We start from the raw sequence: 121063 nt of genomic DNA, 5'->3' as shown, positions 1-121063 counted from the left end.
TTACACCTGTGTGTGTGTGCAAAACGAGTATGTGAGCCCGCCTCCTCCAAAAGGGCGGGTCATCTTCGGTGACGTCGAACGGTGACGTCGAACGATGACTGGACGAACGTTTCCGTTCGCTTGGAATCAAGGGGGGAACAAGTGCTTATAAGCAGCGGTTGTCGGCTGCGAGTGTGTGCTCGTTGTCGCGCTCGTCGTAGTGAGACGCGTGCTCGTTGTCATGCTCGAGATGTACTAGTGAGCTGTGTGCTCGTTGTCGTGCGAGAAATGTACTCGTGAGCTGTGTGCTCGTAAGCTGTTTGCTGTATGCGTCGTCTTGCGGGCTCCGTATGGGAGTCACGCTAGACTGTCGATGTATGTCTTGTTTTAAGTGTAAATCCTGCAAATAAACCCTGCTCGCCTAGCCCTGTCGTCCCAAGGTCCTCCCAACGACTACGACCGCTCCAATCCCTACAGCAGAAAGTATGAAATATATTTCGTTTCTTGTGCCTCCTTTAAGGCTTTTCCAGGTCCACTGCCTGTTACTTCGCTTCCTGAAGAAAGTATTCATTATTCGGAGCCTATTCCTTTACGCGAATTCTACCAACATCTCTGCTTAGTGTTCCTAGAATCGGTGCCGTAGTTGCCAATTGCTTGTTCCCCAACCTGCTTTTTGTCCACTTTTGCACTGAAGTCGCCCATGGCAACAGTATGCTGCGTTTGCACCTTTCTCCTCGCTAATTCAGCATCGTCATAAAACTGTTATATTCCTACATCATCGTGAGCGGATATTGGAGCGTAGCCTTCTACTACCTTTATTCTATACCTCCCATATTCAGCTTTATTATATTACTATACGACTGCTACCCTCACATTAACGCTGTGGAATTCAATGTCACTCACCTTGTGGATCAGATATCCTATCAGGAAGACGTTTGTAGCAGAGGACGTGGCCGTTAGTCACCACTGTATAAGCATCATCGGTTCTTCTAACCTCACTAACGCCAATAATATCCCAGGCAATGCCTGGTAATTCCTCACTTGAGAGGGTTCGCGCATTCAAATGTTACCACGTTCAATTTCCAGTGGTTACCTGTCCAGATCCAAAGATTCTTAGCATCCTCTGCCGCGTCGCAGGTCTGGCCGCCGCCTTGGTCACGTTCTGCGCAGCCGCTGAGGATTGAGGGCCCTAGCTTAACTGCAGGAGTCGTGAGGCAGGTAGTGGTCACGTACTGTACCAGGGAGGCCAATTCTTGTTCTAATGAGGAAGTGCCTTTTAATGAAGTTCAGCGGGCCTTCGTGCACCTGGCCTACTAAGCGAGTCCAGTTTAACCCCACTAGCTCTCGCCATTTTTTTTTTTTTTTTTTTTTTTTTTGCCGGTGTAGCTAACGCAATAAAGCATAATAATTAAATGATTGCAGGGTGCCGTTTCGTGTAGTTCACTCTTTGATACCTGGTTTTTTGTGTCGACGTGTGCTTTTTTTCGTACAAGCATAATTGAAGCAAGGCGACGCTGTGACACACACGTTTCTTGAATGGCGAACTTCAGATATGTGAACGCGAAACACGTGGCTATCTCAACTACGAAACGTTTGGTACTTTGTTACGTATCTCACTCTTTCGTTTTTTCAGTCAAAGCTGAACACACTTTGCTTCTCGTCCATCGCGATCGCTCGACGATACTTACAGGCTTCCACTTAATCAGCAGTTAGTACTCGATCGGAGCTTACCAAAAGCGTTTCACGAAGGGGGGGAGGGGGGGGGGGACACGTGAGCGCGCGTCTCTGTCTAGTCCGTCCGTGCGCCGCCCGCACCGTACCTTGGAGGTAGTGCAAAGCTATGGCGAGCCGAGATGGCTGGCCGCTGACCGCACGCTTTCTCCACGAGCGCAGAGTGATGAACGCCGCGTCATAAGCGCGTTGAAGGGGAAGTCAGCAGAAGCGTTCGCTCCCCTCAGTTTGCGCTCTTCATCCCACCAGCGTCGCGACAGTGTGTTTGCGGTCATCGAGCGAGACCTGTTCCGTGTTCGCGCGAGCTCACGTGAAACCGTGCTTGCTTATTTAATAAGTAAGCGAATGTTTACTGCAAATATACGACCGATAAACCTACGACCTTTAATTCGCGTAATAGTGTAATACTTTGCTATCGCCATCAATGCTTCGCCTTTCGGGCGAAACTGCGACTTTCGTTTCTCTTCGAGAGGCGACGCAGTCGGAGTGGTGAAGATATTGCTACGGAATAGTATTACCAATGACAAAGAGGCGAGCAGTAAAAAGACGACGACGACGATTGGAGGCTAGCGCGGGCTGTTGCCTCTTGGCCAAGTGCGGCGTATTACGTTGTATATATACTTGTATATAGCTTTTCATCTGCGTCTTCTTACGTAACATATCTGGTGGAGGTGCTGGGTATCGATCCCAGTACCTCTCAGTACAATCCCAGTACAATATGGAAAAAGGTAAATGGGAGCTGGGAGAGTGTTGGAGGTACCTGTACAGGAAAAACATTGATTCACAGTGGAGAAAAAGAACTAGGAAGCTTACCAGCAAGTAGGCGGCCTGTAGGGTGGGCAACACAGCAAGAAAGAACGTCAAGCGGAAAGTCAGAGAGGCTGAAATAATCTCGTGGGCGGCAGCAATGGAAAAGAAACCTGCCATGAGTAACTACTTAAGAAGAAAAACACTAAATCAAGAAAGAAACAATTTATGATAACTCAAAGGGAAGCTCATTACTACTCGAAGCGAGATCAGGATGCCTTAGAACACGCATCTATAAAGCGACATATAAGAAGGAAGAAGCATGTGCTTGCTGCGGTAAAGCTAGGGAAACGATGGAGCATGTTTTATTAGAATGTGACGATATCTGCCCAGCGGTCGATTTAGGCACCACTGGCCTCCTTGAAGCCCTTACGTTCAGCGAGAGCAGAGGAAAAGTAAACATGTCCGCAATAGAGATTAGTAAGAGGCAATTGGAAGATTGGTGGAAGAAAAGTAGGGAAATGACAAAAAAAACGGAGACGTACAAAAGCAAAGTTCGCAATAGGGGAGCAGAAAATTCCGTTGTGGGAGTTCATATTGTTGTTCTTTTTTTACCCTAGGTAGGACATTAAGCAGTATAATAGCAAGAGCTTGGTGTCGCAACCCACCGCCCCCGCCCCCCCTCCAAAGGGGACGCTCATAACATCCATCCATCCATACATCCAGATATATGCTACAAAAGGCTACCCTTGGTAACACTACAGTGTTCTAGAATAGGGTACACTGTAGTAGCACATACAGTAACTCTAGGTGAAGATAAAGGTGAAGAGAGTAGCAGCACGGAACGTTCGCACTGGGACAAAGCATGCTTGCTCTCTCTCAGCTGCCGGCACTCGTCACGCAGGCGTTGCAACTGCGGGGTGCTGGCGGCCGTTGAGGGAACTCTGTTCGCGAGTGTCGTTGGGTGCGCGACATCACGCGAGCTTGTTCATTGCCAGTAGTACTGCAATTTCTGCCCATAAATCTACGAACATTAGTTCGCGTAATAGTGTAATACTCTGCTGATCGCTATCAATGCTTCGCCTTTGGGGCGTAACTGCGACTTGCGCGCCAGATTCACCCGGACTTCACGCCAGGGCATCAAAAACTCACTGGAGAAGCAGCCACACGTCTGTTCGGGAAGAACTGAACTTTATTAGCATTCAATCTACATAGCACGCGCTCTGAGAATGTACAGTTCTTTTTTTATATCTTTATCATCTCCGAGTACAATCAGAATGCGCAAAGGGGGAACCGTGATGACAAGACAAATAAAAATAGAGTACAAGAGGCAGCTCACACTCGCAAAATTCCCACTCGCCCCACGAGGAAGATGAAGAGATTCAACGCCGTCCACAGTCAACACACAATTATACACGAAACACGACGCAAGACTCACATAAGCGGGAAAGCAAAAATCTGAACAGTGCGTAAAATAAATATTTCTTGGTGTCACAGACTGCAACGAAAGGAGGAACCATCACACTTCCGAGACAAAACTGACCGGCCGCTCGCGTTCCCTTAGTCGCAAGAGCCGGCTTGAAAAAAAAAAATCCGTGGACATCTCGCGTGACCAGTTCTAGGGATCGACCAAATGTGCATTTCTGTGAATACCGTCGAAGTGAACAAGAAAATGCTGCATATGCAACTTGTTCTCGTCTGCAGCACAGCTCGTCACTCAATTCCTTCAGACTACTTGCAGCCAGCGGGACGACACAAAAGAGACACGTGAAGTTTCTGGGCTAATGAATGTGCCAGTTTTTTATGCCTATTACATCAATGGTACTCGCAGTTTGGCAGTTATTCTGCGCATCTCACAACACACCGATTTGACTACCATTTCTCCTTTTGAGCCAATCGGAGAGGCATCAGCTACCATCGGAGTAAAACATATCGAGTGCTTGGGGCAATAATTTAAAAAAACACATGGCACATCAGGACAGCTTTCAAAATAGCATCTTTGTTTCGAAGCCTTTTGATAAGGTACTAAGGGAGGCTCCTTGCAGAAAATTCACGTCCCGTACATCTGAAGCATTGTTGAAGCAGTGCGAAGCACAGATGAAAAGAAAAAAAAAGTGTTTTCGGAGCAGGTCCTGGCAACTCTATGCCACAGGGATTAACAAATATTACAAGTTCCAGAGTAGCTTTCTTTTAATGAATAGCTTCAAATAAAGAGCTCCAAATGTTCAGACGACAAATTCACAAATCCGTGGACAGGTCACCGGAAGTCCTTGCTTCCAACCCACCAGTGCACACGAACCCACAGACAACACAGGTGATTGTGTTCGCAGAGACGCACAACTATGTACGCACTTCCTTGCCACTGCAAATACTTTTTTTATTCTGCTTTTCATACCACGACAAAGTACTCAAGTAGACACCATGTCGATTGCATGAACGTTAATTAAAGCCTTACATTGTGTAAAAACTCCCCTCCTTTTTTTTTTTTCTTTGTACAAGAGACAGTTAGCAAAGTAGTGCAGTAGCCTCCTTCCCACAGTATGTGCCACTACAACGACTGGTTCCCCGTCTCTTTATTTGTGTAGACGGCTCTGCTTACAAACAAACCACAACAGTAACTTAGGTTTTGTGCACGAGTTCACAATTCACACTGCGAAACTAACCATGCATGAAACAATAAACCGTTTACCTAAGTTTTTGGGCTGTCTGTTTCTTAAGACACACTTTTTCATAACATGTTCAGGATCAGAAGCGAGGCCACAGTCTGGTTTGAAAACTTAACGCAGGCCTGCGATCTCGCAGCAATCGTCTGTAAGGCAACCGTTGACAGCAACTTCCCTCTTGCAGCAAGTATTCGTGAAACGGTAGGTGTTAGCTTATTCACTGAAGTTCCCGGAATGAAGCATTTCTCTCATTTCTAACCTTATAGACCAGCTGCCGATGGCACATTTATTATTACTAGACATTTAAAAGGTATTGCTTAAGAACACCTAAATTAGGAATCAAGGCAAGCAGTTTACCCTGCTTACGGTCAAATGTTCTTTGAGAAATCTATGGGACATGGTAGCGTCAAAGAGGCTTGAGAGGTCATGCGTAGGAAACACTACGTCTAGCGTCTAAGAAGCCCGCAGGCAATGGTGCCAAGTGAATTTCCCGTTCAAATGCAAGGCTTCAAAGTACCTTCTTGAGTAGCCAACACGAAGCAGACCTGCCAGGCAGCTGTGTACTACTATACTTGAAATTTTGAGTAAGGAAGAAGGTTAGATGGCTGAGTGCTTCTGCACAACTGACTGCAATTCACCAACTGAACAGCTTAAACATTTTGTCAATCTTCACAACAGAACATCTGCACTGAATTCAGGGGCAACTTCGATAGCTGTGCGTGAAACAAGTATCGCACATTGTCAGTTTGCAATAATATTCAGTTGGAAGCCAGAAGCTTCAGTTTAATATTCTAGCTTATGACAATGTTCTTACACTACCAATGCTTTCATGTTTAGGTTATGGTCAGCTGGTGTTCCAATATGTGGCCAGCTTGCTCTATCCACTAGTTTCACCTGCTTCTAAAGGGCACTTTCGTGCTGCGATGCTACAGACTGCAGATTTTTTTTCAAAATTGACAGACGAATGTAAAGTTATTATAGCATGTTCTACAATGCAGCTACTAACAGAAGAGTCGAAGTTCCTTTTCAAACATTTCTTTTAGCATGAAGTAAGTAAAAAGTTTGCCGCTCTATATATGCATGTTCTATATGCATCTATACAGACCTTGAGGAACTTTCTAGGCTACAAAGACAAAGTGCTAGGTGTGCAATAAGCACATTTAAATTTCCTGCCTCTAGTGGAGGGGTGCAGATAAGAATGCCACGGCCAACAAACACACTTGAGTTCCATGTTAAATTTTCATGCACACACACTGTCACTTAACAATGAGCAGTGAAAGGAGCCAACCATTCAGGTTCCACAGTAGAGATATCGTGAAGCAGCAAAACTTTCTCTTTACACTAAGAACTAATTTGAACCCCTTTCTCGTCAAATGCACGGCTACACTTGTTTAAGACCTCTTTTTAAGCCCAGAGTTTCAGCACAGAGCATCAGGTGAAGCGACTTTGCAGAAGCTACCGACATGTATGTCAACCTGGTCACACAAGCAACGGAACCAGGTTAAAACCAGGCAATGCTCTTGAGACATTTGCCTTCCAACAATTCTTCAAATGGTCTCAGTCTTCAACCAGGCCTCTATGCAAAAAAGCGTGGGCTTGTATACATATAATTAATGCCCTCATAGCGAAAAATCTGGTCTTGGAGTTCTTGGATGTGGTGAAAGAGTGGGCTGACTGAACGCTATGCCTGAAATCGGCAATGAAATAGTGAAACTGGCTTGTAAGTTAAACATTTGGTAGGAAAAAGAAAGCCCAAACATCTTGCTGCAGAAGCTCACCACACTAACAAACCTGCATATTTTAATAAATTCTTTCTGGCATGACTTGAGATTTTTCATTCGTCCTTGCTCTTTCTTTACAATAACACTACTAATTACATAGGCAGCTATGCAGGACGTGTAGGTAAATATTACATCCAACAAGCCAGCTGACATACGAATAAAAAAAAAGGAAACATAATATAATGCCCTCACAACTTCATACTTGCAGTCTACTAATGTAGCTTGGTGTTGACTGCAATCTAAGAGTGCACTAATGACAACGTGGTTGTCAGATACCAGTAATCGCCATAATTTGGGACGTTTCATTCTGTCTCTAACAATTCTGCATAAATTTAACATAGCTACTGTGTAAAGGTGTGCACCAACTAATTAGGAATGATCCAAAATCAAAATAGTAATTGGATGCAAGAACAAAATTTGTCCGAAGCAAACCACAAGCATCAGACACTACCTCAACTTACTAGACACTTTGGTGCATTAATTTTCTAGGGAACATTAATTGATGCCATCCTTGTGCTCACTTCTTGTCTTTAATGCTGCAAGACCGATAACTTCCAGTAACGAACCCTGCTGAACACATATACGATGCACAGCTTTCATGACAGGGCAGTATCAACACACAAAGTTAAAGAAAAAGTGCACGAAAACAGTAAGATTGTTGTCAAAGCTACAGCCTAAGGTTGGCAACTATTACAACCTAATATGGCAAACTTACACCCTAATACATCAAAACTTTTACGAGTTCATGGCATTTACACCGTTTTTACACCCTTACTGCAGAGGCAAACAACGCCATCACTGCCAACAGACAAGCCTTACGAAGAAAAAGCCACAATGTTTCCACAGAAATTGTTTCCACAGCTGTTCTTTTTTTGCTTTGCAAAGGCAGTAAACACTGTAATTGAGTCTGCTGGCTTACGTCCACACAAACATACACATAGAAGAGCATGTGCAATGTTTATGGAAACGCACATTAAAAAGGCTTAGTAAAGATTGACAAACACTGGAAAAAGAACAGGGCTAGCAAGAAAAGAAAAGCGGCAGTCGTCTCATACTGACACACTTTGGAAATTCACGATTATTACCATTCCTGCGTTACATGGAGGGCCGGTGTGCAAGACATGGTTTTACAAACATGCCAAGCAAAGATGTGTCTACTAGAGTCGGGTATGAGCTCAAAGGTTCCTAATGAATCTGCAGTCACCAAGGGTTTTTCAGTATGTCTCTTCAAAACAGTATTGGAGTTATGCGAGACGTGCACAAGCAATAGTACTATCAAACATATCTGCAGACACTACATATAGGCATCAGATTTCACGCCTTTTGCAAATTTGTCCTAATCGAAAGTGCCGTAACCGGTACCTTGGAAAGTAAACGGGACATGTCCTTACATGTGACTACACGCAGTCTACTGAAATGCCATTCAGAAGTGTTGAATATGCCTAGGTGACTTTACATAATAAGAGCCACATTAAACCGCAATGAACTTCCATTCTGTGACGTGCGACAGTTCTCGTCTGACCCTGAAGTTGCTTCCGGCACAGTGCAGACGAGCTCCAACAACCAATGCAAGTCCAGACTGAGCATCAGAAACATTACCGATTTGGAGTGAATATAAACCATCATTGTTCCCATACGTTGCTGTATTTCTGAACTTTCTGGTTAGATGAGCGCAAAAGTAATGCACAACACATCTCAAAACTACACTGCACTAGAGGCTACCAGAGACCACAGCTTAGTCTGAAGAACATGGAAAATAATGTGACAGCAGAGCCTGTACATATGTAACAATGTGAGCAGCCACAAATGCCCAAAGAATGGGCACTGTTCTTTTTTTTTTTCTTCCACTAGAACAGCACTAAGAACACCAAAGTTAGATCTCTGCCTGTGCTAAATAGTGTATGGTAGTGAATGCCGAATGAATGCCTGGTTTGGTGCTGCATAAATGTTTTTTCCCCCGTTGTCAATACCCAATTGTATATGTGTCATATCAGTGCACCAACATTATTTCTGGAAAAGCACATTATAAAGACTTTGTAAAGATTGTTAAACACAGGAAAAGGAACAAGGCTAGTAAGAAAATAAGAAGGGGCAGCTGTCTCATACTGACGCGCCTTACGAAATACCTTGGGTCACAGCACGGTGCTTTTAGTCAGGAAACAAATTAAACTGGCATGAGTGGTCAAAGAAAGTGGAATTTAGCAAGTGCTATTGCAGCAATGGCAAGAGCCCCACTAGACCTATGAGGACAGGCTACTGGGAGAAAATATGCAAAGCATAATGTGTTATTGCAGAAACCAAACAAAACTAAAGGAAATGAATTGCACCAAGAATGGCATGAAATGCAAGCGAGAACTTCGACGCGCACCAGGAGGGGCTCGCTCGAGAACTTGACACAAAGCCACACTGAAAATATTTCTCTCAGTGAGTCATCAAAGGTAGGCCCAAACACTTCCAGCCATCGTCGTGCTGTCTTGGGGTACCACTCGCAGGTAGTGCTACCTCAACCTTCAAATGAAGAATGCAGATTACAAGCTGGGACACCCCTGCTTTAACAAGCTACATGTCATGCGGATGACATTCATTCGTGCAACTAGACAAGATCAACATAAAACAAAGGCCAAAACTTGTCTACCACTGATGTGCTGGTCTTGAGAATGTCGAGAATATCGCAACAAAAAGAAAATGCTTTGACATAGGCTGTCGGCTTACAGCCTGTCTAAAAAACTACACAGCTGTATCATAAAAACCCGGCACCAAAGCATGGATCATGAGAGAATCATGCCAAGCAGCAAAGCACCATGTGTATGTATTTTAAACTCTACATCACGGCAGCAATGAATGATACGTTCAGTAGTGTCAAGATGTATAGCGCCCATCGTTATATAAACCAAAAAGTGACAGAGAAGCTGAGAACGTCCTAACGTCAGTACAAGCTACAGCCTAGATGCACCTTATTACAAGATCATTTGATGACGTTCACTGCGACATTGTTTTGCAACCAGTAAACAGCAGACATGACAGTTGTATCACTAGGGCAATCACACACACACAAAGAAAAAAAAAAGGATTTCATGCTCAGGATACCTGTGCACTCCGTTAAACGTCTCTACATAGGTCAGCACAAAGAGCTAGAATGTGAACTGTAATAAGCTTTTGGCTAAATCAAGTATTTCACAGATAATAAATAATAAGACGGACTCGTGCTCTACATGCTCAGCACCTGCCATTCGCACATGAAACACTCTTGACTTGTGCTTGGCATGTGCAACGTAAAGGCTAGAACTGTCAATCAGCCGAGAGTCAGAGCAACATTTAAATACGATACCAATTTTCGGTACTGTTCTACTGCAAATCCAACAGTGAAATGTAGTTAAATGTTTGCTACGAGGCCCAAGCCTGGGAACTTGAACTAGCCGCAATGTACAAGAATCACCCAATGCGAAACTGAGAACTGGGCAAGTTGGCCATATGGGGTGTGCAAAAAAAAAAAGAAAGCGGCACAAACACCAGAACAAACAGGAATTGTCCTGTCTGCGCCTCCTCTTATGCCTTCTGTTGTTTGTGCTGCATTTCTTTTTCCTTTCTTTTTTTTTTTTTTGCCGTGTGCCACCCAAAGTGAGCTGTCCTTAGTTTGGTCTGGCTTGGAGCAATACACCTGTTTCACAATAAAATACACCTACAGAGCTTGTCACTATAGAGCCTACTGTAGCAGACATGCTTAATTCAGTTCTGCACTATTTCCATCTAAACATCCAAATAACACAGAAACTTAAGTTCACAGCAACACTGGTGGTTTACACCGAGATCCAGAAGGTGCTGCTTGGAGCAGCCATGAAAGAAAGGAGTTATGCAGGTACCTAGGGAATTTGTGTGAACGAAACTTTAGTTTCTGCTACACCACCGTGTCCTGACGGCGCACTCACTTCCGTCAACCAACCGACACACCGTTGCTGGCTATCCTCCTCTCAATGTTGCACCTCCCCCTTCCTCGTTGCCACCACCATCCTCTCCACAGTACAACCACCACCACTGACCATAGCAGGTAAACCCACCACACAGGAAAAATGAGGCTTTACTTAACGAAAACGTGTTTCGGCTTATCCCTCACCGTTTCTCCCCACCTGCAATGCTGCCGCCAGGTCAAAACATGGCAACCACTTCCATCCATCCCAACATTGTAACTGATTCGGCACCTTTTGCATCTCGGCATAAACACACCATGGACGTAGCTGTGTCCAGCAAAAAGACCAACCTAAGACCTTTGTCTATTACCTACCAAGTACAATGGTGAGATATTTTTTTTTCTTCCTTCACTCTTGTACTGACCATAGCACTGAGGGGCACTTAGTACAAAGCCCTGGGTGACGCCAAGCGACCTGCAGAAAGGATGACGGCTCACGGAAAACCAGATGATCTGCCAGGGGAGTCGCACATCTGTGTTCCTTCTTCTCGGCGCTTCCGAGATGCTAGATGGACACGGTCACCACAGTAGGCAGGGGGTTTGTATAGACGGCTTGTCGCGTTGCCACAGTTATTTGCCTTCTCCTGTTTTCATTCCAGTGGTTGTGACTCTGAACAAATGACCGGTGAGTGAGTAGCAGTGGTTTAATGCTAAGCATGACATTACCTTCTAAAGGTCACACTGCTTACGCCGCACGGCATCAGCTTGTACCCGATACGCACCAATTCTCATGCATAGCTTGCAATAGTTCAAACTGCTGACGTTTAACTATGAGAAGCACATGATTTTCACAGTGTTTATCAAGGACCGGAACCAAGATGCTTTTGCAATATGCTAAACGGGAAAAGATGAAGAGTAGCTCAAACCTGAACACACATCGTAGCAGATTCACAGTCTTTATTTTCACAACAACACATGAAATTTTTACTGTCGATGAATCAAGCACGCCTCACCGGCTGCTGAATCGCAGAAAGCCATCGGCATACTGAAACAAAATCTTTTTTTCTGGTGCTTGAGACTGGACTAGAAAAAGCGATCTCAAGAACTGAAAGAACGTGCTGGTTTGTCGCCAAACAGTCATTCTAAATTCTGGGTATCATAACTCTGAATGAACGGGGGCACATTTGCCTTTCACACAATCACACAGGATGCAGCTTGGCTGACCAAGCACTTCACAACCTTTCACTCACAAAGTAAAAACGGAAAGCAAACACTCCCATTACAATGTTGCTGTCCCCCTTTTCGCAATAAATAAATAAGCACAGTACTTCTTGAATAGAGAGAAGAGAAAGATAATCACGGTGCAGTGCCAGATTGCACTGGAAGTGAAGCCAGGCAGGAAGACAGCAGGAAATACTGTTTGATTGGCATTAACCCTTAGCCGACATAGACGGAAGCAATACATGCGTTCTGTTCCAAACCAAAGTTGAGTTGTACCCGAAGTCATAACCACATTTGTGCCATCGATCCTTAACTGGTGAGTCCCAAGTGTTCCTGCATAGAGATATACGTGTATATACACACGTGTCAATGCAGATGGCGGCCACATTCAATACCATTCCACTTCTCCAGCAGAGAAAATAGACAGCCTAATGAAGTCAGTAAAGGTATTCAACATCGTTGCCACTTTACAAGGACTTTGCTGTCAACAGGGTCCAACTAATCAGCATTACTGTGACTGTTAAACAAAAGGGTGCCATACTAGTACTAAGCACAATTTTAAGCTATTATTTTCAACTACTATTCACTAGTGCCTTCTTGAATACTGTTATAGCATGGAATTTTTACTTTTCTTGGGGGAGGATGAGTGGGGGAGGCTGAGTTGGCCCAGTGTCCTGGCGCTTTGATGACTTTCTACGAGTCCTTGGCCAGCCGACTAAGTTAAAAGGGCTTTGAGACAGGTGCCATGTGTCAATGCGAAACTTCATATTTGACCAGCATGTTTTTTTTTTTTTTTTTTAGCTGTAGTGAAAGCCTGTCTGCTTTGACAGGTTGGCTTATGGAATTTGCCTTCCAGTGTGTACTGTCTAGCTGTTTAAGTGGCAAGCTTGGCTGCCTGCGATGCCACTAAGAATAGGAACACACTTTATGCTTCTGTAGATACATGTCCTCGTGGTAGTCTTGAAAGCAGGCAACATTTCCTTCATCAGACTGCAGGAGGCATCAGTTGAAAGCTGAGATAGTTACAAGGGAGTAGGTAAAGGTCACCCCTTCTTACTTGCTCATTAACTACTTCTCCATAACAGCCACATTCTCAAAGAGAAGCTGCCTCCAATGCCTTGGCAGATTTCCACATCAATGACACAAACTGTGTTTCAGTCTACAATGACCAAATAACCTGCGAGGGTTTGGAACAGAACACTAAGTTGAATAGGATCATTGCTTTGAATGTTTGGTGAGGGAGTTCATCATAAGGGCTGTCCATAAAGGAACATTAAAGGCAGACATTGAATCACAGTAGATTAACATATCACCTATGTGAAACTCACAGCAGTTGCTATAGATCAAGAAGTGACTTAAATGCAGATGAAGTTGCAATCGAAGAGGCGACACAATTTTTTTCACAGTGCAAGTTCAAATCGCCTGTGACAAGCAGAACCTCTTGGATAGGAAGCCCACAATGTGCTGGAAATCTCTGAGGTCATGCTCTGTTGGGAACATTTTATTTTTAATGAAGGTGCCGCACAGAGGGCGCCACACACTTCATACAGCACTGACAGAGCAGTGCGGACAGGTAACACTAGCAAGCTATTTCTGTAGGAATACACAGCTAAGTTGGCGACACTTCCTTTTTTTAGCATGTTGTAATGCAACACCATTAACATTTTTGCTATCACTAGACGACTACAACCAGTTAAAAACATGGCAGATTGTCGTGGAAGCTGGCACTGTTATGTTCACAGCAGTGCTGACAATTCTGCCTTACACTTAGCATCACATACTCGCTAAAATGCTCCATTCACATTTAGAGGAAAATTTTGGACACCTGGAAGTATGCTAGTATATCCCTCCAGCTTCATCTAATAATTGCCTTTAATGTTCCTTTAATAAAAACAATGTTAACCCTGTTTCCGCAATGAAATTTTAGTCCAGAGTAGCTTGCTGTGTAGCAGCCCATGCAACAGTTAACCGCTTTGTGAATCGGATCACTCGCAACACACATCAATACGTGCTTGAATGGGTGACGTGTAAGCTGCTGTAAAACTTGCTCGTGTTGCGTGTTTACTCTTCATCTCTGCAAACTATAATGCAAGACTCAATTATGAGTGAACAGCAATTAAATGTGCTGGTTTCTCATCACCTCTTCCATCTGCCATCACACAGTACGGGGCATCAAATACGTTCACCAAGAAAGCTTTTCGATTTAGCTTTGACGTCAACAGTAGCATGATCACAGGAATGTGCAATGACAGTGTGAACACAGCACGAAGCACGGCATAATTTTCATATTAATTAAACTGAAGTTATTACAAAAGAATGTCTCTTAATCAAAATGTTACAAAGTCAGGTCTACTAGCTACCGAAGTGTCGGTGTGTATTCCGGGAGATAGCACAACACAAATGCACATGACAAAAAGAGAAACCACCAAACATTTTACATACACAATCCAGCACAAGCGACAATTCAGTAATTCAAAGCAGGAGTAATATAAAGTGATCATACTGGTCGCGAGTCGCAATCTGGCATATAATAGTGGGTCTCGACAAATATATGCTCGCACTACAAGTGTCCACAGAAGCAATGTTACAGAATGCGGATAAAGTCAGTATTCGAAGTGACTCAGTGTAGTAGGTGCATGGAATAGATGTCAAAAAAGTGCAACAGCTTGAGTATGAAAACACCTCGAAGGGGGTAGGGGGGGGGGGGGCACATCTGTACCATAAACACCACATAGGCAAACACAATTAGAGACAATATTAGTTCATCGTGATCAAGCCGTAACGGCGCAAGTAGCGAGAAATACAGTAAAAAGGGAAAGCACCAGCAGTCACAGCAGCAAGCTTCAAGCTTCGGCACTCCCTGTCGGAAGATGACTTGCGAGATTCAGCAGCACACTTGATTTGACAAGGACCAGTAAGAGACAATTAGTAAACGTTTCAGTCTTGCACAAATCGTCTGATACAAAAGATAATTGTGCAAACAGGTTTCGTACACAATAGAACGACTAAGGAATATTATATTTTGGCTCAAGCGGCTGCAACAATGGCGCACTCAGTTTAACACTGCCGCGAAACGGGGCACGCATGCAAATAGTGACAGGCTGGTCTTGAAAAATACGGAGCACTAACGACTCGTCGGGTCACATGTTCCATACGTCGCTGCTTTATTCCCACCCGCAAGAAGGAAAGCAAAAAGAGAAACAGCTGGCAACCATGCAAGTCACGGTGAAGAGGACCAACTTCATTACAACGCACAGAGAATGCAACTGCAAGACCTCGCGGTAATGAGAGTCTGTGAGTGTTAAGGCACACCACAGTCTGCACACATTACAAATGAATAGTCCTTTTTTTTTTTTCTCACTCACGGCAATGACACATCAGGCTTTTTGAAAGATCGCACAAGAAGAATCCTACCATACACGGTTTGGAGAAAAAGAAAAAATAACTTCACGCACTTAACTAGTAGAACAGTTATAAGCAGCAAGCAAAGGAGACACCCGTGCATGATGCAACATGTGCCAGCGATCGGATGATCTTATGTAAAAGAAAGAACGGTGAGAGAGTGCGTAGACTCCTAAATGCATGCTTAGAGTGCCGCAATCAGCATGCACTAGGGTTTACGTCATTGCCACCAGAGGGTGCCAGTATGCAGAATACTCTAGACACCAAGGAGTGTCACTTCTGAGATTATCGTAAAGCAACACCAAAGGGCACAGGGGCGCAGCGTTTCCTCCTGCCTATTCTTATTCCAAGATTCGAGTGTACTATTTTGTACATACAGCCTGCAACACGGAACAGAAACACTCACAGACTCGTCATGTATTTCAAAGCCTGCAGCGCAGAGCCGTTGCACCTTTTTTTTGTTTGTTTCTGTCCGGTCTGCTGTCCATTCACATCGTGACACTTTTGAGCAATGCCTGGGGCCAACTTACAGTCTCCTCTCCCTGCCCTTTCATTGTTACACCCTTGCCCTAACCCCACAGTATTAACAAGATCGAAATGACGTCTGTGTTGCTGGACACCAGAATTCGCACTTTCAGACCACCGACAATGTCGCCAAAGCTGTACAAAACCTTGCGGCGACCATAGGAAAGACTGCGTTGCCACACAGAGCCAACGGGAAGGGCGCCATCGGCGCAAACAACCTTGCGGTTGACACGACTCCACAAAAAACTTTTCGATATCTTTCCTCCAAGCCGCGAATTCCTGATAGGCCTTGCGAAAGCACCGTTTGCAGGTACAATCACCGGGCATCATGCCTAAGGTGCATCAAAATCACTGGGAAAGCCAGAAACAGGTGATGTGTGGGGAGGGCAAAGACTTTTCAAAGGTTAGTGGACTGCGATAAAGTAGCTGAAGTGAAACCAGAAGAGCATCTTAAGTAGACAGTGGCGTAAGGTCAAACTGCCCTCGGCACTTGATAAAGAACTCTTTCATGGGAACCAAACAACTTCTACAGAGGCCGCTTTTAGATGTAAAAAAAGGAAGTGGAGGAACGCTCATCAAATCTGCAAAAACAAAAGATATTTCAAAGCCAAGGTCTTCCAAGTCTCAGCTCTGATCTTAACGGGATGGGTATGCCCGAATTTGACACCAAAAGTATGATGTTTTCTATGCTACTGCACTGAAAGAAGACCGAGAGAGATAGGAGAGACAAACTGCTGTTTCGAATGCAAAGAAAAACTAAATAAGAACAAAAAATCCTGCCGAGGATGCAAAAGCCAGATTGAGCTGTGTGCTCCCCCTAGAAGTTCGGAGTGGCGAAAAATCTGCCTTCTGAGGAGTCCCAACGACAACAACCTGAGCTAAGAATGACATAAGATGATAATGTGGCCTTGAGTGTGATCACATGATTCTAAATATAGTATACTCATTTGGCAACCCAAGACAAGCCCACAGAACAAGCTGAGTTGACGAATGATTTGAGCAAAACAAACAGGAGGAATAAAAATGAAAAGAGGCAAAGGTGCAAGCCTTCTACAGCTTGCATCTTGAAACATACACGGCAGACATCTCTTAGGGTATCCATAAGGACACGCCACATAAATGTTCAAAATAAGATACAAAACATCCAAGAACTTCATGACACTGCTCGGACAGAAAATGCAACATCGCACAAAATGCAAGGAAGACCGTAAATCCCAATCACCGCCTCAACAGCCATCATTTCTGCACAATAACAAGAAGTCAAACACCAAGCGCTCAGAATGCACTTGCAGCTTTATGATCACAAAAGTGTCTAAACCGTGCACGAAGGAGACAAAAAGCCTTCAAGTCATTGAGTAGCCAGATTGCAGCTCTACGACTGCCAGACACAGTACTCCTTTAATTTACCACGCGCACTTGAATTTTGAGTAGTGTCGCGTAAGTGCGTGTCACAGCACAGAGCATGAGAGGTGTCCCAAAAAGGGTGCCAAGCGTCACACCTTCAAATGAACACTCGAACAATTCTTTAGGAACGCCATTAGAGTCCACTTATCTCCATAATGAGTACCCGCACGACTCTTCAAAAGCTGGGTCGAACGGTATTACGGAGCATTAATGGCCACTGATCCCCACAAATGAGGAAAATGCGGGAAACGGGCAATGAAATCAGTGGTGCAAACGAACACAGAATGTTGGATCAATGGCACTTTGGGAGTTTGAAAGGAGTACTGACACATGTTATATATATATATATATATATATATATATAAGTTGGAGACAACAGCTCTCACACATAAAACTGACTCTTTTAGCAAGCAGGAAGGTTGGGAAACGTATTCGATACTAAAGTCGGTCTAGAAATGCTGGACTGGCATCACCAACATTTGTGACGCCCTGACCCAGAGATAAACTTACTGATGGTGTGTGACAATAAGGTTAGCGAGCGAATGATGATGTCACCCTTAAGAAAGCAAATGAGAGTACGGCGCAAGTCTCTTTTTGGCTGTCCCGAAGTATCGCAACTGCAGCAGTTGCAGGAACAAAGTGAGCCAGCGTACTGCAACGCATACACCTCCTGTGTACCGAAGCAGTTTTGTAGAAACAAGCATTAAAGTAAGCTATTTAGAGTGCTCCAACACTTGCCGCTATCCTTTCGAGGGTTTAGAATAATCGAACCTTCATTTAATGCAAAAAGAGTCAGTTGAAAATGTCATGCCAGTACTCCCCTTGAAACAGATGCGACAGCGCGATGCAAGAAATGCAACGAAGGCATTTTTTAGAAACTTTCTACAGAACAAACCTAGTAACATTAGAGGGTTGCCATCAGACAAGAAAAACTATGCGTGCTTGAGCATGAAGCAAGCGGGCAATGATAAGGCAACAGAGCCCAACAGCCCGCAAGCACCGGACAAGCAGTTAACGAGGACCTAAAAGGACGCCAGTGTTGCGTTTACAGAAAGCAGCATTTACGTGCAGTAACATCCATTTTTCTTTTTTTGCACAACACGCCTGTGCTGCGGCTTTGCAACTTAAGTAGCGTTAGCATGTTACCACACCAGTGCTTTGCTGTAGAGACCACCAAGCAAAGCAGCAGCCAAACATCCTGTTTCAGTGCTCGCAATTCCATGCAGAGCCAACACTGTTTAAAACAAAGGTCATGGCCCCTGGCCATGATTTGTCCTCGCATGCCGGCTCTGAGAGAGCCATTTTCTCAGGTGCTTCCATTTTTAAGCAAAGTCAAATAGTCTGGCTCTACATTGAAGCACTGGCTTGCAGCACCCTCGGGTTTCGTCAACCAGCATGCATTGACAAAACCGGTTTCGTGGGGTCAGAAATTTTTAACCTTGCATTTAACAATGCTATACACTTCCATTACAAAGTCATATCGAAGTCATACCGAAGGAGACAGGCATGGCGGCTCTCTCAGCTAAACTGTTGTTCACATTCAAATTTCACAAACAAGTGGCACTTATTTGGCGCTGCAATTTGTTTAATGCCATGTTTAGATGCAGTATGACTCGTCTGCAGTTGTGAGGCACCAACGCACTATTTTCATAGTGAAGGAAATGCTGGCGCCATCTGTCACTAGAAAGCCAAACCTCTCCACCTTCTGCCTTAAGACCTCTCCACATTCTGTCAATGTTCATATTCCTAAAAAAAAAAAAAAGACAGTGCCACTATTTCTCTCAGAAAACTTGCGTCCTTAAGATGAGCATTGCCACAGACATCTAAATCTAATTCTGTCTGTATTAAATGAGCAGACACTGCACCCGAACGTGGTATTAAACTGTGAAACACTGACAGCTGAGCATGAACAAAACAGCACTTCCACCAGGAGGGCCATTAACCTTTGCCTCGAAAACCAATACAGCATTCAGTACAGACCGGCCCGAGACTGGAAACAAGTAATCACTGCCTTTCACAATGAGTGGTGCAGAAGGTGCAAGAGCAGTGCAGACAGTGCTGTATTCACATGCCACACTGATGGCGCACTCTGCGCAGAACTGGTGTGGCCTAGTGGCACCGGTGCAAGCCAGGGGCCAGGTCTACCGGAATGATCGCTTTTGGCGACACTGCTTCATTCTAGCGTAACACCAAATTTCTGCGTAATGCATCGCTCAGGCGCAGGATATACAGCAGTGGCACGAAGTGCATGTCATCCGTAATGTCACTTGCGGTTCTTCATTGGGTAGTGTATGTACTTAACACAGCTGTTTGCCTGTTTGCTTGGTTGCATTGCTTTCGTACCACCCACCCACTAGCACTTCGTGTTTGTGATTGGCCTCGTCATATTCTCTGAGGGTGCAGCCAGCTAAGAAAGATGAGCAAGCGCATTTAATAATGTCTTGCTGCAACAGAAAGTGTATTAGTTGAACACGACAGAAAGTCTCTAGACAAGTGTGCATTGAATGTTACGACTGCCCATAGCTTGGCCTGTTTGATGACGTGATGGCAACTGAATGTCTGGTTAAAAAAATTCACTAGGATTAAAGCAATAATGAATTTATAGATCTACACTTACAACAAGCATGCATCACAAAAATAACGGCGACAACAAATATGTCTGTCTGCACGTAAACGTTTTCATCAAATCAACTTCCCCTGGTTCTGGCAATCAGCATACGCTGACAGAAACCTGCCTGAAGACTAATATTCAGCCTTAATGTCAATGCCTTTGACAACCAAGCATCACAAAAAAACAATGCCAATGTGAGATGTGTCCACACATGCTTTCTCAACTCTCTTGCACATGAACATTCTTGCAAATGAACGTTATTTTATCAGCATTGTTAATCAAACGAGCATATCTAGTTAAATGAAAATTTCTCTTGGGCTAGTGATCTAGAGTTTTTATACAAAGTAACAAAACTGCTACCCCAGAAATACATAATTGACAGACTGCATTTCTTTCCTTTGCATATTGTTTGGTTTATTATTTTTTTTCACCATGTCCATAATTTTCCGAGCAAATGAACAAGTTAATGCCTCCCCGTATGCGTGGTCACCATCATACTTAACCAGGACAAGCCTTAAACACCCTTTCTGCATTTCCTGCAGAAGGTGCTTGAGATTTCCGGTTGTCGTGCCTTGAACGAGCTAACTTAAAGCGTCTTCCTTTCAAAGCATTGAAGCTTTGCTCCATATAGCCCATATTTGCTAAAGTTAGCCGGCTATAGGCATATTGTCCAAGTTGAGGCTGTCACCAACTGTACATAATGCGTTCTGGCAGTTATGGTTGAAACGAACAAAACTAAATGAAACACCTTTCACTGGATCAATCAAATGGCACCTGCCAAAAGTCACATACCACCAGAATTCATCATTCCAGGACACAGCTCCAGCCCGTGGTGTCAAAACTCGCAAAAAGCATTGTTACAGTGGAAGCTGAGAAAGAGCGAGGGAATCGGAGGAGGGAGCACACAGAGCGAGGCTTCCCCAGTGAAAGTAAGAGAGAAAAAAGAGAGCTCTCGTGCTCGGTCGTGATTGGTGGGTCTGACGGGAGAGGAGGAGGCAGCAGCAGCTTGATGCACCGGTGAGTGGGCAAGGGCAGCGCAAGAGGGCGGCGGCGGCGGCGGCAGGAGGCAGTGGCGGCGGCGATCAGTGGGAGGACTGGGGGTCGCACTGGAGTAGCCGCACAATCGAGGGATCACTTTTGGCGCCCTCAATAAACTCCTCCAGCGAGAGTTTTCCGTCCATGTTCTTGTCCATCTGCCGGAAGATCTTGTCGGTGCGCTTCTCGGGCGTCGACTCGTCTTCCGGCATCTTCATCACAGACCCCACCATCTTGTAAATGGCCTGCGAGGGGGGGTAGTCCAGAGGAGAGAGACGACCGAGTGAGCGAGAAGCATCTCCGCTAGACTGCACTAACCAAGAACCACGGGCTAATGGCAAAAAAAATTTTTCAGAATGTATAGAAAGCCTCGTTTTGAATAGTATACAGATAAAGAGTAACATCCATGCAAAAGGTTACATTTGAAATGCAAGTGGATGCATCATGGAAAAAAAAAATCTCATTACCACTTGCCAGGAGTGACTCGCAGCCCACAAAATTGAGAACCAGTGGGGTTGCTCAGCGTGACGTCCGAGATTAGGCAATGCCCCCAGTGCTGTGAAAATCTCAGACGTGACGATACTGGTATTTCTGGTATACTGGTACTGGTATACTGGTATCATATCCACTAACAATCAGGTGCATGTGTCATTTGCTTAGGCGTTCCTTAAAGGCTAATAAGCAAATTACCGGCCTTGAAGCTTCATCGAGATTGTTTCAGTAGTATGCGCTACTCTAAAGCCATTTTAGGCAAAATGAGATTTTGTTGCACTTTGCCTTAAACCATTTGTTGTTGAATGATTACTGTTGCCTGCACGGAAGTTTACAAGAAAAAAAAATAGATTAAAAATATTTCAAAATAAGGCACTACGGTTTTTTTATTCCAAGTATTCCCACCACAGCGGCATCAGTGCTCCTTGAAATCTGGTGGGACTACCTACACTTCACTTGTCGATGACAAGTGGCTGCAATAAAGTTACTTTACATGCTTCATCATGATTGCACCTGTACACCCAAGCAGAATCACTCTAACCTGCCAGATCATTATTCGAGTGTAAGCCACCATGATAAGCAACTCGTGCTGTATATCACACACTGCAATGCATTTGATTTCCTTTTCTTCAAAGGTTTATGTATAACGTGGAGCCGCAGGAAGTTGTTAAATATGATTGTGTAGATAGCTCTGCTGCTTAAGTGGAATCTCATTTCCTGACATGATAATAGTGTGTGTAATAGTGTTTTACTAGTACAGTTGCTAAAAAATGTGATCGTTGCTTTTCTGCATTTCTTTTTTTTTTTTTTATTCTTTTGCTCTGTTCACAAGGCATAGAGGTTTGCTTCGTAGTACTCTTGTGGTGTTTTGTGATTGTGTGACTGATTGTTGCATCTGCGCTTCTGTGGGGCACCTTGAAACCCCCTCCCAATATTAGCAAGTAAAGGGCTTACAGTACTTGTACTAAAAGGATAATCTGCTATGGAGAAAAACAGAAGTGAAAGCTAGTCTTAGGAGACATTGTGAGTGCCAGCAGATCTAATATTACAATTTATGAAGACACTATGCCACGAAACGCTAGCTCTGCCAGAAGTTTGACAGATGTCTAACATCTTGCAGCACATTGAGAATACGCCTCTGTGCCACATCTTCGAAGCCTGCCACTCAAGGCACGCTACATGCCTTTGGTAACATGTGAAAATGGCTCTTGAAAAGTCTGTTGCCTGTTCGAAAAAATGTCGTGAAAGAAAGGCTTCAATCGAGTTGAACCTTGATTTAACGGACATGAATACAACTAATCACCAGTAATAATGAAGGACATCAAAAATGTTTTTGAGTAATACTGTCGTTTAAAAAATATATGCTTATAATGATTACTGTTATAACAAAGGTATTTTAGTGATGAATGCAACTACAGTTAACGAGGTGCAGCTGTGCTATGAACAACTGCACCAGGAATTTTGCGTTTGCTTATTTCCCCCTTATTCTTTTACAGATGCACAATAGACAAAAATGTTACTGCAAAAAAGTAATTCAGATTTAGACCAGAAAGGGTAAAAAAAGTATGCTAAACAAAAGTAAGAGGCTAAGAAAGAGAGACGGATTTATGCTGAATAACATCTCTCGGCTAGTGTTCTGCACCTAGGGTCAACTTGGTTATGGATAAAGATGCAACTAAAGGCAATGCATTCCCCCTTCACTGATTAAAGCTGCCTAAAAAAGAGCAGAGAGAGAGGCAGGTCCACCACAGGCTGGTGTAGCCAAGGAAACCTATGGCAATGTACAGAAGGCAGTAGATAGCACTTCTATATAAGCACTGCTGTATGCATAATATTACCAGAACACTGCAGACATGCACAACAGTAGCAACATTGATAGAGCAGTGATTTGTTCAACCCACAAAGCATCAGAAAATGTGCTTCTTTCATGCAGTTCTCGCTGAGGAGAATATATATATATATATATATATATATATATATATATATATATATATATATATATATATATATATAATCGTTAAAGAAAAATTCTTCAGGCTACCTTTCAAATGTAAGGATCTTGAGCAATGCTACAAGGTAAACAGAACAAGTATTTCATTTCAACAGTTTCGACCGGCGGACCAATCTTCATCAGGGTTTGCAAGAAAACCCTGGTGCGAACCCTGATGAAGATCATCCGTCCACTGGTTGGAACTGTTGAAATTAAATACTTGCCCTGTTTACCTTGAAGCATCGCTGAAGTTCTAGAAATATATATATGTATATATATATAAAAGATCATGCTGTCACTGACATGGTTACACTGAGCTGAAGGCAGCCAGTCATTGCAATCACAGTTTTGTATGCTTTAGCTCAGCTGAACGACACAAGATGGCACCACTAGCGCTGTTGTTCATGCATGAATTGTGTACAGTGCTCACGGAATGAAATAGGACACGAAGCATTTAGTAGAACCCTACATATGTGCAAAGTACGCGAGAGCACCATGTCATGTCGCTAGGAATTTGGTCACCAAAGGTGAAGAGGACTCCGATGTAAGTGTACGCGCCACAATTACGTCGATGTGACACGAACTGCAGCCGGTTGAAACGAAAGTATGCGCATTACTTAGCCCTAAATTGACGCGTTTCATTCCGTGAGCACTGTACATGTACAGACAAGCTAAAAGTTTCCATAAGCTTTTACGGTGTTCTACAGGGCGTCAGAACACTATATTCAGAGGCAACCTAAGTGTCAAGTGGCAAATACGCAGCAGTGATACTCAAAAAGAATTTTTATAAATGCGCCAACCAATCATGTTAAATTATTGTAATGTCAGGGTATAGGCAAACTTCTTTCAATATTGGCGTCCCTTGGAAGCTATATCTTGGAGTGCAGAGAAGGCACAGAAAGAATATGCAGGGCAATTTTGTGGGTGGAGCTTGTACTGAATTCTTAGGCGGTCACTGAGTAAAGCAGGTACGAAGAGTTGCTCCCACAACTTCACGCATTAAAGGACATAGAAAAATGTTTTTTTTAAGGAGCTCAACATACTACAGTTGCCCACAGAGCAATGCTCCAGACTTAAACGAAGCTAGTCGCCTTGGAAGTTTCAGATTGACATATACGCTTCCTGTAAATGCAAACTGCACTGTCTTTAGACCTGAGGCACTACTACAACAGCCTGTCCTGGTAGTACGGCAGCTCAAACAGGGCACTGTATTCACGCAAAGAGCAAGAAAAAAACCCGTGTAAAACCCATGCAGGTTGCAACCCATGTTGTAATGAGTTTAGTGGAACCCAGGTTTCAAACCGCACGGGAAACACGCACAGGTCGGGTTAGAAACCCACACAGGTTTCTCTCACAGTCCTGCGCTGCATTCAGCTAAACGCTGCTGCCGCTACAATCGATGAACCGCGAAACAGTCCCAGCAGGGCCCCACTGACCGTGACTATCTCGAGCATCTCCTGGCGCGAGATGTAGCCGTTGCCGTCCAAGTCGTACATGCTGAAGGCCCACTTGAGCTTCTGCTCCAGGCGGCCGCGCGACGTCACGCTCAGCGCGCACAGGAACTCGCGGAAGTCGATGGTGCCGTCCCCGTTGGCGTCAAAGGTGCGGAACACATGCTCGGCGAACTTGGACGCATCCCCATAGGGGAAGAAGTTGCCGTAGATCTTCTTGAACTCCTCGATGGAGAGGTGCCCGCTGGGGCAGTCCTTGAGGAAGCCCTTGTACCACTCCTGGATCTCGGCGTCCGAGAACTCGGTGTTCTGCCGGAGGTCCTCCAGGACCTCGGGCTTCAGCTTGCTGTTCTGCTTGCCCATGGCTCTGGTCCGCTGCTACTGCTGATTCCGCCGCCGGCGGTGCGGCACCCGTCGATGTGGCCGAGGCGGTCGGCCGAGCTAGCAGGACACGCAATCCCTTCTTCCGAAGACAGTGGGGGGCAGGGTGTTACTGGGTGGTCAGAGTCTGGACGCTGCCACTGCGTTTAGAGAAAGGCAGAAGAAAAGGATGAGGTTGATTCGCCTACAGGTATTTCCTTCCGGTGGCATTTAATTCAGTCCATTCAAAATGTAGTTTCACCACGTTCCTTGCACCTTTGGAATAATGAAAAGCATATAGCTTCAAAATTAATTAAGCATATTTTTATTCTTCGAGTTTATAGAGTGTGGACACCATATGAGAAGTCTCAACAGGAATGTCGGATGTGAGAATATCAACACTTTCATGTTGGTACCGCACCTAACTACAGGTCCCCAATCAAGCAGAACATCTACATTGAATATCGGCACAACAGTGCAAGAAAACAACAAGGATAGGGTTAAGACAAGGTTGTGTCTTGTCCATACCTTTGTTGTGTAGCACTCACATATAAAACAAGCAGAACTCTATAGTTCCCGTTGTCATTTCTCTCAACAGCAAAACTACTAGTATAGTTGTCTGTACTACTACGGGCGTGTACCAACCTGCTCAGTGTTGAATCCTTATACTTGAGTTAATTTTTTCACGCGTCTCTGCCATGAAGAATACACACCAAGTCGCTCGACCTTCTGTACTTTAACAACTAACATGAAATTTCCAGATGTACTAACGGAAGTACGCAGATGCAGGTGACTAATTCCAGTATTAATTTGTGCCTGAGGTAAATATTTCAGAGAGTCTTGCATGTGCGAAGTACTATGCAATCACATGTGGGCAACTTGTACCCAAAAGGAGGTAGAGCCAAGAAATGAACACCTCAAATCCAGGCCACTGCATCCACCACCTTTGATGTCGGTCTATCTCAAAGTCAGCACCCCGATTATGTCACCAACTGTCAGACTCTACTAGATAAGGCTACTTTGACATGATGCTACATTTCCCCTATCGCATGTAATGCATATATCCATTCTCCTGTACCACTAGCTCTAATAACCAGCCATTTCAGCTCCTCAGAACTTAAGTGCAGTTTGACAGTTCATACTCATCATCCTCATCTTCATCATCAACAACAACCTATTTTAAGTCCACTGCAGGACGAAGGCCTCTCCCTCTGATCCAATTACCCCTGTGCTGTGCACACCAACTCCAACTGCAACTGGGAATTTCTTAATTTCATCACGCCACCTGGTCTTGCCACCTCGACTGCGTTTCCCTTCTCTTGGCACCTATTCTGTAACCCTAACGGTCCATCGGTTATCTAACCTACACATTACATGACCTGCCCAGCTCCATTTCTTTCTTCAACGTCAATTAGAATATCGGCTATGCCCATTTGCTCTCCGATCCACATCGCTCTCTTCCCGTCTCTTAACATTACGCCAATCATTCTTCGTTCCATCACTCTTTCTGCAGTCTTTAACTTGTTTTTGAGCTTCTTTGTCAGCCTCCAAGCTTCTGCCCCAATGTTAACACTGGTAGAATGCATTTATTGTACACCTTTCTTTTTAGTGATAATGGTAAGCTACCAGTAAGGATCTGAGTACGTCTGCTGTATGCACTCCAACCCAATTTTATTCTTCTATAAGTCTCCTTCTCATGATAAGGGTCTCCTGTGAGTAGTTGACCTAGGTAAACATATTCTTTCGCATACTCTAGAGGCTGACTGGCGATCCTGAACTCTTGTTCCCTTGCCAGGCTATCAAACATTATCTTTGGTTATCTATACGCACATGTAGCTATGTAATACAGTCGAGCCTCGATATAGCAAGCACAGATAAAACTAATTCTCGGGCATAATGAAGCAAACCTAAAATATTTCGCACCAATATCAGCATGTAATAAATTTATGCCTATGTTGCCTATGAACCAACAAACATCAGATATAATCAAAGTAGTCTCACGTCTGATGCATGCTTAACAGTTAATTAAAGGAGGTTCAATTTATATTTGTTGGCGAGCGGCTGCATTCCTTTGTTTCACGCACTGAAGCCACTCTTTGGTGTAGTGGATCTTTATATTGATACTCAAGAACCTGCTGCCCCCTACATCTACTCCACCCTTCATAATGCAACAGATACTGAAAGTGGATTTGTGCAATACAAAAACAAGCGCGAACACAAATACAGTAAACACCAGCACATAGTACCACAAAAGAACTCTAGTAGCTTGGAATGAAATTGTGGTCGAAAGAATGAACCTGACTAGAGCACTGCACCACATATTTGCGGAAGTGAGACCACTCACCTCAATGCCATGTGCCAGCAGCTGAAGAAATGTCACCACGAAAAGACTAAATTCTTGTGTCCAAACAAGCATTAATTTCATGCCACCTCATAACAAGTAACCCATTTTACAAAATTTTGGAAAGAACCCATAAGTACAGTCAACCATCTACAGCAGAGAAGCATGGCTCACCACCATGCTAGTTTTTTCACAACACGCCTCACAAAAGCCCACATTGCCATCGATGCTGTCAGCACAGAATACAACAAGGCCCATGCTAAAAGCAGAAAACAAGTGAAATACCACAAGTAGTGTTCAGACCATCCAGAATTACTTTTCCGAACAGTTTCTGGGACGCAACATTGGCTCCAGCCTTGGACATCCCTGGCTGCAGAACTGCCGATAACACAAAGGGTATTCAAACGGGGCAACCTCTACTCAAACAATCCACTTTCCTTGCAAGCATTGCTTAGTTTGTTGCTCGTCAGTTCCCAAGGCATGCTGCCTCGATTTTCCACAGAATGCAGCAACTGGTACTTCCGAATATTCCGACTGCCAGAGAGTACTACAGACACTTGCATTAGTTGCCGCAAAATCCCTTTTCCATACATGCTCCACGTTATGTCACGAGCAACGGTTAATTCACAGCCCCCACTCTACCCTTGAATCGAAGATGGCACATGAGTTTTAAGCCACCTAACCAGAGAAGACTATGAGCAAAACGAGAACAAGGTGAAAGCAGGAGCCAACGTGTCGACAAGTGGACTTTCCTTCAAGGCGGCATATGCTTGGTCCCTGGCCTTTCGCACAGCACTCCTTTATTCTCAATTCGGCACGCTAACACACTTCGCGCGTTGCCACACCCGCCCGCCTTACGCCCTCTCCCCTTTAGAAGAGCCCCACTTATATATACTGTGGCGAGGAAAGCATATGTCACCTTGAAGAAGACAAGTCCACTTGTTGAAACGTTTGCTCCTGCTTTCACCTTGTTCGCGTTTTTCTCATCGTCTTGAATTTCCATCTCCCGCCTTCCTGGTGTTTTCCCTAACCAGAGAAGCATTGGCTTAATATTTTCTTTTTTAGATAAGGTACAATCTTTTGCTTCTCATGCATGAAACAATGGACAAGGAACATTGTTCACACTCTGCCCTTGAATCCAGGGCAGCCCAAAAGTTTCAGACTGCCTCTTCTGAAGAATAGGTACTTGCTATTCTGAAGGCTATATATGAGCTATTCATAAATGTAGGCATAAAACAACCATGGTTCTTCTGAAAAGGTAGCTGAAAATGATCAGCATGTCCTATCCCTCATTAGTGCTCTCCAATACTGCTTTGCTACAAATGCTAAATGAGGACACTTCGACCACTACAGAAGATTCACTACAAAAGAAATAAAGGACAGCGTGAAGACACCATGAAATGCAGGCACAGTTTATTCAAACGTGACGAAGTAGCACAATGCTTGTATACAAAAAGGGCACAAACAAAAAAACAAATGCTGTTAAATTACAACAAAAATGGAACAAGATGCTTTTCTAGGGAAAGAATTTGGAGGAAGTGCTGGAAGAAAAAAAGACATGGTCGAACGCAAAAGCACAGGCCATGAAAGTTTGGGGCTATCTCAGCTGCAAGGATGTGTTTGCGGTCAGGAGCCCCGCCAGCTTCCGATCCTGCAAGCAGCCATCGAGGAATTCTCGCATCGTCAGCTTGCCGTCGCCATCGGTGTCCATTTTGGAAAAGACCGCTCCTGTGCGCTCTTCCGGCGTGTCCTCATCGGAAGTGGCGGCGCCGGGCCCCAGCATTTCATACAGGGCCTGCGAAAAAGAAGTTGTGGTGCATGAATAACTGTTGCAGTTATATACTTATGACCCCTACTTATATACTAAGTGCTTATATAATACTTACTTATATAAGTACTTATACTTTAAGTACTTATGTAATAAGTACTTATATACTTATACTTATGACCCCTGCACTTGGACAATAATGCCTGCAAGAAGCTTGAGAAGGGGCCATGCAATGCTTCCGAGAAAGCTCTTGAGGCAGCAAGAATAACGGCATCACGATGCGGTGGTTTCGTGTATTCGTGCAATGGACGTGACATCAATGAATGGCACACCATGATGATTGGTTGAAAGTGTAACCTTCAATTTACCTTCGCGGCGATATCGCGGCTATTGCACGGAAAAGCTACGGCACTACATTTCACAACCGTTTTGGGTATCGCAGATCCACGGGCGAGGTGTTGCAGCTATGGGAACAACACATCCACGTGCCAAGCGCTCGGTGCACCAACGACTGCCTCGTGGAAGCTCTTGCAACTTTAGTAGCGATGCCATGACCTCCGAGGTTGAAGTGCGCGCTGCTCAATGGTGCAGGCCATGGAAACACCGTCAAGAGGCTGAGCAGGTTTGAAAACAATGGCATGTAGACTTACACTAATGCCACGCTCCAATTGGCAACACCCCAAGATGTCATGGGAGAGTGAAATGTGGCACCTAGAGCATAGAAAGTTCGAGTCTAGGGTAACTCTTGTTATGTTTGCACATTAATATTTCTGGCCGATCACTGGAGTTGTGTGCATTAATTTTAATTCCTTTAGCTTTCTGCTCTAACACGCCGACGATAGATTTAGAGCAGATACGGTGGCTTAAAAAAAATGTTCCAGGAGCCCTTTAAATCCTGAACTGCCAGCAAACTGAGACATGTTTAATGTCGGGCTTCGTGGCTATGACCAGCGTATATGTTTTAAAGGCAACACAGAGCAAGGCCTCATTCACATAGCCTTCATCTGCCATGACGAATCCCTGTGAAAGTACCGGTTTCTGACAGGGGAGAAGAGTGTTTCCTCGCCAGTTTATTGCTAGAAGACTTAGGCACACAAATACCTGAGTGATAGACGACACTGGATGGAGCAACTGACACTGGCAGGGAAGCGGTTCTACGAATTGCAAAAAGAGGAGAGAGAGAGGTTTAAGGAAGGGATGTTAACAAGGCAAGACTCTGGCTGGCTACCCTACAACAGGGGAAGGGAACAGGGGAATAGGAAGGTAAGGAAGAAACAAAAGACGTGATTGTATGCATCCGCATGCGTGGACGGTGCCATGAAAGGAGGAAAGGTTCAAAGATGGAATAACGGTGGCGGGCTCCATTTACTGCAAGAGGATTTCAGCTCCTAGAATATTGCCAAGTTGCTCATGCATGGTACTGTTCTTGAATTGTCACAATTTCTAATGCATGCCAGTACTCGAGCCATCCTTAATCCAAGAAAACGGTAATTTGACGCACATTGCAGCACTTATGAGCTCATCCATATGGCAGTTCTGGATTTGAAGGGCTCCTGGAACACTTTTTTTTAAGCCCCCATATCTGCTCTAGATCTACCGTCAGCATGTTAGAGCAGAGAACGATGAAAAGCTTCAGAAAGTCTGGTCTGCAACATACACATTCAGATTGACCATCTCTGCTACAACAGCAGCAGCCTAACAGTTATCACCCCGCCCCACCCCCCCCCATTGCCAAGCCACATTGACCAGCTTCAACTATGCTTATTTATCAATGTTCCTCACTCACCTCACACCTCAACCATGTAAGAAAATGCTGCACAAATTAGCCCACTCTAGTCAGCCTATAAGTAAGCTTTCTTTAATGAATATATAAAATATTCCATTCACACTGGGCTACATAATATTACCTTACTCGCCTGCATGATAATGCCGAAATCTAAACTTGGGTTTTGCCAGTGAAGGCCTTTGATGATTTGTTGCAAGTCATTTAAAGCATTGCCATGATGTTCCCCGTAGATATACATACCTAATCTTTCAGAGTATAACAAATACTTCTAAGCATTCAGAGAAAAGCATTGGAGAGATTGCATCCCCATGTCCGACACCTTTCTTAATTGGTATTTTTCCACATTTCTTGTGAAGAATTACAGTAGCCGTGGAATGCCTGTTGATACTTTCCAAGTTATTCCTGAATGCTTCCTCCACTCCTTGATTCCGCAATGGCTCTATAATTGCTGGTATTTACTGAATCAAATGCCATTTCATAATCTATGAGGGCCATCTTGGGAGATCAGTAACAGCTGGAGACTGGAACTTTAGGTGAAATGCCTTTATCATGCCTATTAAACATAAGCATGAACCATAAGTCTAGAAAATGCCTTTTTTCGTGTTTTGTTCTAGCCTTACTTTGTTTATAATGTTATCACATGCCGGGTAACTTGGGATTAATTTTGACCACCTGGGATTCTTTAACGTGCACCCGATGCACGGTACACAGGAGTTTTTGCACTTCACTCCCGTGAAAATGCGGCCGCTGCAGCCGTGATTTGATCCTGCGACCTTGTGCTTAGCCACGCAACACCAAAGGCACCAAGCAACCACAGCAGGTTCTCGGATGTTGTGAAAAGATTTACAAAACTGAAGTGTAGGGGCTGCGTTCCTGAAAAAAAATTGGAATGTGTCCTCAGATGCGCAGACTTATTAAATGAGTCTGCACATGCCTAAAAGAAAATATATGGAACCTATATTTAGCGTTTTTTTGGTGCCTGCTATAGGTGCCTAGAAAAGGATTTCATGGTGCCCGGGCATCTAGGCTCTCCATAGTGCACATTCACATCAGCGAATCGCATGGGGCTGTGCGACCAAGTTGATTATAAAGCAACTGCCGCAAATGGTTGCTTCGGCAGTTAAGCTACCATTTTGGGACAGTTACGAGATGCTCCATACTACAAATCGGCAACTAAAGTTGCAAGGCTGCAGAACAAATCAGCAGCATAGAAGCAGGACATCAGAACATGCTGGAAGTTACTTTACAGGGCAGTAATGGTGCAAGCAGACGTAAACAGCACTAAACAGCACTTAGTGTGGCAGCAGGAATGGCCCCGTTTTCCACCGGGAACCTCGGTCGCCACGAGTTGCACCTTGGTTACCAGTCATGGCAAATTGTGCAACTTCTGCCAATCACCAGTGATAATGCACGACCATAACTTCGCAGGCTTCTCAATTGCCCGAATGTTTCCCCTCACGATTCTCGCAATTGTACTGTCCTTAAAGCCAATCTCATTAAAGCCAGGGGAATGAACTGGCGAGGCCCCTCACCTGGACTATCTTGACCATCTCTGCTTGGTCAATCTTGCCGTCGCCATTGATGTCGTACATGCGAAAGGCCCACTTGAGCCTCTCTTCCGAACTCTGGCTGCCCGTCACTCCGATGGCCAACAGGAACTCCTTGAAGTCAATGTGGCCGTTGTTGTCCGCATCGAATGTGCGGAATACGTGGTCACAGAACTTCTCGGGGTTGCCCGTTGTGAAGAACATGCGGTATATCTCCAGGAACTTGGCGCGAGAGAGCTTGCCCGTCGGACAGTCTTGCTGCTCCCCAGAAACAATGTGAAAGCGAGAGAGAGAGAGAAAGGAAGGAAGTAAAGTAATTATAGTGATGCCAAGCACATGAAAATATCCAGCTTTAATGCAGGTGCCATGTTCACAGAAAAAAATTCACTATGAGCCCATGAATTGTGAAATGTGCTCGTAGACTTTGCAAAAGTTGGTTGAAAGTTGTGCTCAATGCTTTATACGAGATTAACTCAAAAATAACATAGAGTTTACAAACTGCACCTGCATTAGATTTACAAACCATTTAAATGCATAATGTACAAACAGGACTTCTGAAAAATTGCAAAACTTTCACAGACATTGTAAACATTTGCTGTAAGTTATAAACAAATACAGCCAATCCCGGATATACCAAATTCGAATATATCAAAGTACTGTCTATATCAAACAATTGTAAAATCCCCTTGAAAGTCCCATGCAAAGTATGGCTATACATTGAACTCCCGTTTACTGCTATATTCGATTTATCGAAGGCTGTGCCAAGCTGCGCCCCTGCAAATGCGCTTCCAACAAAGACGCAATCGCCGACTTGTGTCGTCGGAAACTAACGCCGACAAATTTGAAATGGCACTTTCTTGGCAGACGCTGCCAAACAAGGGATTAAATCTGAAGGCCGGTACATGTCACGAAGGTAAAATGAGCAGGACGCTCTCAGTTTTGCTCGCTGCAAGCATGGGCGGCTCATGCAAACTGCAGCCATTAGTTATCACTATAACAGCATTTTAGGATTTCGCGAGCAGCCAAAAAAAAAAATGTTTTTACAGATTTTTACATTACAGTTTGATTTTAACAAAATCACCACACACTACATCTGCACTTGGTGGTATGGAAGCTTCCTTCCAAAAAGACAAAATTGTATGCAGCTAGTCATTAATGCCCAGTTTGCACCCTTGAAACGCTTCAGTATTCTCAGCTACAATGAAATTCATTTTCCCAAGACTATGCAGCAGGTATTGCGATCTATGACATGTAATATGTCATATGACGTAAGTCCTATGTCAATATTACTACTTTCAAGCTCAGCACTACATGCAAACGTCCAGCAATGCCTTTACACTATATTGTCTAGAGTAGGAATGTGCAAACTGAATTGTGAGTTCAATGTGATTTGGGAAGTATACTTTTGAATCAAATATCGAGTAGTTGCTCGCAGCCACTTCTCCGTACAACTCATACGCATAGGAACTACTGCATACTCAAATGAAAGCAAAATTTAGTTCAGTATAACTCAAACTAAATATCGAAGATACAAATATACAAAGTAAAACAATGCACAAATTAAACAAGTTAACAAACGATTACGGACAGTGCAACACGGACAGTGCCACACGCACACTACAGCACATGGAGGAAGCTACGGCAGCTAGGCTCGAAGCACATAGAGGCGGCCATTTTGAAATGCCGATGGCGGTATGGCAATGCAGATTTAGGGCCGTACTCTATTGTTACGCACACGCAATTGTTGGACCCATTTTATCAGAGAAAAAGCGCGCGTTAGATTCGAGTAAATAGGGTATTGGATTAGCACAGTATTCCTGTTGCAGGAACTCCTGGGCATTGTTGCTACACATGTAAGAATGGAAGACCGGGACATCTTTTCAGGCTTAGCAAACATCTTAAATGTTTAAGTAAACAATGTTTAATTGGCATCCCTTTGAAACCAGTTACCACACGTAGAAAAAGAATGTTTACCTTGAATCCTGCGTACCAATCCCGTATCGTGGCATCATCGTAGTCTGTGTGCTTCTTGAGGAACTCAAGATCTTCGTTGGTCAACTCCACAGCCTTTGTGTTTGAGCAGCCCATGCTGAGTCACTCATGAGAGGCCCTGCAACCATTAAACACTCGCATCAGCAACGTAACAATACCGAAGTAGTAATATCAACATGCAACTATATGAAATACTGACAGCTTATTGGGGACAGCAATAAAAGTAAAGTCGACATCAATATAGATTTTAGGAATGAGCTGACAGACCAACAAATTAGGAGTACATGATGAAAGGACTGACACTGCATCTACCACAGCTGCTTTGGGCATCACAGAAAGGTGGCTACGATTACTGGCAATCATAGCACCGAAGCCTATACAAGTACATACAATAAGTACAGCCCACGACTATAACGGTGCACCAACGAACATATATGACACGGCCTGTTGCACTAGTCACGAAGATATGAAAAGGAATATGAAAACATCCGTGCGTCCACATGCTATATAGCTGAGCAACTAATGAGGTACAGCACTAAGGAGTCAAATTTGATTGATTATCCATTTACATGTAAATGAACTTTTTTTATCACCACGTCCCATGGTCATCTCTAAACCATTACAATCTCTGACCCTTGCGAGGAGACGCACACTGCATTATGATAGTACGTTTGCCCCCCATCTATGCCTTTTATTGCATAGTCACCGTGGTCGGTTCCCCGGAAGCTTTGCATCGACTTTGCAAAAACCAGTGGCTGTCCCGTTCAAGGCCAACTGCAACTTATTCAAATTAAAATTCTTGAACTGTATACCAAAAACCACAATCTTGATTATGAGGCATGCTATAGTGAGAGGACCCCGCAATAATTTTGACCATCCGGGGTTCTTCAACGTGCATTTGAATTTGCAGACAGGCATTTTTGCATTACACCTCATCGAAATGCAGCCGGGAGTCGAACCCGCAACCAACTGCAACAAAATTTGGGCCAAGTAAAAGAATGTAACTTCAGATAGGGTATACATATACAACAGCCTTCATGAGAGATTTTATACTTCAAATACGAGTGGATGAGTCATTGAAAGCTCGCAAGGAAACATTTTTGATACCAAAATTGAAAAATAAAGAACAAAGAAAGGGAAAATTTGGAGGACGTTTAAGGTTCGCCTTTAAGAGTGGAACACGATAGCATTCAAAGATCTGACTGCTCCTCATGCTTCCCGGCAACTGCAGCATATGTAACCATACTGTTTATCGGGAAACGCTTGAGGCGAACGCTATGCACGAAGGCGGGCTTTCTACTAGAAACGTGGCCTCTTGCATGGGCCTTGATGCGGCAGATGCGAGTGCCATCTGGAAGTGTTTCAAGGAAACTGGCGCATTGCTCCATGGACTCATATTAGAGAGCTTTAGGGGACGCAAGCAACTAGCCTACGCAAGCACTAGGGGCCACAGTACTGTGGATGCGCAGACCTCTGTCTGGGTGTGCGTATGCTCAGTACCGTTGCCTCGAGTTCTTGCGTCCCCTAATCTAAATCTATTCACGCGCCGATGTGCGCAAATGGCGGACGCCATTTGAAGGGACTAAACGCGGTTAAAGGGGTTCGAGCTTTTGCGTAACAGAATTCAAATTGAAACGTATAGTCAAATTACAAACCGACGCTATCCCATCCGTAGGTTGTGTGTAGGTCGTGCTTTACGATTTTTCTGTGTATTTTAGCTTAAGAAATACAATTAGTTCAATAACTTCCTCGCACCACATGGAGGGCATGGGTGGTACGAAAATCTTTTTGCCTAAACGACATCAGACTTAGGACGCCGACACCGTATTTTTTTTTGCGACATGGGGAGCCGCTGGTTGGAAGCGCCGCGTGGCCAATACCGCGCGGCTCCTCGGCATGGCCCTTGGGGAACGGGCAGCACGCTGAGAAAATCTCTCAGACAACACACACGCGGGATTACGTACGTCATGTCCGCTAACTACGATATGCACACGCCGTCTGCTTAGGTGTTAATTAAATTTTGTGCAAATCCACCACTCCTCGTCATAACGAATTCAGCCCAATTGACATTTCTTTGCAGTTGGCCAGGGTGAGCCAAGCTTGCACAGACAAGCGAAACAAAAAACTCAGTGCCCTTGCACTCTGAAGAAGGATGCCCAGCGAAGCTGTGTATGTGGGCCTCCTAATGGCGAACTGCACCTCCGCGTTGGGTCGGCCCGGCATCGCGCTATCTTCGGGATCGGCCCAGATACGGGCATTGCTTAAAACGCCTGGTTCACTTCCGCCGCGGGTCGGCGCGGTATTTCACCATCTTCAGGTTCGGCCCGCGTATGGGGAGTGCTTAATGCCTGCAACATCTCTGCCGCGGGTCGGCTCGGCATTGCACCATCTTCGGGACTTTTTTCTTACACGCGGACACGATAGTGGGGCAAGTAGCCCTTAACAGCTCCGCTGTAGAAGGAACGCGCATCCGTCGCTGCCCTCTCGTTGCGACAACGCTGCACCGCCTTGCCTCGCACAGCGTGCCGGTGCATGAGCGTAGTACACGTACGTTAAAAACAGGACCGGGGTGGCAGGCTGCGCGCCGCCTTCTGGTATACACGCACGTCGAACGAGTTTTTCGGCAACACATTAGCCCGCAAAACGCTCCCCGACGGTCTCGGAAAACGTCGGAGATCCGAAAGAACGCGACGATTTCGCGACACGAGAAGACCGGCCAGGACAGGACGACTTTCGCCCAGTACAGGTGAGCTGAAAGATGTCTCCATCCAGTCGAGTTGGACCTTTACACGCGATCGAGCGCTGTCCCTGAATAGACGTTGATGTAATAACCCCCCCCCCCCCGGGTGGTTGGGCGTAGCCGACCTGGCGTAGCCAATCAGAGGTGACAAGGTGGCTAAATTTGACAGCTGTGCCCAGTTTGATATATACCACCGCCAAATGGCCAAAATTGACGGGCCGATCAGCTGCAAGCCGAGGACGAAGACTTCGCCGCTTCCGGCCGATGCGCGCAGAAAAAAAACAAAGCTGAGGTCGCGTACGCTCGACTCAATTTCGGGTGATAATTTTGCGTTCGCGTGACGTAACGTCCATGCGACGCCTCACTCACTGCACAGCGACCGGGACCTGACCCCGTGGCTCATGCCATAGCCACGAAAGCCATAGCGGATCAACGAAGGCGGCAGACGTATGTATTCTCGGAGGATCACTTTTCGACGATACCGTCGCCTTCGCGTGACGCAGTGCTTCAAACCAGCCAATCGGCTCATCCGGTTTTGCTCAATTTCAGCCAATGAGCGCTGGCTGGTTGAGCACTTCGTCACGAGCAGGCGATAGTCGTAGGGGTCGCGGATACGTCCTCAGTATACTGTAAGCTAGCTGCACGGCCACCGCCTGGTCACCAAAAGACGTCTGCATCAATCTTCAGTCTTTCGGGCGACTCATTCCGCGTTCCAGTAAAAGGGGGTATATACTCACAGTATACGCTCTGCTGTACAGCGCGAAACCTCGCCAGCGAATGAGACGACAATGCGCGCCGGACAACTATTAACGGAGAGGCGCGCGCCGGATAAACCTCCTGGCGGCACGTCACGCAAAAGTCAATGCGAGGCTTAGCGCCAGCGCGCACTGCAGGGTGTGTGTGTGCATTCAACGCATACTGCCATTGTTCGGGACAATGCGTCACTTGCCGCAGGCCGATCACACGACGATCAGAGACGAGTCAGCTACATCGACAGTCGAGAAATCCATAAGCAGATAGCGCTCGCTGCACAAGTTGTCGAACTACGCACCAGGCGTAAAAAGCTACATCAATTCCGTCAAGAGTTCCGCTCTGTTGACGCAGGTGCGAAAAAAAAAAAACACGTGTGGTAGGTGTCGTTACATCCGTAGCAACCGTTCCTGCATGGCTTCCTCGCCGCACATGAACAGCGGCAAATAACCCTGATGTCATGCACTAGTTCCGTGCAGTAACGCGATAAACGCTATACGCGTCAGGCCGCACATTCACTGCTGTCGTCAGGGCTAGGCAAACAATAGATGTAAAGAACGCGTGGCATTCAATTAGAGGGCATAAAAAAGGTCGGCGAATGACCGCGCAAATTATCGACCTCACTTCCAGTATTTAAACGTTACGGAAACTGGTTAGGTCGAGTGACAAAGTGACCTTCGATGACGACCCACTGCGGGCGTCACCCGAGGTACGTTCCTTTCGTGAACAAAAAAAATGAAACTTTGCAAGGTTCTCAACCGGAGCGAATATTCGTGAACGTTCTCGCCCAGGATGTTTAAAAGGAAGGTAGAGACGTATGGTTGGCGAAATTTGGGAAACAGCAAGTACAATCAATTTCGAGCTGATTCTATCATCATCATCACCCTATTCATGTCCACTGCAGGACGAAGGCCTCTCCCTGCGATCTCAAATTACCCCTGTCCTGCGCCAACCGACTCTATATTATATACTAGCTGCAAAATAAAGCGCGCTTCCTATTCCGGCGCAATAACGGGCGCATTTCAGTTAAAAAAGGGCGTTTAAGTTCCACCCAAAACGCAGACACACAGCGCAGACACAAGTGGATCCTTACGAAGTGTGAGAAAAACCTAACTATACAAAAATCGCTGAAGCCGCAAGGAACTCCGATAGAGTGAACAGAAAGGTTCCCTTGAGTACCCAAAGCCGTTTGCGTAGGTAACTCTGGGAATTCGGCCCGTCACCCCAACCCTACAGCTTACACTGAACGTCACTCTGCAGCCACATGCATGGTCACGCAATCAAATCGGAAAATGTAAGCTATACGTACGTACCGCTTTGATGAAAATTTATGAATGGCCTATCAGAAACCAACCACTTTACTAAAGCCTTCTCTTTCTATCTCTCTCTCTCACATCAGCTCTCTGCAGACTACAGCACAGGCTAAACGCGTTTTGATCTCCTCGCAGACCACGCCGTTCTAGATGTAAACCCACTAAGAGTTCGCATTTTTCTTTTTTCGCCTCTACGTGAAGTATGGACAACGAGAGAGTAAAATAAAGCGAGAGGAGACGCTTCGTCGATTTCGACGCTTCGAATTTGGCGCAGCCGCTTCGCCATACTTCACATACAAAGGCGAACGAGCAATTCGCCACGTGTACGCGCCTGTATACAGCTTTTCCGGCATTGCAAAAAGGTTTCCTTCCATAGTTCCCATCGCCCCCCCCGTCCCCAACCCACCCACCCACCCACTGATCGAAATCTTCGACCCTCGGTCACGAGGCCGGTGCGATCGCGGAGGCAGCGACAGATAGAGAGTGTCTCGACAAGGGCGTGGCCGGCGTACACCCGAGTGAGTGACGAGAGAAATCGAAGGGCGCGCGCTCGGGCTTCCGACGACGGCCGAACACGACACGGAGGGACGACATGGTGCATACACGTGCGCGTACGCTCACCCCGTATGGCACGTGTCGACAGTCACGCGATAGGAGGTTCCCCCGTATAAACAATACGCACATATATGCGGCAGCAGTTTTCAGGAGCGTTCGCAATGCGCGACGTCAGGAAGATGTGGAGGCGTTGCCGTCAGTCTCCGCACTCTCCTCCTCGCCAGAGGCAGTTTTCTTTTTTTTTTAATTCTGGGGCTTTTTACGAGCCAGCCCCGCGACCTGGTTACGAGGCACGTCGCTAGTGGGAGCACTCCGGATTAGTGTTGACCGCCCCGAGTGGTTCTTTTGAAGGTATATACGCTAAACAAAAGACTGAAAACAGTTTAGACGGATATGTGTGCGTTGAAAAAAACAAATACTAGTACATTTCGAAATACGCCGACTAGTAAAGAGAAAAATGAAGATCGAAGTTGCCGTTCATTTTCGCGCCAATCCTCCCCTGCCGGTACGCCACTGACATAACGCATTTCAAAATATTTCTTTTTTGTTTTTTTTGTAGTTAGGCCGCGCTGGCACAGCAAAAGTTCCCGACACCCGCTATGTTCAATCTTTGGCTTCATTAAAACGTTGTGTAGTCGGTCCCAACCGCTAATTAGGAACTAACTAGGCCCTGGAAGTCGCCGTCAAAATACATGACGTAACAGCGCGCACTGATGCGGTAACTTCAAGGAGGCGTCGTCACGGGTCTTGCGTGTTATTGCACTTCCTTCCTGGCTTATAACCAAGCGCCTTATATCGTGGCAAGAGTGGTGCTTTTGATATTGCAGGAGTGGTAATTTACTGACAGAGAACAAAAACACTTTCTCTTTATTGTCCCTTTAACGAGCGCCCAATGCATGCAACACGAGCGTTTCCGCACCCCTCTCTCTCTCTCTCTCTCTCTCTCTCTCTCTCTCTCTCTCTCTCTCTCTCTCTCTCTCTCTCCTTCCCTCCATCCCTCCCCATCGGAATGCGCCCGCCGCGGCCGGGAGGCGAACCCTCGACCTCGAGCTTAGCAGGGCAACGTCATAGCCACTGGGATACCGCGGTCGGTGCCGCACCGTGCGGCTCACAGCCATGGCAAGTGGATGTAGCACATCCTATTTACCAGCGCGTGCGTTACGTATACGGTACGTGAGCTCTTTTTTTTTTTTTCGGTGAAGGCGCAATTGATTAATAAACCCTCACACGCTATACTTGAAGTCGTCAGGGCTGCCTGGTTGGCTGTGTGATAATCTGAGCGAAAAGAAACCCAGGGTACTCGCCTTATTAGTCACTATCACAGAAAAAGTACAGCGCAGTAACCGTCTCCTCAACCGCGCCGCACAAGGGAACGGGGATTGGAAAGAGGAGAGAGAAGGTGAGGAGCCCACAGAGAAAGAGAAAACGCGGACCCACGTTTTAGTCCGAAACAGGTGGATGACAGCGTAGGCTCACTATTTCGATAAGTATGGCTTAACCACACGTTTGAGACGGCAGCTCCCAATTTATTATTATGATCATTATTATCACCATTATTATTATTATTATTATTATTATTATTATTATTATTATTATTATTATTATTATTATTATTATTGTACGATAGGCACTAAAAGCACGGCAATTCATATCCAGACAGGGTCGAAAATTTCGCAATTACGGAATATCGAACTGTTCGAATCGTGTGCGTCTACATAAACAAAGGATAATCGACCCGATTCCGAATGTTCGCACGACGACGTCACTACCTAACCAAAGCTGACCACTCTCCAGACTGCTCAAGGTCGGTGCAGGGGGGGTCACGAGTTACACGCGACTATTCCAAACACGGCTGCCCGTGAGATAAGAGGGGGGGGATGCAAGACAGCTTCAGATTCACCAGGGCAACACAACGTGGTTACCAGATCACGCGAATGGGTCTTTATCTCTCACTCTCTCAAGCTCCAGAGCCGTCGATATTGATCATTACGCCAATTAGAAGAAAAAAAACACCGCAACGGCACTGGCGCTCTTCCACGGGGACTGCCAATGAGGGAGAGCGTGAGATCCCACCAACGCACGCCATCCTCGAATCTCGCGGCACAAGCCGTTGACTTTTTTTAACCACGACCCGCGCTACTGCAACAAATAAATAAAAAAGGCGCGTCAGCCAGTCCACGCGAAAGAAGACAGGGGACACGTACAGCCGTCAGCAATAGAAAGCCAAAACCTTATTTTTTTTTTAACGACCGTAGGAGCTAGACACCCATGTCATTCATAAGTGTTCAGACGAAATGTTCAACAGGAAACTGTACATAAAGTTCTTATATCTGAATCCACGCATGATGAACGTTAGGGCCTGTAAATTTAAAACGTAGCTTGACTGCTTCACGCGTGCTTGCTGGGGTGGTTCACTTTGACAAAAAGAAAAGAAGAAAAAAACGCGAACACGCAAGGACAAGCGGAAGACCCCAAGTCGGGCGCTGCCGCAGCCTTGAGAAAAGTGTTTTCAAATACGCGTCTTCACGGTGTACACTTGAACGACTTGGATGAGCCGGCGGACGCTATGCAGATAAATAGAGCGCTATACGTGAGTTTTAAAAGAGTTGAATGTTGGGTTAGTTGGTATTTTGACGTGAGAACCCCCTTGACTTGGCGCGCAACGGGACAGCACAACAGAAAGGAATACGAACACAGGCGCAAACTAACGAGTGATTTTGCTGAAGCTGTACCCACATGTATATATAGCCACAAGCTGCGATGATGCGCCGTTACAAGGAAAAGTAGAATTCGTCGAACAGGGAGTGATTAAACCAGGCGCGAAGGGAATTTCACTTCTGCACCGTACAATGCAATCGATGTTGCGCTTAACAATCTCGACCTGCTTTTCTCATTAAAAAAAGAAAATGCCTCTGACGTGTCACGAGCGTTTTTTTGCCTGCTCTTGCCTAGGGTTTTCACGCTACGCAAACGTGTTCACAAGTGGGACTGCTACTGCAATGGTCAGCAAGATACTCCTTATCAGCTAGGTTTCTTGCTAGCTCCCCGAGTCTCTCATTGATGCATCGCCCCGTCTAGCCGGTGCACAGCTTTCCGAAGGAGGATATCGTACACGACGCTGTCGGCACACTCGACATGAGGCTTTTCGTGGTGGTGGTGTGTTTTTTTTTTCTTTTTTCTTTTTTTTTTTTGCAGCCCACAATTTTTGCCTGCACAAGTGATGCGACGGCTCAGCTCATCAAGCTTCTTGGGGGCTGAAAAAAATATCTTGTGAAACGTTAGCTAATTGTGACACGTTAGAGGCATTTTTTTTTTAATAAGACAAGCAGATCAGGATTGCGTAAGCGAAACACCGATTGGACTCTGCAGTGGAGAAATGAAATTCCTTTCACGCCTGGTTGAATCACTTCCTTTCTTCGACGAATTCCATTTTTTTTTCCTTGTAACGGCGCGTCTGCGCAGCTTGTGGTCATATATACCTGTGGGTCCGGCTTCAACAAAATCACTTGTGTGCGCCTGTATTTGTCTTGCTTTCTGTTGTGCCGTCCCGTTACGCGCTATTTCAAGATGGCTCTTATGTACATAAGTTACTGCCGCGCAAAAGTTGGCACTGAACAAATTCCACGACGTCGTGCGTTAACTGCGGGAGCAAGACCAGCGAACCACCCCGGTTTGTCTTTTCTTTTTTGCTCTTGGTGATGAAGATGTTTATTGGCTTCACTTTGAAATGGGCTGGAGACAAATAGTCACCCACCATGCTCGATCTAATCATGTTTTACTACACCTATCGGCATCTAGCCTTGTTGCCTATATCTGATCTCGATCTCAACTTTCATGATTAAAACCTATATCCCTATATTGTACCATTACGTACGGCTGCAATGACTCCTGTTTTATCATATCCCTATATTGTACCGTTACGTACGGCTGCAATGACTCCTGTTTTATCATGTCCAATCCCTGCGGCTGCAATGACTCCTGTTTTATCATGTCCAATCCCCTGCTTTCTTTCCACCAATATACTCTAAAAGGCATCTCACTAGACTGATCATTCGCTGCACCTCCAACGCCCTGCACACGCGCGAAATCAGACTGCGGCGTCGACACCTAACGCCCCCTAAACGCAACGACCCGAAACCGCCACCTGCAGAGAGGCAGCCGTCAAGGGCGCCGCATCGATTAAGGTGCGAGAGGCATTGCGTATCGCTGTTTGTCCGCGGTACTTTCAGATTCTGCTTCTCACTGGCCCACTGCGTTTTTCGTTTCTTAACGATAGACGCGGAACTAACCTGCAATCAGCTACGTCGGCCGACGCAGAGAGGCGCACGGCGAAGGCTCGGGTCCATGCGGCAGGCTTAATTCTTCTAACTCATTTTCCTTCGGGCGTCCGCCTCGCATGGGACAGTGGGCTCAATGGCCGAGGGGGCCCGGGCAAGCATATATACTGACGTTACCCAACGCGTGGTGTATGCGAAAGACTGGACAGACCCCAAATTGAAAGTGTGGAAGGGGTCATACATCCCACGCGCCGAATTTAGAGCACGAAAGCTATGGACCATTCGAACAACGGCACGTTGTCGATCGACGTATACTCCGAAATCAGTTAAGAAACGACTACTTAAGTAAACTTACACAAGCCCCCTCCCCCCAATCCTTTCCTTACTGAAGTTCCTCCTCTTCACATCAGCAGCTCTACACACATGCGCTAATAACGCGAGAAGCGGCGCGCCAAATTGCGAGCGAGTCGCATTGGGCGGTCACCGCGATCATTGATCGCGCCTTTCACCTCCCCCCCTCCCTCCCGCACACAAAAACACGCGCCCGCTCCACAGCCGGGAAGTCAACAACAGGTCTGCTGCCGCCGATCGCCAGACGCACGACGCTAAGCTGCCCTCCAGACAATTACGAAGGCGAGTATAGGGGAACGGGGGAGAGGGAGGAGAGGCCAACGTTCCTTGCGAATCGACCAATATGGGAGTCAATCGGGAGAAAGGCACGCCAGCAGAACAACCAACCGCCCGAGCTGGCACGGAGGACGACTACGAAATCTCAATAGATCGGCCACGCAGAGCCAAACTACACCGTGGATCGAGGTACACGTCGCAAGAGTATAACGGAGAGAGAACAACAATGAAAACAAAGGTGCAGGTCACCATGCGACGATGAAAACGAGTGAGCGCGGCTTTCCCGCGCAAAAAGAACAAAAGTAAACAGAATAGTCTGACCGGGGGGGGAGGGGGGGGGGGCGCAACAGCCATCGACAAATTGCGTCCATTATTAATAGCCCTCTCGGGAATCCGGTCGAGCGAGACGAGCGAGACCACTGCCTGCACCGGCGCAGCAAGCGCTCGCTTCGGCGGCGGTATAGACTCGGGAGCGCAATGCACTGCAGCGACGTGAATTATGCGCGGCGCAGCGGTACACGTGTACGGCGACGGTTCTGTCGTCACACGTCGTGGAAGCCAGCCGACACGCGTCGAGCGAGGTTCTGCACGTGCGACTTATAAATAGAGAGCCACCGTGAAGGTAAAAAACAACCGCGGGGCGGCCTCCGTGTCGAACGCGACCGACCTTGTTTACAACAAAGCTCGGAGCCGTGCGGCGTTGCGTAGTCGCAATGCGCCCACTGCTGGTTAAGCCACGCGCGCTGTGTCTGAGTCTGTCCGTGCGTGTGTGTGTGTGTGTCCGTGTGAGCGCTGGTGCGTGTGCGTGCGTGCGTGCGTGTGTGTACACGGGAGTTCACGCTAGGAACTTTTCTGCAGAGCCAGAAAAAACACGTGCAGGTAGCGTTCAAGCCGTCACAGAGGTGACTGCCACTCCATTCGAGGATATGCTAAATAGAAACGGCCGGTAAAGCAGTTTAGCCTGATAAAGCGTTATTTATATTAGTTGACTTCGGGGTGGTATACATTTTGATCGCTATATAGAAGAGGAAGTGAAGCGTTGAAAGTTTATATTTCTGAATTTCGCGCCAAAACCACAGCATCGGTACGTCAGTGTGACATCACGGATTAGAAAGAGTGCCTGGCTGTTTCGCAACGTTCTGAGAAAGTCAGCGAATCTTCAGTAACAATCAACACGGTGAGTAATCGAACAAATTTTAGAATATCACGTCAAATGTTAGTATTTCTTCTAATTTGATTGCGAACCTTTTTCGGATTTTAAGGTCGGCAGGTCTAAATTTAAAAATTTTTTATCCCAGCAGGAACGCACTGCTACAGAAATGTGCCATCGGAACACGAGAACACGCGACACAGATGGATGGATCGATGGATGGATTGTTATGAGCGTCCCCTTTGAAGCGGGGCGGTGAGTTGTGCCACCAAGCTCTTGCTATTATACTGCCTCATGTCCTACCTAGGTTAAAAAAGGAAAAAAAACACTATGAACTCCCACAACCAAATTTTCTGGCCCCCTATGCGAACTTTGCTTTTTGTACGTCTCCGTTTTTTTTTTTTTTTGTCCGTTTCCATACTTTTATTCTACCAATCTTCCAATCGCCTCTTACACAGCATCGTAAAGCCCTTACAGCATCGGCGCTGGCGGCGACCCCTTGCGATGCCGTGACGAACTACAACGCACCAGAGACGCCCTCGCATTGCGCAACACTTCCACGAAGCAGAGAAAGACGGGATTTCGCGGCGACGATGTCCCCTACCGACCGGCTCGTACGCCAGCATGTGAAATAAGTTGCTCATTGCGCAGAGAATTTTGTGCACTTTGATTAGACGCAGCAAGCGTAACATGAATCCGCGGGCGCTGCTGTCTGGCGCGTACATTTCGCAGCATATATTACCGTATTTACGACTGCGCGCAGTCCGCGTAAAAAAAAAAAAAAACATAGAAGGAAGGAAAGAAAATTAAGTTTCCCAACTGAAATCTGAATAGTTAATTATTTATGCAACCTTGGAACGAAGCCAGCTTGAAGTGGCATGTGTGAACACATACTGTTTCCACGTTTTTTTGCTGGCTATGCATGGTTGCAAACTGATCGAAAATTCACGTTTGCCCGGCCGGTTCCCGCGGCTCGCAAACTTTTCGACGTGGACTTTTGCGTCCCCTCGTATATATTTAGACGAATCCGCGAAGCGAGACGGGGTAAAGCACCTTGGGGTAAAGTGCGCTAAAAGCGAGAGCGGTAGATATTGCTGGGTCGATCAATCAATCAATCACGGAAGTTTATTTTTTGCGCTATGTACAGCGAAAGAAAGGTGGTTGGAGAAAAAAAGCTGCACTTTCGCACACTGACAAAGCTCCAGCCAACCGTACACAGCAGTGGTAACGTGCGGAGAAGACAAAAGAGAGAAGAAAAAAATTCTTAAACAACGTAGAGAAGTCGTAGAAAAATATAGTCATAATTGCGACACCGTGCAAATCGGCAACACGTATCTACATAGAGGAAAGGAATGTGGGGCTTTAGATCGATTTGGCGCCTTTGATGTTCCGTCACGCAAAACTTTCGTTTGCATTCCGCGACCGCCAGAGCGCGTTAACAGCGGCCCGGTGGATGCCTAACACTCGAGTGATAACCGCACATATATATGCCATTGCTCATACGGCAACGGCCCATTACATCGAATTTTCCGCATGTCGCACGTAAACGACGGTTATTCGCAAGAAAGCGAGTTAACGCAGCGCTGGAATTGACTGTTCTGCATTGCGAAGAGTAGCTGCGACTTTGAGAGGCGTTTACCCCACTATATTGATTGGTCTATTCGTTATCACAATAATTTTATTGCAAGTGTGTGTGTGTGCGCGCGCGCGTGCGTGTTATATAATATGAGAGCCAGTTCAACAGCACGAGGGACAAGGACGAAAGGACCAACAAGTATACAGACCTGTACGCATAGGATATGCAAGATGCATATGCATGATAACGCAAGCCAATAAGGGCTTGTAAGATAAGAAAAAAGTGACACCTCCTGCAAACCATATATAGGTGCACTATACTTCTTGCACTTCGTTCCTTTGTTTAAAAAAAAAGCGCAAGAAACAAAGAAGGAGTGGTAAACCCTTCTCTATAAATGCTTGCTTTCTTTTTTCATGTAGTAATAATGCCTGACAACGAAGATTTGTAGAAAAGTTCGTCAAACGATTCGCGAGCAGTTCTCTGCCATTGCATGACCCTGTGAGTGGATTTGGAATTTAGAGAACGTTTGTGTACAAAAGGAGACCATTGCCAGCGTTTGATTGTAAAAACTACAAAAGAAAAAAAGCTGTGGACCACCAGACAACGAAGCCCCCGATTTCCCCTCGACTTTCCCGTTAAAAAAGATATGGCACCCCACTTTTACCACCGACGAATTTCAAAAAAATAAAGTAAGAAAACCCGATAACGACGAACTCTAAGTATATTATACACCACACGGCTGCCATGGTGTGCGAAAACATTTTCTAAGAAAGGGGGATGTCGAGAAAAACGAGCGAAGCCCCTCCAACAGGTTAAGGCGACAGTGTTTCCCCGAACTTTTGTTTTGACTCTGAGCACCGAGCAACAGCGCATGGCGCCAGGGTCCACGCCTGTTATTATACGCAATATTACCCTATATACGAACGCGACGGCAACATTACCGCGATTACACGCACCGAAAGGCGCGACTAACAGCAACGCAGGAGAGAGAAAGGTTCGTTGATAATCCCCAGAGCACACACGCCCACTTACAGAAGAAAACAAACCAAAACAAACAACAACAACAACAAAACAATAAAACGGGTCAGAAAAACTCTCCGTCCCGTCATCATCGGGGTCATCGCGGGGAAACTTGGTCTCTATGTGGGCGTCGGCCCGAAAAAACGTCGCGTCGTTTCACGAAGCGGTCGAGAGTATGAGAGCAGCGTGGAACTCGCGTGCGTACTTCAGCCGACGCCCCCCCACCCCTCTCCCCCCCTGCAGAAGTGCGCAGGAGCTCGGCTTGTCACTCAGGCAAACAGCAGATCGGCGCGGCTTTTTGAGAGACCTATTAGCTATAAAAAGCGCCTATGTTTGAGAAACACAATGAGGGTTTCTTTGCATGCATAAGTTATGAAACGCGCGTTTGCCAAGAAGACTACGATCTCTCTCAATGGAAAGGCATTAAACAGGCGGCCTCAGTTAGCAGTAATTATGTACAGGCTTCGATTGACGCTGGAAGACAGCAGCGGTATAGCAACGTGCGTTATGCGAGAGAATGGCAACCGCGCTTATCCGTAAAGCAGCAGCCAACGTGGCTTATTTTGATCGATGCCAGTTGAAGGATAACAGGATCCACTGCATACTTCAGCGGCAGCTACCGTATTTACTTGTCTTTAACGCGCCTTTTAAGGCACTAAAATCAAGAAGAGATGTTGGGAAACGCGAGCGAATAAAAACCTAACGCCGCGGAAGTACCCAAACGGGTTTAACGAACCACGTCGTCCTCGAACGCGCCGTGGAGCTTTAGCTTTGCAGGTTGACGAACGAGACAATTCCGACAGCGCTTTATAGGGAGGGGGGGGGGGGGGGGGGGGGGCTCGCTCGAGCGACAGGCGATTTGCCGGAGTCGTCGCATTTTTAAAACTAACCGGTGCGGATGCGATGCTTCTCAACGTGCCGGTGTACCCCGAACATTGCGATCACGGTGACGTCAGTGCCGTGCACTCACGCGTGCGCATCGTTTCGCTTTCGGACGGTGCCCGTTTGTGTCACCGCGTCATCGCCGTTATGGATATCTGTCGCTGGGTGCGAGACGCGCGCTGGACGTGCTTAACTGAATACAGGTGAGCGCAATTCCAAGACGGGACTGAAGATAAAGACAAGAGCAGGACAAGCGCTTGACAAACGTGACAGCCTGACATGTCACGTTTCTCGTTTACGCATCTTCTCGACGCGCTAGGGGTAACCCGCAAAGACGGCGCGGCCACAGTTGACGTCAATGCAAAACTAAACAGGCACACCACTCTACATTTAAAGCTGCGATTATCTGTTAATATTTTTTTTTTTTTTGCGCGAGAAAACGCACGACACGAGAGAATGCACACAAGACACTGAGTCACAGACGGAACTAACCGCGGAGTTAATGAAATATTCGCATAACAGCACCCGAAAAAATATAGTTACCGTTACACGCAGTGGCTTCAGTGGAGTGGGTTACCAGCGCTGTTGCCGGTAACCGTCTCAATGATCGAGAGGATACAAAAAAACTTTGGTTTCGAAAAATTGGCCGGCGATCGTACCTTAATAGCTACGGCCATAAGCTGGACGCAAATGAAGAATGTAAAACCATAAGCATCTTTACGGTAACCGTAAACGGGGTGTAAATTCCAGACATTTTTTTCTACTGATATCGCAAATTTCGGCCGCTATGCGTCAAAGAGGAAACTACGAATTCAGCGATAGCCTGCGAATTAAGCATGCGCTACGCCTGCATGACACCACCCAGCGCTTGCCTTATGTGCCTCCGCGCAGAAAAATACTTCGCGACGCAGGCCGATATTGAAAGAAATTCGGCAGAATTTGCTGTTCGGCTAGTTGGTTACAAGGTATTCAGAACGGACGGAAAACATCGCAAAACACGGAAGAGACACAGCGTCGTCCGTGTCTCGCGCTATTTTCCGCACTGAAAGGCACAAAGGTCTCCCTGCCCATGTCTGTGTCCAAGAGAATTCAAACCCCTTCTAAGCAATTATTTTACCGTGTATTACCATACTTTCGTTCGGACAACTGTCCGTTGCCGCGGTGGCAGCCACCTCGTCAAGCGACTCGATGCAGCTTTTTGCGACTTTCCGTCAAAAATGAATCGAAGCAAGTTCATCTCCGTGACGTCACAGGAACGAGCGAACGTAATTGGCGTATCTGCACAAATTAAATCCGGGTACGATGGCCGTGTGTCTTTCGTACTGCATTCTTAGGCTGTCACCGACTTGGTATATATAGCGCCGCTCACATCGGCACATTAGGAGCGAATTACTCACGAGTCAAAGGCACACACGACTTGAAAGATCTACCGCGAACAGCGGCGTTTACGGAGCCGGGCGCGCTGACGACACCCGTATATACGTCGCTCGTAAAGAGAACTACGCCAGCAAAGTGGGCGCAACCGACGTCGCCGTCTAGGTTGGGTCTAGTGGTAACGCCCCAAGCGCAACCACTGTCGTTGCCCGTGTAGCCGAGGGTCACGAACATTTATCCCGTTAGCCGCAGCAATTGCGAAGCTGTAATACAGGGACAGACTGCTAAGCTGGGTTAAGAAACTGACTCACACCCACACCGGAACGTGCAAGGTTCTCGGTTAAAGTGGGTGCACGCAAGAAGTGGAGTGTCAGTGAGGAGTAGTATAGCATGCCTGGCCAAGCGTAATTTCGGTGCAGTCGCTTCCGCCCTTGACTCCCCCCCCGAGTGGGGGCGGGGCAGGCAAAACACGGCGGATTCCAACCTGTTAGCCAAGCTAAGTAAACCGAGTATGCATCGGTCAATGCCATGCGGAAAGAAAAGCACGCGTAAAGCGCCAATCTCGGCCATCGCAAAGCCCCCGTCAGTTGGCCAGTGTGAACGTCAAAAGTTTCTCACGAGGAGAAACGTGGTTTTTTTCGCCCCAGCTCCCTAGGCGACGCGGACACGCTATGCCGCCCAAGGACAGCTACGACTCCGACGCCGTCGTGACCGAGACGAGCACCAGGCACGCCAACCATCCCGACAGCAAGAGTTATACATTCAGCGACGACGGTTGAGCAAAAAAGACAAAATCGAAGACGTGACGAACACTCAACAAGATAACGGGACTGTGGTTCGTCAAGAAGCGGCAAATTCATGGCATGGCTTACCCTTACGAATAGTAAACCTGCCGGTGCTGGGAAGCGGCCGGTAGAACAACGAGGTCCACGGTGGCAGAAGGCACTCACACAAACACACGCGAGCACGCGGACAGACGTACTACTACGCGCACGACACAGTTACGAGAGAGACCCAGCCGTTCAAACACCACTGACGTCTGCAGAGAACTGGGCGTGAGCTCACACACACCCCGCCGACGGAAAGAGGATAACGTCACCAACAGCGAGGCAGAGAGGGGGGCAGGATATGCGAGCGACGAGGGCTATTACGCAAGCGCCAAGTCCCAAGAGCACGCTTTTGGAATGAACAAAACTGCCCCCAAGATGATGATGATGATGACGACGAAGGCCAGAGCAGGTGGTGCGTTTGGTGCGCGAGCGCCATACAGGGCAGATTACGAAACGCCGTCCGGAAATCTCTTTCCAAAACGCAGTCGTTGTCCTTGTCGTCTGCTGCCACCGCTGCAGACGGTTGCGCCATCTAGGCAACGATAAAATAACGACGGCGGGACGGAAGCGCTCGCGGCGGCACCTGTAAGTGAGGAGAACAAACAAAGAAATTGTGCGCCGCGTCATCCGAGATCCAGGGAAGTATAGTGTAGACTTCACTACACAGATGGCGCGCTATGCCGCGCACCGCCGATCTCCGAGGCCGTGGCAGGAAATAGTTGAACAGCGAGCGTGCGTGGACGGAAAGAAAAAAGAAAAGTGCGCTGGGAGTTGCCGAATCAAAAGGAAGCCGATACGAAACGGAACAAATGACTTGGCATATTAAACTGTCAATTGTCCTTTTTGAGACGAAACGAAGAAAGCACGCAACGACAGATTATCCCAGATTATCTTAAAATGTGTGGAAGGGTGACGGCTTAGAACTCGCACTTTTGCCGGAACCGCTGCTGCGAAAATAATCGAAAGTTTTAATTTATTTATTATATATTAAGCATGCTTTCAGGCCCCGAAGGCGTTTAAGAAAGGAGTGTTATAATGCACGTAAAATATATTGTAGAATACAAAAGAGTATCGCAAGGCAACTTGTGAAGCAATCTTGAAATTTTCTGTGTCAGCGATATCGCGCGATGGAGGTGGGAAGATTGTTCCGTTCGGAACCGGTTGTTGGTAGGCAAGATAGTCATGACACAGGTTGGTCCGACACATTTGAAAACGTACTCTGGAACGGTGGTCACATTGATAGAATATGTAGCTAGGGGATAGAAACAGACTATTCCAAAATAGGTCTGTCATGATAAATCTTACGTAAAATACAGAGAACTCAATATTTGCGGCGCAGACAAAGTTGAGGTAGATTCAAGATTATTTTCATTGAGGTAACATTAGACTGAGGTAACATTGAGGTAACACTGAGGCAACATTAGACATTTGATAGAGTGAAACGAGCGGCTCGATTCTGGACATATTCAAGGGTGTGGGTAAAAAACGATTTGAGAAGGGTCCCAAATCGCGCATGCGCACACTCTAATTTAGGACAGACAAGCGTTTCGCACAAAGTTATCTAAAGCGAAGATCGTGCGCACGAAAATTTGCGACGCAGGCAGCCAATCAAGCGGTCGGCGTTGTTGATCACGTATGCGAGATGCACATTCCAGGAGAGGTTATCGGCAACGTCAATTTATAATGTTTCTGAGTAAGCATGCGTGTAAGTTGCGAGTTCTTCAACGACAGTTTTAGCTGCGAAACATGCAACTAAAACTGTCTGGCTATTGCGCTCTTTCCTTGCGGTCTCGCCAGTTGGCACGTTTTTTTTTTTTTTTTTTCCCCAAGTTGATCAATCACCAACGCGCCAAATTCCTGACGTTGCTGAACCTATCAGAAAAAACACAGACACCTTAATCGCCCTTCCTGTTTCCACTAAGGGTTTCGATGGCGCACCGTTATGCTGAAAAAACCCGAACGGGGATGCGAAGAAGCAAAACGATACATTGTTATTCTTGGCACACGTCTTCTAAAAGGCACACGTCTGGTCTTCTTTTAGCACGATGTGTCTAGACAAGACAGGCAAAAAAGCCGGCGGCCCCTTGTATCTGCGGGAGTTTCGCACGCTTCACCGCACTTTGCGACGCGACGTATCAACAATGAGCAATGCGTTCAAAGCTGCGGTGGGCAGATGGCGTTACTGGACCATTAGCGGGAACGTAATGCGGATACGGTCTGGGCTGGAATCTTTGGCTGATGGTTCGCAATGAGGTTGGTTGGTTAGTTAGTTAGTTAGTTGTTAGTTAGTTAGTTAGTTAGTTAGTTAGTTAGTTTAGATAGATAGATAGATAGATAGATAGATAGATAGATAGATAGACAGACAGACAGACAGACAGACAGACAGACAGACAGACAGACAGACAGACAGACAGACAGACAGACAGACAGACAGACAGACAGACAGACAGACAGACAGACAGACAGACAGACAGACAGACAGACAGACAGACAGACAGACAGACAGACAGACAGACAGACAGACAGACAGACAGACAGACAGACAGACAGACAGACAGACAGACAGACAGACAGACAGACAGACAGACAGACAGACAGACAGACAGACAGACAGACAGACAGACAGACAGACAGACAGACAGACAGACAGACAGACAGACAGACAGACAGACAGACAGACAGACAGACAGACAGACAGACAGACAGACAGACAGACAGACAGACAGACAGACAGACAGACAGACAGACAGACAGACAGACAGACAGACAGACAGACAGACAGACAGACAGACAGACAGACAGACAGACAGACAGACAGACAGACAGACAGACAGACAGACAGACAGACAGACAGACAGACAGACAGACAGACAGACAGACAGACAGACAGACAGACAGACAGACAGACAGACAGACAGACAGACAGACAGACAGACAGACAGACAGACAGACAGACAGACAGACAGACAGACAGACAGACAGACAGACAGACAGACAGACAGACAGACAGACAGACAGACAGACAGACAGACAGACAGACAGACAGACAGACAGACAGACAGACAGACAGACAGACAGACAGACAGACAGACAGACAGACAGACAGACAGACAGACAGACAGACAGACAGACAGACAGACAGACAGACAGACAGACAGACAGACAGACAGACAGACAGACAGACAGACAGACAGACAGACAGACAGACAGACAGACAGACAGACAGACAGACAGACAGACAGACAGACAGACAGACAGACAGACAGACAGACAGACAGACAGACAGACAGACAGACAGACAGACAGACAGACAGACAGACAGACAGACAGACAGACAGACAGACAGACAGACAGACAGACAGACAGACAGACAGACAGACAGACAGACAGACAGACAGACAGACAGACAGACAGACAGACAGACAGACAGACAGACAGACAGACAGACAGACAGACAGACAGACAGACAGACAGACAGACAGACAGACAGACAGACAGACAGACAGACAGACAGACAGACAGACAGACAGACAGACAGACAGACAGACAGACAGACAGACAGACAGACAGACAGACAGACAGACAGACAGACAGACAGACAGACAGACAGACAGACAGACAGACAGACAGACAGACAGACAGACAGACAGACAGACAGACAGACAGACAGACAGACAGACAGACAGACAGACAGACAGACAGACAGACAGACAGATAGATAGATAGATAGATAGATAGATAGATAGATAGATAGAAATTTAGTAAGGGCGATACACCATAGAACATGTACATAAGGATGCAAGGCTCTGGGTGTTCGCGCTGCAAACACGTAGAGCTTCGTCGTTTTACGCAGTCTAAGGCCGCTCCTCTAGTAAGCTTGAACCTCGTCTGCATTATCGAGCTACACAGATGATTGAAGCGTAACATCAGAGGAGGAAAGAGAGAAAACGAGATAGAAACAACAAATTATCGAATAAAAGTAAGCCGTCCTGTCCCCTGGAAGAAATAAAAAAGAAACGCGATGGCTTCAGCTCTGATCGGTCCTCGGGGGAAAGCCCTGCGCAGGCTGACATTAAGCGCCCGCGATAGCTGTAGAAGCATCATTAAACGAAACGAAAACAAAATCGTCACGAATAAAACGGCTAAAATGTAAGACGGTCATCTTTTGTTCTACGCAACTTCCCCCTTCCCCTCTTCCCCACTCCCAGGCCTACCACCTCTCCTCTCGGCCCTTTCAATCAGGTTTCAGCGGGTAACGTTAATCCCAGCCGGGGCAACAACGCCCCGCTTTATACCACCGCCCTATAAAACCAGCCAAAAGGGGCAGCGCAGCACAATGGCACGGGGGCGCGATGAGAAACAAGAGAAACGTCTACCCGTCCGGCGCTCGTTACGGGCAGCATAACCATAAAGGGCCGGCCGAAAACGAGTTTTTCAGGGACACAGTGGTATACACAAAACGGGGCCAACCGCCCGGCCATACGCTCCGCCTTGTTTGCGCCTCGTAGGTCCGTTGTTTCTGCTTTTTTTTCAGTAACGGCCATCGAAGTCAAGGCCAAACACTTTCGACAATACACTTCCGGTTATACGTTCACGTATGTAAACTGCATTCTGTACGCCAGGGCACCGATGTTGCTGCTGCTGCTGTTGTCGCTTTCAACAATGTATGCACGTAGCCACGAGGGCAGATTGATGATGATGATGATGAAGCCTCAGTCAATGGCACAAACCCACTGAGGGGGATAGGCCACGAATCGGGTGGTAATATGATTCAGCAAATAAAATAAAATAAATTGGTTAATAAATAAATAACCCGAAAAAGAAAAGAAAACAAATAATCCAAGATACAAAGATTGGCCGCTGTCAAGCCGCTAAATAGCACTTCTTCGTCTTCTACTACCAATGGTTCGTCGTCATCATCATCATCATCTGCTTTTCGTTAATATTTATTTTTCGTCCCTCCGACCTCATTTCAGCTTGACAGGGTCTACTCGGACTTATATTTGTTTAATTGCTAAACATTTACTTTGGTTTCTAAAGGAACCTTGTAGTCGCGGAACAAAGTTTATAGATAAAAGTTTTCCCCCGCCAAAACCGGCCGCAACGCGAGAAAGTAAGCCTTAATCGTGACGTCACAGTGACGTACATGGGCTTACGGCGCGAAATTCAAAAAGAAAGAAAGGATAATTGGTAGGATGCGTGCCGGTCTTGATATATCAACGACAGCAAAGCTAGGCAAGCTAGTTCTCGCAGCCTTCGGAAGTACTGTACTCAATGTCAGAAGTCGTTTGCAGCACTGTGGAAGGATGCAGGACTCCTTAGCCAATAGGAAGGCCGAATGCCCTCCGACACGTGTTCATCCGCGCCGTGTCGTCTGCTCACCGCCGCAGTAACTCGCGATATACAACGTGCACGCGCAAAGGTCCCAACACGCCACGTATCGCTCTATAACGTACCACGTGACAAGAAAAAAAAAAACTCTCTAATCTCGCCAATAATAAGACATTTACGCCAGAAGCTATATTCCCCTGCGCAAGGTAGATTATTCGGCATTCGGGACTTCGCAAGTTGGCCACATTAAGCACGATTTTGCGTAATAAGTGCTGCAATATTCGCAACGATTCCACAACGTGCGCGGAGTCTCATTGCATTCCACGTTTACAAATACAGCAATTTCCTCGAGACAGAGGTCGATGGAGGCAGACAAAGCGCAGTATAAACAAAGCCGGATGAACGTCCCAAGTCACACGTACTCGAAGACCAGACAAATCCATTGTTCTTTTTTTTTTTAATAGGAAACTCGATGGAGCATGCGCAATCTATATATAAGCTCTGCGGGCGTTCCTCTGTCCCGCCATGTCGTACGTCACCGCCAACAGTAAATAAAAAAGCGCGAGACAAGCGGTGGCACTGAATGCGCGTGAGCGAGACGCGCGTCACGTAGATCGAAACACGTGACAACACGCCCGCGGGAGTCGCTGCTGCACGTGATCGGTCTCCGCACTTCTCGACGCATCCCGCTGAAGACGCACCTCAAAAGCGCAAGTCACGTGGAGGAGACCGGCACGTACACACCACGGCAGCCATGCACACGTATACGTATAGCGCGGCAATCCGTATTATCCGGGAAGACTTGAGCCTTGTGTCACCCCCCATCGATTTCTTCTACAGCTAACCTTTACACTCGAGTGTGTCTAGCTGAACGTGACACCCCCTTTTTGCTTGTTTTTCATCGCTTGTCCTGTTAAACGCACACACGCACGCACGCACACACACACACACACACACACACACACACACCCGTGCCTAGATCTAACCGTATGAGCTGTAACAGAGCGGTCCAAGAGTCACGTATGTATGCCTCGGAAAACACGTATAGAACGCGAGACCCGTGGGAAACAACGAGACACGAACGTATCGGGGGAGCGAAATCAGGCGGGGGCTGGGGCGTGAACATTTCGCAGTATACAGTTGGCTAACTCGGTGTCCAACGACCAATTTGTTTTTTTTTTTTTAAACTGCGACGACAGTTACAAAGCTCTTAAGAGGGGTTTCGCAGAGTCCGTACCTTCCATTACGCCGCTCTCATCGTGCCGTTTTCATCGTAGTCGTCGCCTACGTCGTTCGTTAGGTGACCTTCTCGCCTATACAGGCTTAAAAAGAAAACACGCATTAGGAAAAACGTAACTACGCCATGAAGGAAGGAGATGAACTAGGAACGAGCAGACGGACAGGTTGCTGGGCTAGTTGGTGCCTCATTTAATGACACGATGCAGAGCAAGGACACAGCCACAGAGAATCACAGAACACGTCACAGACGCCACGGGTTCTGCGACGCCTGCGACTTGTTCTGCGTGTCTCTTGTTTGAAGGCCGTGTCCTTGAACTGCAGCACGTCATTAGGAGGGAGCATTACGTCACGCAAGCAGCTATTCCCTGTACTTCTTTTTCCTCGCAGCGTCGGCCCAAAACATGGCCTCCGAAACTCAGTGTATTGGCCGAGAGTGCTTGGTTACCGGTAGTTTATTATTTTTTTTTTTTTAAATCGATGCTCAGTTGCTCGGCTGCCCTGCCACAGCTCTGGCCCGCAGAGCGGGATGCATTGAAAACCCACCGCGAGATCTAACGTGCAATCACGTGTCGGGCCGAGTGTCGGGCCGAGTCGTTCGGCTTCAATCGAGTGTTGCTTCTCCTATATATAGTTCTTTCCCGCCCCCACGAACACTGCTGCCCGCCCGCCCACGCCGCTACTGGGGATCCAGTGTTCACGTCCCCTGCGGTAAAATTCAGTTGGGATACGGACGCGCCACAAAGGAGCCTTCGCACGAAGTATATCGCGCCATACATCGCCACAATAATCGCGCAACATTCGTGCAACATTAGCACAACATTAGCGCAGCATTAGCGCAACATTCACGCTTTGCAATTAGTGCGCGCTTTCGAGCGTCACGCCGACTCTTGGGCGTGACACGTCACATGGCACTATTCGCGGAGTACGCGCCAGGCAAAATGTTTCCGCAGGCGAAGACGACTGTTGGGCGAGAGGTGAACCCTCTCGCAGCGAAACACCCGACACCCAGACGACGTTGGGCGCCCATCGCGCGACATTGTGAGGGCGACGGTGTTTTGCTGCGAGAACTCGCTGTATCGAAGTCTTCAAGGCGCTACGTGCAAAACTGTGCCCCTGGAAGATAGTGGATTGAAAGAAAAAAAAATAAGCCCCGATTAAAATTAGCGATCCTTCAAGGTGTGTCGCAAACATGTTGAAACACTTCTGCCTTAATGGACCCGTGCTGCAAGTGTGAATAACAAGTGCAAAGTGTTTTCGTAAAACGAGTTGGAAGGTAGACGACTGCATATTTGCGGCTCAGTTTCTCTCCACGTAGCTGGTTCGCTCCTGTCATTATTTTTACGCTATATATATATATATATATATATATATATATATATATATATATATATATATATATATATATATATATATATATACACACACACTTCGTAGTGTCTATGCTTCAACTGCCAGACATGAAAATAGCCGACAGTTTCAAATCTGACGTTCCCGTAACAAGTTCTCGTATGGAGTGGACGTTCTTTAAGCTTGACAAAACTCACTCAGAAAAAGCGCAAATTCCTAAAATCCTAAAGGTATAAGAAATGTCATTAAAGTAAATTTTCAACGGATGTACAGAATTGGCTCCGGAAGGGGATATATATATATATTAAATTATGGGGTTTTACGTGCCAAAACCACTTTCTGATTATGAGGCACGCCGTAGTGGAGGACTCCGGAAATTTCGACCACCTGGGGTTCTTTAACGTGCACCTAAATCTAAGTACGCGGGTGTTTTCGCATTTCGCCCCCATCGAAATGCGGCAGCCGTGGCCGGGATTCGATCCCGCGACCTCGTGCTCAGCAGCCTAACACCATAGCCACTGAGCAACCACGGCGGGTGGGATATATATATATATATATATATATATATATATATATATATATATATATATACACACACACACACGCGGTGTTTTTTTCGTATTTCTTCTGTTCCTTTTTATAGGGCACCAAATTTTTTAAGCTCACCTGTGGCAGATAGTACAATTATAACCCTCCAATTAAATTACTGTATGAGGCGAACATTACTTCCACGAGCAATCAAGGGCGTAATTGACTAATTAACAAAATTCTCCCAATTACGTACTTTGCTAATAATTTACAGTACAAATTGCAATTTACAAATTGCAGCTAGTCAACTGGCGATCAAGGGATATCGAGTTGGAACAAATTTCGAGGGTGGCCCTCGTTTCGAGATATGCGCCGTTAAACTTGCGGTAAAAAAAAAAAAACGCACTGTTGCTCAACTTGCACTTTTGTAAACAAAACATTGTATTACGCATTGAATCCCAAAAGTAACTGGAACTCCAACGTATTTCTTCGCGCACTCTTGAAAATTAACCTCTCGAAACCGGTGCCAATCGTTCCAAGGGGATACACATCGCCTTGCGAGCTTACCATCCGCAATCCGTAAATTGCAACGCGTGCCGTAATGTAACCAACGAACACCTTGATCAGTGCAATTACGGTAATTATTAGATTAAGCGTACTGATTTCTTGTAGAAGCAATATGCCCAACGCCTCATCGAGTAGCTTAGTTTAAGAGTTAGAATTGTGCGTGCCACCTGCCATAGGCGACATATAAAAAAAACGTGGTGCAACTAAATAGCAAGAACACCTGGTGTACTGCAGTAGCAAATGAGTTTGAAGTCTCGGGGGGGGGGGGGGGGGGGATACCGCTTATTTAAGACACTTCAGGTTACCTTCCTCTTCTCCCTCTTCACAGCTACACGCGGCGCCTCTCCAAGAGCCCGTATGTATACTCGAGATGTTTACCGTTCGCACTCGACGAAAGGGGGCGGCCCAAAGGCAGGCGCGGTCCAGAGGAACATACCGCGACTCGGTGCTAGAACACACGGTCCGCGCGAGCGCTGGCTGTACACACCATTACACATTCATCACTGTCGACGTAGAGAGAGGGGGGGGGGGGGGGTTAGAGGCAAACAGAGACGGCGTGAGGCGTCCCACAAAGTGACAAAGAACGGCCAGGGCCTGCCTGCAGCCGACCAAACGTGCACAACGAATACCACGCGTGCACGGGCGCGCTGATATATATATATATATATATATATACATATATATACAAACACAAGTGCGCACTGCCGCTGACGCCCAGTGCATAATGACGCCGGCATTCTACGCCACGCTTAGCTAGAATCGTGCAGCGTTCAGGGAGTTCTACGCTCCGATGTCCCAACTGCAGCGTTGGCCACGACCCAGCATACTTAAACGTCCCCACACATGTCATTCCAATAATCTCACACACACACACATTATATATATATATATATATATATATATATACATATGCTGCATGATTTTCGTATAACTCTACGGTACCCAAACGAGAATCCGTAGTATAAACTCTGTGTAATATCGGCAAGGAATCGCAGGCAAAACGTGCGAAATTATTGGGACTGCGTGCGAAACATTCAGCGTACGGTGATAAAAATTAAAAGGAAAATTAACTAAAGAGCAATCTTACACATCAGCTTAGTCCGGTAAATTATGTGCTACTTCGGAACTCGAGTCTTCATTTATTCATTTGACGGGAAGAAGGCGCACAACACCATCGATTAAAAAAAAAGAAAGGTCGGCCCCCATACACGGATACCACCACTACAACTATAAGCGGTATATGGAGAAGTTTTAGCACGTCGTTACGGTTTCTGTGCTTACAACCCGTGGAAGCTTTTCGAGCACGCATGCCTACACGACATGTATAAGCTGCATGCCGCAGAATCTGAAAGCAAAAGGGTAGCGGTATGCTAAAACACTCCTAACTAGCCTTTTAGATTGCTCCGCGTTCCAGCTGGTTCTGTATCCACGTTATGGGGAAATTCAGGGCTGATACTGGTTCGCGGGGTCGATCCTGTCCGGTGCTTGAAGCTATCCCTTACAAAAATTTTATAGAAAGTCTATAGACGTCTATAGACTGTCTATAGACTTCATATAAAAGAATTTGTAAGGGATAACAGAACCTCGGCCCACTCGCTCTTAACAGTGCTTTTCATCCAGTTGTGAAACTTGGCATTTTTCATAGCGTGACATTACTATTCTTTGTATGTGAAGCACAGCATGCCTCAACCTATTTCTGATGCATTTAATCGCTGTACTTCTGTGTCTCTTCCTTTATTTTGCACTTCTTCATAGCGTACGTTTTTGTAAAACGCACAGTTCTAGAACTGTTTGAAAGGTAAAATGAAAAATTAAATTGAACGTTTACATAATTAGTAATGCTTTAAGAGGGTTCCAGCAGGTGAGACCAACTCGCCCGCAAAAACACCCTAGTTATATTATTATCACCGTCACTTCCTGCCATTCATTTTTTTTTTCTCACTTCCTCCTTGTCCCCGTGCTGAGTATCTAGAACTGTTCCAACCGTCAAATGTCAAATGTCAAATTTTTCTCTCTCTTTTTCCTCAGTAAGACGACCGTTAAAACGAAGTTAATGGGGGAGGCAAAATTACTTCGTTATATCGATTACTTCCTCAGATACATCGTTATAAAAAAGGAAACGGTTACATTTTATGTTTTAGAGACGATGGACACACACACACACACATACATAAACACACACACATACACGCGCGCGCACCGTGGAAACAAAGTCCCGCGCGGTATGCATTCTCAAGCGGGCTGAACATACCAGACAAGGGTTTTCCTTTTTTTTCATTTTTTTTTTTTTTTGTCTGAGTATCGAGATTCCCGCCTCTTATTGCAAAGTTACAGCGTATACTGAGCGTCGAACTTGACGAATATACAGGAACGCAGACGCCTTTTTAAAAGTGTGACGTACAGAAATGCACGTTGTGTTCGAACGAGGTCGACGTCGCGTTTCTAACATAAACGTATCCGCGCCGCGTACACGTTTCAACGGTTTTGACACTCAAGATCTCTCTCTTGCAGCTGGCACGCCACTGCACGGTACTAGCGACACGGCGTACATAAATGTCCCAGGGCGCGACACACTGGACGTCAACAGGCGGCGTGTACACCGTACCGGTGGCGCGGCTGACTAATGGGCGTGCCGCGAACATTTCCTTCCTTCCTTTCTTTCTTTCCATCCTTCTTTCTTTCTTTCTTTCTTTCTTTCTTTCTTTCTTTCTTTCTCCTTTTATTCGCTCCTCAATGAATTATGCGCACTTACGAAGGCGCGCGGAAGATCTCGAGGGAGGCGTTTCGCGCGCATGTACGCGTTCATAATGCATATGTGTATCCCACCACTATACGTACGGCGAGGAAGGCGTCGCGGCGAAAAAAAAGGCGCGAAAATTAACCGCGCCATTTCATTCGCAAATGAACGGACGGGCGGCCCGCGGGCGGCCTAGCTGATGACCCGCTCGCATGCGCGTACGCGAGGCCACCGAATTACGTCCGACCGTGTCCGAGACTATCCGCTTCTCCAACCCAGAAAGCCGCGCCGCGCGAAGCCTATTACGGCGGAACGCGTCGCCTTTATTACAGTCGCCGCCCCGTGCGGGCCAAGAAAAAGCCATATCTGTCGGCCATAAAGTTTTTTTTTTTTTTTTTTTTTTTTTTTTTGTGGAGTGTCCAAAACGTACAGCGCAGACGTTAACTGTGGCGTAGCTCTGTAGACAGGAACGGCGAAAGAAATCAAAGGTGGTCGTCATTATTCCGGAGACATACTATAGGCGTACCTTACAGTCCGCTGTGCAGGCTTGGGAAGTTAACAACGCGTAGTTCTTTCTAAATTTTTTTTTAAAGACGTAAACTCGCAATTCCGCAGTTTCTCGCAATCACCTAAACTCCCAGACAGCTTTCAGCGGCTACGCAGTCAAAGCTATCGAGTCAAAGAGCACGCGAAGTAGCGCCGCTCGCTATAGTCCCCTGTTTAAATAAACAAAATTATTTAGGAGGCCATAATTTCAACCTCTGAAGGGGTGTCCTTATTTCGCGCACTGATTGTTAAGGAAACTACGGTACGCGATCCTATATCTGCCCCTAAGTAATAGGAGAACCTCTTTATTGTAATTGACCTGGGGGCAAACCAAACTCCTCCTTCGTCTCGTGCTACGCTCAAGCATAGACACAGCCAAGCAAGAAAAACAGGAAGGAAATTTTCCGCAACAAAATTGAACACTTTCAAGTCTTGCATAACCTGCTCATGAGCACATTCGCAAGTTCGGTGGGCTATACCTACACCCTGGCCGAGCGAGCCCTCTCAAACGCGACCACACACACACTCGCTCGTATCGACAAACGTACTGCCGAGCTACATGCGGCGTTGAGTCGTCATCATCATCATCATCAACATCATCATCATCATCAGCCTGGCTACGCCCACTGCAAGGCAAAGGCCTCTCCCATACTTCTACAACTACCCCGGTCATGTTAGAGGTTCTTAGCACCCTCTGCTGCGTCACACGTCTGACCGCCGCCGTGGCCAGTTGCTTCGCAGCTGCTGGGGACTGAGGGCCGGGGTTTGACTGTTGTATTCACATAGAGGGCTGAGGCCAAGTACTGCACCAGGGTGGCCAATCCTGCTCTGGTGAGTGAGCCCTCTCAAAGGCGACCACGCACTCCCGCTCGTATCGACAAACGTACTGCCCAGCTATAAACGGCCCCCGTTAACGCCAAGAGAGAGGCAATATTTATGAAGTAACTCGAGAAGCAGTTGGCAAAGAACGAACGCTTTATTAAAGGTTAGTGTAGCTTTTATAGTCTTTATCTTGTGACGTCACCGCAGCCACTGCCGATTCACAAGAGGCATGGCCGGTGAATCTAACAAAACAAACACGTGTAAGCGGCGCATGCTGATTCACAACAATTTAGTTCCAGATTGCGCCACGCGTGCGTGCAATACAAGGGCGCCATCTGCGCATACACGCGACACACACGCACTATGGAGTAATATGGCGCCTTTCCTCTACGGAACACAATGCCAGAGCAAGGCACGTGGGTAAAGTGTATGGTCGCACAGATACAGGGTGGTAACGCTATAACGACACGCTTTCGTTTTACGTGCTGTTTCAGCAAGCGCGACTGCCTTCTGAGTGACTTTAAAGACGGGTCAAAAAAAAAAAAAAAAAAAAGATGGACTTTCTCAGATGTCTGCATATCCGATTATACTTACACACCAAATTCGCACGCCCTTCAGAAGTCTTGTACGGGGTCCGTTTTGCCGCCGGTCGAAATCTGTTCAAGAATTTGCAAACTCTTCAGTATGCTCGGTGCATTTCTTTCCCTTCACACAAATATATACAAATATATATATGCTAAAATATTTGCAGGCGGTTTCGTTGGCCCCCCGTCAACGCTCCTTCAATAACAGGTCAGCGCTCCCCCTTTCTGCAAAGCTAGGCATGACGAACGCGCTTTAATAGAGATCTTGTCGCAGCCGAAACGGGCTTGCGCAATATCGCTCTTCGCGCGTACCTAACCGAACCTAACGTAACCTAACCTTACCTGTACTCTCTTTCTACACCAACCCATCACAGGGCAATACAGCTGTCACTCTCGTCTGGCCACCTTCGGAGGAGCCCTTGCACCCTTCCCGTCGCACCGCCGTGAAACAACATTACGCTAAGCGATAAGCAAATAAGCAGAACACACCCCAATACGGCAGGAGTGCCGTAAACCAAACAAAACAAAACAAACGAACGAAGAAATCGATCGATCGCACGGAGCAGTGCATGCTCGTCAACTATCACCGCCCCACACGACATGCGTCGAATAAACACTCCTTTCTTTTAATGTCATTTCCTCGCAAGGACGCGATAAGGTCCTCCTCGATATGTAAGACAACAACAAGAGGGAGTTAGGGAAACAGTGACATGTTTATGCTATGGAGTCAGAGACAAGGCTGTAGCATGGTAAGAAAGAAAGAAAGAAAGAAAGAAAGAAAGGTCAGTCATCATCCATAATGCAAGAGTCACGGTCGATCCGTTATAAGGCCAAGGCAACAAGGGACAGGCGTAGAGGCCCCGTCGGACGAGCGTAACCAAACGGTGCGCTTTATAGATGGGCGCAGAGCGGCGCATAACGCTTTCGCAGGACCAAACTGCAACTCGTTCTTTTTTTTTTCTTACTTCTTTTTCCCTTCCGCGAGGAAGCAAGGAGGGGTAAACAAATAAGAGGAACGATAAGCGTGACAAGCACGCGTGCGGAGGAAATGAAGAAGAGCACGTGATAACGCGGCTGCGGAACGAAACAAGAAACGAGCCGTAACGGGAATTTCCTGTCACGCATAGGGCGTATCAAATAGACAAGACTCGGAGTGGCATTGGAAGATGGCAGGGGGTAGTAGTAGTGGGAGCAGCACACGGAGACAACGTTGCGTGCGCGGGGGCGCTCTGGACGGTATTTGGCTAATAAAGCCCCTTAAACTTCGTAAAGTAGCGGCACGCTTTGAAGAATGCCGCCTCCTCCTCGCGCGCTCTGACCGACGCCGCGTCGCTATTGGCCTAATAGCATCACGTGGTCCCTCCCGTCGTGCATGAGCGCCATTTTTGCTCGAGAAGCGTCTACGGAGTGGCGAGGAGCGCATGTTGGCGCCGTTGCTACGCTCGCGAGCGTTGTAGGCGGCGCCACGGTCGAGGAGGGAGCGCGAAAGAGAGAAACGAGGAGGAGCGAAGGCGGAGGAGGAGCGTGCCGCTACTTTACGAAGTTTTAAGGGGGCTCCAAATTTGGCAAGAAGAGAGGCGCACCTCCCCCCACCCCTTCTACACCAATCCCCTCCAACGTTGGCCATCAGCGTCGGCTATGTATACGCTGTGCGCTAACGGCGAACATTATCATCGTCACCGTATCTATGTTCACTGCTGTATGAAGGCCTCGCCCGGCGATCTCCAATTGCGCCGTGCTTGCGCCAGCTGACACGATCTCACGCCTACACATTTTCCAATAGCAGTGTCTGAAGTATATATATGGCGAGATCCCCAGTCACATCCGGCGCAAAATTCAACCCGCAAAATCGCAGCTCTCGAGATTTAGCTCTGTCATACAGAGGCAACCGTCGTTGGGGCGTGAGGATATTCAAAAGCGTTGAGAGGGGGAGGCTGAGGAGGAACAGAGGGTGTTGAGAGAGAGCGGAACCCTCTTGAGGGATGGTGCGAAACGCGGGAGTAAATCCGGAGTACAAAAGGTAATCGCCGGTGAAATATAGATACAGGATGAGCGAACTATCATGCACCAAGATTTAACTATATGTAAATGCCACGCAGCAGGAAAGAACTCAGGTAATGTTGTTTGCCATCGCTTGGAAATACTCAGATCGTTTTTTTTTCATGCTCACCTAATTACATAGTCTTAATTAATTAATCAACTTCTCAAATACTATAATCAGATGCAAAGTGTCAATGAGAAAATTGGAGAGCAACGTGAAAAACTCCCGATACAGCTTTCTGCTGCTCAATACGTGCTACACAAAAGTGTTTTTCCAAGCGTGAAAGAAGCCCGCGAATACACGCAACAAAGTGCCTCGAGCGGCCGCTCGAGTGGCAATCTAGTGAAACACTGGCGAAATGTTTCACAAAACGGTGAAAGCATGGCCTTCGAGACTGGCTTCCAGTTTCCCAACGGGGCCGTCTTTGGGAGGCGTAAGATGCGGGAACCACGTATATGTGCCACATAGCGGAGCAGCGCTATAGACACGCTATAGCGATATAACGGTCCCTTAGAGTAGCACTGTTAGCGTGATGACCTGCTCATGCCTTTTTTCGCAATAACCGGCTCCACTGAAGTGGAAGCCGCAGCTGAAGTCAGCCACTGAGCTGGCGCGCTCAAGACAGCGCGTATGATATATCCCTACAATTATGCGTCCCTCCGCGCCTGAGCATCGCCGTCTGTTTCAGACTCTGGAGCAGACGACGCTTGCGCAGTGACTGAAGCCCTGCTTTCTGCGTGACGGACGGAAGAACCAACGAGTGAACGAAAGTATAGGATCGGCCCCCATTTCTCAGTTGTTAGTTCATCAATTGCTGTACGCTGTCACCGAAGCGCCGGCTATAGGTGACAGTGCACGGCTGCAGCGACCCCCAGCACGCTCTGGGCGCGCAAGAACACATCGCACACCAAGTCACTAGCGCCATCTCGGCTCGCCAATGCTTTGCACCCGCCGCAGATTACCTTTGAGATAGGGCGCGCTCAGCTGGATCAACCGCGCGGTGCGCAGTCACGTCCGGGCTAGAAGGGCAAACGTGCGCTAACTTGCTCCCCCCCGCTTCCCCCCCCCCCCAAAAAAAAATAAAGCGCGCTCGATCACGTCACTGCGAGCTCACCTATACCCTACAACTTTCTGTCGCAGTACAGCCAAAACTACACACGCACGCACTCGCACGTGAGGAGCTTCTGCTCTTGTGTTACTATGCCAAGTAAAAAAAGAAATTATGAGGTTTTAGGGGCCAAAACCACTTTCTGATTATGAGGCACGCCGTAGTGGGGGGGACTCCAGAAATCTGGACAACCTGCTGTTCTTTGACGTGCACCTAAAGCTAAGTACACAGGTGTTTTCGCATTTCGCCCTCATCGAAACGCGCAGCCGCCGTCGCCGGGATTCGATCCCGCGACCTCATGCTTAGCAGCCCAACACCACAGCCACTAAGCAACCACGGCGGGTTTAATAAGCCAAATAGTGCCGACGTTTTGCTGGCGTACATGACCAGGAAGACCGAACGCGGATACCAAGAAACCAAAACTAAGAACAGCAAGTACCGGAAACCATCTACCTAGAAGCAAACTTTTCATTTGTTATAAAATAAATATTGAACAAAAGATACCGTAGTTGGTACGGGTTGTTTTACGCTAGGTCACTTCCGGTTGCTTACATTCGCGAACTACACGCAGATCCACAGTAAAAAAAACATTTGCGTTTCTGCTTCGAAATTATGGCTGCGCTGCCACAGAAAGTTGACGCCGTGTGGACACTCCACGCTCTCCCCCTCTTTTACCGAGAAGATGACGCGCATCGTTGGCACCATTCTTCTCGGCTGACCTTTGGACGCTTTCCCTCGCACCCACAGCACAGGGCGCTATCTTGTCACACCTGAACTTTAGACTGAGCATCACGGCGACGGCGACGGCGAAAATTCGCCCGGAGTGTCCATATAGTGTGTCTCTACGTTTACGCACACGGGTCCCAAAATACCAGCGGTTAAGCCCCCTGGAGCAACACATCTTACAAAAGCCTATATATAGAATGAACTATCCAGCCGGCACCAGTTTGGCTGCACAGTTGGAATGTTCGACCATCAATTTTCACTACTAAGTACAACAAGAAAGCTACATTCATGAGATCGGCGCACGGGGCACGCTCCTTGTATCCGAACACATCGCGAGCACGCACCTATAGTAAACCATGGGACAAAATATTTTACCTTGGTTGCCAAAAATGCCTGACCGGGAGATTTCTGGGATCGTGAACACACTGCTACCACAGTGTCTATAATATTGCTACCGCAATATAACATAACTTTGTTGTCGCCTAGCAACTGGCATGCTATCGAGACGTGGGAGAGGGGTCGGCCAACTGCCACAGAATTTCACTTAGGGTACATCTTTAAACGCACAACTGACGCAACCTTGGCAGCAATGCCGCAGGGCTTGTAGTTTTCATTTTCTTATTAGCGGCCTTTAAACACAGCCTGAACAGACGACGCGCACACCTGGTGGTTAGCGGATATGGCGTAAGTGCCTGCACGTCACCTCCAAGATTTTTCGGCGTATCGCGGATATGCAGCTGCTGCAGACGCCTAGTCTCGGAGCTCACGCTGAGACATCGCGCGTTCTGAGTGGCACCTCACTTCCTGCGAGCGGTAATGAGAGCGTTTTCTTTAGTTTCGGTATCAAAACCGTCTACTTTGACTAAAAACTCGAAACGCACAACCAGACGAGGGCGGTGAAAGACAGCAGACACACGAGCGCTAACTTGCGACAATTTATTGAGGACCGCAAAGCACGCAATATAAAGAAGTCATGTCGTGGCCGTAAATCTTGCAAGCGCAGCCAGCAATACAGTCGGTGACGACGCAAGTATAGTGTAATTCCTTTGGAGATAGCACAATCGACGGCTGAGACACACAAGTTTTCGCTTAAGTTATCGATAACCTCTGGCTCCATGATTTCACGCGTCAATTTACAAATTTTAGCCGTGGAGCTCGCAAGGCGGATCCACGGGAAACGAATTCTCAGGATGACATCAATTCTAAGATATTGATTCCCGAAGATTGCGGAAAAATGGTTTGGTGTCCCAGTTACATCCGAAATGCCATCCGAGGACAGTATTACATTCCTTGACATTAAAATTTTGTTTCAGTACGAAGAGGTTTACTGAAAGTAAACCTGTTGATCAGGTAAGCCGTATCATCAACTTGGCTGGCCTCGCGGTCAGCCAAAGTGCTGATACTAGTCTTTGCGAGGAAAGCAATGACGTGTCACTTCCATCTCAACGGAAAGTCCACGAGTTTTTCTGCATAATGGCCTCTCAGATGTGCCTGTCCTTCCCGTCACTGTTTCGTTACTGCGTGTGCTATAACTGGATAGGCTTTGGCTGCTGCTGCGGATAGATCAATAGACTTTCGGGTCGTTCCGGACGAAACCTGCAAGCACGAGCTACGGTCAATCGCGGTCTCGAAGCGCGCCACGGACATGCCAAAAGGCAGAGAACAAGGATTTGATTGAGGAGCACGATGTGGCGGGATCCACGATGACGCAAGAACACGGAGCGTGCTTTGGGAGCCAGGGATCCGCCACACAGAGACGCGCATGCGCTATTGGCTTGCGACAGTGGCGGCAGTAGCACGACCGCACAACGCACGGCGCTGAATATTAAACAGGCCTGCACCCCCCGCGCGGGTGTGAAAAGGTCAAACCGGGAGGCGGCCTCCGCTGAGCGAGGGGTCAAGCATCGCCTCCATCATTTGGCAAAGTGGAGGGCGGGAGAGTGCCAGCACCCAGGCGCCGCTCACCACGAGCCAGCTTCGGCTGCCCGAGTGAGGTCACACGTATAGCTTTAAGGCCAAGGCCGCACGACCCGTTACGGGTACTATGACTACACTGTTGACGTGCAACGTGGAACTCTATTCTCAGTGAGTGAGTGAGTGAGAGTGAGTGAGTGAGTGAGTGAGTGAGTGAGTGAGTGAGTGAGTGAGTGAGTGAGTGAGTGAGTGAGTGAGTGAGTGAGTGAGTGAGTGAGTGAGTGAGTGAGTGAGTGAGTGAGTGAGTGAGTGAGTGAGTGCGTGCGTCCACGAATTCTGAGGATGACACTGCACTCAAGATACGCGCCGTCAAAGTGCGGTAAGAATGCACTGTTGTTTTACTTACTTCTGGGAAAACAACTGTTTTGTACATTACAGCACAAAAGCCAATGGAACACCGTCGCATTTCGTCGTACGCACTGAAAATTGTTATCTCGAAACTGATGGTGTCCTGGGAATCCCTCCCAAGTTGATAAGCCTTGCGAGCTCACCGGCAACAATTCTTAGATTGAAACATGTGCAGTAAGAGAATTAATTGAAAAGTTAACCAGCGTAACGATGTTAATTACTCAAGGATTTTGATTTATTGTAAAAGTAATGGCCGCCTCACCGAGTAATTTAGATCAATGGTTACAATTGTGCTGACTGCCACAGGCAATTTTTTTTTTTGTTTCGTCCAGCGAAACAAAAAAAAAGTAAACCCTGTCGGGACCCTTTTCACGGCGATTCCGTGGGCACTGCGACGTTCGACCATGTGGTGACGCGTCCATTGCTTGCCACAGCTGCCTCCGTGTTTACAATAGATGTACAGTCAACAGCAAAAGTTTACGGGATGCGGTTTCCCCTTCAAATGTGAACTCCTGCACTGTGAAGGCATGACACTTCGTATTTGATTAATCACTGTGTAGGAGGTGAAGGCTATTATATGCTGGAACATTTGATTCGAGGCTGTGTGACCACGCTTCGCGAGAATTCAGCTTCTTGGCAGATCCTGCGTCCCGTAAACTTTTGCGGTTGACTGTACATGACGCCGGTGCTGCTGCGCAAAACCTCTGTTTCGGCGGATATCGTAGACGGTGACTGGGTGGACGACACGTGAAGCTTTGGCTACAGCTCACAAAGGACCTGTAAGCACATTCGGAGCTCCTTACGCTTTGTCCAAACGCCGCGAGCAGCGTATACTGTGCTTGTAATAAAAGCAGAACTAAATATGCATTCCAAACTATCCTAACTTTCCTCTTATAAATTGAATCAGTGCGTTTAGCTCTTCTTTCTTTATTTAGCAAATACTTTAAGCAGCTGCGTGTGACGTTTCTGACAGAGTAAAGTTCCCCGGGCGGTCACTACCTGTTTATTTTATGCCTGATCGCTCGCGGGTGTGCTCAGTTGCGATGGCTTTGCTCTTGCGGGGAACAAGGCTCGTAACGTAGATGTTCTGTACGTCGTAATAGCTTGTAGCAAATACGTATTATCGCTAGTCACTCGCTTACGGTGTGGACCGTTACGAAACGTTCAGCTTCGAACATTATAGTGTGCTGTCCGAATAGTCGCCATCACCCATGCTTCGGCGCATATTGATTCAAGTGTGCGCCCGTTCACTTATTCCTGATACGTTGGCGATAGAGTGGGTGTAAGCTTGCGTGTGAGTTGGGGCGGATTTGTGTGTAGATAACGTTCGATAAACTTACTATATTCCAAGAAGCGGCGTCACCGTATAACGAGCGGTACTCACTCGTGCAGGCGTTCCGGCGTAGAATTCCTTTCCTTGGAGGTTAGGTTAGGTTAGGTTAGGAGGTTAGCGCTACAACAATTTTTTTTTAAATCCTCGAGGGAAGCCGTACATAGCGAAGAGCCGGCAACACGGGCAGTCCTTATGCAGCAGCGGTCCGTGAACTTGGGACACACACAGATTCATTCCATTCCTTAATATGCAAGTCACATTTTTTGTTTCTGCAGCCAACTACTGCACACGTATTCACTCCACCGCTACATATCTTGCAGCATGAATGGAGCACAGTGCGTTAGCGAAAACCCAGTTGCATTTTCCAAAGCTGATCGCACAGAGGCCGGGCAGAAGAGGTAATGGTTTCGTATTCGTGCGCTTTAGCTGAGGCAACCTGCGGCGCTGCTGCCGAAAGCGCCATCTCGTTTCTCTTTAGCAAACTGCTTCGCGAAAAGGGTCAATATATGCCACCAGGTAGTTTTATAGCTGCACCAAATTTTAAAAAAATTGCTTGTGGCACTCAGCCCCTTTATAATCCTCGATCTAAATTACTCGATGAGGGGGGCCATTACTTCTACAAAAGATCAAATGTCCTAATGAAATAATTAACACTACTACGCTAATTAATATTTGAATTAATTACCTTACAGCACATGTTTCGATCTACGAACAGTAGCTAGCGAGTGCGCAAGGCCTGGGAGCGTTAGCCAATTTGCGTAAGAGCATCGCACGCCTAATGCGAAGACGTGGGTTCGTATCCCACCTGCGGCCAGTTGTTTTCTTTTTTCGTCCCCTTTCATTTTCGTTTATTTATAATTTCAACACATTCAAATAAATAAACTAGTCTACTTGCCCCATGTTTTTCTTGTCATTGTCCGTTGGTTTTACGTGGCTGTGACTTACGCAAGAGGTGTCCCTTCGGCTCCCCTTCTTTCTCGTTCATATAATATATACACGCGCATGCATTGCAGCGCGCATGCATTGTACTACGCGTAAGCTGCCATCTGTAATAAGCCCTAGCTTCCTTCGTTGCGCGTTATTACTAATCCCACCGTGATGCTGACGCAAAGGCGGCGACGGGGCGGAGAGCGATTAGAGGCGGCCAACATTCTCTTTTCTGGTTCACCGAGTGACGCGAACGCTAGCGTTTTTTTCTCTGAACGACAAATACATGCACCCAGATGGGAGCTCGCGGACAAGGACGATGCTTTCAGCACAGGCTGGCAGCCTACGTAGCTTAGCGTCCCTTACCCCTCACGCCTTCGATTAATAAAGCTCTTACCCACTCATTCACTCACTCAACTATGTACGAGCCCCTAGTTTCTCGAAGAAGAAAACGATAATAAATAAGTCAACAAAAAAAGATGCTCATGTTCTAATGCATCTCGACAGAATGTCTATAGAAAGCAAAAAAGAAAGAAAGAAAGCTACAGAAAAACAGATCTTTTTTTATATAAGCGTCTTCGTAACGAACGTATTCGAGGTCGCCCTTACAAAAGGCAAAAACAACGTCTCAAGTGATACGCGTACAGCGCGCGCTCTTACGAAACGTCGCCTCGAAAAGCAGCCCGACGGGCGAGTTACACGACGCGAGCTTACGTACAAGCTCTATAAGGGGCGCTATAGTTACGAAATAGACAAACAAAAACAAAAAAAAAGCAATCGAGACTCTTCAGTAACCTTCGCCGCCTGCGTCAAGGCATGTCCACGCATGTACCCGCACGTTTTTTAGACGCCTGCTGTCGCAATGGGGAGGATCGCGTGACGCCACAAACGGTGACGCGAATGAAGGAACGCGGGCGAACGTGAAACGCGACCTCTGGCGGCTATGGAGAGGATGATGATGATGTGTTGTGTTTAGTGGCGCAAGGGCCAGGTTTGGCCAAAGAGCGCCATGACAAGTGTTATTGTTGATTTATTATGGAAGATGTGAGTTGGCTGTAAAGTGGCCTAAAAATAGTCGCTGTAAACTGCGTAAAATGTACGTGCTATAAAATTATGGCGATGATTTATGAAGAAAACTATGACCATTAAAATCCATCGTAGGAGAATGATGCAAAATGAAAAATGTATAAGATATTAAAATTACTTGGAGCACTGCTGCCTCGCCAGAGCCCTTGAAACACAAGGGCCTAGAGGCGCGTGCTACACGAAAGAGCTATCACAGCGGTATCCTCTGAAGAGAGGACCCGCTACGAACATGTGGGGCTAAGAACATGCAAAACAACATCTTTCAGGAAGCCCAGCACTGCGCTGGAGTCAAACAGCGGTTCTGGGCCGAGTAACATTACTGGATGAAGGGGGATGTGCTGGCGGTATGCTAAGGGAAAATGTATCTTTCTTTCAGATTCGGCTGCCCGACACTCCAGAAGGACGTGGAGGACGGTCAGCCTCTCCCCGCATCTACCACAGGTTGGAGGCTCGTTTCCGGTGAGTAAAAAGTTATGTGTGCCAAATGTGTGTCCTATTCTTAGACGACAGAATAGGACATCTGTCCGGCGTGATTTTGTTACGGAAGGCCAGAGTCCTAACTGTGGCTTTATTAGGTGGAGCTTATTATCTTTTTCCGCGTCCCACTTGCGTTGCCAGTGGGCACGCAGCCGCCTTCGCAAGAAAGGCCTCAAATCTGTGACAGGCACCTCAGCAGTAGGGTTAACGGCTTGCGGTGCTATAGACGTAGCCATCTCGTCCGCCAGAACGTTGCCCTCGATGCTCCTATGGCCAGGCACCCAGCATATAATGATATGCTGGTTAGATATGTACGCTCTACACAAGACGGAATATAGTTTATTAAGTACTGGATTTTTGTGTCTATAGGGTGACATCAAGGCCTTCACGACGCTTAGGGAGTCCGTATATATAATTGATTTCTGGAGTTGTGATTTATTTATATGCTTTACGGCCGACAGCAGTGCGTAGGCCTCAGCCGTAAAGATATTAGTTTCCGGGTGCAGTGCGTCGGATTCCGAGAAGGATGGACCGACGGCTGCATAGGATACCCCGTCGTGTGACTTTGATGCGTCTGTGTAGAACTCCGTGCAGGAGTATTTGTGCTGGAGTTCCCGGAAATGCATCTTTATTTCAATCTCTGTGGCATGCTTTGTGACTTCCACGAACGATATATCACATTGTATGAGCTGCCACTCCCACGGAGGTAGCAGCTTGGCTGGATGTATTAGGCGAAGCTCGAGGAGTGGAACGTGCATTTCTTCGCTAAGCTCCCTCACACGTAGCGAGAAAGGCTGTCTTACTGAGGGACGATTATGAAAGAGTGTAACATATGTCATATCGTTAACGGTATTGAAACATGGATGTTGAGGGTTAGAGTGGACTTTTAGGAAATAACTTTGGCTGATGTATGTTCTTTGAAAATGGAGTGACCACTCATTTGATTCTACATACAGACTTTCAATGGGACTTGTCCTAAAAGCGCCCGTGGCTAAGCGGATACCTAGATGGTGAATAGGGTCTAGCATTTTTAGCGCACTTGGGGCGGCAGAGTGATAAATCACGGCACCATAGTCTAGTCGTGATCGAATGAGGCTTTTATAGAGGTTCATTAAGCACTTTCTGTCACTACCCCACGTAGTCTGGGATAGAATTTTGATTATGTTCATTGTTTTTAGACACTTTTCTTTAAGATGTTTAATGTGGGGGACGAAAGTGAGTTTGTAGTCAAGTATGACACCTAGAAATTTGTGCTCTTTGTTTACTGGTATCTCTTGTCCACACATTTGTAAGCAAGGATCCGGAACTAGGCCTCTCTTCCTTGTGAACAGCACACAAGAACTCTTCTGAGGATTGATTTTAAATCCGTTTTTCTCTGCCCACTGTGTCACCTTGTTCAAACCATGCTGTACCTGTCTCTCGCAGACAGTGAGATTGCAGGATTTGAATCCTATCTGTATATCGTCTACGTAGACGGAGTAGAAAATAGCTGGTGGTAGAGATGCACGAAGCGTGTTCATTTTGACGACAAAGAGCGTGCAGCTGAGCACGCCACCCTGGGGTACCCCAGTTTCCTGTATGAATGTACGCGACAGTGCAGGACCTATTTTCACTCGAAATGTACGGTTCTCTAGGTAGCTCTCTATAATATTTAACATATTGCCGCGGATACCTAGCGCGGAAAGATCGCGCAGGATTCCGTACCGCCAGGTTGTGTCGTACGCTTTTTCCATATCCAGAAATACAGATAAGAAAGATTGCTTGTGCACGAATGCATCGCGAATGCTCGCTTCGATGCGCACAAGATGATCGGTTGTAGATCGCCCTTCCCGAAAACCACACTGAAATGGGTCAAGCATTTTCCTGGACTCTAGGAGATGCACGAGACGGCGATTGATCATTTTTTCAAATACCTTACAAAGGCAGCTTGTCAGGGCTATCGGGCGGTAACTTGCCACTGAGGAAGGATCTTTGCCTTGTTTCAAAACCGGGATCACTATAGCTTCTTTCCATGCAGTCGGGAGGTATCCCGCAGCCCAAATGGTGTTGAAAAGTGTGACTAGTGTAACTTGGGTGTCTTTATGCAAGTTTTTGATCATTTCATACATGATCCTGTCAGATCCCGGTGCAGAGCTCTTGCATGCACTCAAGGCAGCTCTCAACTCGGCAATGCTAAAAGGACAGTTGTATGGTTCATTCTGTTGACATTTTCTCATGAAACAGCTCATGCTTGAAAATCATTCACAGGATAGACAGCAATGTGTCATATCTTTACGTCAGACCTTCCATATACACCTTCACTATTTCACTGTTTCCAGATTTAGATATAGAACTCCCTCCTACACCCTATCAAAAACTGACGGTCCGCATTTTCTTTTCAAGTTTCACTTGAAGTTAATCAAGTTCCTCAACTTTATCTGTCTCGCGTGTGTCGATAGAAACTTCTGCCAACTTTCTCGTCTGGCCTGTCGGCGGGTTCGCCTGCCTTCGGATTTTACTTTTTTAAAGTTGACTAGATTCTCTGCAGTGGGAGAAGCGCGTAGCAACCCCCACGCCCTGTTCTGTTTTTTACGAGCGATCCTACAATCGTCGTTCCACCATGGGACACGTCGTTTGCAGGCCAAGCCTTTTACTTCTGATATGCATTTAAATGCGACATCTATTATGAATGCTGTAAAAAACTCAACTGCAGCGTCAATTCCTAACGAAGACAGGTCGGCCCATGAGATACTAGTTAGAGATCGAAATTTCTCCCAATCAGCTGTCTCAATCTTCCACCTAGGAGCGTATGGTGGATATTCGTTTTCTTTATATGATCTTAGCAGTATAGGGAAGTGGTCGCTACCGTAAGGGTTGTCGGTAACTTCCCATTCAAGTTCAGGCAGTACCGACGGGGAGACTATACTAAGATCTATTGACGAAAAGGATCGGTTTGCAAGAGAGTAATATGTAGGTTCTTTCTTATTGATAAGGCACGCTCCAGAAGAAAAAAGGAACTGTTCAACAAGGCGACCTCGCGCATCTATACGAGAGTCGCCCCACAGGGAGCTGTGCGCATTGAAATCGCCAAGAAGAGCATAAGGTTCTGGCAATTGATCGATCAAGGAGTGAAATTCATGTTTGTTCAGTTGGTAGTGCGGGGGTATGTAAAGGGAGCAAATGGTGATGAGTTTGTTTAGTAGGACAACTCGAACCGCCACTGCTTCAAGGGGCGTTTGTAGCTGTAGAGGTTGACACGCAATACTTCTATGAGAAAGAATCGCAACACCACCCGATGATGCGACGGCATCATCGCGATCTTTGCGAAACGTAACATACGTACGGAGAAAGTTTGTGTGTTTAGATTTTAAGTGTGTTTCCTGTAAACACAGCACTTTTGGATTATGTTTGTGGATGAGTTCTTGCAAATCATCAAGGTTTCTAAGGAGACCTCTGACGTTCCATTGTATGATTTGTGTATCCATATTTAATGTAAATTAGTGCTGTGTGTACGGAAACGGAAAGATGCCTTAGATTACAGAGCCCTTTCGAGGCCCTGTAATTGGTGTTTTGTTCTTTTTGAAGCGTTCGAGTGATTCTCGACGCTCCTTAGGCGCCTGGTGCGCCTTGAGGATAGGTGTGGTGTCCATTGCCTCTTGTGAGGCGCCGGACACGTGCTCTTGCGAGCGGGAAGTTTTCAGAGGGAGTCCCGCCTTGGAGGGCAAGACCCCTGCGCCCACCAGCCCGGAGGTCGATGGGACTCCCTGAGGGATTTGGCTGCGCTGGCCGTTGCCAGCGCTGGAAGGGGCCTCGGAGGTTGGGGCAGCCTCGGCTGCACCCACCTTCGGGGTGGATGGTCCCTTCTCCTCGGTTGACGGAGCAGCGCTAGCTGCAACCGCCGCGGGGGCAGATGGCGTGACTGCCGACTCACTGCTTGTGGGTCGGACAGCCGCCGGAGGCCGTTGTGACGCTGCCCCCTGACGCGCCACTTCGGCAAAGCTGGCCTTAGGAAGGTATGCAACCCGCCTGCGTGCCTCTTTGAATGATATGTTTTCTTTTACTTTTATGGTCACAATTTCTTTTTCTTTTTTCCAGGACGGGCAGGACCGCGAGTATGCGGCATGCTCGCCATCACAGTTGACACAATGTGGAGTGTTCTGGCATGTTTCAGAGGAATGTTCTTTGTCACTGCACTTGGCACAAGTCAGCCGGCCTCGACAGTTCTGTGAACTGTGACCGAACCTTTGGCACTTAAAGCATCTAAGGGGATTGGGAACGTATGGCCTAACACGAAGTTTGATATAACCGGCCTCGATGGACTCGGGAAGGACACTTGAGCCGAAGGTGAGTATCAGGTGTTTCGTTTTGATCTCTTTTCCATCTCGCCTCATCTTAATTCGCTTAACATTGATAACATTCTGGTCACTGAAGCCCGCCAAGAGTTCAGCCTCAGTGAGCTCCATCATGTCATCGTCAGAGACAACACCACGGGTGGTGTTCATCGTGCGGTGCGGGGTTATAATTATTTGGGTTTCCCCAAATGAAACAAGTGTTGACAATTTTTCATACTGTTTTTGATTGCGGAGCTCCAAGAGGAGATCTCCGCTTGCCATCCTCGACGCCTTATATCCAGGACCAAAGACTTCAGTCAATGACTTGGAAACAAGGAAGGGTGAGATTGTTCGTACTGGTTTATCTGGTTTTGCAGAATGAATCACGTGGAAACGTGGGAAGGATTCTTTTTGCCGTCCAAAAAACTGGAATACTTCATCGGTGCGCCCTCTTTTCTGAGGGCGATCAGGAAGTGCAGGGAAGGAACTAGCCATAGAATAATGTAATTTTCGGCAATAACGCCAACCACCCACCATGGAGCCCTACAAGGGGACGCTACAGGGACTAAAAAACAGGTCCTGTAAGCGCCAGCTGTACGTTATCACTATAACCAAATATGAGATAACCTAGGTTGGCTATTCACACAAGGTTAACCCTTGCTGCCTGGAAAAATTGGAAGTGAGCGGAAGTTAGGAGAAGACAGGAAAGATGGAAAGTGAGAGAAAGACGAAGGTTGGAGGGAGAAAGAGACAGGAAAAGGCAACTACCGATTTCCCCCGGGTGGGTCAGTCCGGGGGTGCCGTCTACGTGAAGCAGAGGCCAAAGAGGTGTGTTGCCTCCGCCGGGGGGCCTTAAAGGTCCGAACACCCGGCATCGGCTCAACCTCCAGGATCCCCCTTTCCCCGGACACGGCTAAGCCGCGCACGGCTACACGCGGGAGGGTCCAACCCTCGCGTGCTGGGGTACGTGGTGGCGCAACACACCAAACGCCTGCTTATGCAGACGCCCCTGCGGGGGCTATGGAGAGGAACTTGTGACGTCACGCGTGACGCACGCGTATGCTACACGCGGCGTTGGCTGTACGGCGCACGAACCTACGGGGATACATTACCGTTAATTAGAAAGCACAGTCTTCACAAGCGGCACGTGGCATGCAGTGAAATTCCCACTGCGACTTCAATTACCTAACTATGAGAACAATACGCAGAAACTTATTTCAAGACGCATGCTGCAATTGCGATTTTAAAAAAGATATCAGGGCTTGATGCAAGTCCATTTGCCACGAACACTGCGACTACATGTAGATCGAGTCACTTTCCGAGAAACAACTCTCCAGAAACAACGCTGAAATACGTTTGTTACGTTACGCCTTATTATTCTACTGTGAAGCACTCTCCTCTGCATGCGCGCCGCTCGGCAAAAAATTTCTCGGAAATATGCGCCCTATAAAATGCACGGTCATGTCCTTGGCCGAGATTTCAGCGAAAGGTCAAAGGATACGTGCCGTGGACTAGCAGCCGATCAAACGTCGCTCGAGTGGACTATTTCTTTCGGCGAAAGATTAAAACGTCGCCGTGACCAGTTAGGCCCGAACATTTACGCTCTGCTGCTCGTATGAGCTTTCACGATCGGGCTCATTAGAGAACGATTTATCGAGGTCTGCCGACGTTCGTTCACAGCGATGTTTGAAAGTGGCAGATTGTCGCATTTTCTTGCGATAGCAATTACATAAACACTCCAGGCGCGTTTCTGCCGTCGCCGTGAGGTTCCGTATAAAGTCAAACGGCGACAATACCGTCGCCTCGCGCCCTATATGCCGTATGAGCGAGTATATACCGTATAAACGGCTTCCTGCGCCTTTTGTCAAGCTGCTCTAGCAGCTTTTAGCCAGGAAGCCGTCCAGATGCTTCTGGGAAATAAAATTGAATTGAATTGAATCGAAAAAAAGAGGCACGCGAGCGGAGCCGACGATAGCGCCTCAATCCGGCGCGCTCGAGGGAGGCAGGCGGAGAGCATAAAACCCCTAATGCCCCGTTCACACTGAGACATTCGGCGTCTGGAGCGGCGCCCAGTTCGGCGGAACCCAGTTCGGCGGCGGCGAGATCCGCCGGAATAGCCCCTTCCGCGCCGATCGCTCCCGTACCGATTTTTGCGGCAGCTGCCGCCGGATTGCCTCGCCGCCGCGCGGCGCTGACCAATCGGGGAGCGCGAAACAGAACTTCCAAAGATGGCGGCCGAGTCGCGCTCTTGCAGAGCTGGGTGAACCCACCAACGCCGCTGCCGCCGTCTCTTCGGCGAATGCTTCTGCGCGTCATGCATCGCCAGAAAGGTGCTTGCCAACAGGCCGAGCAGTACTGCCTCTTCTTGCTCGGGGTTCATCATTGTCTTGGCGCAACGTAAACACACGAACTCGACGCGAGCGGAGACAACTGCACAATTTCGAGCCGCGCGAACATCCGGGATATCCGGAGCTTGATTGGAGGTTAGCACTCTATGGGGCAGATGGCGCTGTATGTCTTTCCGGCGGCGCGGTCCGCAAGCAGTGTGAACTACGCGATTTTCGGCGGCAGGAGAATTCCATTCGCTGTAGACGCCGGATTCCTCAGTGTGAACGTACCATTACACTCCGTAAAGTAGTGACACTCTCCTCCTCCGCCTTCACTCCTCCTCTCTTTCACGCTCCCTCCTCGACCGTGGCGCCGCCTACACTGCTCGAGCGTAGCAACGGCGTCAACATGCACTCTTCGCCACTCCGTAGACGCTTCTCGAGCAAAAATGGCGCTGATGCACGGCGCGAGGGCCTACGTGATCCTATTAGGCCAATAGCGACGCGGCGTCGGCCTCGGCCACAGAGCACGAGGAGGAGGCGGCATTCACCAAAGCGTGGCAGTAGTTAGGAGAGCAAACCCGTCGTCCTCCATTGCGCGGAAGGCCGTGCGGGGATGGGGGGAGGGAGGAAGGAGGGTGGAGGGCGTTGCGCTTCGGCAGCAACTGCGTATTTCGCGACCGGACGCAAGGGGAACTGACTATCGCGGCTCTATCTCGCGCGCGGTAGGGAAGAAAGCGGGGAGGCAGCGCGGGAGGGATGGAGGGAGGGGAGGCTTCGACTCCGCCCACAAGTGCGCACTTTGCAAGGGATCTGCAGAAGGCCCATACCTTTGAGCGCGCTGTGTTCTCGCCGCTCTTGCGTTGAAGCGATAGACAAAGGTCACTTCGCTCGCTGCTGCTGCCGCACTTGCTCACACCGGCGTTTTGACAGCGTGTGTCCGCGCTGATCGATCGTGATGCGTTCATGTTTAATGGTGCGCGCTGACACCATGCTCAAATTAAACTTAAATTATAGGGTTTTTACGCGCCAAAACCACGATCTGATTACGAGGCGCGCCGTAGTGGGGCACTCCGGAAATTTTAACCACCTGGGGTTCTTTAACGTGCACCTAAACCGAAGTACACGGGTGTTTTCGCATTTCAGCCCCCCTCATCGAAATGCGGCTGCCGTGGCAGGGATTCGATGCCCCGACCTCTTGCTTAGCAGCCCTACATCATAGCCGATAAGCAACCACGGCGGCGTGACACCATGCTCGTTCGTCCAGTTCGTAAGCGAATGTTTCCAAGTTTATGCGGCCGACAAAGTCACTATATCCTTACTTTGTATAGCTGTCTACTAATTTGCTATCGCAATCGATGCTTCCCCTTCCGGGCGAAACCGCGACTTTTTTGTAACGACACTTTTCATTTCCCATTGCTTAATAATTGCTATCGATCGTGCCGCCGAATGGAAGATTCAAGCGATAACGAAGGCACGGCGAAGTCCAAGAAATTGAATGACAACAAAAAGAATGGAAAGTGGATTCGATCTTAAAGCACGGCAGCCGGGTCCGCATACTCTGTGACAGTCCACTTCGGTTTTGTATTCTATGCATACTGTAACGAACATTGTCGTATTACCTGTGTTCTGCAATATATGTGTTTTTATACGTTTGTACTTTGTGAACAGCGACGCAAAAACCACATTGAAAATTAAATTGATCGATTACAATGTAGGCTCCTCGCGCCGTATGTTCTAACGATCCATTTTATTTCCCCTTCTTCATTTTTTTTATGATCCGTCGCTCAGAGCGGCTGATCCCAATGATAACGGCGGGAAGACGCCCTCCGGGCCAATGACGATGGGCGAAAAAAAAAGAATGAACAGTTGCAAAATACGGCCAATGGTATTCATTTTAAGCACATGTGGCCTCACCCCACCAGTACATCTGTGCACAGGCTGGTTAAGTACCAACAGCACTCGTGTTAAACAAGGACACGTTAAGACAATTACCATTACAGGGAACGTACACAGCAGGGCAGGTAGTTAAAGGGAACGTGCGGTTAGAGCTCTGCCATCGATTGGCGCTCGATCCGATACGGCGTAAAAGCCCTCCCACACCCAAAAAAAAAATTTTACGTAGAAATGTAGATGCAACTGGTTACATCATGCAGGCACTTCTTTCCGATAAAAGGCAATGAAAATTAACGTTTTTTTTTTTATTTCTATAGTTATCACTGGCTAAGTGTTCCCTTTACCAGCCAACCTTCCTTGCTCTGCATGGTACACCGCAAGAACACAACCCAATCCCGAGCGAACAAAGCCCACCACGCGCGAGTTCCTACCTCGCCCACACTGCACGTAATTATGACGTCACACGAGTAGGCAGTTGCAAAAGCGAAAGGTTGACCCACAGGTGAGCACGCTCGCTTTCTCACAGAAACGCGCGGCGTATGTAGTCCCTCCCCCTCGCTGACAGTTTACAACAATACATGTGGGGGGGTGGGGGTGGAGGGGGTTCGATTTCGCGAGTTAACTCGGGAAAGTGACAGCGACGAGAGACTCGATACGCCGTCCCCCGCGTCGAAGCGGTGCGGTTTGCGTGCGTGGCTTCATATTTTGACACGGCGGCCGCGACACGACGGACTGATTGAACGAGTCCGCCGAGCGTGCGCGATTGCGCGATCCGATGGTTCGACCCGCGTGCGCCGATCAATGCTCGCTCGCTCGAACGCGCAAGGACGCGGGGGCACAGAGATACCCCAATTAGTGGTCAGCCTCGCGTCGGCAAATAGACGGGCGGACGGAAGGACTGACGCGAACACCGAACATTACACGAGACGCGTGGAAAAGGGGGACAGCAGTGGTAACCCGAAAGACAGGCGCATTCTCATGTGGCTGATTGTATTATTGATTGATTGATTGATTGATTGATTGATTGATTGATTGATTGATTGATTGATTGATTGATTGATTGATTGATTGATTGATTGATTGATTGATTGATTGATTGATTGGGGACGACAGTGGTACTTAAAGAAGGGAATTGCGCTACCTATTTACTGTATGCGCAACCTATTTACTGTATGTTGCATGTTATTGTAATTGCGGCTGCTGACCGTTTTGTACAAAGCTAGCCGTGTGGGCCTTTGTCAGCCCGCCTCTACGAAGAGCAGCTTTTGCCTACAGCTTCCTTCGTCGTCAGTGTGATGATAAAAAATAAACATTATCATTATTATTCCCTAAATCTAACGTCATAAAGCAACGCTGCAACTATGAGACGAAATAGCATAAGCTACACGACTCATTTTGACCGCATCGGGGTCCCGTAGCCTGTACCGAAGGCACTGTGCCCGGGCGTTCTCACATCTCGCCCCCATGGGAACGCGGCCACGTCACTCGGGACTCGAGCCCGCGACCTCGTGGGAAACGGGGTGACGGATGAAGGAATCGGCACAAAAAACACCACCGAGTAAAAACCAAAAAACAAAGACAAACGTGGAACCATTTTAAAGGAACGCTTTAACACCCATTTCAATCTCTATCTATATATAGGTCTATATAATTAATCATTTCAAATCTCCGCCTGAGCTTTTTACGGCGGAACGGGACTGCTTTATTATTGGCGGACTACAGCGAACACTCAACTTCGGGTTTCATGAATCTCACGCAACCGTATATGCGGCGACGACGACGTCACCATGACGACACAAGTTTTTTGCAATATTTTTTCGTGCATTTAGGGTCCATTCAATACATATAAATGGCCCCGATGCGCTGTAACTATCAGCTTTCGATCGCTCGCGAATGTATAATGCGATATCGTATCTACTTAGTGCCAAGATTACGTCAAGAAGGGGCTGGCGAGTGAACTGCAGTGTGACGTCACCACCCTTGACAACTTTGGAGACACGTCAAGACTCCGTGCGCAGAATCATTGCCGTTTATTAAGGACGGCGAGCATTACTCTGTATTTCTTTTCTCGCCTTTAAAGATATCGCTGAGCTACTGGTCGTAACCCCAGCGTGGCAAAAGAGAAGCACAGAGTGTAATAACTAGGAAAGTGAATATTACCGTTTACGCATACGCCTATGGCTGCAACGATGACGACTGGTCCGTGCCACGCCACGATGGCCGAGCCGAAAGTGTTCACCGACCGTTAAGTTCCTCATACGTAACATCCGCGCTTACTTCATATACAACATACGCCAGACCGCCACAAAAGAGAGAACTCCCCCGGGGCCACTCTCTCGGCAGTATGGGAGCGCTTTCGCACGAGAAATTTTTACAGTGTGCCATTCAGTCGTATACAGGCGGTTAAGTGAGGGCAAAAAGCTTCGGGAGCGCATTAGATATATATGTGTATATAAGGTCGTTTTACGCCGCTCAAGCCATCGGCGAGTTGCGGGCCCTGTACTTCGTCGCACCACTTCCCTGCAGCGCGGTGAAGCCTAAGGCTGGTCTTCAGCGACTCTGTAATTTTACCGGATTCGGCTGCGCTGCGTGTTCCAAAGAGGGAGGAGGAAGGGCCCACCCATTGTGTGCCACTATTGATTGATTGATTGATTGATTGATTGATTGATTGATTGATTGATTGATAATTGGAATATTTTAGACAAGTATGGCACGTCGTCGGCTTTTCCGCAGTTGTACGAACGAAGGAAGAGGATGACATGTGATGCAGTTCACTACTAACCGCGGAAAAGTGACTAGCGCAATCAGAAAAAAAAAAGAAGAAAGCTATAGACACAAAATAAAGAATGAAACATGTCCCTTTCCACATAAGTATATGAGATAACAACAGTATAAAATAAGTCTTCGAGCAACCCACAAGCATTTCACAAACGATTCACGCATAGTCACCTTAATTAAACAACAACAAAAACAAAATCGGGGTTCGATTCGCGCAGTTTTGAAGTATAGTAATCGAAATACACGACACATCGCCGAATCCAAGTACACACAAAGAGCACACTATCGCACGTGAGTAGCCTACAAAAACGAGGACTACAAAGAAAGAAAGAGAAAGAAAGAAAGAAAGAAAGAAAGAAAGAAAGCTCCGATTCAGTCAGCGCAGAGCGCAGGACTGAATCGGCAGAAAATGAAGAAACCCTCCTTGTCGTGCTTTTTTTTTTTTCCTTATTCCCCCGGCTGGTTCGAAGCATCGCAGCCGCTGCGCTGCACGCAACTGTCGAGACGGAAGTGCAAGTGCAGTGCCCTGACGGTAGTAAACTCTTCGTCGCCATGGCCACTGGCTCGACCCTCCCCCTCGCAGTCTATCGGAGAGAGAGAAGGAAACGGCCACAATATTACTCCGGCGCCGTTTTACTGTGCGCGCGCCCATGGCTACCAAACGCTAGGCGACACGGCAAAGGATTGAGAGGCTGGCGGAACCGACTTTATACCGCCTACACACAAGCGGGCCCGTTCGAAGGCCGTAATGGGGCCGATGTGCAGCATACGTAGAGGCGACGGGATGTTGGCTGATTGCTCCCATTTAATAGCGTATATGCTATTCCCGCACCGTAACCCCATTTTGTTAAGGGCTCCAAGATCACAGTTTCTCCCAACACGGAAGCGACTATCCTCGTACGATCAATTTAGACGGTCCATCGCTACCCAGAAGAATAAAAAGAAATGATGCGTCCCATAAACCCCCAAATCCTACAATGTCATTATAGGGGGTCCTACATCAAAAGTCGTTGGAATTCCTATGTATTTGGCGATCTTGATTGGGGAAAACACTTATCAGAAATGATCTCGAATGGCAGAACTTATACAGGCCAAGAACTGGACTATTAATTGCCATGTAGCGTAATAGCGATGGAAAACTGACTCCAACGATGGCATAAGGACGTTATCGGCCACAAGAACGACGCTCAGACGAATAGCTTTATGCCTATGGCAATAGACATTTTTTAGCGGAAAGACTGGAAACTTGTTTGCCGCCCACAGCGCAATTCTGTCGCGTCAGCTGGATTATTTGAAAATGCTGACGTTACTTGAACGGCAAATCGCAGCGTGATATTAGCAAATTAACGTGACTCCATTAACGTACTTTGCAGCTCATCACTCTTCACTTTGGCACATAAAATCCCCAACTGCGGAGTTGAAACCGGGCGGTAACACAGTCGTGCCAATTAGCAGAGGTCCTGCCCGGTGCTCATCCCTCTTTCAAGACACAGGTCGCGCAATCACGTCGTTTCGCGCGCGATAAAGTTGAAGTGGGTGTCTGCGGCGACGCCACTCAACATGTTTCGATTCCGTTGCAACGGCACAGTGGCGACATCTGCCACGTGCGGCCACGTAAAGCGAAAAGGGCAGGGTTCACCGCAGCCGTAACAGATGGCGCCACCATCTGCTTTCGGCGGAATCGACACATTTTGAGTGGCGTCACCATAGAAGACAGCCAGCTCGGATTTCTTGTCGACGAAACTGCTAATACCCGCAAACGTGGAGTTAAAGTTAGGCAACTATAAAATGCTACTTCCGTGCAAAATTTTGGCGAAAGCGATCAAGTGGTTTAGTAAAAAGAGTCGTGTATATATGACGCACCTATTCCTGCAACACTCAGTATATCTCCAACTTGCACATTTCCGCGCAACTCAACTGGTTGCGAAAAAAAAAAGAAACGCAAGAATTATTTGGCACATGGCAACATGCCAAGCAAGAAAAAAAAAATAACTTTCATAAAAAAGGAGGGGGAGGCTCTCGTGAATGCAATTCCTGTGTCATTGGCGAAAGAGAAAGAAACATGAAAAGGCCAACAATATATAGACGCAAGGTCAATAAAACGTCGTCTGCTTTCGCAACGCCACAACAGAAGACGGCTATATAGAGCGCCCCAGGCGCTCGCACGCCGCACTGTACGAATACGACCAATCACAGCGCGAGCGCGCGGACAGACGACCCTCTCGGGTGCATAGACGCTGCGACGTGAAAATGACGAAACCAATGGCGAGTGAGAGAAAGAAGTAATAAAGTTTAGGACTTGGAGGGAATAGGGCGCTAAAGGGAGTATCTGGATCAATAAACCGTAAGTCATTCGAGAACCGCTCCCAACCAGTGGATGAAGCCGAAAGAGCACGAAAAGAAGGCAAAACGAGTGCGGAAATTCCAGTTGCAGCGAACGTATATAAGTAACTAGTGTTATATACCGCTTCGGCGGCTCGATTCCCGTTGAACAGAGGGTGCCACCACTGCTCGCTCCTACTGCATACTGCATTCGCAGCAGACGAATTAGGGGGGCAGAAGCAACAGAAGCTGCAGACGACGTATATACAGCACTATAGGGGGAGGGTGGGGGGAGAGCCCCGAAAAAAGGCGTGGCGAGCCAAAACCGGGATAAAAAACAAAACAAAAAGAAGAATGGTGGCTGCTCGCGTGCAACTGTCAAACCGCAAAATATAAATGAAGCACAAGAAACTGCACTGCGGGCGGGAAGTTGGAGAGAAAGCAATTCTAAACCCGGGGAATGACGCCTTTGTAACTGTATACAGTGGTGCGAATGATGTGTGTGAGCAAAAAAATAAAAAATGACAGAGGAAAAAGAGCAGGGTATACAATTCTACTCTTATCGACTCAATACAGATGCCCTTACACTGCTGTGATAGGCTCTGAGCAGTGCGATTCAACGATGTTGCGCCAGTACTACACGCTCAAATATAGAACAAACAATAATAATAAAACAGGCAGGTCGTGGCTATTATATTGCAGATCAATGCTTCGCGAGCGCTTTCCAAGCGTTTCTACCGCATTTGGTAACTTCGTAAAGGGCCAGTTAGGGAATGTTTCTGGTGACAACGCAGCTAATGTTGTCGACAATCTGCGACACTCACGCGATGTCCGCTTCGCGGTAACGCAACGCATATTAATCCGAACTAACGTAAATGGCTCCACTTCCTATGTCTGGTGTGTCCGTTCGCGCTGAGATAGCAGGCAGGTATGGGGGCCGGGGTCGCACCAGTCTCTTCGATTGCACATTGCAGTGTGTGCGTGCGTGCGTGCGTGTGCGTGTGTGTGTGCGTGTGAGAGAGAGAGAGAGAGAGAGATATGAGTGATGCATTCCCCGAACCTTTTATCTACATTCCCTTTTTCTTTAGTTCAGTGGCATCTAATATATAGATTCTATTCCACAGTGTCACGTGACCAAAGACTTCTTTCAACGCGTCCTATTCCGCGCTGTACCACCGTCACGTGGCCCTCCGATTATATAACCGCAACGCGCACGACAGGCCGCGGTTGCGAGCAGAGACCCCCGAATCGAAGGTCCCCACAGATCACAAGGTTCAGACCCCCTTAAGCTGGTTCGAACGTCATGTCGAAAGCTGCTGCAGCAAGTCGCTCATGTGGAGCTTGCAGTCTGTTTATCTGTTCGTCTATCTCTTCCTACTACAGCCCTGTATCTCCATCGTCGTTCGACCGTTGCATGATAGCCAACTAGGCGTTAGCGAGTTGACTTTCTCCCCCCTGTCTCTCTCCCACCAACCAAGTCCCGCCCGGCTAGGTCGCTTCGACTCGACTCACGTCGAACCGACAATAAACGCGACACGGCGAAGAATGTCCCCGACTGCGTCAGAAATGGAAAGAATTGAGGCGCGGGAACCGACACATCGTGTGACATGTGCATGTTGTTAAGAATGGCCATACGGGGTGGCAACGTGCCAGCTTTCAGCCCGCTGCACGTGTTCCAAGCCCACCAGTCGGGGCGCCCTTCCGAGAACTGCGGTCGGCCGGCAGCCACGTGGCGCGCGATCAACACCGGAAATTGGTACTTGGCCGAGCCACCCGGGACAAAGCAGTTCTACGAAGCCCTCTGACGTCGGCACTGAAAGCTGGGCGGTACCGAGAACTGCGGATGACCGGCGGCCACGTGGCGCGCGATCAACTCAGGAAATTGGTACTTGGCCGCGCCACCCGAGACGGAGCACAGTTCTACGAAGCCCTCGGTCGTCGACTCCGGAGCCTTTGTGTGTATGGGCTCGAATGTGTGTGCCTTTGTGTGTGTGAGCCATAGTGCGGGGCGGCGGCGAGTTTACAATGCTTGGACGAACCTTCCCGACCATTCCTGCTCCGACACACCCCATCCTCCAAGTCGGCACACCTCATCCTCCAAGCCGGCACACCTCACCCTCCAAGTCGGCACACCCCATCCTCCAAAAAGGCGGGTCATCTTGAATGACGTCAAACTATGACGTCGAGCAAGGGCTTATAAGCAGCGTTTGCCGGCTGCTAGGTAGTGCTCGTGTCGTGATCGTTGTCGGGATCTGAGTGCTCTGCCATACTAGAAATGTACTAGTGAGCTGTGTGCTCGTAAACTGTTTGCTGTATGTTAGTTTTGCGGGCTCCATATGGGAGTCGCGCTAGTCTGCCAATGTATGTCCTGTTTTAAATGTAAATCCTGCAATTAAAGCCTGCTCGCCTAGTCCTGTCATCCCAAGTTCATCTCCACAGCTACGTCTGCCAAATCTAACAATGTGAATTATTTGTCGCACACATACTGACATCGCATTGAGGGTATCCGGCCTTTGACGAGTGGCAACTTGCTGCAGCCGCTGATATACGTGCCTCAAATGCTTCGTGGGTCGAGAAATCAGTTGGCCGGCGTTATCGAAAAATTTGCCGTCCGGCTTTACTGGCAGAAAAATTCAATGACACCAAAATTGATGGTGTCGGCATCGATGGTCGAACCCACGACTTGTGGTGTTAATTACGGCGGAGTTAATTAAGGCACAGTTAATTAAATACACGGCTAATTAAGGCACTCGGAACTCACACGACCTTTGGTGGGAGAAAACAATAGGAAGCAACAACGCATTCGAATGAGAATGTCAAATTAACTTACTGAGTGTCTCGTGAGTGCCCAGGCTTTCGCCTTCATCCTCTTTAGCGTGTGCTAAAGTGACCGTCAACTCTTTTTTTTTTTTCCTTTCTTCAGTGTAGCAAGTGCCGTCTTCGATTGTTCTTCGAAAGCGGCTATAGACGCAAATGCAGAGAGAGACGGGCCTGGCGCAGGAGCTGGCCATTAACGCTACGCCCAAGGAAAAAAAAAGCAAAAGCAGGGTCGTTAAGCGACGTCCCACAGAAGCGGTAGCAAAGCCTTGCGCGTACTGTGAGGGAAGGGGGAGGGGGCGCGTTGTGGCCGGCGCTGAAATTCAAAGCACGGAAGATCGAGATTCTGGATAACACAGTTCGACCGGCGCCGCTGCGCGTTCACCGTCTTAATAACAAAGAGGTTGGCCGTGTAAGAAACTAAAGGGGAAGAGAGGAGGGAGAGGGGAGCGCGGCACGCCTCTCGCTCGATAAGCCTATCGCCGGCGTCGTATCGCGCGCGGCCACAAACACGCGGTACACGAAACACTACTCATCTGTCGCTGGGTGAGTCGTCTCCGCGGGCTTTCGCTCTGTTAGATCTAGATATACTATATATAATAGTGTGTGTGTGTGGTGACGGGCGCACCACTCTATACAGTGACGGTCGATTACAACCGCCATGTATCTCTTTTTTTTTTTCAGGCTGGTACAGCGGTGCCGATGGTATTACAGAGTTTTAGCATTTCCGTCGACGCACTGCAGGTGTTTACGAAATGCCCGAAAACAGCGCAGGAGTCAACGGCGAGGAACGTGGTTAGCAACATCTTGTGATGCTCGCTTCGACCCCAACGCGTTTAGAAACGTTCTCGCGTTACGTAGTAGTTTTTTGCATAAAGGAAAAAAAATTAACTCGTGCACGCTCGTGACTGTTGCTGGCAGCGCACATTCGCCGCCGGCAGAAAGGCAGAACGCGGACGGTGCAATTATACAGTTCCGTACGTGTGGTCCAGGTCAGCGTCAGCGTCACCAGATGGCGCCACCAAACTTTTCTAACTAAAACCCCTTAAACTTCGTAAAGTAGTGCCACGCTTTGAAGAATGCCGCCTCCTCCTCGCGCGCTGTGGCCGAGGCCGACGCCACATCGCTATTGGCCTAATAGCATCACGCGGCCTTCGCGCCACGCATCAGTGTCATTTTTGCTCGAGAGGCGTCTACGGAGTGGCGAGGAGCGCATGTTGGCGCCGTTGCTACGGCCGAGCAGTGTAGGCGGCGCCACGGTCGAGGAGGGAGCGTGAAAGAGAGGAGAAACGAGGAGGAGTGAAGGCGGAGGAGGAGAGTGTCGCTACTTTACGAAGTTTGAGAGGCTTTAGTTGTCACCGCAGTTACTCTATGTGGCTCCATTTAGGAATCCATGTGTATACACTACACTCTAGTTTTAGCCTCTCTGTAAACATCAGGGACACAGCCATACACAGCAGCCCTGGCACGTGGTGCCGATTATTGACGATTTCTAACGGCATCCTTTTTGAAACAGGGCAGTGAAGTGTTTAACGCGACAGCGTCAGCCGGAGAGCCCAGCCGGAGAGGTGACGTTTATGCGCAAGTGCGCCTACGCAGATGTACGTGCCGTGACGTCGCTCACAGCGACACGTGACTTGGAGAATTATTCGAGGCGACGTCTGTCACTTGTGTAATCCGTTGCGTCATAAGACGAATTAAAGTTTAGAGAAACAATAAAACACACAAACCGAAGGTCTACGTGCGTTTGTTTTACTTCGCATCGCAGCGAGACAGACGTACTTCCATTTCGTCGGCTTCTTCCCACGTCGTTCAGTCGCGCGCGCAGACGACGAAACTATGTCATTTTCCACCGTGTTCCAGCACGCGATCATGCTCGTGGTCAGCTTGTGTCTCCCTCAGTGTTCGTGTAAGCACTGACTTATACCGCTAGTCAGGCGTTCTCGCGCGCAGCGCCCAAACTCGTCTGCTGCGGGGAAACGAGACAAACGCAACAGCTCGCGCGCGAGACACCGTCAGCGGAAGTGCACAGCGCGGATAAAAGAGGCAAAGGGGCGAGAAAGAAGGCGGGGCCTGTGATGTATACGCCACGCGATCCTCGTGCTCCTGTATGGGAGAATGCAGAGAAGCAATTTCGCTTTCGGAGGCTAGACGGGGCAAGTGGAGAGATCGTAATGTTGGCGGTGACGCTTGCCTCCTGAAATCATGGGTTCGTGGCATTGAAATATTTCTATCTGTAGAACGCTCCCTATAGATGTCACGTAAAACTTCCAGCGTACAACTAAAATTTTCGATATGGCCTGGTGAGGGGCCCTTTAAAGGCGAACTTCTTTACTACATTTATTGCAGTCCAGAGTTTCACCTTTCCGTACCTTCTCATCATCATCATCATCAGCCTGGTTACGCCCACTGCAGGGCAAAGGCCTCTCCCATACTTCTCCAACTACCCCGGTCATGTACTAATTGTGGCCATGTTGTCCCTGCAAACTTCTTAATCTAATCCGCCCATCTAACTCTCCTAACCTTCTCTCTCTTCCTTAAAACCACTATGCCTATATTGTCTAGTTGCTGATGCCTACAACAACCAGGCTATGTATATTTCCTTTTTCTTTCACCGATTTCCAAATCTATCTTGCTTATCTCGACCGCCGACAAGTTAACGTTCCCGGCCGCCAGCTTTCAACACCAGCGCTTATGGAAAGTGGACGTTTCCTATACATTCCTGGCTGGGTGAACATTGTGGCATTCCATTACAATATGCCGAGCCGTGCTCGGACTTTCTGCCGCTGCAGACACCTGGCTTCCAAGGTTCGTTCCTCTGTCCCCCCTCCATTTTTTTTTTGTCAGCAGGCAGGTGCAAGCTCTGGCCTTAAATAGCAAGACACTGCAAGCACTTCCTGTTATCGCACAAATTTTATGTCCCGATTTCTTTTCGCATCTAGCATCCCTCTAATCTGACGTCATCATAATTTCTCCTGCCTTTTCTCTTCCTTCTCTTACCACCGAGCAGGGCAACAGGCTAGTGCACACCAGCTCAGGGCGACCTCTCTGCCGTTCCTTCACTAAGATCTGCCTATTGTAAATGCGTGGACCTTTTTTATGTACTTCCTAAGCACCCATTTACCATCTCTGTTCGTATTAGTTTCTTCTTTATTACTCCGGGTCGCCTATTCCCTCTTCAAGTTGCCCTGTACTAAGTGGCAAACTTTCTTGACATCATCCATTTTTCCGTGCGCACGCTTTCCGGGTACAGATTTCTTTTCACAGAGCAGCTCTTTGGCACCCGTTCCTGCGTTTCGCGGCGCCGTCGTCCCTCGCCGTAACCAAGCTCATTATTCGCGCGCGCTCCTGCTGCCATCTCTCGTGCGCGGCGCGAATCTTGCTCTCCCCTTGTCCTCCAAAGCCGGATCACGTGTTCTCCCCTATCCTCTCGCCCCCTTCTTCCGCGCAGTGCCGTTGCGGTGACTCTCGCCGCTTCCGTCCACTCCGACCACGCCGTCGCTTCTCCCGCTGTCGCGACACTGCCGCGGTGCCGACGGGGGCCGCTCCTTGCCGCCTCGCGCGTGATCCACGGCTCTCCACTCCTCCGTCTCCGCGTCGCTTGGCTGTACAGCTCTCAGCCGTGTCTCTCGCTTCCCCGTTCGCGGGGCGCGTTCCTCAGTGACATCTGTCGCCTCTGGCAGCGCTTGCGTCTGGCTGTCCTTCTCCCGCCTCCCCTCCTGCCCTATACGTCCCTTACCTGGCGCAATGTCGTTGCGGTGACTCGAAAGACAGTTATACCGTCTCGTCCCCTTACTTGTACTTCGCACCCCAACCTTGTGCGGCCACATAGAGGCCTGTCTGTGAGTGAATGAGTGTGTGACCTCTACTCAATAACCCTGTTCTCCACTCTTGTCCTCATCCCACCTCAGAATAAACATTAAATAATTGCTAATCACCCCCCTCCCCGCAGCGGTGACCCACTGTAAGGGGGCGTGTCGCTGGAGCGCCGGCTCGATAGCGACGGATCGCGGTGTGAGCTGCGCAATCCGAAACGCAGAATCGCCTCTGTTCGGCACTGCGTGTTCTGCATGTCGTTGCCTGTTGTTGAACTAAGGCAGCAGCTGCGCTCAAAGATCGCATTACCAAGAAGCGTAATCTTCGGCCATCTTTTTTTCGCACTGGCCTCAGAGATCAGACATTCGGCCATGCCGCCGCCGCTGTGTCGAAGGCCAGGCTTCGAACGACGGCTGCAACCAACGCCCTAAACAGCAAGTCAACTGAGGCAGGAGCGTCGGCGTAAGAATAATCGAACTGTCAAACAACCAAATCGATCGATCACAACGTGCCGACAATCGAGCAATCAAAACGCTTTCAAAAAAGAAAATGGCTCTCTCTCTCTCTAACAGACACCCCCACACACGCAAATAACGTGAACGTACAGCATGAACCACTGTCAAAAGGCACAGAGAAACTTCTCACGCGCGTAATAAAACGAACGCAGCTGTGACAGTTCGCCCACATTACAGCAGAAAGAAAAGTGCCTTTAGGAGGCGTCGGGGAAACATCTACGCGTATAGAAACAAATAAAAAAGGATATTCTCCGGGCTGTCTCACCACCGCGCGGCTGTAATCGATGGCGAAAGACAAACAGAGCGCTCCGTTTAAGAGCGCGCACCATATACACCGTATACAAACAAACAAACAAACAAACTCGCAACGCCGAAAGGAAACTCCGAACAGCGGGTACACGCATGTTCGAGCGCGTGAAACGCGCAATCCACGCGAGCGAGCGCTGTATGCGCATACGCGCCGCGGTAGAGGCCGCGGCAACAAACAAACGCCCGCACGCGCACACACAAAGATGCACGAGCGAACCACCGCGAGGGCGGTCGGTCTCCGCGGCCTAGGCAGCGAGCGGCGGCGGAACACATGCAGTGGGATGGGGTTATTATACACGCGCGCGTATTATGAATTATGTAAACGACTCACTCGCCCTTCTCCTCCCATCCTCTTCCCCTATACATATAATGCCGCTCTGAATCCCAAAGCCTTTCTTCCTCCCCCTTCCCCCAAACCTTTCGCCGCGTGGTGTGAAAGAAGTGGTTCTTGTGGGGGGAAAGGAGGAAAGGCTGAAAGCGCGTGGTGACAGGCGCGCTGAAAAGGTTTGGAGAAGGAGGAGCAGTCAATGCTTCGAAAGCCGTGCGCGCCACAGCTGTCGTTACGCGCTCCTCGCGCGTCCAAACGCCTGTGGCAAGCGCCTCGGGGCGGTGCCGAGGTGGGCGCGCTCGCACCCGATATGGGACACCCAGAAGCGTACGTGCCCGTAAGGACAAGAGTCGGCACCACCGCAAGCACCACCACGAGCGCCATATGGACATACGGGTCACATACGCAATCCTCTTGGATTCGAGAGACCGCCGCATATAGACAATGGCTAAGCAACAAGGATGCTCTACAACTCGAGAAAAAAAAAGCATTGCATGTAGTTTTTATTGTAGGGTGTATAGCTTTGCCGCGCAACGATAATGGTCATTAGCCTTGTACGCGTATCCTCCCCCCCCCCCCCGTTTTTTTTTTGTTGTAAGTCAGAAAAAAAAAGAAAGTCAGTAGGCGCGATTCACTGGCAACAAGCAGGCAATAGGCGACGACGTAGAGGTGGGCTCCGGATTTAGTCTCGACCACCGGGGTTTACTTAATTACTTTACTCACGGGTGTACTTAATGTACACCCGGGAAAAACGGTACACGAACAGTTTTGCCTTCCGCGTCCCGAGATTTCCGCGCACACCTAGGAGGTTTTTCTAAAGATTTGTATAACGGCGACGAGGCTTGGCATATGTTTAGAAATATGACACACAAGAGAACTCGGACACCATGGCATGAACCAGTGCAAACAGCCAAGTATGATTTGCTACGGCAAGTAAAATAAAATTGTGGCTACACATCTCGGAGGCTCACATGACATGCACAAGGCTTCACTCAGTAGAAACACTTCAGACCTGTGAACCTTATCATATAAAAAGTACTACAGTTGAAGAAACTATGAAAAATACTAAGGATTTGGTAAAACATACCAAAAATTGCATGATTACTAACATGTGATTGGTTACGGGAGGTTCGCTATCATTTCGTCCTGTAAAGTTTCGCTTTTAAAAAATGGAACACCGCACTGCGCCAAGCAAAGGAATCTTTCGCAAGCATGCGACCCACTACCACTCAATTCAGAAGCAAATGGCAGGAGGCGGGGCGAAGGAAAAACGGAGAAAAAAAAATCGAGACGGCACGAAAACCTAGTGAGCAAACTTACATACATACACGCCTGTGTTTAGTACAACGCCGCTGCGGACCAGCGCGGTGCATGGTACCTGCACACACACACACACACACACACACACACACACACACACACACACACACGCACGCACGCACGCACACACACACACGCACACACACACACACCGACGTCGGATGGGTGTACACACCCACACGCACTGGCGGACACTGGCGACGTGTCAGCAGACCCCCACCCCCCTCTCCCATTACACGTGACGTGAAACGAGGGCAAGACGAGGCGTAACCCGGGTCGGACGACGCGGGAGTCAGCGCCCCCGCCCCCTCCACTGTGGCGCGCACCGGACAAGAGATGGGTGTGGCCCTGCCCGTTATATGCGCGTGGCGGCCTCTGATCTCGCTGCCGTTGACGCTTCAGCGTCCGACGAAGCGCGGGAAAAGGAGGAGGGGGCAGTCACGTACGACGACGACGACGACGACCCAAAGGCAGAAAAGACGAGAATGAAAAAAAAATGCTAGAAGACTGCGCAGCAGCAAGGTTGTGCACAGTTATGACAGACGTCGAAAGGGTTTTTGCTTTGTTATTTCTCTCCTCTCGACGCCAAGCCCTGCGGAGTCCAGCTACAGCAGCGCCTTTGGCATTAAAGTAGTGCTGACGCAACATTTCCAACTTTTATTTATTTTTGCTTTAAACGAAGGTCCTGGAACTCGAAAGCCTAAGCAAAATACTGGCAAGCATCAGAGCACCCTAGATAATTTACCATATTACAGCTGTTTCTTTTTTTTCTTTTTTTTTACAGAACAGTTAGGTCTCCCGGGAGATGTGCGTAATGTGACGTCATGACGCGGGCCCGGTGGTCACGTGGGGAGCAGGACATGACATCAGCACGTTTTGGCACTCGCTAGTCCCTGCTCTCCTACATACTGCAGGGCTCCATGTACGAACGTCGAAAAAAAAAAACAGCCCCCGTCTAACTGTATATCTTCGTGACGGCCTGAACGCTCTACCTGTGGGCGCGATGGATAATACGGATTTCTCAGTCGCCGCGAAACCTCTGAAGACTAATAATGCGAAGTGCGGCAGTGCCGAAAAAAAAATGCGCACTCGACGTGAAAAGTCTCGGTCTTCCGTAATCCTGTGCCCTTGGAGAACATTTACTGCGCGAAGCTGCAATGCGGAAATGCCTACTCGATGACAATGAGGAAACAAACGCCCGTAAAGCCATCAAGATCATCGTCAACTGAAAGCACAATCAATCACCATAGGTAAACAAGAATGTCTTATACTCATCCCCTCTGGCGCTGCAATTGTGTTATCGATCATGAGCACTTCGGGTGATATGATTTTCTTTTCCTAAGGCCCCCAAAAACTGTACTTGAAGTAGTGTGTGTATTTGGGTTCCAAAAAACACCGATTCGATGCTCTATCCCACCTCACAATACGCCTCACCGACAGTACAGTCAAACCTAATTACAGCGAAGTTGCATCCAAATCGAAAATACCTTCGTTAGATCCTATATTCGTTATAAGCGAATATTTCTTACATGCTGATATCATTGAATACCACTTTACGGCTTATTTTCTTATATACCACAATTAATTGGCGAATAAGTTTACGGAAGCGCGTAAGACGAAGGGGCGTTCATGAAAATGAAAATTGTCCTCCACCCAACTGTACCACGAACCGATGCTATACAGAGAAAACCCACACGGGTTTCTCAGAAAGAAAACACAACAAAAATTTCCTCAATGCGTGGATTTTTTTATTTTTTTTTTCGGGGAAACGCTTGCTACGGTTGGGTGGATGACAAATTTCCCGAAAATTCGTTCTATCATAGTTGTTATACAAAGGTTCCGCGGCACCAATCGTCGTGGACACTCGCAGCGGCGCGCGTTAAACCTGCATGCTACTATTGTGCTTAATTCATTAAAAACCTCGCACCCAAGCAGGCCTGTCCGATACGAAGGCAGTCAGGGGCAGGCCCATCCTGCTGGGGCCACAGACATGGCCCGAAAACCCTATCTGGCGGGTGAGTCAGCACGCCAATAATTTTGCTGATTATAAGACGTTTCAGCTTTAAACGAAACCGTTACCCAAAGCAGCTGTGAAGGGCAATGCCAGAAAAAAACAAATACACGGATGTATTGGCCTGTGTTGACTGCAATTATCTGTGAACAAATTACAAATCTCTAACAATAGCTAGGGCAGAAAGCCCATTATGAAAGCACACTACAGCAACAATGCTCTGAACTGTGCCCCCCACTTTTCTTTCTTTAAAGCTCAGCCTACCAAATCTGCAAGGCAAAATCATGTTTTAATTTGTGCTTCCATTTTCTTGGCACTCCATGCTGCTTGCTATAGTTATTCTCAGGCTTTCAACTCTCAGAAAAAGAAAGCTTGCACTGCAAGCAACTAGCTTTCTTGTCCCTTGAAAATCACAACTGCTCTAAGCCACTCCGAGAAAATATTTACAGTGCAAATCATTCAGCAGGTGCTTGACAAGCCAACAAAGCTTGCACAATGCATATGCAACCATCGTTCTGCAATGCAATAACTACAAAGCTGCTCCTCTGCATGGAAGCCCCATTACGCGACATTAAGAATGCTATGACACATTCATGATGCCACTGTTATACAATAACCACAATTCGAAATTCGTGTCTAGGTTACTTTAGTCTAGCCTATTTGTGCTAGGTATAACGATCCTCCAAGATGTGCTGTTTAACAATGCTTCCATTCAAAATAAATAAGACACACTTACCTTGCAAGGAAGCAGCAACCAGCTCCAGGATGATGCCAGCCTTTCAACGCAACGATGTCGCCGTCTTCGCAAGCGTATCCAAAGGCGAATGTCACTGTCGCGCTCAGGTGCAAACTCAACCTCCTCCTCCACCTCCTCACGGAGAGGAGGAGGGCCGCGCACCAACTAGATGACTTCAGAAATGTGTGAAAGACTACCAAGCAGTAGAGACGAGAGGATATCAATGCTCTGCAGTGCCCAACTTTCTGTGGTGCCTAACCCGATATTTCACGCCGAGCCAGCTACCCAACGTTACGGATAGCCACAACCGGTGCAGTGAAGAAGCGGGGTGGACAAAGCAAGTGCGAAGGACTTAACAGGGGGAGAGAAGGGTGGCTGGGTGATGTTCAAAGAAAGAGAAGGCATTCTATAAAGGAGATGAATGAGAGAAGGCTGACTACACAACCAAGGATTCGCGGTTGAAAGGTAGTGCAGGTCAGAACAGACACTGGGGACACAACTGCAAGCCTGGCACGCTGCTCGGAAAATGCATACCGATTAGGGACGAGCTCAGACGTGCAGGATGGGGTAAAAAAAAAAGAGAGGCAGAGGCAAGTGAGGGCCAAGTAGAGAGAAGGAAAGGAAAAATTACACCAAAAAGGGAAAAAAGGTGAGGCGGAGAAAGGAACAATGGGGAAGGGGAGAGGGGCGTTGAGCAATGCCCATCAGACATGAGAGGCCCCTCTCTAGCGCGCATAAAATTAACTCCCGCACCACGGGGCAGCAAGGCACCTCCATTATCAGGAGTGGCTGCACGGCACTTGTTAGGTGGAAGCACAGAATGGGACCCCCATAGGCAACGCTTTCGACCCATGCTTGCCCTTTCTTTGTAACCGACCCACTTACTAGGCATGATTAACGTTGCACCTATATGAAGCAACGGCTATAGTTCTGAGCAGTGTTCACTTCTCTTAATGATTGAGCAGTGCGCGCACCAAGATAAAAAGTGCTCTCTTTTTGTGCTTCATGCTTCTAATGCATGCAAACTCACTAATGGGAAAGGCAAAAATGAACTGGAAGGGCTGAGTAAGTGCACTGCAAGACATGTAAATAGAGGTACTTGGTACCTCAAAGTGGTTTGGCTGGAAAAAAAAAAAGATTTTTAGGCAAAAAATTTTCCCAATTGCCTTGTGTAACCCATTAGGACAGAGGCCAGTCAAACTATAAACACCAAATGAGGGTCAAGAGGGATTGGAAAGGAAAGTGAGCAACAAGCACACCTACATCAAGCAAATAACAAAGAACGGACTGCACTGTAGCAGTAGCCGTAGGGGAACAAACGATAAATAGCCTGGGCAATCGGGAACAACAAAATGTGGAGAGGGGAAATTTGGAAAGTTATGGAAAGGTCAGACATGTGTGAACAAAAAGCAGAAAGCTCAACCAATGGGGAATGAAGACGGGAAAGTGTGTAGGAGAGGGGAATGCAGAAAGGGTTAGAGACTGGACAGCAGGGAAGAAGGGAAGGCATAAAGAGCAAAATGGACAGAGCAAAAAGGAACAACAAAAGGGTCACATGGGAGGGGTCGCTCCCATCAGGGAAAAAGGTCAGCACACACCTCGGTCAGGAGAGAGCAGGGATGGGACCGAGCAGTGGCGAGGCACACCCGTGAAACGGCCAATTTATACAGTCGAACCCCACCCACCTCGCCGACTGTCCCTCCCAACCTCGATTCCCTCTCTACCGATGTCACTAAAGAGTGGAGTATGTCACAGGGGAAAGTAAACAGCTGTGGCAAAGGGAATCAAAAGTTGCTAATGCAGAAAGAAAGAAAAAGCAGCACTTCTGCGAATGAGGTCTTATATCCTTGGTGGTGAAGCCTTGCAACTGTAGGTGTGGTACTGGTGATGATCGGAAACAAAAAGGTCATATAGCATGTGTGTCCATAGTGACATTGTGTGTGCATGTCTCTTCTCTCTATGGCTGCGTGGTTTCACAGCAATTTTTCAACACAAGTAGCCCCACCCTCTTTCATGTCGAGAAGAATGTGTTTCCAAGAAAGGAGCTCCCTGTCACAGAGCTCAGTCACAAACAAATGTAGGCAACAATTATTTCACATCGCAAGCAGAAGCCATTGGTCACCAATAAGGTCAGCGTTAGAGAGATTGAGGGCCTGCTATCATGGCACCCATTTAAGCCAGCTACGAGTGAGGCACACTAGATGCCATTTGCTTGCATCAGGTAGAAAAAAAGAACATCCTATGTGTTTAACTTAGATATGCTGACAGTACAGTACAGTACAGTACAAATAAAAAGAAGGCCTCATGTCCACGACATATTTGTCGCACAAGCAGTGGTATTTGATCACTAACGATTCCCATTAAACTCTACAGATTCATGTGCATTCATGTGGCTTGCCAAGATGTGGCACTTGGAGGAATGCATTATATTGCATGAAACACTGTCTGGATTTTGACAGTCTGAGACAGAACTGTGCACCTTGCAAAAGTCTGTCCCTGACAGCAAGACTTCCTGGCGAACTTGCACTTGGCATTGACAAGCATCAGCTGCTTCTAGTGGCCTCAACCAGAAACAAGATGTTCTGAACTGATCTAGTGTCATTAAAGTTGTATCTCTAGTGACCTCCAGGTGGTTTCACATGTTAACAGTTTGGATTTAGGCAATCCCAATCTGAAACTAAATGGTGTGCACTTTACTTCAAACAACAGCCCTGACTTTTAAATGCGACGGCAATAAACAATATAAGCTATACCTACTTACTGCAACAATCCACAGTTTAAATATAGTTACTTCAACACAATAGTGTTGCTTACCTGCTAGCCTTATGTTTAACTGGGAAACGATTATTACACGATATAAAATGCACTTAATTAACCATGAAACGGCTACACAAAGACTGTTGGTGCATGAGACAACTGAATATTTGGTGTAATGACACAGCATGTGAGAAGTCATTGTGACACGCAATGTGTGCAAGCATACATCCACGAAAGACCAAAGAATCATACAAGAAATGAAGGGGGATTGCAGACTTACCTACGGGGTCTGTTTCCAGGTGCCACCAGGCCCCATGGGGGTGGGACTTCATTGGGGAGCGTCGTGGCAGGGCCCAACTCCCAGGGCCCGGGGCCTCCTGTGGGGGACGCGAGGCCACCTGCAAAGCCGAAGAGCCGACAAACAATCAGCATGTGACATAGCATCGAATTGAAATAATTCATTTGGGCGAGTCGGCTGCCATTTAGAATTTAAACACAGTACAAAATGATAAACTGAGCAGTGAATCACAAACACTTGTTCGGGGTCAGAATAAATGCCAACATTCTTCAGCCAATGAAACACAGTAACCTTTGCTACAATTTTGTGTGGTGAGATGCCTACACGAGTCAGGACATGGGAAAAACTACACCATCAGCCTCATAGACTCAGGCTATATTGATGAAACTATCATAGCACTCAAACAGCTGTCATCAAAGAGTGCAAGAAATGTGCTTCAAGTGTGCAAGAAATGTGCATACGATCCACACAAAAACAACTAAACACATTTTCTTTATACAGATAGACTGGTCAACAACGTGGAAAGCATGACCTGAAGCCTAGTGCTGTGGCCCAGTTCACACTGTGTACACCCTTATCGATGGAGTAAATTATGTCCACTGTGCAATTCCTACTTCGTTTATTGTTTTCATGCTCAGCATTGTGGAATGGCCTGGAGATGCACGAAATGGAATGGCCTGGAGATTCAAGGAATGGCAAAGTTTGACAATTCCTGTATACCGCTGCAGTTATGGTAAGCAGCAAAAAATCCTCGCGAGCATTTCTGGCTATATGTTCGTTAAATAATTTATACACATAATACAACGACCCAATGGCATTACAGAAAAGATTTGCAACGCAAGAGAACACAAACAAGTGCTATACAGAGAAAGGTGTCTGAATGTCACACAAAGGCAACATGCACAAGCCATGGCATCCTCAATATTTGAAAAATACTTCAGCCTAAGCCCAAAATTACAAAAACCAGGTGAACAAAAATTTGTACCATTATTTATTCCTTTCAATCTTCTTATTTGTTCTTTTTCCCTTTCTGTGGACCACACTGGTTAATTGTAATCATGTAGAAACATAGCGCAGTTTATATTCTTCAACCCAGCACTTATTTAACTTTTTCTATTTTCGTTCTTGGACAATAGTTCTTTCTTCTTATTTTCCCTTTTTTCCCATTAGCTCTTCTGCCTTGATTTTCTTTAATCATGTTTTACACTTAAACACCATGCATGATATATACAAATCTACTGTGTATGAATACAGCAGACGTCCATTAATTTGGTTAATTTTCGGCTAACTTAATCCCAACCGAAGGTCCTGGCCCGTGCCCATGCATTTCCATTGGCCCAAACTTTCATTATTTCAATAATAAATTGGCTTTCCCCGGATAATTAAAGCTTTACCAATAAGCTTACACAAGAGTTACTTATATGGCACCCCCCAAAAGCGACCAATTTAGTGGGAGCATGTCTTGGCGGAACTTGGGGGGCAGTGAGTGTGTTAAACACACGCGTCATCTCTAATCGAAAATGCTTATTATCAGCGTGCCCCAGGAAGATTTTAAAGCAAAAACTGAAGCTCACAATGTCTGATTATGGTATTTGCCCAACTCTAACGCGTCTTTCTTTTTCCAAAAGAATCGGGCTGATAGTTGCCTCGGTAAACTACATTTGCTGTGTTTGTATGCCTTACCGCAGGACATGGCTGTGCAGCGGCGAAGCGGACATTAAAAGTGCGGCGAAGCTGATTTTACGAAATCGGATGCCATTGTGCAACACTTACTAAGCCCTTGCCCATTTTAGTTCGATAGCAATTAGATGGGCACTCAAGTTGAACTTCCGCTGTCGTCGTCGGCGTCGCCGTGAGGTTCCTTATAAACTAAAAGTGCGATAACATCGCGTCCGCGCGCCGTATGCTATATGTGCGAACCTTGCGAGGGTGAGCCCAGAAGGCTTGATGCGGCGCAGTTTCATCGAGCGCGCAAGAGTGGAAGGCGGGGACGGTGCGCGGTCTTCTAACGCGCGCAGGGGGGGGGGGGGGGGGGGGGAGAGCTGGAGAGGTTAGTGTGCATGTCCTCTTTTAATCCGCTTGCGGCGGCTGAGCGCGGCAGCCCGGGCCCTATTTTGGAGGCAACCTGCGATGGGTTAGAAGGCTAGCGGTCCGAGATAGCTGATGTTCTCGCGCGCCCAGTTCCCACTACAGCGAGAGGCAGCGCGAAGGGGAATTCGGTCGCTGCTGCCGCCGCTCTTCATCACGCCAGCGTTCTGACAGCGAGTGTCCGCGGTCATCGATTGAGATGTGTTCGTGTTTGCCTCTGCACGCATGACAGCCCGCTTATTTTTTTCAGTAAGATAATGTTTACAGCAATTTATGCACCTGACAAAACTACCAACCCTATTTCGTATAGCTGCCGAAATTATTTGCTTCACCGTTCTAACAAATTTCACCGTTCTAACTGACAAACGAAGATATTAACGAAGTTTATTCGTGCAATAGCCATGCGAGTTCGGTTAAATTTTGCTTGCCATTATAAAATGTTTCTATAAAGTGGGCGGGTGTACGTAGGTCCGAAAACTTGAGCGGGTCCAAAAAATGAGGCTATCAGTTCAATTCCGCTCTCAGACCAGTTGGAAACTGCCATTTCTATTCTTTTGAAGTTACTTTTACCCTAGAGGCAAACGAAATGTCGTAAAATAGTTGTCGCAGTTATGAGAATCGCAAGCGAGTTCCGAAAATGAGGCATTTGCTGATAAATTCATTAAAGTTGCCACATACGCAATGCATATATCCTGGAGTACTCGGAAGTTCTAGTCCAGACTTCGCCATTTGAGGCAAACACATTATGAATTCGCTCACCAAAGCAGCGCACGAAATTATAGGCCATGATAGGACATATTGCAGGTAATGTTCGCAACTTTTGTCAGGAGCTATCTTCAAGATATTAGACCAAATCAAAGCTTGCTGCTAGGTCTGGCAACCAGTAATGGCCAGCATGTGAAACAGAAAGATAGGGCCAAAAGCATGTTTGACTGAATAATAGTTATTCAGTTCTTACTCCAAATTTATATCACTGCACCTAGCAATGATAGCTCTACCTCCGTTTATTTGCATGCTGTGCCTGGTTCACATTAAGCTGAAATACAGCATAGTCAATGCTCACTTGCTTTACAGCAGGCTTTATGAATTTGCTCACTCTGAGCAACATCTGCTCATTAAGCGCAGCATATTAGCCCCACCCTGCTTTAGCACAGCTGTTTTATATTTATATGAAGAAATCCATATTGCCAAACACAACAATCTTATTTTCGGCGCTGAAAGATAAGCGTTTCTGGCAACTGTATCGGTATTTGAGCAAATCTGCATCGAAAAACAAGTTCAATGCGAAGTTTTGGCCGGGAACCGCCGGCCTTTATCAAGAAACGAAAAAGGCATGCCCCGGCGACACGTCGAAATAAACTCGTTTTTCAATGCGGATTTGCTTAAAGGCGTGCATGCATACATTCTGCCCCAACTAGCGAAAATCGCTTGCCTAAGAAAAGTACGTTGTCACTGTCAAACGTCCACGTGCCTCACGCATGCAAATTCCTGCAACTGCCACGAAGCTGCGCACTATAACGGCAGAACACTACGAGTAAAAAAAAAAGTCCGAACGACATTTTCACTCTGATCAACGCAGACAGCAGCCCCTTCAAGTTACACGAGCCCGAAAATAAGGCGCGAGAGAACAGGCGTTCGATTCAGACACCCTCAGACAAATGGCAGCGAAGAAAAAAAAAATCAGGCAGGCAGATCCATTCACAAGGACTTCCGTGGCAAACTCTAGCATGCAGTGAGCACAATCCTCGCCTCTTCCTTCGTCAGGAGATATTACAGCCGATGAAAGACACGCTTACGCAAGCCCGGAGCAGCAAATGGTTCGCAAGGAAGTGCGGAGAGAACAGAGTCGCGCGAAAGGAAAGGAAGCGTCTCGAGGCCAATGGAAGGATAGCAAGGGCGGTAGGATCTATTTCAGTCCCACTTCCCCGCCATTGTCCGGTTGTTTGCTTTCATCTATCAGCCAGCCCCGGAGGATGTGCGAGCCGCAGGAGCGACGTTAAAAACGGCATCGGCAAACCGGAACATCAAAATCGATTCCACGTGGCAAGACCAAATGTGCTTCCGCCAGACGTCCCGGAGAGTGACACATAACGGCGGTTGGAAAGTGTGCAAAAGGTCATGCTGCGTTTGGCTTCTGCAAGGCAAACTGAAAGCTGCCAACTCAAAAGCCTTTACGGTCCAATGGAAATAATGAGAACAGGAAGAACAAGCTATTTGTATTTGAATCCTGCGCCCATGATCAAGTTTAGAGCCGTCGCACATGGGCACAAAGAAAGAAGAATGATCGATAGTTTAAAGTTTAACACCATTCTTGCGGATCTCTGAAGACACGCTAAACGATCTTCAAACCTAATGCCACCTGACGCTGTCGAACGCACATTCTAGCTCACAACGTTAGCAGGTACGGCTGTACCTAAATAAAATCTGAAATAGTCTGAAAAAAAGGTTACATAAATTATATTGCTAATGTTTTGTGGCATGCCTTGAACTTTGGCCAGCTGAATAACATTTTTAATGATGTTACCATTTGCAAACACAATTGCTGCATACACTACAGCTATTGTCATTGCAAGATTTTATAGCGCATCATTAAATATTCACCGACGATTACGATACTCCCAAATGCGAAATCTGAGCGCAGCTCCATGCGTGTTTCCATTTCGCGATATATTGGCTGGCGCGGTCTATCCGTCTCGTGCGACACGTTGCAAACAGAGCGAAGTGTGGCGCCACTGCCTCGCTAATCGGGAGATCGCGAGAGTCAGCGCGCGGGTGACGCGTGGGCGCGATTCACAGCAGCAGCCGCAGACGACGCGCGCTGCCATGGCGCCACCTCGTAGCCATCGACGCCGCAAAGCCCGTCCTGCGCGGCACTGCGCTTTCCTTCTCACGCTTCCGCCATACCCTCCTCCTCCGCTTTCCTCCTCGCACTCTCTTCGCTGTGCTCGTTCGCTCGGTTACACCGACGCCGATGTTTGCCGCAGGAACGGCCGCCTGAAGGCTGCGCTCTAAAATGCACATGGAACAGCAACTTTATATGTAACGGCATTAGGAAACTTCAGTGGCTTTTACCTCTCTTTTTTTCTTGCCGCAGGGTAAGCCATACGACATAATGTGGTTAAATATATGCATGTAGGCCTTCGTGAAGAACCTCCATAAGTGGACTGTGGAACCGATCGTTCGGTGCATCATGTTCTACAGCATGACTAGGCAACCATAAGTCGCAGCTTTTACCGCGCTACAATAAGTTGCACCCACCGCAATACTTTATCATGACATGCTGGGTACATGCGTACAACACGAAACAACACGAAACATTTGCCGGTGGCACCAGATGGTCAACTTAATAACCGCTAACAACATACAATTAGAAAAGGCTATTTCCATAAAGCATTTTGGGCTGTATGTACCGACAGGAATGGCTATGCGCGATAATTAATCACGGCACTTCCTATTATTCTGGTCCACCCTAAACATATCAAGAGTTCTTTAAAAAAATATTCTGTCCTGCAGTTTTATGTGCCAAAACCACAATCTGATCATACGGAACGCAGTAGTGGGGGAGCTCCTGATTAATTTCTACCACCTGGCGTTCTTTACCGGCCCGTAAATCTACAAATAAAAACCACGAGAATTTCTGCGTTTCGCCCCCATCGAAAGGCGACCACGATCGAACCTGCAACCTCGAGCTCAGCAGTGCAACGCCATAGCGTGCGTGCGTGCGTGCGCACGTGTGTGTGTGTGTGTGTGTGTGTGTGTGTGTGTGTGTGTGTGTGTGTGTGTGTGTGTCCGTGCGTGCGTGCGTGCGTGCGTGCGTGCGTGCGCGCGTTAGTTTAAATTTGCAGAAAAGAGCAAAGTACGCCAATGGCCTGCAATAGCTGGTACCATCTATACACTTCACATTATGGGCAAGCAAACAATATGCTACAATGATCCCTCAAACAATCAGCAAAATATTGGTACTTGCAGGAAGCATTACTTTTTCTTCCTCTAAGCGTTTTGCCTTTTTTTTTTCCTTCAACAACTACCTACCACTTTTTAATGGCTGAAGACTTGCACGGCAACTTGCATCAAGCTATTCAGTGCCCTATTCATTACAAAGTCCAATGCTCCTCCGCTACAGCAGGCACACACGCATACACAGACACTTTCTACAACGTGCGGAAAAGCAGGAAGTGCAAGGACCTTTTGCAGGTGCAAACAGAGTAAACCAGCAATATGACTGCCATTATGCCATGCAGCTGCGCCTCAGTAAAAAAAAAAATATGAAGAAGAAAAGAAAGCGAGCAAGTGTGTATTTTTTCCAGCTCCACTCAAGTAAAACCACAGTGACAAAAAATAAAGTGAAAGGCAAAGCTTACTTCTACGTATGCGAAATATGCTTTCTCAATCGCCACTGAATTCAATGAGCACTGAAATGTGCGAAGTTGGCGATTCCGCTGAGCGAGCTCTGACGAGCAAGCCAATGGATCTCGCAAATATCATCGGTCGCTGAAAGTGAGCGCCAGGCAAATGGTAGAACAATCACAATCAGTTCACTGGTTACAAAAATAATGGCCTTTAACACGCAAATTAAGCTACGATTTTCGCACGGCACTTCAAAAACGTGGCGCAAGTCACCTGCCGGGAAGTATACAAGACTTGTCCGTTCAGCGGTAAAGTTCAAGCTCGCAATGGCTTTCTCGTCTTTAGTCAGACACTCCCACACTGCTTCTTGTTGCGAGCAAGGAACCCACAGGAGCCCCAAAATGTCAACCATGCCGTTTCTTAACCTGCCCACATAGCCCGACGCATACTTAACTACCTGAAGACAACAGGCTTGAGTGCCAGACTATAGACATCCTACACCTAACTTAGTGCGCGTGAAAGTGCGGTATAGACTCATGTTTTCTCTCTCTCTCTCTTTCACTCCCCATTCCCCTCCCCACGTGTAAGGTAGCAAACTGGACTCAGTCTGGTTAATCTCCCTGCCTTTCCTTCTCTCTCTCTCTCTCTCTCTCTCTCTCTCTCATTTTAGCACGTTCTAGATCTTGCATGAAAGTTCTTGTTCTTAATAAAAATTTCTGACCACATCACCATGAAGTAGCACATAACCAAACTTTCCAAAAGCTAACAACTTCCACCAAGTGTGCCTACGCCAAATAACTAAAGGCATCGGCACATTATCGATGGACTAAGTCAGGGAACAACGAATGCTGCCTCAAGGAAAAGAAAGCACAAATATAACGAGTATATAGCCACGAAAGAGAGCGGATGAGCGGATGGCGAAGGTATGGCCACATGCGGACGCCGAGACAGAGAGGGCCGTGAGCCTGTCCCTTGGTGCGGACGATCGACGACCCATTTCCAAGCGCACAACCCCTCCCCCCCCCCCCCCCTTGCCCCTCCCCATCCCCCTTCACCGACTCAAATTCACCGTGTCCGGTCCTCTTATTATTATGGAGCGAACTGATCGAAACCGAGACGCCAGGCGTGGACCGCGCAACTAAGCGCAACAGCTGGTGACAGGGGAAAAAAAAGAAACTGATGAGCATATATACCAGCTGACTCTCGTTATAAGTTAGCGGTACGCTCGGACACGCCAGCCTGTTTCTCACGCGTATAGGGTGGGCGAGCGGAGCGGCATCGCGAACGTGAAAGGCTCCTTTCGTGAAAATTAGAGATAAGGCTGCGCTTAAAAATATAATACGAAAGGAGGCTGAAAGCGTGAACTCTCGCTCTGCGCGCGTCCTTAGCTTTGACGCTGCTCACGCGACATAGTTTCGGAATCTACCAACTTTTCAATGGCGCTCGTCTCGTTCGTGCCTGCTATGCGTGGGCCGCCATTGTCCGCAGTTTGTGTAGCGCACGCGTTGGCTTTAGCGACAGACGGTCGAACGAACTGCGCAGTGGCAGCATAGCAGCGGCAGTCGTCGTTTCGTTACGCTAATTGCATTCCATTTATGGAAGATATATACATCCCCTTTTAGGGGATATATATGGATATACATGGGTTTATGGAAGCACATATATCCCTCGTTCCATAAAACGCCGTCTGGATCAACGGCATCATGTTGTTGTTTTTTTCTTCTTCGGAAGGGTATATAGCATGCGGGCGACCCCATCAGCGAAGAAAACCGAGAGTGCTATATCCCGGAAACCGTAAAACTACGCCATGCTGGCCTCACAGGGCGGCTACGCGCCCGCTCGGATTGGCTCAATATAACACAAACAAGGTGGAATGTGATTTGCCCGCCCCACAGCGTAGCAGTAGAACTCCGAATGAAACATCCTTCACGCAAACTTGGTGAACGAGAGAGAAAGAAATCAAAGAGAAAAGGTTCACAGCAGGTCAGCCAGCCGAACTTCCTGTCTGTTAGCGTACACAGGGCGTAATTAGGGTCACAGAGATAGGGAATTAGGGAGATAGAGAGAAAACCCTGGCTCACGTAGTGGATTGGTTAATAGGGATTAACGGCCCAAGTCAAAACACAGCCAATATGAACTGCCTAGGGTTCTTTAACGACAACGTGCTGTGTCTCAAGTGCACGGGAGTTACTGCATTACCTATCCCCTCCCCTCCTAATCGGAACGCGGACCAGCGCGGCCACAATTCGAACCCACGACCTCGTGCTCGGCCGATGGCGAATCCACTGGCTCTGTCTTGGCTCGGTTTCGCCAAGGTAGCGCGTTTGAATTTTGCGCAAAAGAAGCCGCAGGGCCGTCTATCGGCCTATTCAAATCGCCCGTTTTTTTCTCACCTTTTCTCAAGTTTACGAGAATGCGTACTCCAACTCGTCAACCGCCTACACAGGAATGTCAGATGTGAGAAAAATCAATGATTTCTTTTCACGTTCAGCATACTTGAACAGCACCCGTACGTCGAAGCACTCGAACATCATGACTGACGTTGTGAGAAACAATAAAGTAAGTGAACTCGTCCAACTACACGACCACATACGGGCACCGAGAGCAAGCACCGAGTCGTTAACCTCACATCTGTATTCAGTAAAACAAATTGCGCACATTATTCACCTTCGCCGCAAAGGTTCAATGAAAAATGGCTCGCGATGTAAGTCGTACGTTTTGAAAAGAATTATTTTCCTCGGCGCCTTTCTTTTTCGGTGTTGTGCGCGCAATCACGCGCGCACAGCATTTCAGCGGGACACGGTTACGTAACAACAAAACGCATCCAACGGAAGTTCGACTCACCTACTTAAACCCACCTACTTAAACAGGTGCTTGAACGCCACCCGGCCACAGCAACAGCCCTCGCTTACAATGTGCTTTCATACGCCGAACAAAAACGCGATCACGTACACCGATGGAAATCAGGCGCTCGGAGGACACTGTGTGGCACAACACGCGATGTCACCAGGGACTACGTCGGGTAACCCGGCACATATGCCGAACGATGCTGACCCAGAAATCAATCGGAAACATAAACCAACCGGCGCACGAAGACTTGCGAAGCACGTCCACAAACGTCAATCGCTCGTGGCGCGTTATGTACGCTTTCCTGGGCTCCCCCGTATCCCCGTATACGATCGTCGCCCGCAAGGCTGCACGCCCCCGACTCGACTATGTAGGCCTCGCTAATTCCGTGCAGTGAAATGAAAAAATATGCCTCGCGTCGTCGGCCAACCAAAAAATAAAGAAGCGTGAAAGAGCGGTCACTGTCGGCAGTCTTATCGTTCCCGGCGCAAGATCCGGCATAAAGCTTCGCGCGGAAGGATCAGTGGCACTCAACGGGCGGGCCCTCGATACTCCAGTAACCAGCAGCCGGATATCGGTACTGATTGGGTGACAAGGGGTCCTAGTCTACGCTGCACTGAACGGCGCTGGTAATACTTCTTTTTGTTGTTGTTTTCACCGTTGAGCAGGTGACGGGCAAGGCCGCGCGTTCCCGCCCATCAACAATGCCGCCGCGAGATGTGACAGAAACGCGCCGCGAAAATGACCACGGTCCGGCGGCTTACGCCCAATTCTTGCTCCGTGTGCAACAACCGCGGCTGCTCTCTAGTATAGCGGAGATCAGTGGCAACGCCTCCTCCACCGCCATCTCAACTTTCTTCGACTCCTGTGTGCCCTCCCCCCCCCCCCCTCCCCAGAAGTGGCCCTCAAACGCGGGTCGCGGGCGTGATCGATATTGCCTGAATTGCATGCCCGCGCGACAAACGTGTCGTCTGCTTCGTGAGAGAAGAGAAAACAAAAAAAAAAAAAGATGCGCTTGGTATGGACGGCCCCTACTGTTACGAAATGAAATCTCCATGGAGAAAGCAGAAGAGTACAAGAGAGTCGACACGTGACAATCTTGGAGCCTACAGTCAGGAAATATATGACGGAAAGGCTCGTGGGAAATAGGCACTCACCACGTGACAGGCAAGCGGCAATTTCTAGCACCCCTCCCTCTCCCTCCCCCCTCCCTCCAAGAGCGCCAAGAGTAGAGCGCGTGGCGAGGGCCGACGATGGCAAAGGCGCATCACTAAAAGCTACCACGAACCAAACGACGTTTCGAAAGAGTCCAGCAACCACGGAAGGGCTATTAAGAGTCACCGCGCAGATGGGTCCCGAAGGAGAGAGCAGGGCAGCGTCAGAGGACGTTGGCTTACCGAGGCTGGCTGCCTTGACGACCTCCTCCTTCCTAGATTTTTTTTTTCCGCTTTCCTCCATCGAAATCTCCCGCCGTCACGCAGCCACATGTAGCCACTGCCGTCACAAGCTATACCGCTTCGTTGTCATTGGCCAGTACCAACTCCGCCGTCTCGAGCTGCCTCGAAAACTTTGCATCGGAACTTCGCAATAGCACCACGTGACAAGCAGGTTTAACATAAATACACTCGCCGCAGAGTGCACTTTAAAGGTGCACATTTTCACATTTTGTACGAGTAAGCGGCGCTCTTCGCCGTAAGTAACGGCAGGAGCCGGGCGGGATCGGTTGTTCCGGTTATGTTAGGTTTGATTTTTGATTTCGATATTTTAACGTTCGTTTAACACTTGCAGGAGCTATATATGCACTTCCCTGTCGCTCCAGGAGTCGTGCATGTTCTAACTCGCTGTGGCGTCACAAATGGCGTTGCAGTAACATATTGTTGGCTCCTGCAAACTATACTGCAACTGGCGTACGCTTATGCCATACATTATAGTTTAGGCGCGATATTAGCGTATAATTTGAGGGAAATCACCGTTACTTATGACCAAGAGCGCCGGTAACGTAAAGAGACGTGAAAAAAAATGTGTACCTTCGTGAAATTTACACGTGCGCAAAGCATGAATACGCATAGTATCTGTGTGTAATTTCGAACACACAGAACACTATACCCATTAGGAATACAAGGGAACTTGCACACACGTAGCAACTGTATGGCCTACATGTAACGAAAATATGGGACACTGATTCCTAGACACACACTACGTGTATGGTGGTCACATGTTCCTTCCTTTGTAGAAAAAGAGTATGCATTTGGGCTAGTTGGTTCATGATTACGACCAGTAAAACAGCGCTAAACAACAGGTTATATATATATATATATATATATATATACTGCCCCGCTATCTCAAAGCACAGAATCAACAGAATTCAGCATGCGCAGGGGAGAAAAATGCAATTAATGCGATAGGAAGGCAATCTCCTTCGGAAGGAGAGAAATAGAGGGAAGGCTTACACATACTTCGCCGCTAACATGAATGTGGAAAGCTTCGGAAATAAGACGTGCGTCAGCGCTGTTGTCTGTGTCCCTCTCCTCGTCCTGTTGCTTAGCGCTGTTTTACAGCTCGTAACCTTCCTCTGTGTTCGCCTTGTTGCGTTCAAGTTGGAAAGTCAAACCCAAACTATCACGAGGAAGAGAGTCGCGCAGACGCCTCACTTGAAACGGGCTTATATAACACGTGAATACAGCACGAAAGACTGCGAATTGCTACATGCATTTCGGTGTAGCGCGAGTTCGTTACAGCGAGTGCCGCTAGCGCGCCTGTCGCAATCGCGCGATGTGGGCTCCACGGCGGCCTTCCACCTGAGCATGATGTATACAGTACTCCACGTTACCCAATCCGTACAATGCGACCAAAGCTATACAATGTACAATAATTTACGTCCTTAAAAATGAATACGGGTGTATAACCGCCTCTTTTTTTTTTTTTTTTTCATGGCGGGACGGCGCATGCGCCCTGCCCTAGCGGATTAGTCGCGAAACGTTTTGGAAGGGCCACGCGCGTAGCTGCGCGCCGAAAGGTACCCCCCTCCCCTTCCGAAAAAAAACAAACCGCTCGCACGCGTGCTGCTGCAAACACTCGTGCCGTGTGCCGCGTTCAAACTCCACTGGTGGCTCGACGTCGCTGCGGTGCCGAAAATTTGCTTAGCGTAAGACTGCAACTCCACTTTGAAACAGAAGGCGGCCAAGGCTTCGTCCGAGCTGTGCGGACTGCACCCCGAGCCAGGTACAGTTGCCGCCTTCCATTGACGGCTAGCAAATTTAACGAAAAACACGCGCGCTATACACTTGAGCGACACTTCAAAAACATCACATTGGTGATGAGGTGTTCTTGCAGCGTCGACCCTCACTTGCTGGTGGCGGCAGCGCGTGCCTGACTGCACTTACTATATATATATAGTCTAAGGCGCGGTAACACTGGCTCGATATATACCGGGACCGACAAGACGCTCACGCCAACGACTGAACCCGACTTTTGTGCGTCACTGAAACCATTTTATCATACCAGAATGACAACGACGCAACCGACGAGCGCGAGCTGTCGCACTGCGACGGGCTTTCCTGTCGACGACGGCACCGACAAAATCAGCGTGTCGACCATCGTTCCACCGAACCCCGCGCGATCGGCCGTCGAACCGACAATCCGATAGCGTCTTCGCTCGTATATAATATCAATTGCGCTCAAAATGAGTCAACCACGCCTGCCAAGTTTAAGTGCGCAAGCTTCGACCCTCTCAAGCCGTGCACATCAAGTCCGAGCCAACGCTGAACCTCTTCAGCGAAGATGAAGCCTGGTGCCGACCAGTTCGTGCGCCCGCTATATATACCGGCGGACCTGAACGGAAATCTAAGCAGTTAGGACGAACGAAACTGCTTTTATAGTTTAGTTCTGGCCTTTGCGATTGCAAATCAACTACACTGCACTTCGCCGGCCGCGTTCACAATAAGCGTCAAGCGGCGACATAGCGCTGTGCCAACATCTGTACGTCACCGTACCCGTAGGCGGCCGGTCGCATTCGTTCAACATAGATGGGTGGGTTTGTACATGCTGCTACGCCGACACATTTCTCAATTCCCGAGATGCGCTGTTTACCTTTCCGTACGACGGGAAACAAGAATCGGCGTATATTCCGCATACAGCAGCATAAACAACCGCCTCGCTCAGTTAAACCAACGGTGTCAGCGATGGCATCCGCGTTTTCGCGAGAGAACAACACGGCCTATAGATTAGTACTTATGCGAGCACACTTTTCTCTAATAATACTTTATGGCACGCGCAAACTGTAAGTATGATGGAGTTAGAGGAAAGCGAGAATCAGCAATAAATTAACAGCCCATAATATATGTGTGTATCGCAGCTGCCGTTGTTTCAGATAATTCGGCCGCTCATACTGACTCGTGTCTGGGTGGAACAACACGGCACATGTGCTGTTTTGCTGTACGTTTCGACATTATTTCACATCAGCGATGCGCCTTTTCCACAATGTTTGACGCTAACGACGATCTGCCGCCGTAGATGTCGGTGTAAACGAGCGCACCGCTTCGATAAACCCGACGCGGAAGGCTGCGCTCGAAGACTTCTCGAATACGCAAAATGTCTAAATAATGTGTAAAAGAAAGAATACAAAAAGCGATGTGCAAGTGCAGAAATCAGCGACAACAAACTCCCGAGGCAGACGGCTTCGGCAGGCGCAACTCGGCGTGCCTTCAGATCATCTGCACTGATTGCACAACAGCGCACTCGGGTCTGCTCACCCAGTAGTCGGTGGGGAGTGCTACACGGCTTCTTGCAGGGGCGACACACGCTGTCCCGAAGATACCATGAATAATGATACTCGCGACCCACGAAACGCACAACCGACGCGCACCTCAACGTGGGCGCAGGAACACACAAATCAACCGGCGAAAGCCCCGCGGCACCCTTCCAAAACGTTTTCAGCGGCGTGCGCCAGATGGCAGCACAGGAAAATTGAAAAAAAAAAAAACAAGAAGAAAGGCGGATTGGTCTAGAACTCACGCCCTTACATTATTTTCTTAAAAGTGAATCGGGGTGCAATACCCCTGACACACGGGCACCCTAAAGTCCTTTAGATGAGGGGACATCTACCGGAATGGCGTTCGTTCAAGCGCAGTGACAAACGATAAAGGAGTTATCTCCTTTACGGCAAAATTACTTCGCAGGAAAGTGGATCGCGAATCTACTTTTCGAGCAGAAAAGGGCGTTACTCTCGCACACAGCCTGCACAACTCGTCGATATAGAAGGAAACCTGTGTTACGAAACTACGGTGCCTCGTAAGTATCTTTTTTTTTTTACCTTGCGAAAATGTTTCATTTTTTTGGCGGTAATCTGATTTGTCGAACAGTGAAGATTTACTCTGTCACCATACTCTCAAACGCTCGCATCATATGTCACTCGTATGGCGACAGAAACGTGAAAGAGGACGGCAGAAATGCGGGCAGTACCGTGGCAGCACCGTAATAAACACCATGCGCAACAAGACGCCGACTGTCCATAGTTGCTGGGTCAATTTAGAGTGATGCTAAGAATGCAAAAAACACGAAGAAAATCAACGAACATGCGCATTATAAGCCATCAACGATGGAGAAAAAAAATGTTTTAGGTTCAACAGTCGCTAAATGTAATCTACATACGCAGCTTTTTAAAAATATTTTCTTTTTTGCTGCTCTAACAAGCAGCGCCAACCTTTTTTCTTCTTTTTTCCCCATCGTTCATCTGAGGTTCCACCTAAAGTTAAAAATGCGGTGTCATGGTGTCAGAGGCGCAACTCCTTTCTACAAAGTGTCCTTCAGAGCGACAAAAAGGGGTTTACTGCAAAGGACTTGTGCCCGTGTGTCAGGGGCATCAATCGGTCTAGAACTCACATCCTTACACCCAAAGATGTGTGAGGAAGTGCGAGTCCTAGACCAATGTATACCCTATCTTTTTTTTCCCCTTCCAAGGGTGTGAATTGTTTTACGGCGTACTTTCGGGTATAAGGGTGCGAGTTCTCGACAAGATTTACACGCCTATTCCACTTTTAAAGGGTGTAAATTATCTTACGCGTCGCGTCCTCCCAATTACCACGAAAGGGAGTCGGAAGACACGCTCGTCCATTCAGTTCAGTTTACTTTCCTTAAAGGCCCCCACTTCAGGGGTATTACATAAGGGGTGGTTACAAGATACGAATTTACACTCGTTCGAGTAACATATGCACGCATATACACACAATACGTATTCATGCATATGCACACATGTATACGCACATATTGACGTCTACGTATGCACATATACATACACGCATGCAAACTTTAATGCGGTCGCCCTCTCCGCGACGGTAATCGTATGCGAGCTTCGCCGACTGATCAGTGGCGTACAACGGTCGATCCTTTATCTGGAACATGTGCCGGCTCTCATTATACGCTGGTCGGCCGATAACGAGTCCCATCTACTATCGGCCGCACTAGGTGTGTACACACAGAGTTCCGAGTTTGTCAGCAACTGCGAATTTCTCCGATCTGCTTACATCCAGTGCCTGTCGCGCTCGTACTATACTGTCGACACGGCAGGCGTATGTACCAGATGCGACCCGCGGGAAGGCCAACCGAACGTGACCGTCTTTTATCTCTCTCTCTCTCTCTCTCTCTCTCTCTCTCTCTCTTTTTTTTTTTTTTCGCAAGTTGAGCGTCTAGATTCCAGGGTTGCGCAAATATTCGAAATTTTAGAATAACGAATGGAAAAGAATCGAATTCGTAAATGCGAATATTGTTTTCGAAGAGACCGTTTCTTGAATATTTCAGAACGTCGAGTGCGCGCGACTAAACAAAAGTTCGAGCACAAGCTCGATAAGTTTCATCGCCGCGATCGTCGAACACATGCATAAACCACGAGAACTTCCGTAGTGAGTGAAAACAGGCCACGTGGCTCGGGCAGCCAGACTTTACAACCGGCTGTACGTGCAACGATTTGCACTCTCCGAAGAGCTACACGGCGAAAGCGCATGCGAATGCAAGTTGCTTACTTTTTCCTAGCTGCAGCGCTCAATTATTGCTTTATGATAAATTATTCAAATTCAACGAGGCACGCCGTATATATGTGTACAGTCGAGGGGGGGGGACTCCCCATTATTTTTTTTTTTATGACCGACAGGTTTTTAGCGTGGACACCCAATCAATGCACGGTGCACTGCCATCGTTTTTTCTTTTTTTTTTTTCATATCTTCCTTATCGGAAAGTGGCAAGCCGCGGCCGGGATTTGATCCCTCGACTCCGCGGGCGCTTTTAGCAGCTCTACACGGGCAAAGCCACTATGCCATCACCATCGCTGGGTTTTCTCTCTCTCTCTCTCTCTCTCTCTATATATATATATATATATATATATATATATATATATATATATATATATATATATGACGCTTCATAACATGCAATGCGATGTCGGAAACTTGCTAACTGCACGAATATTAGGTTGTGAACATTCGTTTATATTAATTGTGAACGCGGCCGCTCATTCGATATTCTATTCGCTTCTGGAGCTACTGGATTCGCGGTCTCCGATTTTCGCTATTCGCACGCACCCCCATATAAAACTCTACCACGACATGATCGCGTGCTGGGCCGATTGCTTTATTTTTTTGGGCTTCAAATCTTATCCCCCATGACGTTTCTTTCTACTACAGTTCCTTCCATCCCCCCGAGGTTT

The 121063-nt window shown here is 47.6% G+C and overlaps 2 protein-coding genes across 4 annotated transcripts; both read right to left on the bottom strand.

Moving 5' to 3' along the window:
* Positions 1 to 3631: 3631 nt before the first annotated feature.
* Positions 3632 to 104158, bottom strand: Nca (neurocalcin homolog). The gene is made up of 3 exons (XM_050175788.3): positions 104068 to 104158; positions 24922 to 25457; positions 3632 to 21248 (listed from the first exon to the last, which is right to left on the bottom strand). Exons 2-3 carry the CDS (start codon positions 25297 to 25299, stop codon positions 21051 to 21053), a joined length of 576 nt encoding a protein of 191 aa, XP_050031745.1. The 5' UTR covers positions 25300 to 25457; positions 104068 to 104158; the 3' UTR covers positions 3632 to 21050.
* LOC126527949 (neuronal calcium sensor 2) lies at positions 29034 to 101111 on the bottom strand. Of its 3 annotated transcripts, none has more exons than XM_055069047.2 (4): positions 101031 to 101111; positions 34713 to 34848; positions 32724 to 32996; positions 29034 to 29432 (listed from the first exon to the last, which is right to left on the bottom strand). In XM_055069047.2, the coding sequence occupies exons 2-4, from the start codon at positions 34824 to 34826 to the stop codon at positions 29235 to 29237; spliced, it is 585 nt and encodes a 194-aa protein (XP_054925022.1). In that variant the 5' UTR covers positions 34827 to 34848; positions 101031 to 101111; the 3' UTR covers positions 29034 to 29234. The 3 variants fall into 3 exon arrangements, with proteins under 3 accessions (XP_054925022.1, XP_050031743.1, XP_050031744.1); XM_050175786.3 differs by lacking the exon at positions 101031 to 101111 and adding an exon at positions 51867 to 52192; XM_050175787.3 differs by lacking the exon at positions 101031 to 101111 and adding an exon at positions 38208 to 38295.
* Positions 104159 to 121063: the final 16905 nt, after the last annotated feature.

The sequence above is a fragment of the Dermacentor andersoni genome, chromosome 9 (assembly GCF_023375885.2).
Source record: "Dermacentor andersoni chromosome 9, qqDerAnde1_hic_scaffold, whole genome shotgun sequence".
Classification (NCBI taxonomy): domain Eukaryota; kingdom Metazoa; phylum Arthropoda; class Arachnida; order Ixodida; family Ixodidae; genus Dermacentor; species Dermacentor andersoni.
This window is presented reverse-complemented; position numbering and strand designations above follow the sequence as displayed.

Bases quoted from the DNA above. Each gene is read 5' to 3' on its own strand.
- Nca (XM_050175788.3), bottom strand. From the start codon at position 25,299: ATGGGCAAGCAGAACAGCAAGCTGAAGCCCGAGGTCCTGGAGGACCTC. The intron at 21,249-24,921 runs GTCAGTGGGGCC...CCCCCCTCGCAG, and splicing joins AGATGCTCGAGATAGTCACG to GCCATTTACAAGATGGTGGG.
- LOC126527949 (XM_055069047.2), bottom strand. From the start codon at position 34,826: ATGGGCTGCTCAAACACAAAGGCTGTGGAGTTGACCAACGAAGATCTT. The intron at 32,997-34,712 runs GTAAACATTCTT...TCTGGGGAGCAG, and splicing joins ATTGGTACGCAGGATTCAAG to CAAGACTGTCCGACGGGCAA. The intron at 29,433-32,723 runs GTGAGGGGCCTC...TCTTTTTCGCAG, and splicing joins AGATGGTCAAGATAGTCCAG to GCCCTGTATGAAATGCTGGG.